This window comes from Pezoporus wallicus, unplaced genomic scaffold (assembly GCF_028554395.1).
Source record: "Pezoporus wallicus isolate ANWC-B61680 ecotype Strahan unplaced genomic scaffold, APGP_CSIRO_Pwel_v1 contig_7178, whole genome shotgun sequence".
Taxonomy (NCBI): domain Eukaryota; kingdom Metazoa; phylum Chordata; class Aves; order Psittaciformes; family Psittacidae; genus Pezoporus; species Pezoporus wallicus.
Window position 1 is genome coordinate 1,364,127 of NW_026636884.1, and position 144,179 is coordinate 1,508,305.

Here is a 144,179-nt window from a genome sequence, read left to right on the forward strand (position 1 = left end):
TATTAAGAGATGAGGTACAATTCAGCAAGTTGTTCCAAAGCATTTTTAGATTTAAAATGTTGATTACATAGATTTATATGTTTGTGTATATATATGCACACATACATATTTAGTGTATATATATGTATCTAAGAAGAAACAGATTTATTTACTTTTCAAGATTTTGTATTGTGGATATAAATTATAACAGCAACTGCAGAATAAATCAAATTTTGAAAGGTCAAAATACTTGATTTGATACTTTGTCATATATTATGATCTTTTCTAAAAAGCCATTTGAATGTGGCAGCCACATGGACACTCAGGGAAGTGTTACAAATGGTCTGAGTAAAAATGTAAAATATGGAGACTAAGCTAAGCTTTTATTCAGGCTAGTCCAGCTGTACAGTTCTTTTCCCCACAAGTGTCTCACTGTATACATCCAGGGTCTGAGGAGCTACCTGGCTTTATAGATTTCCATAATTTCCAATAAGACCCAGTACCAGTAGTACTCATTCTGTTAAGGGTCTACAAGGACAAACGAATGACTTTATGCTGGCTTTATCTTTTGAAAAGTTACTGCCCCAGATATAATTTGAATAATGCTACCTTAGTATCAGTGGAGTCAGTTGGCCCTGTGATTACTCTGTCTCTTTGCAAAACCACTTTCTGTTTTGAAGAAAGTAAGTTTGATTTTATGACTGCTTTACTGCCTGGTTGGTATCTCGCATACCATCATTTATTTTGAAGTGAAATTATTCCCTGCTGCTTAAACGCTCATGTAATCCTTTCTGAAACTACATGATAACATTGCCCAAGATACATTCTTTGGAGTTTAAATGCTTCATAAAATGCTGTGTATGAACTAATTATATGGTAATACAAAAATAACATTGTGATTTCCACGAAACACTAACACTCTTGAAGAGGGTGATCCAGTTAATGATCTGTGAGTAAAGTTATCGAACTATTTAAACAATGTGCTTTGCTTGCCTTCTGTGTATCTTCACCTGGAGAATATTTTATTTTTTTTCCTTTAAATGTACCGGTTGTATAATTTCATTTTCTGTATGGTATCCATATATGTTTGATTCTAAAGAGAATCTAAAAAAAAACCCAAACCAGTTGTATTTGTTCTTGTTGCAAGGAAATATCTAATAGGAGCAGCGGTAATTAATGCTGGGTTAGGGTGTTCTGATTTTGCAAACTCATCTGAAGTTCATCCTGAGTATGGTCCAAGCTCCACATGTTACAAGAAACTAGACATCAGGCTGAGGTTTCAACTCTATTACTAGGTTAAAATAAAATCAGTCAGTGAATGTTCTACTTCATCCTCGTGCACTGTAGGTGTCTCCTTTCAGTTCCTGTCATAGTGACGCTTAAGTTTACTTAAGCCTGTTCTAGGAAAATGTAGTAATTAATTTATATCTCTTCTTCCACATAAAAATAAAAATAAAAAGAGGGGGAGACAGAGGGAGGGGATAATGCAAATTTGTGTGCTTCAACTTTGATTTGGTTTTACTACACACCTGACTCTGATATTAATGTGTGTTAGTAAATGTGCAAGCTGAATTCCTATAGTATACTGCTGCTGTACTAAATAGGTATGAATACAGTACCACCATATGCAAACAGTAGCATAGAAGTGATTTGTAAGGAACATGAACTCAAAGAGCAAGACTACTGAAGGCACTTCAGTGATTGAAAGCAGTGATTTTAGAAATAGACTGCAAGCAAGGATTGCTTTTATTGTTTTTTCATTGAAGGCGATTTTGCAACTCCTCGAGCCATTTTGACAGGACATGACTATGAGATCACCTGTGCTACCATTTGTGCTGAACTTGGCCTGGTAATAAGTGGTTCAAAAGGTAAGGTAGCCATTGTCATTTCCTTCTGTTCATGAAGCTATAATCCTAACATGAAAAGGAATATATTCTCAGGAGGCAGAATTTATTAACTTTATGGTAGCTTTATTGCTAGCCTTTTTTTGGTTGCTGTGCAATTTGAAACCTCTTTTTAAACATATTAAAACTGAGGATTATTCAGACATTTACAAGAAGAGGTGACCACATCAGTTTCCCTATTATAGCCTACTGATTACTATTTCTTTTTGTTTGTTTATCCAGCGTGTAATTGCCTGTAGCATACAGCTGGATACAGTTCTTGACTGCCTGGATGGTGAAGAATGTTTGTTATGGATAACTTCTCAGAAAAGAAACAAAAATTAGTTTCAGGAGAAAGAAAATGTGCTGTCTTGTTTGTTTGATGAAGGGTAAATGTAAGCAACCAACTAAAATTCATAGTCCTTCTGTTCAGGCTCTTTGAGCTTAGCTACAAAGCTTGTAATATGCCCCATCTGTGTTCTCAAAGACCTGCTTTTGGTAGGTAAATTATAAGGAATGGCGTTGATTCCGTGGATATTGTTATACTTTTCCTATTTGCTGTTCCAATATATTTTTAAACTGGAATTTTCTTAGCATTAGGATCTTTCTGATTTAGTGTTTCCAAACTACCTGCTTTGAGACAGTTTTACAAAGCTGGGTGTACTCATCATCTGCACCTCTGTGTGTTTTGGTTTTATCCCTGTGAACACTTGTGGCTTACATGCAAATCAGTTATTTGTCCAAATATATTAAGAAGCAAATATTTAGTGGATCATGTATAGGTTGGAATCTTAATATGAGAATATATGCTTTTAGAGTACCTATGTGTGTAAATTCATTGCACTTACCTTTGGTGTCTGTGTATTTTAAGTATCTAATTTCAGGATTCGGTACATTTATTTTTGTGCTCTTAAAATTAACAACTATCAGCTTTAAAAGAAAATCCACAAAAGAAAATCTGTTGGGTCTCTAACTAGTTTTGATAGGTGCTCTAAAATACCTTAATGCAAGGCTTTTACGGGATAAGATTTTCATCTCGCCCTTAAAGTCATAGGCTATCCACTTAAATATGATAAAAATCATTTTACTGTGTTATAACAGTGTCTACGTGAGTGGAATTCATTAGTTATTATTTGATATATGATGTCTTTAAGTAAGCATGTAAATCAATAACTAGAGATTTTATTCCATCTCTTTAGAAGGACCATGTCTCATACATTCTATGAATGGAGATCTGCTGAGGACATTAGAAGGTCCTGAAACATTAGAAGGTCCTAAAAACTGCCTGAGACCAAAACTTATTCAAGCTTCAAGAGAAGGTCACTGTGTCATATATTATGAAAATGGCCTCTTCTGTGTATTCACTGTGAATGGGAGACTTCAAGCCACTATGGAAACAGATGACAAGATACGGGTGAGTGTACTCAAATGGTGTGCTAAGGTGCGTCAGTTCCAGTATCAGGAAAAGTTATCAATGTTGGAGTTGTGTGGAGACTGTTTCTGTAGCCATGCCATAGAAATATATGGTACTAGACTATAATAACAGCATTCTGAAAAAAAATGTAGTTAAGGGGACCATGTCCTCCTAATAGTGTGGGTTTTAATTTTAAAATAACTCTGTTCAAATAGTGAAGAATACCCTGTAGGCATTTCCTTGAACTCAAGAATACAACTATTACTAGTTGTTGACCAGGAGAAGCTGGGCTAGTTCTTTACTTTTTGGTGTGAAGGCAGGAGGGTTTTGGACATGCTGTTTTGGTCGTTGGCTTTCATTTTTTGGCATCTCTGTCTACATTCCTTCATCTTAGCTTGAGGTAGCACGTGTTATACTGAGCTTCGGGAAGTTTATTGTCATATATCTATATTTCAGCTCTTTAGCCCTTTGGCATTTGCTGAGTAGCCAGCAAGGTTCTACGTCTTTAGCTGCAAGAGTCATGGAACAAATCCAAAACTATGCAGGAGGCATTTTAAGCTTGTGGTTTTATGGAAATTAATTTATAATACAAATGCAGGTCTTTTGACAGTTCCTATGAAATAGTACCTGTGAAGCAGAGCAGAACCTGCCAGCTACACTGGAGTGAAGCAGAAATGTCAAAAGAATACTTTCCTTGGATTAAAAATATTCCAAATTTTTTCGTGAATGAGAAAAAAAGGAAAGGGAAAAAAAATGAACAAGCATTACCAAAGCTGCCAGAAAGTTACAGAATGCAGCAGAGACATAGAGCAAGATCACACTGCTTGATCAGCGTTCAAGCTACCTGAACTCTCTGGAGTTATGGCCTCTGCCAGTAGTAATGGTCTGAGAGAAAGAGAATCACAGAGTGGTTGAGTTTGCAAGGGACCTCTGAAGATCAACTGGTCCTGCTTCCTTGCTCAAGCAGGGTGATCTAGGGCCATGTCCAGACCCTGTCTCCAAGGACAGAGTTTCTACAGCCTCTCTGGAAAACCTTTGCCAGTGCTCAGTCATCCTCACAGTATTGTTTTTCCTGTAGAAAAACTAACTATCTTTTGTTGTTGTAAGCATGTAAGCATGTAGCAGTACTATACCTCCAAGATGACTTTCATAATCTGATGGAAGAGCCCAGCAACTCAGCTGCAATGTTCTCTTGAGCTGAGAACTCTAGATTTTTCCTTTATTTGGGTTGATGTTTCAGGAAGAAAATTCCTCTTCACTTCCATGTTTGCCATATGGAATTATTGAAGGACTTTCTGATGTGCATTTTTAAATTTGCACCTGTTCTTTTCTTGTCTCTATTCATATTAATTCTCAAGATGGAAGAATGTGTCAATAAATTTGACAGGATTTTGATCTTCATGATTTCCATTTTATACCTTACATGGAACAGTGAATGCTCCATTGCAACTAAATTGTCCAGTGTAGTTCAGTGTACTCTTCTTAAAACCTTCTAAAACTGTTGTGTACTAACTGTACTCTGTTAATTGAGCATCCTTATGTTTTCAAAACGTCAGATAAGTTTGTGGGGGAATATGCAGAAATAACTCTCTCTGTAGATCTCTTTTCCATAGTGAAAGTGCTGTCTGCATGGGTGAGAGGACATTTGATCTTTGGATGCTCTGGCAGCCACAAGTGCGTGTTTGAGGCATGGGAAATTAAGTAGGAATGTGTATATTTCTGTCCCAAGCCATTTTTTCAAATTAATGTAGATTCTTGTTTCAATTTTTAATCTTTCTTCAATTCTCTGAAATTGCACTTTTGGCTGTTCTTGTACAAATGCTTTTGAGATTTTCAGCCTACCCTTCATCCCAGTTCTTTCCATAAAGCAAGCACGTATCACAGTATTTTCTCTTTCTACATTAATAATGTTGATAATCTGTCACTTTCAGTTGTGATTATGTTGTCAGTTAGGCCAGCAAATCTGTAAAATATCTAGAAATCCCTTGCTGGCTAAAACAATTTCTGTAGTGTTTCAGTCAGTACCCACAGCTTTAGGAATGTTGCTAGAGGCAATGGAAGTTCCACTCTCTGTGGGCCAAAATTACGTATGTGCAGGGGTTTGGGTTTTATTTTATTTTGTTTTGTTTTCTTTCTCTCCCAGTGGTCCCAGTTGGGCTTTATGCTTAAACAACCTACAGCGTCTTTCCCAGTGCTTCTGCATTCTATCATGTTAGAGGGCAAGTGGCAACTGCATGGTTAAAGTAGGGGCATTTAAAATGAATAGTACCTACCCGTGGGCTGTGCTGACAAACACTTTTTGTGATTTTTGCTTGATGAGGATAGAAGAGGGAAGGAAAAGGTCCTAAGTGTTGAATCTGTAATGTAACATTCTAGTTTCTATTTTCTTATGTCATAATGGACCAGTACTTCAGAACGTTATTGACAAAACCAGCAGGTTTCAGTAATGATGATTTGGAACAACATTCTGATTTTCTTTCTTATATTCTTGTGCTAGAAAACTGCTAGAAAAATTTCAGACGCTCTGGGGAAATTCAAAGTCTAATCAATGCCTTCCACCTGTTTTTGTTTTAAATACTGTATAGCTCAGTGGAGCTTAGGCATATCACAGTACATCTACCATGTAATGTTTAGATATCTTAATGAATAACTTAACTCTAAATAGTCTGCTTGTTCTGAGAAGTAAAGTTATTTTACCCTAAACAAAGACTGTGTGCTGTTTCACCCAGAGGAACCAATTTATTTTCCTTTCCTGAGTCTGTTTTGAAATGTGGAAGTGCCCACAAGACGCCTGCTGCTGTAAGCCAGGGCTGTCACTGTGTCAACTCTGCCTTTTTACAAAGCACTGCCTTTCAAAAATCTGAGATGTTAAAAGGGATTTGTGCAAAGTTTTGAGACTTTCCAAGGAAATACAAGTCAGAAATGCAGCTTTTAAAACATTGATGAAATTGTGCACTTTGGGGATTGGTTGAGAGTCTGAAGCTCATGTTGTGAGAAAGATTAGTTGCAGAGTTGTTTCAGTTCCATACCTAGCAAAATCATAGATAAACTATGCTGGGGAAAAGCAGAACAGTACAATTGGTTCATGTTGTCTTCTATACCAGTTGGAGTACTTGGGAGTAAAATCATCCTTTCGTTTGTTAAAACTTGAAGGGCATGTCATGAAACTGAAATGTTGACAGGGTGACTTTTTCCTTCCATTCATTCCTTCGCTCATATACATATATCATATATAGGCAAGTGTCTGAGAAATTTATTAATAAACAATAAATAGAAATAAATCAACATCTTGTCCTTATGACAAGCCAATGACTTACCAAAATTGCATAGGTATTAGTAAGGGTTCAAAGCCTATACTTTATTTAATCAAAAGATCACAAAACCCCCTGCATTTTGCAGGTAGTGGAAGAGTTAAAGATTAATGGCTTTAATTTGCCTTTTAATATAGCATTTCTTCAGTAAAAGCCTCAAGTATAAAATTCAAGTGAACCATGACCATAAGGTTAATGGATTTTCATCAGCTGAATTTCATAAGTGTAGCGAATAATTATTTGTCACAGTCTTCACTGCAGTTTGAAAATACCCTTAGGAGACTGCCATTACTATAGAGAAGAAAACCACCCCATATTGATTTTGCTTCTAATGAATAATCTTTTTAATAATTGTGTGTGCTATGTTAGATCTCATGATCATCTACTCAGTGCATGCAAGTTCTAGGTAATTTGCACAGTCTTAGTTTGCTTTCTACCACTTTCTGACTGAGTTACTATCCTCTACTAAGAGGGTGTCTGTATGAGTTTTCAAGTTCCTGGGATCTGTACTTTGGGTGGTGCTTGCTTACCATTATTTTTTTTAGGCTTGTACAAACAATCACAGAAGCAAGTTATGGTTGGAACATTTTTTGGGGGGGAGGGGGGGGAGGGGGAACCTTAAGCTCAGAATACTCAACTCTAACTGTGGTTAGTATTTGATTTTCCATTCTTAGATGTGGTTGGAAAAAACCTCCACATATTCTGCTTTATTGTGTCTAAATTTACATGAATGTGTGGTCATCCTAATTCAAACCACAGCTGGAATAGGTTTATAATTATTTTTTTCGGAGTTATAATATTTCATTTACAGTATATGTATTAACATTGCATTCATTTCAGAGTTATTGTGTGAAATAAAATTTTCAAAACGTAATTCATTCTGATTACTTGGGAATTGTTGCTGTAAACATTCAACATTTATAATATAGAAAGTCTATCTTAATGTAAGTGTTGCACATCATATAATTCTTAAAAGGTATATTTGGCATCATAGTAAAAGAATACAGCAATACAAAAAATAAAGATGGACAATATGTCTGACTTCAATTACTGCTGCTCACAAAGCAGTATCTTACGTACACTGTGTATTTTGGTTTCTAGGCTTGTCAGCAGTCTGTATAAACACTACAGTGTTGCATGAACGTAACATTCTTGTGTTTTAGTTTTTCTCATTTTTGTGGTGCATGCTCTATAAATGCTGTGTGTTTAAAAAACCAACAACTTATTTTCCTTAGGAATTTAAAATCACAGTATGTTACAAGTTTTGCATATTGAAAAGCTGTAGAAGCAGAGATTGCAGGGGCCAAAATACTTGCAGACTTCAGCAGAGTTTCCTAAACTTAAATCTTTGAGCTGGAGTTTTGTTTGTAGACTATCATCTTGAGGCAATTTCCTTGCCTTGCAGTGACAATGTTTTGGTTCAAGTGAATCAACCTATTTGTAGAACGTGTGTCTGAAACAGAAAAGCCATTGCTCTGACCTTCCTCTATTCTAACTTTGTTCTATTGAAAAGTTTTGTGGCTCCTTGCCTTGGGTCAGGGAGCTGAAATTTATCACAAATTAGTCCTGATGTGAAAGATGTATATTTCTTTGAAAAGGTGCCCAAATGTAGCTGATTCACAAATCTCAGGTTAAATGCATTCAGTAGATAATGCTTAGCATCTACACTCTTTAGCCCAGGGATGCAGAGTTTTCACCTGTAACCAATCATCATCTAAAATGAGGCGCACAAAAATGCCATGGCGAGAAATGCGATGACGTGATCCTGGATGGGGAAAGGGAAGCAGAGGAAAAAGAAGAGCAGAATCAAGGATAGAACTAAGGACAGAATGAAGGAAATGCTTGGAGGGGTAACGGGAACAGAACAATAGAGGTGGGAATGTAGAAAATTGTCAGAGAATGGGAGAAGGCCAGGAAAGGCAGAAAGAATGAAGGAAAACTAGGAATTCAAAGTAGGAGCAATGGAAGGAAGGATTAGATAGGATCAGGAGTTTTAATACTAGATAATAATGCTTCATAGTGGCAAAGTTCCTCATTTTTCTTTTAATAACAGCAAATCATCCAGCAAACAACTAGCAAAGTTGTTTCTCATCCTTCCGCGTGCTCAAATGAAGAGGATGATACACTGCTCCTGTGCCGAGTATTGCTTGCAAAAATAAAAGTAGAGAGCAGAGAAGGGAAAAAGAGAAATTCAAGCTGGGGAATCAAAAGTCAGAAAAGACAACTTAGAAGAGGTATCCGGAAACAGGAGGAGAGCATAGGAAATAGTTTGTGTTTACAGGAATTCTTATAATTAGTAGCCCAAGTCGCAGTTTTAAGGGCCTTTAAGGGTTTTTAAGAACTTGCTGGTAGCTTGTGCTGATGTCATTCCACATGAGACAATTCATTCAACTTTTTGGTTTTTTATTGTTTGGAGCTTTTTTGTTGTGGTGGTTTTTGGTTTTGTTTTTTTTAAAAAAAAACTCTACAAACCCTTCAGTTTCTCCAGATGGTTGGAGGATAAGGCTATAAAATCAGGGCCTGATATCATCAGGATTACTGTAGTGGTAACAGCAAAGACCCGTATTGAAAAGAAGTGCAAGATCTTAGTGCTGCTTTGAGAAAAGTCAATAATGGAGTATTCAGGGATTGCTGCAGGGAACTAGTTCTGTTGTGTTTTCTGAGCTGAGGAATGCTGAAAGTCCACGGAGTGAGGAAGGCAATGGATGAAATGAATGCAGAACTGCTATTCAGGAAACTATTAATTTGTACTGTAATAAACTTCTGCCATTTTTTCCTCATTTTTTATTTTTCTCTTCCACCCTGCCTCCTATCCCCTTCCCCGAGGGCACCAACAGGGTCAAAAGCAGATAGATAAAGAAAATTCCTGGGCATCATCTTCATAAATAGATACTAAAGGAATGGACAGTAATATACTTTCTGATATTCCTAATCCAGTGAATGTGGGTGCTGAGGAGCACAAGTGGAAGAGACTGTAGCGTGACCAACCTCAGAGCATCTCCTGTGGCCGCTGTTGGTGATAAAACACTGGGCTTAGATGGATCATAGTCTATCTGATCCCATAGGATATCAGTTATCACTGAATTGAATAAAATTTCGAATTCCATTCTCTTAAACCACATTTTGGCTTATTTAAAATATCAAAATCCCTTTTTAAGAAATATTTCTCATGCTTCCATCTTAATAGATGATGGGATCATCAGGCATAGTCATCAGGTAACAGAGGAAAGTTGCTGTTCTTCCATGTACTCTGTATGTATCATGATTTTTCTAACAGTACCCAGGAAATATCAAAACAGATTGAAGATTGCTGTTTGAAGAAGTCTTCACTGTGAAAACCAGTGATATGCCATCTTTATCCATGATCTGGATCCCAAATAGAGTTTCCAAATGCAGATTGGCCAACGGTCTCTGTGACGCATGCAAAAGCAGGTTATAAACAATTGGATCTGTAACAGGTGGTTTCAGGATAGATGGTTAAAGGAAACACATTCTGTGGTAAGAGTGGTGGATCATTATCTTATTAATCCAGAGCAGGAATCAAAAAAGGCTGGTCTAAATTAATTCTAGTAATTTGTTTAACAATTCTGTTCCTTCCGGCATTCAGCCTTTTGTCAGAGAGAAAAGGAGGACAGCTTCTGCTAGGCTAGTATTAAAGGCAATTAGGGGAGCATCAGGTACTATATTTTAATGCCAGTGTTGTGGGATCTCATAAATCTAACTAATTAGAAGAGCAAATTTGTTTAGCTGACCTCATATTAGATCTTTGGAATATAGAATATATCATAGGTGAGGTAAAACTTAACTAGTGACGTGTATTAAAGAGATTTGTGCATAATAACGTTAATTCTATTGCTGAATAGAATAACATAATGTTGCTTCCCAAATGCTTGTATTGTTATCAAATCTCCCTAGACATTCAGCTGTCAATGTGAAACTTTTTATGAAAGTAAAAGAGAGAGGGAGTAAGGCAACACATACTTATCTGACAAATATCCATCTGCGTTCCTCTTAGGCAATTCAACTGAGTCGAGATGGACAGTATCTGCTTACAGGTGGAGACAATGGAGTTGTCATGGTATGGCAGATGTGGGACCTCAAACAGCTTTTTGCTTACCCAGGGTGTGATGCTGGAATCCGATCCATGGCCCTGTCGTATGACCAAAGGTTAGAGCGATGTCTGGCTTTCACAAGAATTTCAGACAATATATACTTACAGTTAAATTACATTTTTATTTTTCTTCTGATTTCGGTTTTCCAAGGATCACAGATCCTGGTGATTGTATTGAGAATTCTTGCTTGCCTAACTTTCTTTCTAACATGTCATATTTAGGGCAGATAATCTTTTTCAGGATTTCAGCTCTTGGGGTAATGAAGAGAGATTCAAGTAATCTTAGTTTGGTGGACTTCCAAGATGATAGGTTGAATTCTTGGTCTGTGCCAGTGTACAGTGTGGGACCCATGGAGGTATAATGTTACATATGTGATTTTCATGATTTTTCTGTCACTTATGATACAAATCATATTCCCAATTTGAGACCTTTACATTATAAATAGAACAGTTAGAAAAGTTGCACAATAAGACTCCCTCCACACATCGATATTTTACTACAGCAAATATTAATTTTCATTTCTAGAAAAAGTTATTTTATTGACATAAAGCATGTCAATATCCTTGAAGATTCCTTCTACTGAGGGCAATCAGTTCCTATTTTTACTGCATTTGTACGTTACACTTCCCAGTGCAGCTGTACATAAAAGTTCATCTGTGTTTTTGTCACAAAGGTATTGTTTGTTTATAAGATGGATGTCTACCATTTCATTTGTACTCTTTTAGCTTGTTGCCTAGAATTTTTTTTGCTGTGGTATATTTGCTTAATGGAGGTACTGTGTGCTTTTCAAATAGATTTGGCTCCTAAATTCCCTAGGAATGTCTACATTGTGCAATAAAGCATATAGCAGAGACTCTTAACCTTCCACTTCCTGAAGTCCATGCTGAATGTTTTAATATTTTTACCTTGACTATATTTCTAAAACTTACATAAAATTGAACTTAAAAAAATCCAAGCCTGCAAAATCCATGGGCTTCAAGCACAGATTCAACTTCTTGTAGAGCATAACTGGAGGTTATAGGCATTTGAAAGAAACAGTTTTAAATTAAAAAGCCCCTGTTGCTAAAAATATTTCAAAAGCTGGTTACAGCTGCTGAATTTTAGACCTCTGAATTGTATAAAATTTTTCATTTAGAGAATCTTTAACCTGTAATTCATGTACATAACAAATTATGTAATTAATGTAATGTTACATTAATATCATAATGTAATAATTTTTGCATGCCAGTAAACTGAGATTTAATATGGACATCTATAAATTTATCCATGTGCTCAAGTTAGGAATCTGTTCACTTTGGGTTTAAAGACACAGAAAGTCAGAAGAGATTTCTCAGAGTATTTTAGCGAGTAATTGCTCAGTAATTACAGGCAATTACTCACAGTAATTTATTTGGTATGCATGAATGTATATATTTGAATTACAGTGTGTAAAAAGATGTTTTAACCTAATGCAAAACCAATCAAAATGGTGCTCTTGAAATAGTGTGATACTATCAAAATGCAGTGTTTTGATCTCGTATTTAATCTTTGTTTTGAAGAAAAATTACTGCTTTTTATTTTGAATACTTTTATTTTAAATTCTGAGACCTTTTTTCCTAAAATGCCAGAGTTTCATATGTCTTCATACTTTGGATGTTCATAAAACTTTGAGCCTGTAGAAAAGATGATATAGAAACTCTTGTAATTGTGTTCTATGTCAGAGTCACGGTTTTTCAAACAGATCTAAATGATCTTGAGTAGTAGGCTAAGGGTAAGGAATTTAGAAAGAAAAGAGTGCCTCAATGGGAAAACACAGTGACCGCTTTCTGGAACTTCCAATACAATCAAAGCCTTCAGACTGCTTTCAAACCATTTCCAGCTGAAGTCCTGTGTCCACATCCAATTCCTTCCATATACATCATATGCTTAAATGGGGGAAGTGAAACTGGAACAAACACTTCTCCTAGCCTTCCTTCACTTTGCTGCTGCCCAGGGCTTCATCCGGCTCTGGTTCTCCCCCAAAATCCAATGAAGCAAGCCAAGAAATAATCCCAGGAAATCAAAGCCCTGAAGTGGCTTTTCAGGACAGTGATGCTGGTAACCAATCCTTTATGGTTAGCCTGAAGCTATTCTCAACTGTAACTTCAGGCTAACTAAACAAACTGTTGTACGGTGGTTTGTATGCTTTGTGATCCATAAATCTGTCAGGGTGGTGCAAAATGGCAGTATTACTCAAATCCAGCATGCTGGAGTCCTTGGAAGCCTAAGATGGGAACCCTTAAAGTCTGATTTTTCTGGTATGTGGAGCACTTCCACCTCCAGCTGTCTTCTGTGGCAGTTGATCGTTGGAAGTTGCATTCTCATGCCTGTATTGATGTAATTCTCCACTGTGTTGACTTGCATTTATGAACATGAGGTGGTTCACTAACGAATCTTGTGCTTTCCTTAGGTGTATAATGACTGGCATGGCATCCGGAAGCATAGTGGTTTTCTACAATGATTTCAATCGTTGGCACCACGAGTATCAAACCAGATACTGATCTTCATAAAGACCAAGATTAGTACTGATTTGGGCAGCTGTTGTCAGAAGGAAACTGAACACAGCACACCTCCCTTGGTGTCTTGCCACAACAATGTTCCCTATAAAGCTATCTTACGTCTGAATGTAACTTGAATTTGCTGGAAGAAGCAACCTATTTTTTAAAGTTAATTGCTATTTTTGTAGACCTTGCTTGACTTTTTTTGGGGGAAGGGCAAAGAAGCAGAAATAAGGCTGCTGGGTTCTGTAGTTAAAAATCTATATTTTTAGTCATAATGAGAAGTCTATTTTGATCCCTGTATGTAAAAGAAACCTAAACTAAAAATGGTTAAAACTCACATTCTAGCTATATTATGAAGAAACAGATTTTCCTTCTGAAGCTTTATCTTTTACCTTGAGGAATATATGATTTTAACATAATGGAAATGAATTACGATGTTTGGGGAATTTTAAACTGTGCTACCTGTACCACACTTTGTCTCATTCTTTTCCAAATGAATGTACTACATCAGCACTGAAGTTTCTGGGAATCGATGGTAATACTTAAATTATTGTTAATGTAATTTTACACTTTGCAAATCATTTCCATCAAAGTTACTATTCAAGCATGTTTCTAGGCCTAGACAATTAGTTCTTTTTTAGTTTGTTGTATGTTTTGTGCAGTTTAAGAGAGAGAAATCAGGAATGGAGTTTGTGTTACATCAAGTGTGAATCCTTCTAGTTTCAACCTGGCATATCCTTCAAAGCACATCAAAATGTGGATTGTTCCTCCAAATCAGAAAGGCTATTCTGAAGACTTTAAACTCAAATTAGAAACCCACAGAGGCAGGTATTGCTTAATAGGTGCAAGCACCAAAGCACACTTCTGCTGGTTAACTGTGAAAGCACTAAAAAGGCAGGTGTTTGCTGGTGCAGCCTCTGTACAGCAGCAGAAGCACTAGACTTGTAGGTGGCTTTATTTTTTTCCCAGAACTAGCCCTTGCAATACTGTAGCATATGCCATATTGCTTTTCTTCATATAGTAACAATATCTTTTGTATTTTGCTATCAAAAAATCCAGTCAGATCCTGCCCAATCATATGTTTCTTTTAGGAAATGAAAAATAATTTATATTATGGAACAGTAAGTTATTTTGGTGTTGCACAAATCTACTTTTCTACAAGATTGCTGTGCAGAACTCTGTGAAAATATTTGTGAAAAGAACTGTTATTGTTTTGTATGTCTGTATTGCATAAAAATCTTCTTGGTATGTTGTGATCTATATGAGTTGAAATTTACATTCCATATCTGTATTGATACATACATTTATCTAGCTGCCTACTAGAGCAGTTCCTGTTTTTTTTCCAAGCATTTAACTATTATCTGTCTCTTTCAGTAAAGATTTGGAATGACAAAATTAATTTTGAGTGATTAAATAAAATTACATTTGTAATTGAGAGCTTCAGTGGAGTACTGGGTTCTTGTGAATCAGTGTATATTCACAGTAGAGGAAATAACTGCTGTGGCTCATGCAGAGTACTGTTGATGTTTATGCAGTGGTGACTGAGTCAGTTTTCTGTGCTTTCTACATTTTTATACTGATGTGGTTACGGTGATATTGTAGAGTTAATTTTTTATGATGTTTTATGTAGCAGAAGTATGATTTGATTAAGTGAGGCTATAGTTGTCATGGCTGTGGTGAGTGCCCAGTGTATTAAGCAGTAACATTTGTTATGCAAAAGCTGTACTTCATGTAATTTCAAAACCAGTCATAGCCTTGTCAGATGATTTTGAGATGAAATCGGTGTGCTCTTGAAGTGCAGTTTGCATTTATCTCAAGCCAGGGGTGGGTTTCTTAGGCTGGGTGGAAGGAGAAATACACCAAACAAACAGCAAAGGTGTATTTTGTCAAATGGGAGCCCTAATAGTCTTCTATTTATTATCTCCTGCTGACTTAGGAACATTTATTATTGATCAAAGTAATAGCTTCTGATCTTAGAGCCAAAATACTTCATGGGGAGTCGATTTGGTAGAAAGCGCCCTACTGATCATGAGATGCTTTCCCAAACTGAAAATATGACTGTACCTGTGTGTGCCATCCTGAGTTGCATCCAGCCAGTGTATGCCAATGGGCAGCTGTGATAAGGTATCAAGTATTCCCTGGGGAAAGAGCAGCAGCAGTGCAGCACGGTGTTTTGCACAGTATGAGTGCTGCAGGCCTTCTGTGGAAAAGGACATCTTCACCTTCTGCTCCATGAACAAGCCTGTATAGACACCCTCACTCTGGACTGCTTTGCTGGTGGCTTTGGTAAGTAGGACATACCCCTCCATCCATGGGTCCACAGACACATCTGGGGTACTGCCCTGGGAGGCCAATGCTTACACTTGCAATCTCAGCTTTGGCTGAACTAGTCATGCTGTTTGTGATGATGTGGCAAAACAGGGTTAAAATTCCAACTGCTGAGGTATTTGTTACTCTATTGAGGGCAGCACCTGTGTCAAATGGATTGCCTGAAACCTCTTTAATCAACAGGTGCCTGGCATTAACGTGCAGCTGGGCCTCAGCTAGCTGTGAACTGCCGAATGTTCCAGAAAAGAGGGAGCCACATCCTCTACTGTCAAAATTCAGAAGGAACATTTGTGAATAGCCTGTTTTTACATGACAGTCCAGGCTCTCTTCTGTTCTGGTAAGTTCAAATGGATATGATATTAGCTGTAGCTTATGGCAGGTGCTCTGGAAAGCAGCACTTGCTGCTGCTGAGAGAAATGCTGGTCAGCAGCAGTGCTGCATGTTTGGTTTGTGGGGAGATACTTAATGCAAGTAGCTTGAAATTTTTCTATTTTGTGATAATTGCTGATCTAAATGCTGTAAGATGTGGCAAGATGATGGTGTGATCAGAAGGGTGCTTTTTCTGAAGTTTGTGTTGTGGTATTGCTGCAAAGTTAAATGAATGTGTGAACAAAGTGACAGTGGGAAGAAAAACAGAAGAACTTGAAGAAAATATTACCTCATATCTAAAATTTTGTCAATTTAGCAAATAGCAAGTACCATATTTTGAAAACCTCTTTTCATCTATTCCCATGCAGTACAGTGTGATTTCCAAAGCACACATATAAATGTCTTTAATTAGTTGACTATATGATACAGTTCCAAGTATAAAGTTGTTGGTGTATTGTGAGCTCCGAGCTGCAAAATGCCGTAGCATAACTGAATTTTGTTGTGTGTTTAGACCTCAGTGCATGCAGCAATAGATATATCCAATAACAGACAGATGACTTTGCAATCGGCTCTTGCATTTTGCTTTTTGTCTTGTTTATCTTGTGTGCTAGGGATTCTTTTTCAAGTGAGCCCTGGTAGCTGTAAAACCAAAATCTTGACTCTTCTAAACAACAGAGCTATAAAATAATAGAACATCTAAAAAACAAGAGATCTTTGCTCACTAAAGTAGTCCAAAGTAAGATTTACTGATCTATGTAAATATTCTTAATGATTAGCTGTAAGTATGAGCCAATACTTGATGAAAGTAACGTCATCATAAAACCCCATCTACCTTAATGTACTTTGACAATTACTGCAGTTAATTTTGTAAGTAAGTTCAAGAATGGGGAGAATCATCTTTAAGGCTGTATTTTGATGGGAATCTCAGTAAACTTAGTGTTATGCTGATTTACAGCAGGGGAGGATTTAGTTCTAGAATTTCAAATCTAGAACTGCAGGAATTGGCTCCATTGGGATATATGAACAACTGCTCATGTTCAAAGGAGCTAAAAGGACTGGGGATTTTTAAAAAGACTTTTAAAAATATTTTTTTTAAATGTAGGCATAGTATCAGTGTGCTGCCACTGTTGAGTGTTTGAAAAACTGGCATTTAATCAATATCTATCAAAATGGTACATGAATTTCAGCTACTTTTATGCAACAAAAGTGACAGTCCTATTTGACAAATGTATAACTTTATAAGTTCTATGATCGTTTCTTTCCCTTTATAGCAAACAGCGTAGTCCTGTTTTACAGTTTCATTTCTCATTTTGCCTCCTTCCAGCAACTGATCCTTCTACAAAGAGAGAAGGATTAAATGAAAGTGCAGTAGGAAACAAGCCAAACACAATAATTACGAGCCTTCATTAAGTGTTTTACCATTAACCAGGCACTAAAATGTCTTTATTTTTTATGTTAAACTCTGATACCCTGAGCAGCACAACCATGCCACCTATGCATCCACAGATTTAACATCTGTGGAACTAAATAAAGGCATGAAGTAGTGATCGATACAATTTTCCTCAGGTCATATGTAGAGTTAAGAATTTGCCCAGTTATCCCATGTATTCATCCAATTATGCTTGCCATGTGATCATCTTTTCCAACTGTCATCACTATTTTTAAATAGGTGTTTTGGCATAGTCTGTCAACTGCCTCTGCTCTGTGAATCCACGTACTTGTCTGAGACTGCTTAAATGTCAATCACTAGTGATCGTAGAGACATGAATTCAGGGGAAGTTTGTCTCTTCTTTAGAACGGGCAGCTGTTGACCAGGCAAATTATCATCCTCTGTTTTATATATGCATGAGATTTTGTTTAACACAGCACGTTGGATATCTCAGCTACATCATGTCAGTTTCTTCTTCATAAAATAAATAAGCCTCATACAACTGAATATCCATCCTCGCATAAAAAAAAGGAAATCAACGCAGAGTTCATCACTTTATTGTTGTTGCTGCTGCTTTTTTACTTGCCTGCCAACCCAGTAGCCTGTCGCTGTCTTCTCTGTCAGGGGCTCCCTTTCTTTGCTGTAGGTGACTGGTTAGCCAACTCCATCAGAAATTATTCATCCTTTCTTTAGGTTAGTCTAAGACTTGTTACAGAATTTACCAACTGCACCCATGGCTAGCTAATGGACTCCTGCTAGTTTCTGTTCTGAGTAAGGTTAAAGTGTTCACATTTTTGCACTGTAACAAAATATAAATTTACATAATGTTATACAGAGGCCATTCCCATACTGTCCCAATCTCTTGAATTTACTCCAGTGAACCCTTTAATTGCATCTTCAGAAGGTGAAACACTCATGTTCAGTCATGTCTTACCTGCATCTTCCATAGGAGTCAATGAACTTTAAAAGGTTATGGGAATCCCTCATGTTAATTTTATGAAGTCATTTTGGTAGGTACCTGGCCGTTCCATCTCTCCAGAGAGAATAAGACAACAATTTTGCTGGCAGAATAACTGACTTCTCAAAGAAATGAATGGCTTATTTTAATGAAGAAAGTTTATTGCAGGTCCGTCTTTTACAATTCTAGTAGAAAGTATAGCTAAGAAAGAAAATGATCTATGACCAATTCATAAGATCGAGCAAAGGAAAAGAGTAAGCTGAATACATACTATCTTGAACTAGGCATTATGGGAAAGAGAACACCTCATCTATCTTGTGACTGCAGATTAAGGATAGCTGTTCCCCAATCCTTGTTTCCAGTGCCCGCACCAGGTGAACAGGGGGATAGCACTGACAAACCTCTGATAGCTATTGACAGCAGCTATTTGTAGTAACTCCTCTATCCGCTCACCCTAGAACTAGGAACTGCTCCATTCATCCTAGTGGAGATAACATGCAGCAGGCTTTCTGTTCACAGGTCCAAAGTAATTTTATTTAATAGGTAGTCTGACCTTGGAGAAGGGTGTGGATGGGACACTTGTGGTGAGGATAGAAAATGGCTAGAACAAAAAGGTTTCCTTGACTCCAGTCCTTTTTACAAATAAATGTCCAGTGCTCGTGTTTACATCCCAAGTCACTTTATTTAAATTCATATTATCTAAACTACCCTGCAGCCTGCAAGTCAGATAACAAACATGATGCAAAAACAACCATCCTTTCCTCTATCTCCAGTGCTTGTCTCATGATTTTTTACAGTTAGTCCACTAATTTTTTTTTTTTTTTTGTGAAACTTTGCCTCTTCAAGTTTAGGAGAAACTTGGCTAAAAACAGAGGCATCAGAATAGAAAGTGAATGCAGGTTTTCTTCCCTTATCTTCCTCTCCAACTTTTCTGAAAAATCCACTCGGAAGAACAGCATAGGACCTGCTTGGAGAGGTGAAGCCAGGTAACTGTTCATTGTCTAACTGCTCGTACAAAAACATGGTTAGCTACACCATAAGTTAGTCTATTTCGAGCCCAAGGCTGTGTGAAATGCAGTTAATTAAACTAACACAGATAACTTAAAAATCATCTAACATTGCCAGAATCTTTCTGCTGTTCTCAAGACACCGGCAAAGAGCACTCAAACTACACTATCACTCACCCACTATTAGATCAGTCTCCCATGACGGAGCCTGCCTTGGGCTTGCCAGGAGAGGGTGCACGCAAACTGAAAACAGACTTGGCATGTGAAACGAGAAATTGTGGTGAGAGTCTAGGGAGCTTCAGTTGGATTTGGTTTCATCAGTTCCATGCACCAGGCTGATCCCCGGCAATCTCAGGAGATACTGAGGCAGGGAGCGTGGGGGATCTGAGTGGCTCAGAAGCAGCAGGGAAGAGGGTCTCAGACCCGGCCACATGAGGATCAGCTGCAGCAGTAATTGCAGAAGTTTTCTCCATTCCAGCTCTACCAGAGTCCTGACAGCGCTTGCTGCAGAAAATCTGACTCTCTTTATCTAGAGCTGTGTTCTAAAAACAAACAAAAAACCCAAGGCAACATATGAAAATAGCAGTTAAATAAAAAACCTTTCTTAAGGGTTAGAACAATCTACAAGACATGAAGTGCATGCATTAGAGCCAGAAAAAAAAGGAGAAATAACATTAGAAATCTTATATAGAATTAATTGCAGCTTTTTATGGTGCTGACTTTGGAAAACATAAGGAAAACTTATCTTCCAGACATATGTTTGCCATGATGAGTTTAAAGTTTTGTCTCTCAAGTCTGATGTGGAAAAAAATTGAATGGTTATGATAGGGCATACTAGCTATTAGTAACATTTACGTACCTGTGTTTTTGCAGACACAAGGACTCATATGATACTTAGTGAAAATTTAATAATACATTTCCTGTAACAAACCACATGGTAAAGAAGTTTGTGAAGATGACAGATGAAAGCCTAACAATTTTTTGCCCCTTAGAGGGTCTACTTTTCTGCTTATTGTTGAGAGTAAGTAAATGGCCTCTCATGATGCTGACACAGTGACAAAAGGGCATCATTTCTGCATACTAAAAAAAAGAGTTTACTGGAGAAGACAGTAGCAGGTTAGAATGAAAACTGAGAACTGTAATAGGTGGATTATCTGGAGTATGTGGTGTCTGCTGAAGCTGACAACTTTCATACCCTCTGAAGGATACTGCAAATTATATTAAACCACAGTGTAATGTTTAATTGCTAGTGGAATGTCTAAAGTGACCTAGAGGGAAATGCAGTAGTTCTTGTGTCAGAAACATATGTCAAAATTGCTTTCTAAGACTTGGAGGGACAGCGTAATTTGTCTTGTTTCACAGTTTGAAGGCTGATACTGATAATTATAAATCCAGCACCTCTTGTCTTAACTATTTATTTTGTGGAAGATCTTTAAGAAGCAGTGGTAATACTGGTTTAAGTTAATACAAATTAATGTTTGTAGCTTTTCCAGTTATGAGGAATGATGCAAGGATACACCTACGCTGGTCACGTACAGCTTGGGCTTCCTACAGTAATCCACAAATGTGGACACCTGAACTGAGGAACAGAGCAGAAATACATGTTCCATCTCTGTGGCACCCCCTGCATATGTATGTGGAAGCATTTTGTGGTTTATATTTATATTTATGTTCACATTTATGTGGAATTTCATATTTTGAGTTGGGATGTGCTAATTGTGAAGCAGGGTCAAGTCCTCTGCCTTTTCTTTAGCAATTTCCTTTTTTGATTGACTGCTCAGGAGTACTCGCTTTATCAATGTGAAAATTTCTCTGCATTTTTAGTGGCAGTTGTGCAATACACTATTCACTAAAATATGTGGGTTTAGATACTGAAATAATTTTCTGATGCAAGTTAAATTTATCATGTACTTTTTTTCAGATGTGTTTTACTGCATCAAGTCATCAAGGACAGCTAAAATAAGGTACTTACTTAGCCTCTTTTTACCAGACTGATCATGGAGCTTGGTAGTGAAAACTTATTTCATTATGGAATACACGCATTCAAATTCTGCTTTTTTCTTGACTTAGCAAAGATAGCTGGATTTGTAGCTGATTTTCTCAGAGGGCTTCTAGAATTTGCAGGTGTACAGGTGGTGGATTGCTCTGGAATCAGTCTCAGACTCTCCTGCTGAAACTACTCTAACATTGTATAATTATGTGGTTATGTGCTTGGGGCAGAGGAAGCAGCAAGCAGCCTCATCATACACCTCCTACCTGGAGAGCCTTCCTGCCAGGCTTTTTCAGACCAAAGTACTGAGTATAAAAGTTCCCAGAAGTAAAGGGTAAGTGTTTTGGATTTGGAGTGGTGTCATGGTTTATGCTGAACCCAGGACAGGTGGGTTTTGTGGGGTTTTGTTTCTTTGTTTTTAAATTGAGTTAGATGCAGCGAGGTACAAGGAGAAAATTAGTACACAATTGAATTCTCTGCTACTAACAATCAACTCTTGCAAATGAAGCATGCAAGGAAATGATAAGCTAAGGTGTATCCAGGCTTCTGAGTTTAGCTATGATGTGAAATAGTTTTATCATTATTAAAATAGCTGCTATGCTGGCAGGATTGCATTTCCTCTCTCACTTGCTGGAAAAAGGGTTGTGAATAAACAGGTTTCTGCTATTTCAGTGGTAGGATAAGTTACTTAAAAAGGAAAGGAAATGCTTTCAGTTCGTGCTGATGGTTGACTTTCTCCTATGCTGTCCTCACAGTGCATACTTGTGTAATGCAATTTAGTTTGGGTTTTGGGTTTTGGGGGCTTTAGAGGTTTTTGTTTGGTTTGGTTTAAGATTGAAGAAGAGGCTTAATTTTACTGTTGCTAAGTAAGAATGACGTTTTATGAATTTAGGGCTGATTACCTTCTGACTAGCTCTGTGATACTGTAAAGGCTGAAATTACAATTAAATTTTTTATTTCAAATGGAAACTGCTTATTTTAGTGGTTTTGGATTTTTTTGGTTTTGTTGTTTTTTTTCCTACGATTGCTTTTGGATGTTCCAAGATACATATATGGACAAAATTATTCCCAGGAGAGCAGACCAAGACATGTCTGAGGAAGCAAAAAAAATAGCTAGTTACATCAGTGTTTCCTTAGAATATTTCAAATATGCAACACTTAATACAGAAAACTTCTTTACAATTACAGCGTTTGAAAGATTTTTCCTTTACTGTTTTTGTGTGGCTGTAAAACTCTTTCCACTTCAGACTGGTTGAGTTATTTCTCCTTTCTTCTTGTTAAAAATGGAGGACATGTATTTTTTGTGCAGCAGAACAAAGCATCGCAGTTAGTACGTACCATTGCCTTGGACCTACTCAGAGGAAAGCAATGCAGGCGTTGGGAAAGGAGGAAAAAGGAAGGAAGCAAGGGACAGAAACTAGACTTACTTTAAGCAGAACACAATTGCAACAAATTTAGATTTACAGAACATTTTGAAATTGACAAAAAATCAGTAAAAGCAACATGCTTTTAGGGGCAGAAAGAGTCTCCTGTGCAAGAATACTGAGGTACGTATGTGCAGTTTTACTTATCTGCCACATGATGGTATTATCTGCATTGACCAGATGACAATATTTGAATGACGTGATGCTAAAAGGGATTCCATTTAATATGCAGATGGACTAATATAGCAATGCACTGCAATATATGAGAATGACAATACTGTGCTTGTCCAAATCTGAATGTTTTTAAGCAATGAGTGCTAGCACAAGAACTTCTTGACATGAAGAAAACTAGATTTCAATGCTCTAGGTAAACTGGGGCAAGAATAACAAACTGACGGGTTAACCTCATTAGATTACAGTGTTCTGAACGAGAAGTTGCTTTTCTCTTCAGCAATAACTAGGAACTGCATCCAGAAACACATAATTATGCGTTTACATCCTTCCATTCCTTTAAGAGGGAAATAAGGTAGGAAAAGGGAAAATGCAAAGTTTCAATGAGGTGTACCTTCCTGGCTTAAGGAATGTCAGTAGCTAACAGACTTGGAAAAAAACCCACACCAATAAGAAGCCAGAAGCTACGCTGTCAGAGATCTGAGACAGGCTTAAGTGGCATGCAAGTTGGAGAGGGGCTGAAAGTTAGAATTAAAATTGCTCTTATTACATATAGTGCATTTTATACCAGTTTTCAGCTTCAGGCTTATCCATAGTCTCAACAGTATAAAGAATGAAGCTCTGAAGTCCCTCTCAAACTGTCAGGTCAAACTGTCAAATGAAATGTAGACAACAGCATGAACCTGAAATCCACATTCTGACTTCTCTAATTTTTATTTTATCACTTTTCCTACATTTAATATTTTGCCTATTTAATTCATATAAATGTATTTGCAAAATCATGTATATATAATCAGAAACATAATTTTAATTTACCTACTTTCAGATGATTAGGACAATTCTTTGTTAACAATAGTGGGCTGGACTTTGAGAGTAATTAACACTAATGGAGATGCCTGAGGGTGGAATTCACCGTGATGTTCCTACCATAGGTGGTTTTAGTAGTAACTGAAGTGTTTTTGTAGTAGTAACTGAAGTGTGTTTTTGTAGTAGTAACTGAAGTTTAGTTTTTGTGGTAACTGAAGTGTGCGGTGTCCATCCTTGCATTAGATAAGAATGGACCACAGTCAGAACAGAATGGCAGTTCAACCTCTAATGCAGTTGCATATTCTCTACAAAAGTGCAGGGTCAGTTACAAGTTCTGAGGAGTTCTGAGTACTGATCACAGTAAACCCCATTTCTTCTACCATGATTCACACATCTGCCTTCTGGAATTGCTGTTTATGTAAGTTCAACTATAGGTCATCAGGGTTCTTTCAAATGCTTTGAAGAAAGTTCCTCATTAGGAAACAGAAAGCACATAGCAGGGGTTAGACTGGGACAAAATGAATGTGGTAAACATTCAATACTACAAAGAAATTTTTTGAAATGGAGTCTTGTTTCCCAGCAAGCGTAGTGTTCAACAACACTAGGCTTAAGACCAAGCTATACTTGGTTGGGCAGAGGCAAAGAGCCTACTTAACTAACCAGGTGGTCAGCATGATGAAAGATTACAGTTTTTATAAGGAAAGATTTCAAATCGTTAATTAGCTTTAACATGAAACTACTTGGTGTTTACATGTTTCTGTTCGAAAGCTTGGTTTTGTAGCTTAGCTAGCGCATTGATAGACTTGGTCGCTTTCAAGCGATGATGAGACAATCCACACTATACATAAATAAAGACTAGAATTAAAGACTGTTCTAGCTTTGCTATTCTTGCACCACACATGCTCAAAGAGCACTGTTAGAAAAATATGCAAAGTATAATGTCAATGTATAAAAATGTTCATTTCTCTTACCATGATGACAGAAACCCCAGCAGATGTGTTATTTTGCTTGGGTAGGGTATTATTAAAGTGCTGCTTCAGTTTACCTGTTACTTCAGCTTGCATATTATTCTCCTGGGAAGCATCATCCTGTTTAAGAATAAAGAAAATATTCAAGTCAGGGGAAAAAAAGAAGTATGTTTGAAGGTAACTGAATATTATCCTCGGGTTCTTCCTGCTTTTTAATGCAAAGTAAGCATTCAGACAGGCAGCTGAAAAGCGAATACCCTCTGCTATGTGAGATATAGTTCAAAAGTATTAAGCCAAATTACAGAGGAAAAAAGCAGAGCAATCACTGTTTCATGTATGAATTTCTGTTTCTTAAAATGCTGTGAGATGCTGTATACTTTCAGTCCATTGATTTGTCCCACATAAGCTGCAAGTTTCATTCAAGCAAATTAAAAATAATATGCTTGAAATCATGTTAAAAAACATATTTGTCCTTTGGCTTTCTTTTAAATCTTAAATGGGCCATCATGTCCTAACTTTGGAAACATTATACAGTACCTCAAATACGTTTGAGAGGAACTGTATGCATAGGCACATTACAGTTGTCTCCTCCTGTTTGAGGGAGCTCCACAGATCATATTCAGTCCCTCTTTTAAAATGTGTGTGGAACTAAACATTGACTATGTACATTTAAACGTAGTGTTTAGTAATAATGAACTGATTTTAAATCAATAAGCAATGCACTTTAGTGTTCCCCATTGTTGCTGCCCAAACAGGTGAAAGACCCAGCAGCCATCAGCTTAGTGCCTACATTAAATTAGGTATTTTATTTGCTAATTTTAATTAACTTCTGAAGTTTGTTACAGAAACAGGAGATTGTACTTTAAGTAGCATTGCAGCAAGTAAGATGCCAAGGTACACAACAGTGTTTCCACATACACATTTTTGAGATGACTGTTTTCTAGGTTGAATGTGAATAACAAAAAAGGTGTTCAAGTCACACATCTGCCTGCCATGTGTTAAGCGGGGCTATAGTAAACCCCAGCACCTAGTAATTGCTGTCAGCAAGTGATACCCTCACTCTCCTCTTCCAGAACACAGAAGTTAACAGTGGTGCTGTTAGAGCCGAAGCTAACTTCAGACTCTTGCTGTTCAATGTGGAAATGAGACCAGTAGTTCAATAAATGGAAATGAGCATAGTAGAATTGTATTGCTGGTTCTGAAAACTACACCTTAATGGTTAGATTTAGAGATATAATATCAAATTAAAGACAAATGAAATCTACTTACTGACACCCAGGGATGGCTTAGGATCTGTGCTGCTGTGTACCGAGCTTCAGCATTCACATGTAACATCAGGCTAATTAACTCCTTTATTAAAAAAGAAAAAAGAGAAAAATTTGAGGAGAGTGGGGAACGATATTCCAGTTGAAAATATTGTTGCACCAAGTTCTTCTCAGTGCAATTTTCTTGCTGCCTGTGTGAAAAACCAAAAAACACCAGCTTACACTGATAACAGTGCGACTTTAGTGGCACAAAAAAATTTGCCCTTTAGGTTTAAGAGTATGCAGGACAGCATATTTCGTATCAACTTCCTTATCATATCCATGTGTCTCCGAGTCTTTTGAAACCAGATAAAAAGAAAACGTTGACAAAGTAAGCCATAATGTTTCGGTTTGTTCTCTGTATATTCATGCAGGTGGCTAGTATGAAAACAAACCTGGGATGGATGAAATCCTCGATGGGTATGCACAACAGTAACAGTATCTAAAGAGTACATATCAGAGGCAAGAAACTGCATCTGAAATTCAAGAAACTGCTGAAATTAGTTGAAAAAACTATGTTCGCTTCTGGTTTTGCTCCAGAACAATAAAAGACATTTAACTCATTTCAGCAACTACAGATCACCTGGCATAGGAAAAAGCAGATAAGATGATAGAAAGAGAAGAAAATGCTTAATTCTACATTCTACTAATGATATGGTTAATCCCAAAAGATCTGGTATTGTAGCTTTCATCATATTTTAGAAGCATTAGAGGAGATGTCTTTAGCTTTATAAAATACTTCCATGGGCCTTCGATTAACAATGTCTACAGATACGATAAGCTTAAGAGGTCATTGATACAAAGCAATGAGTAAAATAAAAAAAGAAAACAAAAAAAAACCCAACCCAAAAATCATGCAAGAAAACCCAACCAACCAAACATATAAAAAACCCCAAGACAACAAACCAACTCAAACTGACTCACTTCAATTATTTATTCATTCAAGTTTACTCTTACATAACTAACTAGTTTACTGGTGTAATTCTTGGTTCTGCAAACCTGTTAAGACAATTATGTCCCCCTCCTAAATGATCAACTTCATGTCCTTTGAGCCAAATGCCCCTTCAAAAAACCTTTGATAGCCTCCAAGTTTTCAGTCTTCATATTCTTACCAAGAGTATTTCAAGGAGAGATAGTTCATGACTTCAGTTTTGGGAAGTGGCACCTTCAAGCAGATAAAAGGATACCTAACTCAGAGTTTTCCCAATTATCCAAGTTATTTTGCCTGTGTAAGTTTAAGTGAAAGGTCATCTTTGGTACCAAAATTGAAGGCCCTGGTTGTTCAGAATGCATGTCTGGAAGAATATGAGATGACTAGAGGTTGGGAAATGTTGGTAAATGGATAAACAGCCATTGGGAAAAGCAAAAGAAATGCAAGTTCTCATTGGCTGGATAACAAATAATCTCCACATGCTAATTAGAGTCCTCAGATATCATTCAGAGTATGTTACTTAATTAGCTTGAGAAGTTGGCCTTAAATGCTACACCCCTGCCTATGCCCACACCACCCTGAAGGTGCCTACAGAGCCCTGTTCAACTGCTACTACTACTGCTAAACCCAGGACAACTATCCAGCACTTTGAAAAGGAAAAAGATGTCTCTGAATCCGAGGGCAAAGCCACAGACGACACAGCTACTCCAACTCCAAGCACAGCAACTACACCAACCCCAGCAACAAGTACAGCAGCTACTCAAACCCTGACAGCAACAGATAACACAGCTGCTGGTGCTACTCAACTGCCAAGCACAGCAGCTGCACCAACCCCAATGACAGATACTGCAACCATTCCAATCTTAGTGGCAGACACTGCAGCCACTCCAACCACAGTGATAATCACTGCAGCTAATCCAAAGGACCAATTTGTGCTAGTATCCGTTGCCCCTGTAACCAAGGGGAAGAGCAAAGAAGAGGCACAAAGAGTAACCCAAACAGCAAAGAAAGATGAAGAACCAATGCACTTATTATAATTTTATCTTAAACACAACCATTTTCAACACAAATAGCAATAACATAAGAACTATTAGCAATGGCAAATTGAGCTGACTGCACCCGTTGAAAATTTCTAATGACTGGCTCAAGTAAAATAGAAACAAATATGTCAATTACATTCACTCCACATAGCAATAGTTTTAAGAGTGATAGGGAAAAAAATCAGAGACACTTACTTTACAGCTGAAGCACTGAACCTGCTATAACAGTCCATCATTAAGTAAACTGAATAGCATGTGATGTCCACTGAATGCGGTCAAAATTCTGCTACATGTACTTAGACAATAACATGATAGCCTGCAAAATCTGAGCTTTCATTAAGCACAGTTAAGCTAACTAACTGAAAAGGCACAGCACCTGGAAGACTGGGTAAGAGTCTGTTTTGAATCATCCCTTCTGGCTTTCCAGCTGTGCACAGTCTTTTCCGTGGCTTGTCGGAAACACTATTTCAGGTAGAAAAGATATCAATAAATACCTTTGCTGAATCAGTGATGTTATCCCAGTAGGGAGAAGGAAATTCCAACTTCCCAACAAGTATCTGATCAAAGAGGTCTTCCTGAAGATTGTTTTCACTGTAGAACAGCAGTAATGAAAAAGACCATGAGAAGTCAATTTGTCATGTGAATGTATAACTTGATTTGGGGATGGAACAGAAATGATGTTATATCAACTACTACAAATGTATAATTTGCAAGTTTTATAATGGCAACGTTTCTGAGGTGTTTGCCATAGTTATGCACTCAGAAGTGATGAGAACAAAAAAACTAATCGAGGTGAAAAGTACATATTGACATGAAAAGACTTCCACTGGAATAGAGACTGCATAGCTAACATAGGAAAGATGATTAAAAAATAAGTCACTTGCCAGCCTAGTTCTAAAGGATCTGCTGCAGAAAGCACATAATGGGGGGGAGAGGGGTAGTGAAATGAGCCTTTTCTGTTAAAATGTCACAACAGGAGAATTTTCAAAAATTCAAAGGGAAGATATGGAAAAGACAGGATACACTTAATTTACTGAATATTGGCAGGCTACTGATACTGAAAGGATAAGTATTTTTGTTTCAAAAACATGGTATCATAAATATTCAGAGATCAATGGCAGCATTTTTTGTTGTTTTTTTTTAACTTAACTTGTTTGTTGGCCCTAGCCACCGTGAACATCTACCCAACCTATTTCTGTAATGAACAACTGACCTCTCAAGTTGGTTTTGCAATAAATATTTATTAACCTTGGTAAAGACCTGATTCTAATAGCATGGCATGGACACTCTTCATGCCCAGTCCCTCCCACCCTCCCCCCCAAACTCTATTCAAAGCAATTGCTAGTTGTTCATATAAAATATCTTTCAAAACCTGTTTTCAGTTTTAAACATGAATTAACCACATGCAAAAAATAAATACCTAACCTAAATGGCTTTTTTCTTTCTTTTTTTTTCTTTTCCGTTGGTGTTTGTTTTTATGTTATTCTTTGCAAAATATTCAGTCTGATGATTTTTAGTTAAAAGCTAAGTATTTTCCTCTCAAAGTGGACAAACAGACTGAAAAAAATAACTTCTATGTTTAAGAGGTGAATTCTCTATTAAAATGTGTCTATTCCTTCTCATTCCCTGGAAAAATAATTGCTGAGGCACAAAGCATATCCATGTAATTTTTAGTAGAACTCACACATGTTGTGACACTGAATAGCAAGAATTCCGTTTGCAAGCTCCATCGCTCATATGGCACTTATCAGAAAGCTTAACAAGGTTAAAAATGCAGCATAAATAAATTCTTTCCCTCACCTCCGTTTACCATTTAACCTTCACTCTCAAAGCCACAAACCAGTAAGCTGCTATGCCCAAACAGAAACACTAGAGGGCAAAGTATACACGTTATCTGAACTGGAATACACCGCGGGCTAAAGAAGGAGCTATTCCCTCACACAACGAAATCCCTGAGCACAGCAGTAAACCAGTTGCTCCCTTAGAAAGATAGCAAAATTGATCCCAAAACGTGACAAGAGCGACAAGGAAAAACAAACAAAAATGCACAAAAGAGCAAAGAAAACGTGTCGGTGTAATCAACTTTTTTCCCTAGGATGCCTTATTCAGGGAGGTAGGTAAGATTTGCTCAGAACTTAGTTCTTTACTGTTTTTTCGCTTGGACATACAGGGACACTCACCTGCGAAAAGGTGGAAATCCACATAACAGTATGTATGTGATCACACCTGCAGCCCAAATATCCACCTTTAAGCCATATCTGAGAAAACAAGACTGTTACTTGTGCTAGATTTTATTTTTTTTTAAAAGAAGACATTTCAATAAAAAAACCTGATTATATTTACATGAATGTATATTGAGAATCTGCTCTACATTACTTGCTGATGATGTAGAAATATATTTTGTACCTGTGTCATTTTACTTAGCTTCCCTCACAGTGTTAGAAAACCATAACATCATTTTTCTTTCTTTTCTTTTCTCCCCCCCCCCCAAGCCTCAAGGCTTTCCAGGGTCTTCTGAATATGCTCAGATTCAATTCAGCATGAAGGTTTCGCAATCCAGAATCACTAATGATAAAAGACATGGATGTGCTTCCTTAGTCTCCACAGTGGAGTAACTATTTGTAAGGTTATCATGTGTTGCTAAGCAACAAGAAATACACCAAATCTCCGGTCTCTTGAGCAAATAATGCAGGAAAAAAGAACTGCACTTTTCTTTTAAAGCACAGAAATTAAAATGCTAGAGGTCAAAAAGAGGTCTTTTTTCCTATTCCTTTCTATCCAGGAGATTGTTTGTCAAATTCTAAATCATGCAGATGAAGTGCCCTTTGACCTCACTGCAGCTGTGAAGTATGTCTTGATATGACAAGTGCACTGAACAGTGCATGAAACAATACAACAAACCTCCCTGCATTAGGAAGACCAAATTCAGGATGGTCACAGGTATGGCAAGAGCCAGTTATCATGGAACTGAGGTCTAATAGGTCTAAAAGGAAAGATGGCTTGTGAAATTCTACCATTTTACAAAATTATTTTGTATTTATGCAACCACCTGTTAAATACAGAAAAATGGGGTGGTTTAATTAAACCACCAGTTATCAAATTGCATGTGTCACCCAAACAAGGTTACTTTAGATGTGCTCTGAGAACAGGTTTAGACTAAGTGACCTCTGGAATCTCTTCCCATATAAATTTTTCTGTTTCAAACATGAACAGTGTGTTTTGTTTGGTTTTCCCCAGCCATCTGCCACAGCTAGTACAATGGGCTTTGAATGGTGAGGTGAGGCAGGGAACACAAACCAATAAAACTCCACAGCTCTGGTCCTAGGGAGATGACAAGGAGGTAAAGATGAATCCTGGGAGCAGAATGAGTGAGGAAACTGGCCTTTTCAAAGAACTGAATGATGCCTGTTTTGTCGTAAGTGCTTTGGTTCAAAACACTGAAGGACCAGCCTGTCAGAGCGTTCTAGTTCTTACAACACTTAGGAGCTACCTGCCAAATATAACTGGTTAAAAGACCTATGTCTCAGTCAGTCATCCTTACCCTGTCTCTGCAATTATTTCTGGAGCTACATAGGTGGGTGTACCACAGACAGTAAATAAAGGTCCTTCAACCACAGTTGCCAGTCCAAAGTCTCCTAGCTTCAAAGACTTGGTTCCATCTGGATATTCACATACCTAGAACCAGCAAAATAAAAACAGAATGAGGAGAAGAACGTCTGAATTTTTTAAATCCCTTAATTTGTTTGGAAAATAATAATCAGGACAAAGAGGTAACTTCCACAGTGCTGTAGGGAAAGAAGAGAAAAATGGTATGACCACTGATAGCCACAGTGAAGCTGGAGCTAGTGTTCATGGGAGCTGTCTGCCAGCTATGTAGGTCAGACCACAATACAGCCTTAAGCAACTGGAAGGGGAGGAAAAATAACAGTCCTAGAATGCTGAGAAGTTTTAAATACATTATGAAAAATATAAGACTATACTTCCATTTGATTGCAACCTAGAGTTTAAAATGGGATTGGCAGCTACAATCAGATTTGTTTAACCTCTGAGACTAATGTAGCGTAAATCTAGTCTGCATACTGAATTTTCATAGGCAAATGTCTTCCCTAAACTTAGTCTAGGCAAGTTCAGTATGGGAGTGAGAAAGCTAACAGAGAAGCGTTTAGGTTTCTATGCAGACCCAAATGTTTCGATACGGCAAAGATGATAGCATCCCTAAGAAACTAATCTCAGTTTTTTTCTTAAAGTAAAACATTTACATTAATATGATTTCAATGGGATCTAGTTTTCTAGAATGTAGGACTCCAGAATTTCCAGAATGGCTGAATTAATTTGATTTACTCAAACAACTAAATACTGTAAGGCAGCAACACCTTCCTTCATTCTCCTGTGTAATTCATATAATTAATGGAAACACTTGTTCTCCTTCATATAACATCTTCGTATCTGCTATTACTCTTATTTTTTGTATTTTTAAATGCATGACAGGTAAAGAGAATGTAATTCAGACAGCGGGATGACCCTGTGCAAACTAACTACTAACTCAGTAGTAGTAGAACTAAATACTTGCAATTATAGGTAGCAATTGATGGGAATTATTTGCATTTACATTCAATGCCAGTATGTTATATCAGCATTCTGCCACTGTCAATCACAGTGAATAAGATTTGCATCTGTTGAGTAATCTCTTTAGGCTTTCTAGGCAGAAAGGACATTTGTGCCTATTTATAAGTGATTTAATCACTAATGAGAGCTTAAAATTTCTTTGGACTGGCTGTGTTTGAAGATGCACTGACAGTGTGACTTCCACCTTCATTGTCTTTCTTTTAAGTGCCACGTTGCTGTGACTACATTTTTAGACGAAACACACACTCTCCCCTTTCCTTTTGCTAAACAATTAATTTATTTGAGGGCTTATTTAAATGGCTAAACACTGTCAGTGGAATTAGTTGGGAAAGAATTGACTATTAATTGGAAAAATATTTTCAGGTTCTGATGCTGTCTTTGTAACAGTTCAAAATTTGGTCCGGGATAAGCCACGACTCCTACTCTAGTTGCAACCTCATTGAACAGGATTGATAAACACCACAGAAGGCTTTAAGAAATGCTTACTGTGTGTTGGTGAAAGCTACTAGCGCTCCTGATGACAGTGGCTCAAGCAGGGAAGACTGACAATGAGCCCTGCTCATTGTATAACACGTAGTATCTAATACTCGGTATCTAATACATAAATATAACCTCTGTGTATAAGCAAGACAGCATGCTGTTCCCATTCTGTGAACTGTAGTCTAAGCAGTTCCCAAAGCAGACTTCATGGTAATTCTTGTCAACACAATTATTTTATGTCTCTGCTGGAAACAAAAGTAGTGAGTACCCTAGGACGAAACAAATGTATAGATAGAGTTAATTCCTGGTTAGAATACTGGTAAAACATCAGAAAGATGTTCCTACTATGACAGTGAAAGAGGAAAAAAAAATTTGCTCCAGATGCTAACCATATGATGGTTCAAAGAAATGGCACTCAGCCCACCTTTTCTCCCACTTGCAAGCTATAATAAATAATTCATTGATATAGCTTTAAAATTAACTGGTTTATGAGACAACACTCCTGCTTATCCAAATGGCAACCAATTAAGATGTAAATAAAGATAGGTATAAGAACATGTCTGATTACAGCTCACTTGGGTTATGATGACTACTATCTCGTGGCAGAATTGTTTCATACATGCTTTAAATTAATATTCCTGCTGTTCTCAGCTCAGCTCCTTGACATTTATATACAAGCATTTGCATTACTGAGAACAAAGCAAGAGAAAATCTTTGAAAATAAATGGGACATACCAGGAGATTTTCTGGCTTGATATCTCTGTGCACAATGTTGAGACCATGAAGGTATTTGAGTGCACTGGCTAGATTGTAGACCATTGCACTCCCATCTCGCTCTGTGTATTTTGTAGAAGAAGTGATAGCATCAAATAGATCTCCCCCCTAAAGAAATGGAAAGATAATAGATCACTGCATGAAAAATAATAAAGATGATGATTTCATATAAAAACTGCGTAAAATCTTCCTTTGCAAAAGGCATCTCAAGTAGCTGTTAAACAGTAAAAAAAATATTTTGCTGAAATATGATCTTGTCACCAAAGTACTAGACTGCAACTTGGGCATTCTACATTATTCTCAACTGTACTCCAGGCTCTTGGTGTCTAAGTTTAGGCAAATCACAGCTTTTCTCTGTCTTGATTCCATTCTGTTGATCTTCTTATCTTTGATCACTCATTTACATTACCTACAGGTACAGGCATACAGTTTCCCTTTTCTCCATCTTATTAATACTTTTATGTAGCAAAACAACAGCCCTGATTTTGAGTAAAGCTTAAAGTAATATAAACTATCCCAATAATAAAAAAAACCCTAACATAACAAATATGCAGCAATTATAATGCAAATTGGAATTTATGTAGATACTGAATATTCTATAGATACTTCTGTAGATGTATGTCCCATCCCTGGCAGTGTTCAAGGCCAGGTTGGACAGAGCTTTGAGCAACATGGTCTAGTGGAAGGTGTCTCTGCTTGTGGCAGAGGGGTTGGAACTAGGTGATCCTTCTAACCCAAAGCATTCTGTGATTCTGTGATTCTATGATATATGCAGAAATACCAAATAAATATAGCTGAAGAGGACAAACAACATCAGCATGATATTTTCCAAGCTGAATGATGGTTATGATTCTACAATACACTTAAGTGCAGAATCTACAGGTGATTTATAAATGTGCCAGCTGTGCAGTCTCTGATTATGGATGCCCTGTTCCTCTTGGAATACATAACAACATGTAAGCAAGTTACTGATGCAGCATTCCCAGCCATTGCCACAAATTTTATGTGGGTGTTTCTATGATGGTTACCGTGGATACATCTGTAGGAGTGATCTGTCTGAGCTGCGGGTGGCATTCCAAGCATTTCAATACATGTGGAAGAGAAGCAGCAATTCAGGAAAGAGGGGCCAAGATGGTGGTGTATTAAAATATATATATATGTGTAAATACTGTCTTAAAACCAAAAAATCCTCTACTATATAAAAATAACATCTAGAAAGAGAGAGAAATGGGCAGACTAAAGAAATAAATTAATTCAACAATTACAGACTTCATTTAGAGGTTTCTCAGTCTGGCAACCATTCTAGAGAAGGACTCCTGAATGTAAAAATGTTTTAGACAAATAAAAAGTGATGATGATGATGATATATATTATTTGTATCTGACATGCCAATCAAACTGGTGTATTCTTGCTGTCTATGTACAGAAAACAAACGAGAGTGCATGACTAAAATTTACTGAAACTTGTGTGTTTGGTTCACAAGGTGACAGCAAAATGAAGATTTTGTTTTCTCTGTACATGTATGAAAGCAGCATCTATTTTCTGGTGAACTGGAAAAAGGTGAGTGAATGTTTGATACAGCTTGTAAACCTCACCTGAAAACAGGTGAGGTTTTTTGAGTTTAAATTTTGCTGGGCCATAATCACTTGAATTTAAACTATTCATTTTATCTATTTTCTACTAAGATAAATCTATTATTTTTTTTTCCTTAAAGCAAATAATTAAATAAAGATACTAGTTAAATAAATGCAGATGTTCTGTCAGTAAATGCCTATGACTATTACCCCCTGCATATTGTAAACATGATATAAAAAACAGTATCCACTTCTCACATAGCAAAATACCTCAAATCTGTGTAAGTAATTCTAAGTGCAACTGAAGAGACATAAATTCCATTAATATAACTGATTGACAAGAGTATTTGCATGATTAAACACACAAGTTGCCAATGAAATCTTAGCTGATTATTTTTCTCATGATCTTAATGTTCCTAGATACTTCTCAGATTCCACACAACACAGAGAATTAGCAAGAAAAATTCTCCTTAGTCTTACCTTGACAAGCTCCATCACCAGATAGAGTTCTGTTGGGGTGTCCATTTCCTCTATAAGCATAATGATATTTGGATGCTTCACTCGACGCAGAATAGACACTTCATTTTCAATCAGGTGTTCCTGTTCAGAAAGGAGGACAGACATTTACCTGAATAGACTTGAAATTGCCAATTCACTTTTCCTTTGATCAGCTGAGTGCTGATCCCTTGAACAGTGAGCACCCTTTTTGCTGTTTAATTTATATAGCAGACAGTTATTGTCAGATGCTGGATTTTAACTTTTATTTTAGCTCAATGGTACTTCATCATTGAACAGATTTAATTTACCATATTTCACATACATATCCCAGAACATGACATCAATTCAGGAAATGCAGATTATATTCTTATGTGGATATTATGGGGTGAAATAAAGTTCAGAATCCCCTCTCTCCCAAGCTGGATCATTGTGACCTGACATCCCCCATCAACAATTTACATGCTCTTGAGCCTCTCTAGCCTTCTCGTCTCATTAAGTGTAGGTTACTCATGACAGATTATCTAGGATTTATTTTCAAGAACTTTATTTTTTTTTAAAAAGTTGTGGATTATATACAGAAAAAATGTAACTGCTTTGGTTACAGATTTCCATTCATTTTATGTGTATGTTCAGATTTACAATCTGCAAAATATGTAATGGCTCAGTTAAGTCATTGTGGCTCCAACAGATTAATAGCACCGACTGAGTTTAATTTCCCCTTTGCTATAGTTCTGAGGAAGCTATGGGTTTCAAGAACAAATTAGTTTCAGAATATTTTGTTTTCTAGAATATCTTAGCTTGGTTAACACTGAAGAACGAAGAAAAGCACATACTCCGCTCATGTGAAGAACAGTTTGCATTTTCTTTTATATTGGAATACATATTTTATAATATGTGTGTATTGGAATACAGATATTGTATTTAGGTTCACTGCAAAATAAGTAGCAATGCTTGCATAAAACAAGTTTCCTCACACTTTGGCAGATAACAAATCACGGCACTGGACTTGGCACTTATTCATGTGTAATGCACTGATTAGTAAGCATGCACTTCATGCATTTGTGAGCAGAGCACTACAAGTAGGTATGATCAACTGTGCATAGGCAGTGATTGAAGATCTTATGCTACTTCACCTTCTAGTTCCAGATCTATTATTTATAGATGCATTGGGTTTTTGCCAAAGCTTTATGTGGCTATGTAACTCAGAAACCACATGCCATGTGTGCATCTCATTTTGTGAGAGTATGGTGCGGCATATAGGGGTTAAACAGTCACACCTTTGAAATTCAGTTTGAAAGAGCATCGACTGTCATTTTGAACAAATACATGTCTGCTCCAAGCAAAGTGCTCTGGAGAAAAAAAAAACAACAAACAAACATGAAGCAATTTTGTTAAACACAGTGCTGAATCTCATCAACAGACAGAAGTGAACAGCCACAGCATACTAAGCTTTATGGATGGAAGCCTGTAAATTCAAAACTAGCATTAACAGTACAAGCAAGACCCAGAATCTTATTACAGTTTTATCTACCTAAAGAACAGAAAACAAATTTATTACGACTAAGGCACAACAGCTTTACCTGCACTTTCTTGGTTTCACTGGACTCAATTGTTAATCATTTTAAATAAAACTCAGGAATAAGTAATGTTTGTTTAAAATAAGCTATTTTTTTAATGGCTCCAAAATGTTTCTGACCTACTGTTTTAATACCTGTCCTCAAAATACTAGTATCTAGTTAGTTATTTTCAACCACCTCACTGTTTTTGCTGTATTTTGTCAGGTAAAAAAAAAAAAATAGTAATTCTCAAACTTTTTATAACGTCCTCCTGGATAGTGCAATATAGATTTCAGTCTACATTAATACAATTTAATTACAGATAATTTATTGTATAATTAACACTTAAGCCACTTCTGGAAAATACATTCATCAACTGGATTAAACTTTTAGAACATTGAAGATAAACTGCTAAAGAGCAGTGAGCAACATACAAATCATGCATACATGGGCCAGATGGGTGTTTTTAAGACAGGGCTTATGTTGGCACATGAAACGGAGTGAGGGAGGAATAAGCTGTAGCAAAGTTTAGTTATTTTCTTTGTTGGAACTCTTCCAGGACAGTTCTGCCGCCTACCAGGCAGGTATCAACATCTTCTTGACAACAGTCTTGTGCTTACACATACACATAGATCTGTATGTAGCTACAGACACAGGTCCTTTCAAAACAGGCAAGTATGCATCCATGGGGTTGATATTTTTTATTTGCTTGTTTTAAAGGAGTGAGAAATATAAATAGAAAATCTGTCTCAAATATGTTATATAAAATGGACTGTCTCTCTCTGGGCCATCCCAATTTATGATACCTAAGCAGCTGACTCAGACAAGTAATAAAAGCCATTTAAAGTTGCAAGCTGTACAAATCACCCAGAAGTTTTCTTTTTCAGTGAAACACACTGCGTTCCCCTTCCCACAGCCAAAGGACAACATTTTAATCTAAAAACAGTAATTCTAGCACTTTTTCTTGTGGTTATACGTTTTTAAGGTTCCCTTCTAAATATCCCCTCAAATAAACCTAGAGAATATGAGACAAAGTGATGGGGAAACAGAAACACTGATCTCCTAGCACCTAATACACAATTTAAAATCTGCATAGATAAAACATTTGTTTGAGAACCTCTACTTAAAGCAAGTCATCACAGCAGGTAGTACATTAGTGTACAGTATTATACAGCTCATTACCATACAAAGAATGTCATACAGACTCACTACATCTTCCTACAAGGTCACATTCAGTATTTGGAGCTCTGAATTGTGCTATATAAATGACAAAAAGGGTACCTTTAAATTAAAACCCTGGCCTAGCTGCAAAGTTACCTCCAGAATCATTCCAGTGCAATCATTAAAAAAATATAGTATTTGCATCAAAAAGTCCACATTCTCAGTTATCTTTGACTGGCATATTCACTACTCTTAAAGAGACTTTAATCCAGCATTTGACTGCTAATTAATACTGTGCCCTCAGTGTTCTTCTAGCTAACACTAAACAAAAAATAAATCCATTTGATTTGTAAGAGTACTTTGTTTTTAAGGCATTGCAATGCAGTGAAAATAGAAGTACTTCATTTGTTATCTATTCCAACATTTAGTCTAAATTCATGGCTGTAGGTTGAGCTCTTTTCTTCCTTTTTTAATAATCTGTGTACTTGGGAGGAAGGTAAAGGTGTTGTCTGACACACCCAGATATTTATTTCAATTATGTAACATGCTGTTCTGCTAGGCAAAAAATTTTGGACTTTTTGTTTTGAGCATGAATTAAAAAGAAAATTTAAGGAACTTCTTTTAAGAGATCTTGGCTGTATAGGATGGTGAAACTTCATAAACAGAAATAAACCGTTGTGCAAATTTCTTTCCAAGTCCATGTTCTGCGTATAAAAGGAGCATAGACAGAAATAAGAGGCAGAGAGGGACAGGACTTATATAAACACACATACAGCTGCAAATTTCCTCCCTAATATTTTAAGATCAAAATGTAATGCATTCTGAACATATACTAGCATTTCCTTTGTTAGTCCCACAAAATAGACATCAATTTGGTTTTTACTCTATTATCTAGTAGACAACGCTCACTACTTTTATTACTTACTTCTTGGATACTCTATCATTCTGTTAAACAGATATCCTGAAAACAGTCAGAAATGCAAACACCCCCACCATTGATGACTAATGAGCAGCTGCTAGTGCTGCTTCTGCTATTTTTCTTATAAATGCAAATTGTTGTACTCTACCTTTCCACAGCATTTAGCCTTGTCTATGATCTTCAGTGCAAACTCCTTTCCTGTGGATCTAGCAAGAAAAACATGGGAACCATTAATTAGAAACTCATCAACAAATTGTGGCATTATCTGTAAGAATATAGAGAATGCCTTGACTCATGGAGGTTGCTGACAGAGAATTCACAGAAAGGACCTGATTTGTTTTCTCAGCAGCATCTGTGCCTGCTGTTTCCCTGACTACCATAGCCCAGCTCACTTTTTGTATAAATCCCAGGCTCCAGCTGCAATTCATTCTTCTGTGACCTGGCACAACTCTCTGTCACTTCTGTAATGCAAGATGCAAAATTTGACTTGAGCCTTCCACTTACCTTTGTTCAACTGGTAGGCTTTAAAGATGAAATCATACACATTTATGTGAAAGTGAGCAGAAGAAAGATTGATACCCTAGCATAAAAATTCAATAGGATCCAGCAGAGCTAAAACCCCATAGTTTATTACAGACTAGTCTAAAATCCCACAAAATTTACTAGGCACTTATTTTGATCTTTTCGATTTCATTCTTTCTTTATTTTTAAAGTATTCTATGGAGTTCTATAACAGTCCTCTAAAGTCCCATGGCATTTAAGAGGGTGGTTATCTACAAAGTAAAAAGGATTGTTTTCAGTAAATACTGTCACAGAAAGGAGCTCTTTGCCTTTCATCAATCTAAGCAATAAAAATATTCTACATTTCTCCAGAAGGGGAGAAAATGAGAGAAAAACCCCACAAATTATTATTTTTTTAAAAACAAAACAACAACAAAAAGACACTATTTATATTAATGATAATAAAAAATAACAAGAAAATGCCATAAACTGCTGTTGCTACTGTTTTCTGTTGTGTCAGTAACTAGACTTCAGTGTGCATCACAACACCACTAGCATCTATGGTAAAAAACACTGGAGGCAGTTAGAAAAGCAAATGTCAGGCATGTTCTTAAACTCCCAGGTTATTTTTCACTATACATTTGGCATTAGATACACTACTCAAAAATAGTAACTTACAAAGAAAAAAATAACTGAATTAATGTCTCATATTTGACTTATCCATTATTGAAAAAATGCAGCAGAGAATCTCAGCTCTGAAAGTGCAGCTGTATCTGTGAGGTTGTCATAGTTACAACCTGATCTGGTTTTTAGATAGAAGTGTTATCTAAATGCTATCTGTGAAATGCTACCTGTGAAATGCCATCCTCGCATGTTATGGACCTGATGTAAAATCTAGTATGAACACAGTGTGTAATTCAGAATCACAATTTATGCATTATACTAAATTAGGTGCATTATCTCAAAGCCTGAAAACAACTGATCAGCAAAACCCACTTAATAAACTTCCAGCACTTACGCTGTGTCGAAAGAGAGGTTAACATTTTCTAAGCCAATTCATCAACCAATTTCAAATCCCTCTTGCAAATGTTCTTCATTATAGAAGCTAAGAAAAAACCCTGGATAACATCCACAAAATTTGTGAGCTAATACTACTGCCTATCATACACCAGTATTGTCTGACAGGTTTCTGGTATTCTTATGTCTAGCTGTCAGTGTCCATCTGTTGGCTCGTGTCTGTACATACGACATATAGGCACCCTTTACAAAAGAGACCTTCTTATTCTTTTTGTTGAACAGATGATATAATAGGCTGGCTCCACAACTAAGGCTTCCAAGCACACCAGTACTAGAAATAATAATAAATAAAAATTGAAAAATAAGCATTTATAGTTGGCATTGCCTCTCATCATTATTCTTAGCAACGACTGCTGTGTATTTATTTTGTATAAAATTCACATAATAATGCTTCACTAAATATAGAGATTAGATCACATACTAAACTAGATTTTTTAAGTTTAATTTTGCTTTTTTCTTTAAAAATTAAAAAAAAAAATTTGGAAGGTTGTTTCTCTAGTTCACAAGACGAGGTTTTGAAACCCAATTGACTTAGCAGCCTTTGTCCTATTTTCAGCAGAATTTAAGTGATTTTCAAAAAGCACAGTCAATATTCCTGAAAAAAAAAAATTACATTATCTTATTCTTTTAGCCTGTTATCTTTCATAAATATTGCTCAGTCTACAGATAAGAAAGGATCTGTGGCCAGTTTCAGGGTACATGGGAAAACACTGTGAAGCATCAATTCATTTGGTGCCTGCGCCAAAACTTTGGGGTTTTAAACCATGGAAGACCCTTCAGAAGACAAGGTATGCTGGGGCCTGACGATCTACCTGACCCAAAGGGGAAAATACATCTTTTGCTGGTGTAAGATGGTGGGGCTGATTGAGAAAGAGCTTTAAACTAGAATCGATGAGAAAGGAATAGCAACAGGATTGCAGTAGGCAAGCCAAGGGTTGGCATGGCATCACCTGAGGGTAGCAATGCTAGTGAGAACATTTACACTGCTCACTGTGGTAATGCTTGTCAGGGACCAGAGTTTGTAGGTATAACATGTAAAAAAAAAAAAAATTAAATTAAAAATCAAGACCTTCATGTCTAGATGTTAACACTTATGAGAAGCATTACCTTAAATGTTCATATGCAACAGGAACTGTTTTCAGCAGTAACTGTAGCATTTCAAGATCATATTTAGCCATTTTTTTTCTTTATCAGCACTGTACTCAACTAGTATCTCTAGGAGTTGCCACTGCAGTCTTATTCGTTACTCTATAACCTTTGCATGATTGCACATCACTTTCTCAAAAAAGTATTAAAAATAGCAATTGTCATGTGTTGCTATAAATCAGAAGGGTGTATTAGACATTGTGTTACATACTACCTGCCAATATTATTTTCAGTAATGGAGAAAAACAATCCAGATACAGTGTGAATAAACAATTCTCTGGAGGAAAAAGCAACAATGGCCAGAGAAGAGGCCTCTGGATCAGCCTCAGCCCAATGCTTCTGGCCCATTTGGATGACTCAACAAAAGTATTTATCTCTGCTAGGACTGGAATGAGATGTTTCCATTCATAATTACCTTTCTTTTTATTTAAATAAAACCAGCAGATGAGATCAAATAATAGGAACTGTCTCTAACTTTTATGGCTTTTACAGATATTTGCTGAATTTGCCCAATATTAGCATACAGGTTGGAGATTCCTCATAATATTTAAGAAGCTGACATAACACTCAGATTGATGGAGACAGCACAAAGTGATTCTAAAAAATACACTGAGAAAGTGACAGTCAATTCATCGGTTATGTTTGCACTAGCAGCAAAGTGTGACACAAAGCTTGCAGAGGAAGTGCAGTAACACAGCACAGGTCTGTAAAGGACTCCTGTCTGCATGATGAAAAATCAGGCACAAGACTATTTCAGTCTCACAGCACTACCTCAAAGAAGAAGCAAGCACAAGGGAGTCAGTAGCACAGCCACCTACTCCATGCCTTTAAGAATACCTTGCCCACAGTACACTGAAAGCTGTGAAAAAATCATTTAAATGGCAGGCAGTAGGGATACCACAGCAGCAGAATTGCTGAGGCAGAAGGGAGGTCTCTCAAAGACTGTTTAGGTGCCACATACAATTTCCTGACATCCACAACAGTCTATGGTGTGAGGGGATTTCTTAAAGACCTGTGGGATTTCTTTAAGAGCCTCCATTAGATAACCCCTTTAGTTTTGGGAATAAAAAGCCATCTTCCTCTGCTGCTCTTGTATCCCTTTGCTGGAATAATATAATACATGGGAAGCTGTGTGGTTTGATATGCCTAGCTCTCCTGAATTTTAAGAAACATAACTTATCAAAGTTATGCCTCATATATTATATATGATACGTTATATATAAATTATCTATATTATATATATTATAAATTATTAAAGGCATAACTTTGCAACTGCTCTTTGATTTTATCTCATCACATTTTCTACGAAAATAGGATGGGCTTTATCCAGTAAAATAAACAGCAGTACTGAACAGTTTTCCTGCTCACCTTTCTATGCACTCCTTTACAACAGCGAAATTGCCATCACCAATTACCTTCCCCACTTTATACTTCTCAAGAATGGTAGATGACCCTGAGCACTTGTTTCCATTCACACCTGCAAAAAAGAAAGGTCACCAGTGCAAGCTGAAGTGTCAGCAGGATGTAATATATCCCCAATGGGTTCCACAGATACAGAACAGTCACAAATGCAAAACAAAACTTAAAGATGTTTTCTTCAGAGCTTATTCCCTTGTTTTTATCTCAAATATAAGAAAGAACAAGACAAGACTAATCAGTTGTTTGACCTTTTAATGCACAAAACAAACCTTACTATGTTTTTGTTTGGACGTATTCTAAATGTAATAAATGTCATTAGAAGTCCTTAGTCTCAATATTTACTGAGCTCTTTTTGCATACTCAAAGCAAAAATAGAAATAAGGCTCCTCTACAATGCATGAAAAAAACCCAAAAGTTTTATCTGCTGAATTCCTTCAGGTTCCCTTGGCTGCTGCTGAAACATCTAAAATGCAAATAAGCTTGACAGCAGCTTATTTCAGTATTTTTAAATTTAAAAAAAACCTCTAAAACTAAATTTAAAAAGAATAAAAAATATAACATTGCTTTAAAGAGGTAAGGAATGAAAGCTTAAGTTTAGCTAAGGTCAGTTTATGGGCTAGTGGTTAGAATAGAATCATAGAATAGTTAGGGTTGGAAAGCACCTTAAGATCATCAAGTTCCAACCCCCCTGCCATGGCCAGGGACACCTCACGCTAAATCATATCACCCAAGTCCTCGTTCAACCTGGTCTTGAACACTGCCAGGGATGGAGCATTCACAACCTCCCTGGGCAACCCATTCCAGTGCCTCAGCACCCTAACAGGAAAGAATTCCCTCCTTATATCCAATCTAAACTTCCCCTGTTTAAGTTTTAACCCTTTACGCTTTGTTCTGTCACTACAGTCTCTAATGAAGAGTTCCTCTCCAGCATCCCTATAGGCCCCCTTCAGATACTGGAAGGCTGCTATGAGGTCTCCACGCAGCCTTCTCTTCTCCAGGCTGAACAGCCCCAACTTTCTCAGCCTGTCTTCATACGGGAGGTGCTCCAGTCCCCTGATCATCCTCGTGGTCCTCCTCTAGACTTGTTCCAACAGTTCCATGTCCTTTTTATGTTGAGGACATCAGAACTGCACACAGTACTCCAGGTGAGGTCTCACAAGAGCAGAGTAAAGTGGCAGGATCACCTCCTTCAGGTTCTACCTGAAGTACAATGTGCTGTTCTGAGCAGGGCTCCACTTACAATCCAGCCACAAAGACATTTCCTGTGATACTATGCAGGTAATGTTCAAAATCACTCAAATTCCTAATAGTGACTGTTGAAGAGCAAGGTCCACTAATATGCTACTACTTGACATAAAAAGAAAGAAATAATATTTCCTAGCTTTTCTGCCTTGATACAGAAAACGTGATCACAATTTTTCAAAGATAAGGTTGTCAACAAGTTATCAAACATCTCAGAACAAAACATTATCTGGAGTCATCAGAAACCGTGTAAAACTGCTAACCCAACTGTCACCTACAACAAAATTTATGCAGTTGTTAGCAACTATTGCTGTTCTACCTTCGGGACTCTGGCAATGGAGTGATTCAGGTACGCCATTCACATTGGAAGATGATCCACCATGTGGAAGGATCTGTGGGAGAATGTAAGAACTTATTATCTCTGATGGTAATCACAAGGAGGAGTTAACAGCAAAGTCAAAAAAAGAAAGAAAACCAAAACACCCTAAAACCACCTATACAGAATCTGTTTATATTTCTACTTATTTTTATACTTTCTTTCTTGCAGTTCATCATTATAATGCATCATTATCACTTTTACTAATTTAAGATTCACCCATAATATTCCTGTTTAGATAAATAGTTGAACAGATTTCAGTAAACAACAAAGAAAATTCCCTCAAGCCGCACCAAGTTCCATCTAAACACTAAAGAGCCAGTGTGTGTGGAGGCAACATTCCCTCCTCCTTCTACACAAGATAATTACAATACACTCTGTGTGCATTTCCACATAAGCCAGAGACAGCCATCTCCAGACAACATGCTCTTGTGCTGTAATGCAACACATCTCTTCATAACTGCCACTGACTGAGTTTTCCCTCACTGAACTCTGTCAATATATGCTCTCTTTAGATTACCAATGAAGCATGATAGGAAGGCAATGTAGAAATGCTGTGTCAGCTCTACTACGTTTCATTTAAAGGAGAGAATTTTGGAACAGATGATGGCTAGGTACGTCTCCAATAGTCAGATTTGCTTGGAAATCTACTGATCTATATTTTACATTATTATGGATGTTAAGATTTATGACATCTACAAGCATTTCAATTTAGATGTCTGATATGCATCCAGACATAGATCCAGCTTTGTAACTGATACCATGTAAAATACCTAAATTATTTTGAAGGATGATAGCTGAAGAAAACTATTTTTGCTGCAGTAACAACTTAATTGGTACACCATCTGAATCTTCACAATTCTACTTGAAATCATTCTGTCATACTGCCCAGGGACATACATTTTTAAAAAGGGGTGGAGGCATAGGAATGAATACCATAAATAGCAAAATGTACTGGATGTGTTCTATGCACCACTGTTTCACAATCTCTCACATTACAGTTAAGTATAAGGATACTCTATGAAATTAAAATATATTTTAGATCATTCCCCCTCCTCTGAATAACATTTCTTACTGTTCTGTGAAGTTCCATGTCTTGTTTTCTTCATGGGCTATTACAGAAGTTCTCACCACTCACCACATAAAGGATTAAAATGCTTCTCTGACTTAAGCTCAGGGTCTGTTGAACTGGCTTTGCATGACATCAGGAATGCAAATGCAGCATTTTCCATTTTAGCTGACATTGTCTGGTTACACTGCTGAATATTTTAAATCATTAACACTATTGTCAACGAAAGAACGGAACTGACAGATAGGGATATTGTCTAAAGGCTCATGAAATGCTAATGAATGATTAAGTTTCTAGTGGCAGCTGAGCTGCCAAATCAGTTATAGGTACAGTAACTAGAAGCTGTACAACTTAATTTTGCAGAGCTCCTAAAACAATGATGTTTACTGGCGTTTGGCACAAAAGCAGCATAAAACAGCAACCAGTCAGCTACTACTCTGCTCCTTACTAATAACTTAAAACCAGGTTATGTTAGTGCTGCTGTCTTTCTGACTTACCTGTTTATTCCGCAAGGATCAGAAACAAGGACATTTGGGTTAAATGACATTTGTGCAAAATCACGAGTCAATCACATTTTCTTCAAGCATAAAATGGAGGTAACAGAACAGATTACTGCAAAATATTAGTCATCAGCCAAAAATATTAGTAGTCTATTTTGGGGATCCAGTGAGTGACAATACATGGAAATATCTAGCCCGCATTCCCAACTTCCTTTACCCTTCTGATCAGGCCAGAGCATGACTTGGCACATTCCTTCTTACTACAGCATTTACAAGAAGGATGCAAACAGCAACAGGAAAAGAAAAATTAAAGGAGAAAAAAATTTGCATCGTGGCTCTAGACATGAGGCCAAACTCACTCTACAACAGACTGCCTGTAATTTGGCTGCTGTAGGTCTGTGTCTCAGCCCCTTACCAGAAATCAGTCTAGTCTTTACCTACTGTGTCAGAGCACAGTAGAAATAAACTGAAGATGTCTGTGAGGTGCTGCCTAGCCAGAAAAGGTGGGATGGACATAGGAATTGATAGCAAGTGACACAGAATAAAGTGATTTTTTATTATTAAAGCAATTTTCTAATCATTGAACTACCCAGTGACATGTAATATTTATAATATCTCATATTGTTGGTATCCCAACAGCTGCAGATATTTTGAAGCTAAAGTAATGATTTTGGATGTGCAAGTAGATTTGGCTGGTTCACAAGCAATTCCTATAGTAGCAAGAACAAAAAAGGATTCTTGTTGCTTTGATACTACACTAGTGAATATGGACAGCATCTATAATCACACTGCACATAGATTTTGCAAAAATTCTCCTCCTGTATTCTACTCCACATGTCATTACTGCTCTTTTCCAATACTGGTCCCTTTACACATGATAAATGCAGAGTGCACAGGTCTTAAATCCACCTTCTGACATACACATGCAAGTCCTACAAAGCTCAGACCTGAGGCAGAATTTGACTTTGTTTTTAAAAGCTCCCACTAATTTGGAGCACCAGTGGAAATCCAGTTCTTTGAAAAAAAATAATAATCGCCTCAGAATGTGGATGCTACTGGCCAAGAACATCTCACACCAACAGTAACTCCTGTTGCATTTAAACATTATGCAATATAGAATATAATAATCACTGTTTATACTTCTCTTGTGGTGTCTTCCCATAGGTTATTTGTGTTTCAACAGCACATCCAAAGCCAGATGCACAATACAACATAGTTATTAGAGATACTGAGAATATCTTGGTGAACACACAGATCTCAAAAATATCACGTTGTGTATCATTCTACGCATTAAAGATGTAAATAGTTACAATAGGTACTGAGCTGAAAAGAACCTGCTCAACTGTCATTTTCTTCACATGCTGAAGTATTTTTTCTGGAATAACCATTTTTCCAGGTTCAGAAAAATGTCTAAACGCATTTCTGTATATTTTATATTATACAGACTGACTGTGACTTATGTCAAAAGTTTTATCAACATGAGTGGTTTTGTGAGAAACACTCATTAGATCTGTCATAACCATAAGCTTAACACACCTACTTTAGTACCCAACACTTTTATTAAACCTCAACGTTATAACTAATGAACAGGTATTCAGCATTCTTCCTTTCACCCTTACTAATATCCAATTCATAAAAAGCTCTATTTTATACATTGCACTGTAGGATTTTATTTAAAAAAAATACAAAAACAACTATCTGAACTTTCCAGTATATAATGTATCAAATTGCTGCATCCTGACAGATATTCTATCAGGTTTTCTACTTTTAAGTTAATGATAAGAAATTGAAAACACCAAAAAACCCCCACCAAACAAAAACAAACACAAACCCCAACCAAAACAAGCGTTTAAGCCATCAAAACCTTCAAACCATTGCAGAGTCCAAGTGCACAAAATGAAATGGGTATGCAATTGTAAAGTGATGTATAAATAGCGAAGAAGGAATGGCCAAGGATTCCCTTAAAATCTGGATCAGGACAAATTCAGTAATTTGGGAATGAAAAAGCAGCATCCTGACAGTCATTTTTATCATGCTACATCTACTGGTACAGTAGCAAAGACTTTTAATAAATCTTTTGAGTCAAAATGCTATCATATAGCCAAAAAATGCAATTATATTGCTTGTATTTAAAATAAAAACATGCAGGGAAATAAGAAAGTAATCCCAGATAACTTCACATCTGGTGGGAATTTATTTTTTGTCTCATGAGAGTCTGAGGAAAGATCCGCAGATATAAACCCACATTCTCCTCAAGTGGAATCCTACCTTAGTTGAAAAAACTTTTTGCACTCAAGATTAGATTAATTGCACATGTTTGTGAAAATATTTGGAGCTTTTTTGTCATATTGAAGAAAATACCTAACTTGGCAGCTACATGGGACAGTGCTTTCTAGAGCACGCATCTAAAGATTTCCTGTATCTGTCCTTCTTGCCTATCTGGGTAGAAATTAAGAACTTTTGCCATTAGGTTGCTAGGCGTAAAAAGTCCTTTGTACACTGTACTGTACACATATGTGCAAATGTTTTTTTTTACTTCAGTCAGACCTCTTATGGTTGCTCAATATCTTCATAGTATGTCTAAGACGCACTAAATGTTCTGCCCTTGCTCTCCAGCACATTCATAATGCTTTGAAGAGACTCCGAACTGTACGGTACAGAGCTATGAATGCGTATGTACACCCACACCCTTATGTCTGGAAAGTTACAGACATAAATATGGGAACCCTACACAAACATTAACATTACTGTTTTGATCCCATAATACCCTCAAAGTGCATCTAGCCAAACTTAGAGAAAGTATGTTTGTTAACTTTTCCTTAAGTTCTCATCTGGCATTGCTCGAGTAATCTTTCACTTGAAGTTTATGAAGAGAATGTGAACTCTCATACCTGCAGAAAAACTCAGTTCTCAAAGAAACTTTCCCCAGCACAAATTAGCAAACAACAAAGGCAGCAGGTTAATGAATTCCTCTAAGAACTGCTATTGCACCTGTGTCACCGGGTTACATAATTGCATGTAAATACTTTTAACATGTACCTGCTAACAAAACGTGTGTACAGAATTGAAGAGATTAAAACCTTGATGAAGATAGGCAGTAATCTTTCAAATCACTTAAGCACATGTTTAACTAAGTACATTAAGATCCTCACAGAAATAAAAGGGGCTACACAATAGCTTAAAGTTAAGCAAGTAGTTATGTGTTGGATTAGGTTTTAATGCCCTTTCACTTTGGTCATTTAGTCAATCAATAGAAAAAGGAATTTCAATTCTTTTTAGCATAACTGGGATTCTAAGAAAGGCCTGAACTATAAAGCTTCTTTATTTGTACAATTTTATTTTCTTTTTAAAAAGATGACATGACTTTGTAGTACTTAATTTCAAGAGGGGACAATAAAACACAACCAAATATACATAAAGAAGTTATGAAATCCACTTTCCAAAATTTCTTACTTAATCTAGTCTCTGGATTATTTTTATGGTACAAAGTGCACATGGTAACAGATTGTCGTGGGTTCAGCAGTAGCAGTCATTTTTCTCCTTCTCAGTAGCTGGTGCAGTGCTATGTTTTTGACTTTCAGCCTGGGAACAGCACTGACAACACTGATGTTTTTAGTTGCTGCTCAGTCATGTTTAGTCTGACCAAGGACTTTCTGAGTCTCATGCTCTGCCAGGGAGGAAGGAAAGCTGGGAGGAAGCAGAGACAGGACACCTGACCCAAACTAGCCAAAGAGGTATTCCATACCACAGCACGTCATGCTCAGTATATAAACTGGGGGCAGTTACCGGGAAGGGCTAGATCACTGCTCGGTAGGGCTGGTTATCGGACGGGGGGTGGTGAGTGGTTGTATTCTCTTCCCTTGTTATTTCCCTTATCATTATTATTATTGGTGGTAGCAGCAGTGGTTTGTATTATACCTTAGTCACTGCACTGTGCTTACCTCAACCCTTGGGAGCTACATTCTTTCGATTCTCCTCCCCATCCCTCCGGGGGCTGGGGGGGAGGAAAGAGGGGGGAGCAAGAGAGGGCTGCGCGATTCTGAGTTACAGCTAGGCTTAAACCATGACACAGATGCACTGGAGGAGCTAACAGTCAAAGTACCCCTAACAGCACTGACTATGTGGGTATCTGTAAATGCACACTTAAAAAAAAAAGGTTAAACCTGTCCATTGTCACTCTCAGTTGTCCTGTGCTACCTAAAGCACTATTACCATTATTTCTTCATGTATGCACTAGTTTTAATCTCCATGGAAAGGTTAATAGAAAAATAAGAAAGTCAATACATTTGTTCAAAAAATAATATTGTAGAAAGTAGTCATTTACTTCATGCCATACTTGTTAACTTTTATATCTAAATCTTTACCATCTGCAAAGTGAAATGCTTAGCTACAGGCCAATATTGTGATGTTAAAAATAAACAACTTGGATAAGTATACATAGCAGCATGCAATTGGATGCATGCTATCCCTTTCTGTCACTTACTGGAAAAAAGTCATTTAGTTTGGGTTGTGGGAAAATTCTGTAGCGTTTACTATTATTAAGCCATAGCATAAATTCCTCATTTCAATTCTTTGCAAAACAGTTCTGCAAGACTGGGATGTTGGACAGCAAACTGGCTTCCTGTATGTACTGAACAATTAATAGCACAAAAGCACTCTGGCTGGAAAAACTAAAAATGACATAAGGAAAGCCCTTCTCTTTAAAGACAAGCTGTTCACAAGGAGTGTTCGTGCAAGAAGTTTTCTGTGCCAGAGCGCACCGCTTCTGCTTATGAAGAGTTGTAAAGCAGAAATAATCCTTGGGGACTGGAAAGACTTCACTTTGAAGGAAAAGTGTCATTCAGAGAATATGGTGCAAGACTCAATGTCTGAGACAGACAAAATTGCTGTTGTAATCAGTACCTTTTTCAAGTTTACTGCCTTGATGACTAGCATTATCACTTAAGCTCTACATTGACCATCAAACTTCAAAAAGCTTAGCATGGTTCTGATCTATAGTCAAATGTTCTGTTTTATTCTGGCTTTCCAAACATGCCGTTTTTAAAGTACAGTTCATATGTAGCTGCTCCCTCTTTTTTATAGGAAACAGAAATATCAACCCCTATTTTTTCCCTTTACCTGCTGGCCCAAGCTCATATAAAATCATTATTAAGTGTTGCTGTTTTGTGCTCTACAAAAATAAACACATATGATTTCTACACAATAAATCTGCCAATATATTTCATTTTCAGAGCCAGGAAACTCAAAAATATACCTTATTCTTTCACTGTCTGACATGGTATTTACATCTACATTTTCATTTAGCTGTAGTCATGGCACCTTCTTTATGTAAGTGCAGGAAGCCTGTGCCACAATGTAGTCTTAGCAACAAAGAATTATTTAACAATAGAGAAAAGCAGTAATCTCAAAATAGTAAAATTGGTCCCTGCTTTCCCTCTCTTTTCCTCATCAGACTGACCAAGATCAATCCTACAGAAATAAAAACAGGTTTCTTAAAAGAATGTGGTTTCGCATAAAACCATGCCTCCCTGCTACTGATTTTATGTTGATACTTCATGAAAACAGTTATTATTATTAGAACATAGACAACAAACAAGGGTTACTGTACAGTGCACTTGATCCTTTTGGAATTTATCCTGTCACTATATAACTTTATCTTTAGTCTCAGGAGCACAGCTGGGATCCTCCTACTGAACAGATGCATCCTAACAGGATAAAACAAGAGGTACTCACTACAGTAACACATCAGGTCCAAGATGATCAATTTGATTTTGCTGTTTTCTTTGGTCATACAGGGATGAAGGATTTACACAAAAACTCATTAGTATCCAGCATCAATTAAATTCCAAAATGAAGAAGTACAGCAGCCTTCTTCAGTGAAATTGACATTGAAAGGGAAAGAGGACATGTCCACTTTACTGAAAATTACTTGTTACTATTAGAATTATCTCTATCTTAACGGAGCTTTAATCGCCTAAAGCAGACAGAACAGAGTGAGGGGAAAAATAAAACAAAGCAAAACAAAACCAGCCAACCAACCAACCAACCAAACAAAAAAAAAAAAACAAGCTACCACACACCCAAATTGCAATTTCATTAAAGATGAAAAAGTATTTGCTAATTATAGTGCAGACCAGATAAGAACATCAAGTCCAATGACTTGGCTGTCCTCTACTGTAAGTTCTGTACAAAAGCTGTCCAGACAAATTTTAAGACACAGTTCCAAATTTCATTGTCAGAACTATTATTTCTCTTGAAAACACTTTAGAGGGGAAAGGCTAACCTAATTTTCTTCAGACAAAGAGAAGCTATGGGATGGTACAACTTAAAAACATAAATGCAGAGATCAACACTAAATTGCTTCAATGAACCAAACAAATAAAAATACATTAGAATTAAACAAATAAATCAAAATATTTCCTCAGAATTATCACAGAAGCCTGGCAGAAACCAGTGGCATACTGCTTGCAAAACAGACAAAGACTTGGTAACAATTAGCATGTCAAAACCCAAATCTAAGTACTATTCAAATCACGTCCTATAGCCAGTCTCTTAATTGAGAAAACAGTTTTCCACAGAATTATGCAGACTCTTCACAACTATTGTGTTCACCAATGGGAGCTATTACTTGACCAGAATAATCACTGCAAACCATCCCGGTCATTTGCAGAAAGGCTGAATTGATGATTTCCCAAGAAAATTCTCCTTGAAAGGACAGCTCCACAAATGCAGCTGTAAAATGCTCAACAGTGCTCCAAACTGTTTCTTTTATTTTACCGAGCCAAAGGCACAGAGCAACCTGTAAGAACTGTAAATGCTACCAATTTTTAAGGGGGAAAGAAAGACAATTCTCTTGGTGCAACACAGAGAAAAATCTGCCAGCCATTAGGCTGCTCCCAAGGGAACCTCTCATATGCTTTCAGGCAGGAGACTGCATTAGGGGGTGAAACTGTGTGCCATGGATGAAAAACTGTGCTTCAGATGAAATCTTAGACAATGTTACAAGACTAGGGTATTGAAAAGCGGATACTACATTTATATAGGTGAGGGAATATAAATTACTTGGTGGGTTTCTGCAATCTATGAAACAATGGAAAATTTGGAGAGCGAATTGGCATATTCAAATCACCAACCTCCACTTCTCCTAAGCTGCCAACCAAAGACAAAACACAAAAATCTTACTTCAGATCTCACCATTTCAACTCAAAGGTCATACTAGCATGGCTACCCTAGAGAACCGCAGCTCTTTTTTTTTTTTTTTCCCTTTTTTTGTTTTTTATTTCTTCAGCATCATTGTAACACACCATTAATTAATTTAATACGTGGATGAATAATGGGATTTGGGGGGGTTGATTATCCTTGCACTTACCTTGAGTCCACGAAAGCTGCCTGGGCTTGTTGGTGAAGAACTGGAGGACTTTGTAGATTTTGGGGTGGATAATTGACTGCTTGGGGTTCCATTAACTGGCCAAAGCAATAAAAGCAAACAAATAGAAGAAAAGGTGAACAGAAGTAAAAAACTGTAACTTGCTTTAAACACAACATACTTCTCTAACAAGTTATCTTTCAAATCTGCATACAAAGAGCAAAACAGACTCCTCAGCATTATGAAGAAATTATGTCCTGCATGCCACACAACTGTATCCCCAAAACTCATGAGGCTGGATATGGGATCAAAGAAGACACACAGATTTTGCATAGTCATTCTAGAGATTAAGAAGGCTTATTCTGTTCTTTGCCAGTGCAAGAGCTTTGGGCAAAATATAGCCACAGTCTTTTAGAATTATGTCATTTATTGTGATGTCACACAATAAAATAAGGAGAGAGAAAGTGTCTCCTTTTTGGATCAACAGTCCTGTCTAGGTAGAAAGTTTCATAGAATACAAGTTGTTTTTTTTTTTTTTTTTTTTTTTTAAGGAAAAAAAACCAAACAAACAAACTAGAAGTATGAGCTATTTGGATTATAAAGAACGTATGTAGTAGTTCAGAAAAATACTGATTTTGGAAAAAAAAAAAACAAGTTAAATACTAGTAGGCTATTTCAGAATTTCACGTAAGTTCAAGTGTCTGTGGAAACAGACAATACCTTCCTTCTTGCCTTCAAATGTTCCTTCCTTTTAAGTCCAGTTTTCCAGACAGGCCTGACACAACATCTGACCTTAATATAACTTAGGTCAGCCTTTGCATTTTCCTGACTAAACCAGACTGATGAATTTCATTATGCAGACAGAACAGCACACAGCTCATCATACACAAATATGATGCAACATTATTTCTTCTCTATGTGAACCTCATTTTTCCTTGGGAGATGAAAATACTAGGCAGAAATTTTAGAACTAAAAAGATTTCATAGCTGATTCACGGTGAAGAATTATCTTTTCAGAAAGAAAAATGCAACCCCGACAAATAGAAAGTTAGCTTCAAAGTAACAGTTACACCTGCACATATCCTTTACACATTGAGAGGTCTGTCATGGGTTATGCACCACTTCTTAACTAGCACTACTGGATTTATTCTGCAAGTGTCTATTAAGCAACCTAGTACCCAAACATTATTTGAATGCTGAAGATGCCTTCCAAGCACTGTTTTTACAACCTGGGCAGTCCATCTGGCAGCAGGCCAGGCTGAATGCACTGCAACTTCCACAAACTCCTGTTTTTCACAAAAATTTCTCTCTCTGATGGGTGATGTTCAAATATAATTAATCAGCAGTTAGCTACAGAATAAGTCTATCTTGAAATCTGGTAACTTGTGTTTACATTCCCAAATCTATTACAGGACTAAGAGCTTAGTCTTTTCTACCAAAAGTATTCAGTATGTTCGAGGTATCTTTGTCTTGATTTTAAAAAAGGTTGCCTGCAAGAATGATAGGCAAATTATTTAAGTGTTTTTTAAGAAGCTAAAATTATATAGGAATATATGTACCTCCTGCAGTTTTCTTTTCATCATTTGGTTTTCGATCACATTCTTGAAACCTGGCATATCAATGCATCTTTGTTTTATAAAGAATTTGCAAGTACGATGATGAAAAGGGCTAGTGAATGCTAGATAACTGTTTTCTGCTTCCTGCGTACGCAATTTGCTCTAGCCATTAGGAGAAATACTGAGATGAAAAGTTCATGTGCAAAAATTAGATACTTCAGTGGAAGAATCTGCTTCAAAGAACCAATTATTAGTACAGGAGGAAAAAAATGTTTCATGCATTCTTTTTATACAGCTCACAAAAAGGTCATTGTTTCCTGAATATGACCATTCAGGCCTATGCTATAAGACACACTTATCTGTCACTAAGACACTACCATCCTTTCAAGCGTTGATAGAACTGCTAAAATGTACCCATGAAATCGACTGATTAACATAATCTTCTTCTCTCATAACTGTCTAAGGAAAAACATCCCAGCCTACACTAGCAGTACTCTAGGTCTTTCCTAGCATCTTAGATATGCTTGGTGGACAAGGGTCTTGTTCTCAGCCAGGGCTTTGACTAGATGAAGTCCAGAGCTGCTTCCAACTTTTGTCCTTCTATGATTCCACAACATATGGTACATTCTGCTGAAGATCCTATTTAAATGAACTGTCAGTAGATACAGCTTTGTCAGTGTCTTCCGAGATCCACTTCACAATAGTAAAAGATGGAATGGTCCTTGTGTAGATGTAAAAAAAATAGCATCTATAGAGAATCAGCCAATTGCTTGTGCTGGTTTTGGCTGGGATAGAGTCAATTTTCTTCTTAGTAGCTAGTATGGGGCTATGCTTTGGACTTGTGCTGGAAACAGTGTTGATAATTCAGGGATGTTTTAGTTGTGGCTGAACAATGTTTACACAGAGTGAAGGCCTTTTCTACTCCTCACACTGCCCCACCAGCAAGTAGGCTGGATGTCCACAAAAACTTGGCAAGGACACAAGCTGGGACAGAGGACCCCAAATGACGAAAGGGATGTTCCATACCATATGACATTGTGCCCAGCAATAAAACAAGTGGGATGGTTGGCAGGGAGGCCGTTGCTTGGCGGCTGACTGGGCATCAGTCAGTCAGTGGGGAGCAACTGTTTTCATTTGCATCACTTGACTTTCTTGGGTTTCACTTCTCTTTGTTATTTTCTGTTTCTTTCCAATTTATTACCATTGTTTTATTTCATTATTTTATTACTTTATTGATTTTTTCATTACTTTACTGATTATTTCATTATCATTACTTTATTTCAATTGTGACACTACTCTTATCTCAACTCATGAGTGTTCTCACTTCTACCCTTCCAGTTCTCTTCCCTCATCCTGCTGCGGGGGGAGAGTGAAGAAGCAGCTGTGTAGTGCTTAGTTACCAGCTGGGGTTAAACCATGACACTGCTATTTCAGACAGCTGTACTTTTTTCTTTTCCTTTATCTCAAAACCAACACAAGCAATCTGTATTCACTTTTGGCACAAACTTTACCGCTGCTATTCATTTGCTGATTTTTTCATGTATATATGAAACTTACCTTTTTTATCTATTTTCTAAGTATAATTTCTTTTGAGGTTTCTTTTAACATGTAGAGCAGCCTGAATACACAGAAAAAAGGTCTTCTCTGTCATTCTTTTAAGTAGTATATATTAGGCTACCATTCTTTAGCATACTAGAATATTGAAAACTGAAAAACCTAGGAACACTTTTCTAGTATGGTCCAAAGTCTCAACTTACTTACTAATCAAAATACATGTTTCTTGTTTTAGAGAAACTTTCACTAAAGGTTCAAAAAGGTTTCTAGCTGTCTAGAACTTAAGGCTGAAATAACACAAGAAAAAAAAGGCGAGAAACTGGAAATAAAAGGAAAACACTACGATGTGTTTTCACACCTTTTTCAGCAACTCTTATCCTTGCCTTTCTGTACTGGTTGAAATTTCTTATCGTAATATGCTTTAGAATACACATACAGCGTAGTACCCCTCAAAATGCTCCTCTACTTGTAGTCAAATTGTACCTTTATATATTTAATTTTGACACCATTAGCTGATGTCCAGCCATTATGAAGCATCACGTATTATTTCACTCAAGCAATTTACTTCCACAAAAAACTTACACCCACTATGTCTCTGGCTCAGCGAAAGCAAAAGCGTGTTTCAAGCTTGAAAATATTCACAAATACAAGTGAAAAGAATACAGGTAAATGGAGAGGGAGGAGACACACTAGTGATATACAGCCATAATAGTAATGGCTCACCTGGGGATTTTGCTGAAGAATGAGCACTGGAGTAGTGTCCACCCTTCTTTACTGTACTCATATATTTGACACAAAGGAAAAAGACATTAAGGAAAGAAGTTATTAAACAGCTGTGAACATGCATGAAAGGAAGAAGGGTAAATAAAGGTAAGTAAAGACTACATGAGAAAAAATGGCATGGAAATAGAACGATAAATACTAGACAGTTGGGATAATTTTTTTCAAATTAAGCTGACCAAAGGGGTGTCCAAGTAGAAATAAGTAAGGGAATGACAGCACTGATTTCTAAATACTTTGCATAAAATTCACTGTTGACAGATATCCCATAAAATCTCACTAGGGTCAACAGGATTGCATGAAATAGAGATCAGTTATGAACCTTGCCCTTCATGCTACATATTTCTTTGTTGTTACCACAATACTTCTTGGAGGTTTTTCAATTAAATATTCAACTTTTTATGAACAAATGATTAATATTCCACTTTGAAAGAACTCAAAGAGATACAATTACGTTAAACAGCATAATCAGATAAAACATATATTAATATTGAAATGAGAATATGGAAGATGTTGCAGTTTTGAATACACACAGGAGTTTTTACTATCAGTAATTATGTATAGTTATGTTCAAAACAGAGCATGTATCTTTACATATTCAATGGTTTTATTTCAGAGCTACTTCTCCAAGTCTGAGGAAAAAAAAAAAAAAATCAAGTTTTATTTTCCCTCAAGAAATTTTCCCTTCTATTAATTTGTGTAAAAAGACTCAGTGATTTGCCAGCAGTTTGGCTGAACACCGTATGTTCCAAAACACAATGTGAACCTTTCTTTGCAATTACAGGAAGCACAAGAACAAAAAACACAGATTCTCTGTTAATGGGCAATAACATTCCAGAACATCTCCTCAAATTACTTGAAACAGCAAATTTCTCTATTTCTGACAGTATTTGGTTTGTATAGGAGAAACTCTCCAAATTCAAAACACTTAAGTGTATACTCTAGTTCAGTGAACATGAACTTAACCACACAACCATCCTTTTAATTAATAGACTTCAAGAAAATCAAATGCCATGCTGAAAACACATCCCAAGTGTACAATTAGCACAAATTATTCCAGTGTTCATAAACTGAAATCTTTTGTGTCTGCTAATTAAAAAATAGAAACCACATTTCTTCTCAGGATTCAAAAATAAATGCAGATTTTATTATAAATTAGTATTAATTCTATGAGAAAGACTGAAGAAGAAAAAACAGGGAGAAAAAAAAGAAGAAAAAGACCAACAAATTTTTTCTCTTCAGGAAACAAACCATGGCACCTGTATTTCAGACAGAGCCAACAGTTTTTTCACCCCATTAAACTATTTCTAACTTTCATGTGTTTTATACATTCAGCTTTTTCCTAGAAGTAGTACCTGAGGCAGGTGATTTGCTTCGACGTGAAGGTCCTGGACTTTTGGACCCAGTATGTCTCATCCCAGATGACCGGGAATAAGAGGATTTCATAACACGGCATTCTGCAAAGCAAGCAGATAGATATTTGACAGCACTTCAATGTACAGGCTTCCTCCAAACACTACCGTTGCTATTTATTATCCAGAAAATGAACATCAGGAATTTCAAAACATGCTTGCCCAACTGAATGAAACAAATCTATAAGTGCATGTCAGAACTTTATCTTACATACTATACAGATTTGAGCTACCCAAACACTGTATGTAATACAACTTCTGCATGTAGTATTTCTTCATGTCTTGAAGCTGGATTATTACTGTAATTCAAGTTTGTACCTACACACAGCTGAAAGAGCAAAGAAGTCAGCTGATGCCAAAGTTCTGGTAATTCAGTAAATCCTACATGCTGATAACAGCAGCTTCCTATAGGGAAACTGCATAGAAAACTCCATTCGCTTTATTTTTTTGCAAGAAACTGATATTGTGACCAATTTTTGAAGAGGTAAAAAATGTCTGTTGCTTCCAAAAGGCTGAGACAACAGATTACTACCATTTACCGTCAGCTATATATCATTAAATCAAAGACAACCTAAAGGGGAAAGGAATCAATAGGCATACATTCACTGACATTTTGGAAACATTGTAATTCCTACAGTTAGCATCCACTGCAAATCACTCCCAATGGAATCATATAAGTTTCCCTTCTAAGTTTGTCCCTGTTATTCATCACTACAATGTCAAAGCCATCATTATAATGCCACATCATCACCAAAAATAGTTAGTAGAGCTGTATGCCCTGCCAGTCATGTTCCACTCTGTACCTAACCTGCTTTTCCCCATTAAGACTTCCAGACTTATTAGAGGAAGCGGAGGCCATGTAAACTTGAAGAGAAGAAGGAAGAAAAACCCTCCATCACTGGGTTCTCAGACAGGAAATGTCACCAATTAGTCTGTGCATGGTGTAATGGGGAAAGCAAACTTATGGCCATAAAATCTGCAGGGAAAATTATGATTTTGCAAAGACTGGCATTTGCAGTGTGAGTTAATACAGCCATGCTCTTCCATTCCTGCATAGGAAGGTCTAGTCTAAAATTATGCTAAAAAAGTACCCTTCTTGTCACCTTCACATTAGCTGAATCAACACAATCAGGCAGTTCTGGAAAAGTAGTATACTGGCAATAACAACAGAATGAGAGCCAGCTAAATCCTCCATCCATCAAAACGTATGGACCAGTGGTTAGATACATATCAAGACTTCTGGATGTAACTAAAGATTTTATAATGCAATTACAGCATTTGTAAAAATTAGAAAAGCAACAAATGCTTTTGCCTTTAGTTAACTGAAAGGCAAAAAAAATCCCCCCCAAAACAAACAACCCTTTTATTCACAACATGAAGCTCTCTTCAAATAATCTGATTCTTGCCAGGTCAAGATTTCTTCACCACAGACTAATTTTTTTTCATAGAAGAAAATCAGAGTGATTATACAAAGACCCAAGATAGACAGGAAAAACATGTCTAGTAGGTTCTGTAGCAACAGGACAAGGGTTAATAAACTAAAAAAGGAGTAGATTCAGACTATATATAAGAGTTTTTTTATAATAAGGATGAAACGCTGGAACAGGTTGCCCAGAGAGGTTGTAGATACCCCATCCTAAGAAATGCTCAAGGCAAGGTTGGACAGGGTTCTGAGTAACCTGATCTAGTTGAAGTTGTCCCAGCTTATTGCAGGGGGGGTTGCACCTTTAAAGGTCCCTTCCAACCCAAACTATTTTATGATTCTACAAACACGAAGGAAAAAAAACCCCAGCACATATATTATTTCATATTCCAAGCCAATTCTAAAACTCCCTGGTAGAGGAAAGAGTTTTTTCCTTGAACTTCATGAAGTTTCTCTTTAACAGAAATTTTTATAAACAAGTTAAATTCAGGATCTATCAATGGCAGACAGCATAGGCACAAAGTCCCACTTTGTCTCACCTCCTTCCCCACCCAATACCCCCTATAACCTCCCAGTATAAACAGGTTCAACATTTGCTCTATAGCAGACAAGACTGAAATGTGTGAATTGTCCAGCAGGACCTGAAATGAGTGTGGTTATGTATGTGGTTTTTCAAAAATCTTATGAGGAATCATCTTATGGTTATAGATGTTAAAAGTGAATGTTTATAGCAGATTTTAGATCCATGACTGAACCTTTCAAAATTCAGTGCTGTTTTGCATGCAATTTAAGAGACAGGGTCTGTTTTCCAAGAAAATAGATCAGAATTGTTAGTGCATTTTAACAGATTTACAGAATTCAGATGATAGTTTGAAAAAACTTTCTAATCCATAGGAAAATATATTCCCTTGTATATTTTCCTAGATCACACAACTCTTGAGGATTGAACAGGGTTAGGAAGAGTTCTCAACTAAGTAGACTATTTCAGTGGGTTTAGGATGTACAGTCTTACCGCTGTGATCCAATACGAAGTCATCCTGAGCATACCGGTATTTCTCAGGCCCACATGCAATGAAGACATCATCATCTCCAAAGAAGTCCTGTAAGCACGTCACCTTGACAGCAAAATATACAAATCAAAATAAACAAATGCAGTACTTTTGAATACTAAATCTTCAGTCAGTCAGTGGCAGTCAATAAGTTTGTGTTTTCCTTTTCACAGTGATACCATAATGTTCTTTTTATTATAGAAACACTCCAGTTCTCAAGTACTTGAGCTCTCCTAATAGTAAAAGAAACCTCAGGGTCAAAAAAAATAATTATGACTGCCCCTCACCTCCAGAAGCCCCTTTTCTTACATGTAACACCTACATTTTTGCCTGTAACTACACATGCATGCTGATGATTTGACAAGACCAGCTATAAACACCACTCAAATGTCAAAGCCTCTTGTATTCTTACATTAATTACTTAGGGAAAAAATCTGTTGAGTTAAAATGATTGCATCTACAAATTCATTCTTGTATGGTCCAAGGCATTTAATTTTCATGTTTTGATGTCCTGTTAAACAAAAAATTATTCCCCCTTTTATTAAAAGGTATTTCACATTCAAGAAAAAAAAAAAAAATACAGAGTCCATGCCCTTTGCAGCTCCGTCTGTTCTTAATTCTCCCAGGGATGATGTCACAATGTATTTCAGTAAGGATCAGAATGGAAAATAATGTTTCAGTCATACTTTAAAAATACAAACCCAAAGACCTTGGAACAAAACTTACTCCTCAAAAGAAAATAAAAAGTCAGCTTGTGAAGGCGCAAGAGTCTGCTTTAAAAACAATTAAAACCAAAAATGTCACAAGAAATCCCAACATTGCATGTAGCAAGCTATTTTTTAAATGCAGACAGATTACAATTTTACTATATAATTGTTTCCCTAGCCTTTTTAACACTGCACACTCAAATGAGATCTGAATAAAAGCTATGTAGAAGCTAAGAAACTTAGAACCATTTGGTAAAACCATGCAATTAAAGAAGTAAAACAAAGAAATGCTTTTAAGGAAACTAGCTTTTTTCTTTCCCAGATACCCGTCAATGGCATTTACATATTCTACCCACTGTGATAGTAGTAAACATTGGCAGAACTACAGGAAGGGGTCTCTACTGCCTGCAGTAATCTGAGGAACACTCAGAATATCAATGACTCTCAGGCTCTCTGCAAGAACACCCACCCAGGGCATTCACCAAGAGCGCAGTTGTCATGGCAGCTAACCCAGAAATAACAGCCGGTGCCCTTACAGCAAGATCCTCACTGCAGTGCCGCATGCAGTATCCAGCATTTGTGTCACTGTGTTACACAGCCAAAGGACTCCAGCCATCGCCAAAATTCTTCTATTGTTATCTTACCATTGCAATGACAATCTGCTCTCATTGATGAGAGACACATTTAGCTGTACTTGAAAGTGGTGCTTCTAGTTAACCAACGAGCAGCAATAGCTGGATTCAAATAGCTGTACAAATTTAAGCAAAACTAATAGATTATTCCCCTACTTAGTAACTTTCTCTACTAATAAGAGGACTCATTATCATTCCCATAGATTTTAGTAATCTAGGAACCAACCCAAACCCACCACCGCAGGAAGACTTGTGAGAAAGCTTTTAGAATACTTATCCCAGTAGCACACTGCTAGGCAGAAATGTTCTGTGAGGCATAAATTCATACCAACAGCTGCCAAAACAAGGTGCCGTTTCCACAGGCTCTGTCTACCCATTGCTACTCTACTCATGCACCCAATGCCCTAGCAGTGCTGTTTCAAGCAGATTAGAACTAAATGCTGTGGTTTTGCAGAGCCTAAAATTAATCTTCTGGTTTGATTCAAAGTCTTACCCCTTAGCCCCTCCAGTCTAACATCTGAGCTGAGAGTAAGAGAGGTGAGAATGACAGGTCTTATCTCAGAGTGGAAAATACACTGGGATATAACTACATGCAGCATTATCCTTTTGTTGTTTGCAAAGCAATTCTACAAAGGAAAGGGAAGATCTGTGCACAAAAGATGACAGGAGAAATGCACCTTAAAATCTTTGGTAAATGGCTATTGGGGAGGGGAATAAAAAACTTTAAGCTATTCATTTCAGTAGGTACTCCCCCTCATGTTCATGTATATACAGTTTTCCCAGGCAAGAACGCACAAGAGTAACCACAAGCATCAATGATCAGAAAAACTGCTGAAAGGTGAAGCAACGGCATCTCCATCTTAGAGCTCAGGCTAACGCCAGCTTCTCAGTCTGCTTGCACACTGTGTATCTGACCCGTGTGACTTCCACCTGTCAGTCACACACCAAAACATACTTTAACTTACTGTAAAAGATACTAAACTATACTTTTAACTGGAAGCTAGATAAATGCAAGTATAAAAGATTTACATAGATGCTCACTACATTCCAGTAGTGAATACTGGAGGTCCTCCTCCTCCCTACAAATAGTCTGTACTGGCTAAACATAGAAGAAAAAAAAATGTTGAAAAAGCATATTCAACAAGGACTAAAGATCTGCTAGAACTTACCAATCCCAAATAACCACACATTATGAGGTGATGGAAGTAGTTTTAAAACCAGTTCATAGAAATCTTCTGTTTTCCTAAATGTATAATCGAATGGTTATTTTTCTAGGCCTTTATCATAATTAAGCCAAAAGAGCAGCTCCCAAGGTGCAAACATATGCTAAAATAAACAGACTTCATTTCCTACAGAGTTAAAATTAATGTATATGCTGCAATTAATGATAGCTGTGTCCAAAAAGCCATTCAGGGAAAGCCGAAATGAATGAACCATTTGCATGGGATTTTGTATGCTTCAGGTTCACTGTGGTCTAACTTGCAAATGACGTAATTCCGCCCCAAAGAATGTCAATGCAAACAAAATTTGTTTTGTCAAACTAGCATACAGCAAATGCTGCTTCTCTTTCCACTAAACCTCTATACACTATCTTACCCATTCTTTGTTTTGCAGCACTTGGTGCTAAAAGAACTGTTCAGTCCTTCAAAATATTTCCTAAAACGCATTTCAAAGGAAGATGGTATTAGCAAAACCACATATAAGTGTACCATAGCACAAATAGTCAAATATGCAATCATTCAACCAGCGACTCCCTTGCCAGTCTTGATGTTGTGAGCTTCTGCTCATGAAGATGAAAATCTTAAACACCCTGAAGAGTGTTAAGCACCAAAATGAGATCCTTTCTAAAATTCTAGTCATTAGGTCATTTTTGAGATTCAGATCTGGCCACTTCCATGCTTTCCATCGGTGGCCTTGCAGTAAAGCTCAATCAGAACCTCTCTCTCCTGTCCATGGCTTTTATTAACACAGATTATGCTCTTTTAAAAGAGCAAGAAAAACATGATTTGTTCACCCACAGGAAAAAAAAAACAACTCTTTTAAATCTGATTTTTTTTTAATGGAGGGCACATAAAGGGCTGCACAAGGAATTTTTTTAGGATTTATCATTATAGCCAACACTACAAAAGTTTACACCAAAGGAGTTTCCCACTTCCTTGATTTTTTCTTTTCCCCCAAATAGAAAAGTGAAACTATTTTGAAAAACTGCTTATTGAACACTTTAGATAACTGTTATCTTTTTAACTCTGGATGCTTCAATTAACATGTTTAAATTGTGCTTAACCTTATTTATTTCAAAATACAACACTCCTTTCTCATCAAACATTGCCTATGTTCTGCTGGTAACTCCAGTGCCTGACTTTATTTAGAACAAAAAGTGACTTAATGGTGCTCCTCTCACCAGAGACAACTTGGACTGCTATCACACTGTCTTCTTGAACTGTTTTTTATTCAAAATCTGTCACTATACACAGCAAAGCAGTGCATATTTAGATAGAACTGGATTGGACATGTTCTTAGTCCTTTAAAAAATGCTTCTAATGGCTTAGAATTACAAGCAGGAATACAAGGGAATAAGGAAAAGCAAAAATGCTATGTAAGATGTCTCAGAATAAATGCGACTGACATCAATATTACATTTTCTTTGCTAGTAGGGTCACCCACAGTTTATTGTGTGTCTGCTTCAACAGAATCTGTTCACTTGCATTCTCACTATAGCTTTCTGAGACAATGTGCAAATGACTCTGGGCATCACTGCTTCCTCATGGGCTCAGAATGGCTGTGCTCACCATTAGACTAAAGATCAGAAGACAATCTAATTCAAGTGGCAGCACCAGGAGAATTAAATTGTAATTGGCTTCAACTGCAACAAATCTATGCAAGTGTGCAAGAGGCTCAATGATCCAGTGATTCAAAACTGCAATTGCTTGTTACCTAAATAGCACATTCGTTTCTCATAAAATTTCTCCTCCCCACAACTGAGGAAACCTTGGGACGCTGAATGGATGAAGTTCTTTAAAAGACTTCCTAACAGAAGTACATACTACTAAATATGCATGTTACAGAAGCAGCGTGACTAAAGGGAGTTTTCAAGACCATTAACAGCAAAAGCACTTCAAAATCACACAGCTGAAAGCACAAAAACGTGGTTTACACGTGGGTGGGTGGAGAGCCGCAAACTCACAGGAATGGGTAAAATTGCAAGTCAAAATGTGAAAATGGGGTGTTGAAAGGAAAGGGAGAGGAACACACCTATTTGAAAAATCAACTGCCTGATCCCCTTCTGTCTACTAGTGCAGTGTTTTAGTGTCACATACTCCTATTAATAGGTTTGTATTTTAAATAGTCTAATAGTTATAATCACAAAAGTTTGCTTGTTCCAAAGAAACACTTCAATCAGATCAAGCTACTGGACTAGAATATACAAACTGTGATCCATACAGAAATTGCTTTCCCATTACCATCACACGTCTTAGAAATGTAACTTATATCAACCCCTACTCCCACCTCTGAAGCTAACAAGAAGACTCATTCCCAACAGAAGAAACATGAATAATGATCAATCTTTTGTACACAGAATTAAACAGGGATTTAATAATTGTTCTTTCTGATGAAGTTACAATTTAAAATATTGAATTATATGAACAAACCCTAAACATGCATTTGTCCTCTGACCTCCAGAGTGAAAAAAATATTAAAAAGAATTTGAGACACTGACACTATGGAGGTTTTATAAACATCTGCAAAATTACTAAACAATTCAATTCCTAATCTTTAGCACTAAAAAGATTTCTGCAACCACTTATCAAAACTCTCCACCCAGAAGCTCACTGTATAAACTGTGTTTATTCCAGCTGTACAAATACACTTCATTCCAAATGTAGAAAGAAGAGCTGTAAAGAAAAATAGTTTGGCTTAATTTAGTACGGCTGATTCAATTTAAGTAAGCAGCAACAGGACTGTTCAGCTCAAATCTGAAGGGCCACACCCTGTGTCTGAGGAAAGTGTCTGGAGATTACAGATTCTCTACATCAGCTGAAAATGGAACTAAAACAGCAAAACTGGAAAAGATATGCAAGATAATTTGTATTTAACAACGGAAGAAATATTTATATCTACTGACTTCAATAGAACAGGATATGGTGTAAGTATTTTAAAAAGGAAGTACATAACATACGAGGCAAAAGGAAAACTAGGAGAACTGGCATGCACAGTTAACAGCTGGATTTCTGAGTGTTTTCAGCTCATCAGTAGTGACAGGCATTCAAGGTTGAAATTCTTACAGAAATGTGGTGGGTTTTTTTCCAGGAATTGTTGGGGGGAAAAAAAAAGTGAATAATCTGCTAAATGTCAGCATGACAAATCTAGATACAGCCTCCTTGTTACCGCCCTTCAGTATGAGGGGTCTCCACATTTCTGCTGGGAAATGATCCTCCTTTTTTTTACTGAGACAGATTACAGCTATGCCATCTGACAGTTTTGCCCTTTGCCCCTTAAATCAACCTTTATTTCTGAGTAAGCAAAAGTCAAATATTTGTCTCTTTTGCCAGTCAGGTCATACTTCTTATCGTCATTTTTATTTCCCCTTTTAAAACAAAGTTAGCCCCTCGCTGCCATACAAACAGTATCATTAACATTCTTGCAGTGTTTTTGAAGCTGTCAGGTTCACAGTTCAAGGGTTTATGCACATCCTAAAGTGCAAACACTAGGAAAGCACTCCTCTAGAAACAGGTCAGTTGTCTGTCTTCTGTTTCAGCTGCATCACCAAGGGCAGTTTCAGGAACTTGAAAAGGAAGGTGAAAAGGGCATTCCCACCCTCTCCTACTGAGTACTGTGATTTTAACACAGATTTTCTTACCTTGGAACTTCCCTTGGTCTCTGAGGGAAAAACTTGACCAAGGGAAAGGGGGTATGCAACTAATATTCTTAATTACTTACTAAACCATCAATATCCTACATGACTGAAACCAAGACCGGCACAAAAGAGGTTTAGTGTTAGCTTAAGGCAGCTATCTGCCTGGCTATACTGAGTCACATTTCCTGACATGCCCTCAAGTAAACAGTGAGAGAATAGCCAGTAGGATAGCTAGAATATACCCAGGAAGGAGAAATACAGAGAAAAGTCAAACCGGTGAGCCTCTGACATGCCCTTAAGAAAAAAACAAATACACAAAAAACAAACGAAAAAAAACACCCACAAAAAAAAACAGTAACAAAAAGAGCCCGTACCCCCTTCCCCCCCCCCCCCAAAAAAAAACCCTACCCACCTGTAATTGCCAGTATTCTTTTTTGTTAATTAACACTCTATAAATTTGCTAGAACTGTCAAAGTGTTGACAGCAACTATGCTAAGTGATTTGGAAGCAAGCAAAAAAGAAACTGTCCAAGAGCCAGGCAAGTATGGAAGCCCACAGTGTACACAAGAATAGCAACAAGAAACACTTTACTACAAGATATGTAGTAAACCTGAAAAATCAGGTCAAGTGTTAAAGATTCCTGCTGCTGTAAAGAAGCAGCACTAGACAACTGAAAAAACTTGTATTCCTCACAAGCTCATGTTCTCTGTGACACCTCTACTACAGAATCTCTCTGGGAATTCCCAAATTAAACAAAATTATACACCAAAAGAAATGTAAGCAAGTTACTAACCTCTGATATAATGTTTGAAAGAGCTCAAATGCTACTCAGTCCGGGCACATCTGCCCAAAACAGCCATAGAGTAGGTTGGAGAGTCCTAAAGCTTGAGGATATATAAGCTTGATAGACTCTATACACCTTTCCTACTAGCTGTAGCTATGAGGACTATGCAGTGCATCATAATTATTTTCCAAACAGCCAACTTCAATAAGATCATTAGTAGATGAGAAGGAAAGGGGGGGATGGGGAGGCTGAATTCCTTTGTTCACTAAAAATAATTGGAATTAGGTCAAATACCTCTTAATTTCTCCATCTAAAACATAAAATACAGTAACAGAGATCAGATCACGCAGAAAGAATGCAAAAGTATTAACTGGGTTACAAAATCTGAAAAATAATTACCTCATCTTCTGTTATATGACTGTGCATCTTGACCAGCTTGGGTTTTTGTTTGCAATAATAAATCTGGTTTCTAGGTCAGAACTTCCACAAAACATTGTCTGATTTACCATTTGAGGTCTGGCATCTGGCAGCCTTTTACATTTTCCTTCAAGTTTATTAAATTCAGGAAACAGTGAGAGAAAAACTAAATTTTCTGATTTTCAAAATTTGTAAATGTGGAATTTGCCTGCATTGGATAAAGACAGCTTGTTAACCTATTCAGGAAAACAGGAAAAAAAAGAATGTTGGAACAAAGACCATAATGAGAATAATTCTTCTAGGCCAGCTTCCTAAATAACTATTTAATCAACGGCTGTGTCACATTATTACAGTCATCATTAGAAAATGAACTTCCTTTCACTGATACCCTGTGATGAGGAACACTAGAGAGAAAGAAGACAAACCCTTTTGTCCCACAGGGATTCTAAAGAGTAAGAAAAAACCCCCAGAAATGTTAAATCTTTGCCTGATGCTTTGTAAATAGAAAAAGTCTGGCTGTAAGCCCAGGAAACGCCTAATACAGTATGACAATGCAGAAAGACTGCATAAACAGACTGGTCAGGTCGCCATAACTCATATAGCCATACAGCTATTGGGAACAGATGACAGAATAGAGTACATATCACATTTTGGTTTTATTTCAATTCTAAACAGATTTTTGCATAAACTTTATACCATCTTGAAGTTTAATTCAGAAAATGAACACACATGGAAATGGAAGACTGCATTTGGATGCAATTCAAATAGATCATCCTCACTGCAATTGAAATGACAGTAAGAAAAATAAGCTGTACAAATATGCACAAGTTAAAGTGAGCTCCTACACATATTTATTTCTTAAAGCCTTCCAGTATTGTAGAACTTTCTGTCAAGGTTCCAAAGGGCAAAAATTATCTCTTTCTGCAAAAGAATATTTCCAGTAGTGCACTGATTACATGCAGCTATTTAGATATCGCAGTTGGAAAGGACTAAAATTCCAGAATTTGTGAATCTTTTTGAATCACACTGTACAACTCATCTGTTTATCCCTGTAACACAGAACACCCTAGAACACTCCTTGCCACAGTATTATCCATTACTTCAACGAGAGTAATCATTTCAGTGTATTAAACAGTGAAATTTAACATCATGCTTCTCAATTTCAAGTTACACAAAGAAAGAGCAGCCTTACTAAACATGGAATAAGTGGAAATTGGAAACAGATAATTAACAAATGCAGCTTATCTGACTATAATCCAGTTTGTCTGAAGAGAAAAAAAAACCACAGTATTTTCAGTTACAGGACAAAGATTATATATTTGCCCATAGGTGCATTAATCGCAGCAGCTCAAAATTCAGCATAACAGATTCTTTCCTTAAGTGGCATAACTGCCAAGCCTAACACAGAACCAAAAATAGCACCTGACTTCTCACAGCTAACCTGCCATCTTACCAGAGAATAGCTAGTCTAAAAATAAAAGCTAAAGGTATTATGAAAGAACATTAAAAGTGTACATATAAGGACAGACAGCTAGCTCAGCTAATCCAGTGAAATGTTACGGATTTAATGACACCCTGTTTCACAACACAAACGCAGTTAAAATAAAAATCACACCATTTTCCCCTACAAAATTACCCCTTTTGCACTATTACAGAAACAAGTGCCTTCAGCCAATCACCCTACTTGAAAAACATGGCATACAAATACTATGGAGAACTTAAAAAAATGAAGTCATATATTTCCCTGATTCTTTAGATGAGTTGCTATGGCATTCATAGAGAATCTACTGCAGTCCAAGGTTTCCACTGTTCATGGGCAGACACTACTTCCTGGAGAGGATACAGAAACAGCAGTTTCTTAAATAAGAACTATTTTTTCATAGAAAAATAAGAAGTTCAAATTGAGTGTCTGTGGCCAGTGCAGAAAGAATAAAAGCAGAAATCTGGAAAAGTCTTTTGATGAAGAGTACAAATAATTTTTCATGAAACTTTAAGCTTTTTTTAGCTTAAACATTTCTACTATTATACTCTGGAACAGGTTGCCCAGAGACATTTGTGGAAATGATTCAAGGTAAGTTTAACGGTTCTCTGAGCAACCTGATCTAGCTGAAGATGTCCCTGCTCCCTGCAGTGGAGTTGGAGTAGATGACCTTTAAAGGTCCCTTCCAACCCAAACCATTCAATGATTCCATGGTTTTCCTATGGCTTAAATTGTTCATGTAGCTGCTGCTAAAGTCAAGTTTCTGTTTTGTTCAAATTCTATTAAAAAAAATTAAAATCAGTAACTCTAAGATTCAAAACATCAGTCGAAATGCATGACTCACTGCAATTTTATGTTGTTACATTGACAAATTGAAATTCGGTTGTTTTCTGAGTTCACATGTTAGGGCTTCAATCTTGTATACATTCAAAGCTATTTCTCACAGCACTGAAACAGGAGGGGAAAAAAGTAACCCTATAAATTCAGGTGTCTCAGTTCTGTCTTTTTCATATATACCACTTTGCATAAAAGAAGTCTTGCTAAGTTCCGTTGAGCTTCTTACAGACTAGAAGCATGCGTTTCACATGTATTTTAAGGTTTGGACAGTTAACGTTTTTAACTCTTAAGTTACTTCGTTTAATCAGCATTCTATCTGCTTCAGTACAATAACTGCACTTCCAACTAACCTCGCAGTTCTATTTTTATAATATTAGTTCATAGGTTTTGCAATGATAATTGCTTGCCATCCAAACATCATGCACAGCTTTCAAAGGCTTTTAATTCCCAAAGCATCCCCCTCACTTAATTGCAAACTGGAAATATAGAAACAAAATTAAGTTTATGGATGGTCTCTATTCACCATTTCAAACAATGACATTTCACATTCAGATGAGATAACAGAAATTCAGTGTAAAAATACTACCCTCATCAAATTAGCTTCCATGCTTATTCTGCATTGTCTGTCATGGCTATTGAGGTCTGTTGAACTTGCATAAAACATCTGGAACAGTTATGCTGAGCTAGGGATGGACATCAAGTAAAAATAACAAGGGTATAACTGATTAATTTAAAGATTAGATGCTTGGAAATCTGAGAAATTGCAGTAATACAGGAAACAGCACACTTTGTAACTGGCTTTCAGAGATCCAGATCAATTCCACTAGCTCCGAACTCTGACCAATATTATTTCTGTGTTGCTGCTGCTTCTGAATTGCTTTATTAAGGTGTCCTAGGTTCAGCAGTAGCAGTCATTTTTCTCCTCCTTGGTAGCTGGTGCAGTGCAGTGTTTTGACTTTCAGCTCGGGAACAGAGCTGATAACAATGATGTTTTGGTTTGGCCAAGGACTTTGTGAGCCTCATGCTCTGCCAGGGAGGAGCGGAAGCCGGGAGGAAGCAGAGACAGGACACCTGACCCAAACTGACCAAAGAGGTATTCCATACCACAGCACGTCATGCCCAGGATGTAACTGGGAGTTAGCCGGAAGGGCTGGGAGACTGCGGGGTTGGAGGAGGTATCGGTCAGAGCTTGGTCGGGCTGGGGGGGGCGAGTTATCGGTTGGCTGGTGGTGTATTCTCTTCCCTTGTTATTTCCTTTATCGTTATTATTACTGGTGGTAGCAGTAGTGATTTGTGTTATACCTTAGTTACTAAACTGTTCTTATCTCAACCTGTGGGAGTTGCATTCTTTTCGATTCTCCTCTCCGTCCCTCCGGGAGTAGGGGGAGGGCAAGAAGGGGGGAAGTGAGTGAACGAGTTGCCTGACTGGGTTTAAACCACGACAAAGGAGATAAACATGTAAAGTGCATTTGAAGATGTATAACATATCCTTGATTTTATTTTCAGATGAATTACAAAGACAGCGGAAAAGTAACATTTCTAGGCACTGACAAAAGAACAGATGTGTCAATGTTGTTACACCAGAAGTTCTGCCAGAAAAAAAAGGATGCCTCCATCAATTTCTCTTTAAAAACCAAAACCCAACAAAACCTCATTCATTTATTCCTACATGTCTGAAAATGACATTTCTTCCTTCAAACAAACACCCCCAAGTGTCAGAAAAAAAGCAAAATGGACACCATCCTTCTTAGAAGCACAGGCCAAAACCATCAATTGACTTTTGCACTAGATTCTATGATGTTTGGATGAAGTGCTTTAAATATCCCATTTTAAAACCCTACTATTAAACAGGGGAAGTTTAGATTGGACATAAGGAAGAAATTCTTCACTGTAAGGGTGGTGAGGCACTGGAATGGGTTGCCCAGGGAGGTTGTGAATACTCCATCCCTGGCCGTGTTCAAGACCAGGTTAGACAAAGCCTTGGGTGGCACGGTTTAGTGTGAGGTGTCCCTGCCCATGGCAGGGGGGTTGGAACTAGATGATCTTAAGGTCCTTTCCGACCCTAACGATTCTATGATTCTATTACACTTTTATTGCTATGCTACCATTAGCAGCTTGGAACCCAACTTTGGTGAGTTTGGCAGAGGATTCAGGTGACTCAGTAGTATTTTTGAATTAAAAGTTGACTCAAACTGTTGGGGGAGGGGTTAGGTGAAGTGCAAGTAAATTAGAAGGTGAAAAAGACGCATATAGGGTCATAATTCAGCAACAGACTACTAAATATTAAAAAGCCCTTGAAACAATCTGGATGACTGTTTCTGCTCAGCCAGAACATCAGAGATTCTGCTGAACACTGGAAGCACCTGGAAACATTATATTGTTCTGTGGACCTCTGTATCAATTATATGATAGGCGCTTTTGAAATGTGAAAGAAAGATCATCCAATTTTGAATTAATGAGTTCAGAATTCATTCCTGGTACCTGGAAATGAAGTTTTAGAAAGCAGGACCAATACATCATAGCTTGCTACTGAAGACCCATTTCCAAACCACTGATTTTATCTTTTTTTTTTCCAAAGAAACTTTAAAAATACATTCCAGGCCAGGCTTCCTTCTCTAAGATACTGAATTATGAAGTATAAAATGGAGCAAACACAATCTTCAAATCATACCATCAACCGCAGTGAAACTCAACACTGAAGGCCAGTCAGTGCCTCAGGGTCTGCTACTCTCAGAAAATAATGCTGGCACTTAAAAAGAGGTTTTTCACTGTCTTCCACTTATATTTGGCAAGATTTGAATCAGTACTTTCTTCCAAACTCCTGCCACTCATTGAAGGGCAAATAAAAAACATATCTATTCCTGAAATACAAACCTCTTCTGACTCTGGAATTGCATAAAGCTAAATTACATAATAGAAGGCCCAAGGAAAATTTTAGATATGTATAATCTTTAGATTTTGGCTGACCAAATCTTTTCAGTGGTTTGGCTTAATCTATTTCCCATAATTTCAGTTGAGGTAACTGCTGCTAAACTGTAAGTTTCCCAGGTTTGTGTTTTTCCCATAATAAAGTCAGAGTTCACTAAACACATTATTTTTATCCAAAGGACATTTTTTTAAATAATCCTCGTTCCTCTATAGAAAAACTACCGAGAAGTATTAAAATATTACTGAAATCCATTTAAATATAGTGAGAAATGTGAATTGAATACATTTGTTAATTTTAAGTTGGTGTTTTCTGGTTTTTCAAAATCACCAGTTCACCAAGCATTTCATCATACTTTGTCTTCATGATGCTTAAGACCTCGTGTATTAGACCTCATTATTTTCACTGCATTGATCACTCTTTTTCCACATGCAGAAAACTAGTAAACGCAGCAGTAGAATCCCTTCACATTCATAGTCATAATAAAAGCTATAAAGCTAGCCAGTCTGGAAATTACTAATCAACCTATTTCTAGTTAAGTAAACACACAAACAATAAGCAACCCCCATTCTGCTTCAAGCTAAAACTAAGACCAGGCTATGCAACTGGAAGCATATACGGAGCTATATGGAGACATCATAATATATGATTATATGCAACATATTGTATATGGCGATAAAATTTTTTTGTCATTAATCTCATCTCAGCACGAGCAATTATGAGATGGTTTTCTGCCTGCTAGTGCCACTGTGGAGTATAAATACTGTTCTGTGGGTGTTTGTTTTGTTTGTATTTTTTTAAATCTTATTAATTTTCTTTACCATTTGTATGTATCTGTCGTACCTATTTTCAACTTTGATGAAAGAGGATTTTTTTAAAAACTTTACTTAAACTCAAAATACAGCTAAAAATATAAACTATATTACAGTTTACAACAAAACTGGGCACAGATGAGGGTTCTCAAATGTAATACGTACACAGCTAGTGACATGGAAATCACCTCCAATGTTAAGGAGGATGCTCCCTGTGTTCCTGATCCTAAACTAATCTGAGGCAGCAAATACAGCATGTTATTCTGCACAGAACTGGAAGCTAGTGTAGCTGCAACACCCCTCTGGCATCTCTCATGAAGTTCCTATCACAGCTCCCAACAAGTGGAAGTAATCAAGGTCCAGCTCGTCTGGCTGAATCTAAGCTGCAGTGCTGATGCCTTTGCTTTATCCTCCGGATTCCAGTTTAAGAAGAATGGTATCAAGATGTTCAGTCTGGCTCAAAATATATCTATTGTTGCAGCTGATGTAAATACCTATGCAAATAGTTTGGGAATCCTTGGATTACAGGGTTTTTTCATTACCATTTTTAATTTTTTCTTTAATAAGATAAAAATAGTATTTGCATCTGCTACAAGTTTTAAACTTGACTCTGCTAATGTGAGCTCCATCCTGTGCAGAAAAACCCAGGGTAGCTTTAATCTAGCCATATTCAGAACTAACAGTAGCAATGCTCCACCATAAAACATTACAGAAGACAATCTGGCCTCCTGGGTACCAATACCAGCAGCTGAGGCCTGGGCTACTGACAGGGCACTGCTATTTGTGTCAAAGCCAACTTAAGGCCACATTGCAGTTGCACCTATTCACTGTCAAGTGATCCTTCTGGAAGGGAAACATATTATAAACTCACTCCTGCTCCACGCAGAAGGGAGGTTTGCCCACTCCATAGCCTGCAATTGGGTACACAACTGCACAGGAATGCACATTGTGTAATAGAATCTGCTTACAATACAACAGAATAAAAGGCAGTCTCTTAATATCACAAACATACCTTGCAACTAGCTGCAGCACAGGGAAGCACGTAAGGACAGACATTGCTCAGAATTACTTAGGCTTCGAAGCAAACATTGTCAAACCCTTCTGATTACACATACAATGAAATAGCACCAACCCTGTTCCTCCAGTTTTCTGCAGCCAGCTCAGGATTTTATTTGTTCCATCTCCAAAAAGTATACGTCTGGAGAATCCTAACTCCAAGAAGCATACAGTGTCTTCTTTTCTTTCTGCTAACTTCCATTACAAGTATGGCTTAATATACAGTTGTCTGATACTGAACAAGCAGATTAAAAAAAAAAAAAACAAAACCAACCAAACAAAACCATTACCCATTTGACCAATATATTGTAGGTACCTTGTGTCAGAAACACCTGAATTTTTGGTCATCCTCTTCCTCTTTAGACCACAAGAACCTTATATGCTCCAAGAGGAGAGAATGCTTTCCCAGGCACAATTTCTGACATTCAAATGCTAAAATACCACCACAGCTTTGAGATAATATAGACTGTAAAATAGTAAAGAAGGCACTTAAACAAAAACGTGTCAGGATATCATCATTTAATCTCACATATTGGTTATACTAACAGATTCACTTTACACCTTCTGCTCTTGCAGTTCCTCCCATGGAGAGAATTTCTGCCTGTAATGGAGTCCTGGTTAGAATTTCAACCACTCCTACACTTGTTTACAGCAGTATTAGCCTTAATCCTTTTACTCACAATTGCTAAAGCAGAAGCATAGTTCTGGCAACTACTCCATTATGAGGTTATCGGCGTCCTTATTTCTACTCTCAAGGTCTAAGGCTTTTGCAGATATTCCCCAGAGCTTAAAGAGCTTCCTAAGCAGCTTCTGGGAACACATGCTGTTTTTACTAGCTCTGGGTAGAGTTTCACTATATGTGCCAAGCAGACCTCCGTGAGGCCCTGCCAGTGATCAACTGATTTAGTGTTCAAAATTAGAACCCAAGCCCAGCTACTTTTGGCAGATTCACTGCAAGAGTCTTAATTCTTATCTGCATTCAGCATATCTAGTCATAGTTACTTATTTTACTTACCCTAACATTTTCTCTACTGGTACATTAAAATGGACTGGCAGTACAATGAATTCTGTACCTTTCATTAAAATGGACTAGCAGATACCTAACTGACTTACAAAGCCTTCCCCAAACAAGAAGCTCTCTTAGAAGCTGCCTTAGAAAATGCCTAGAGATGCAATTTGTATTGATACAATCTATTTGATATTAACAATAGTCTTTTTTAATTCAGTTGCAAGTGGAAAGTCTAAGGAATAATAGACAACATGGCTCATTTATTCCCAAAATAAGGGCATAATGCTAAAAAATTTTTCTAGAAAGCATACACTGGATCAGTGGAATTTTTTTTTTTTTTTGCCTTTTTCTGGGCCTCCTCAGAAATATTTCCAGAGGAGATGAAGATCCATGAGAAAGGAATTTAAAATTATCAACTATTACTTTGGTATTCCTAATCAGCTTTGAGAAACCATCTGTTTTCTATGAAAACCATCTTGAAACTGTTGCTTAGAATGCACTATGGAAAAGTTAACTATGACTCCAGGAATCCATGGTTCACACTGCATCTGCTAAGTATTCCACAGATGTTTCCCTGAGAGGCTTTGCTTTTGTGGAAAAGGGACTGTAGCAATTTTTTTTTATATATATATATATATATATATAAAATTAATCTTACTAGTATAAATATTACTATATATATATAAAATTAATCTTACTAGTATAAAAAAAATCCTTGAAGACTGTTAAAAAACTATTTACATTCAATACATGGCAGTTACATAATGGTGCCTTTAAAGGAGTGAGAACTATCAACAAATACAGGAACTCAGTTATCCTGGAATCTGTTTACTTGCAAGTATTGAATGCAGCATTCTGCAGAACTATATCAAAGTCTAAAACTGATTTTTGCGATTCCTTTATTGCATTTAAGACCCAGATTAAACAGAACATGACAGCTCAGAGCCTGCAAGTCAGCAACAGCCAGATTCTCTGGAGTTGTGTTGATTTTTCTCAAACCAGTGTCTATCAGTACAGATATTCCTGAAAATCTATCTGGAGAATGCTCTGAAAGATGCAGTATGAAGTGCCTGCAGTACAAAAAACAAGTTCAGTGAAAGTTCTTAGTCCTCCTGGGAAGGTTGGGGTTCTTTGTTTCTGATTTGGTTGACTTATTTTGTAATACTTAGAATAAATCCAAAAGCAGTAGGCTTATAAAAACCCACACTTAAAAAATTTACAGCAGAAACATAACCTCCCCTACACACAGCTTCTCTTAACGTGCTTCATGTTTAACCAAGTACTGCCAACCCAGATTTAAATTTACACCCAGACCCCAGAAATGTATTGCTCTGTGCATCAGCAAGTTACTACTGCGAGCAGTATATGAAGGGAACTAAGAAACAGTGAGACTCAGCAAGAATAGAAATGCAGAAAAATTTAAGAATAACAGTTATAAAAATATCACTATTTAAAACATGAACATGTTTCATCTCCCTTAGAGATGTTTCATCTCGCTTAGAGATGGGAAGAGCAAAACTTTAAAACATTTTTATAAAGAGATGAAGTATTTTATGGCTTGGTAGCAAGTATAAAAAGTAGACAAGTAAAACATATTAATTTCATTGCCTCATAGGCTATATGCAAATGTATTTACCGTTGGTCTCAAACTGTGCCACACTCATGACAATGTACTTTAGAAGTTATTCCAGTCATTTGCCAACTCAGAGATTTCACTAGAAATCTTGACTTTTTCTGACAAAATCTGCAAATTTCACAGACACTTTTGCTTTTAAATTAAAGGCTTTTACTTAAGACTGCTTCAGTCAAGTAGACTGAAGTAAAATCCACTCTTATTGTAAACTCCTTATATCCGAGGCAAATGAATGCAGAAATCCTCTATGTGGATTTATTGTCTGCTAGTATTAAGTGGCAGATGCTGCCTCAGCTTTTACTAAAAATGTCAGGCGACATTCTTTTAAATAAACGCCGCAAAAGTGCATTTCATTGCATGATGGTCTCTCCAGTCTCTGCTTCACAATTCCCGAAAAACACAATTACTCATTCTTTGTTAACACTAAGCTTGTGACAAACTCAGCCAAAGGAAAGTAAAACTTAAGCCTACTGAATTGAGTCCAATTAAAAAAAATAGCCTTCATTTGACAGAATTCCCTTCCTGCATAGTACAATTACATTTACCCAATTTGAGAGTTTTGAAGTTTCAGTATTTCAGCAATTAAAAATCAAGAAAAAGTTTTCAACACATTGCAAGATCGATTCTTCTTTCCATACAGTGGTTTAAGTAACTTTTATTACATCCACAGCCAAAAATTCCTGGTGGTTTTCTGAAAGATTTGCCATTAAAAGATTTTATAATTACTCAATACCTTATTAGAACAACAACAACCTAAACCAGTTGAACAACAAAACCCAAACCCTATTGATATCACTAGGCTACAGTGTCCATTTTATTAAAATATATTCCACATTGGAGGAATGATTGCAAGAGAGGGAAATCAAAAAGCAAATTGAAAATTCACAGACCCACACTATCACTCTGAATAAGGTCACAACTCTCCGTTGAAACATATAGTCAGCTTTTATGGTTACACTGATGCAATTTTAGAATTAATGAAATGTTATACCTGCCATTTAGGAAAAACTGTATATTATCACCAGGAAACAAAGGAAGAATATTCCTCAAGTAAAGCATTTACTCCAAATATACCAAAAAAACAAACCAAACCAAACCAAACCCAACCAAAAGTTGTAGATATTCTCAATCCTTTTAAGTTGCAAAGATGGTAAAGAGTGAGCCTGTAAGCAGGTCAGTTTATCCATCAACTTGTATGCACAACTTTGTGCAATTAACACCTTGCCCAAAGATGCATTCACTTACATACCTTCCCTAGCGCTCGCTAACATTACGGATGGTATGGACAGAAAAAAATAAAAAAGGCAAAGCATGCCATATATTTAGACTGAAATCACTCGAGGGACTTCCAGGGCTATTTTAATACAGCACAATATAGAAGCAAATAAGCAAAACAAACGTAAATCAAATCCCATCAGAGAGGTGATGAAGAAGGGTCACAGTGAATTAAAGAAAGCAGACATCAAGTTTCTGCTAAAGTGCTGCAGAACAAGTAATTTGCAACCAGCAATTTTATAACTACAGCCTTACAAATGAATAGCTTGTCAAGTGCTACATACTTCAATCATATCTATGCACTAGTGAAAACATGCAGGTATTTTGGAAAATTAATTCCTCAGAGCTCAGATTTTGACCTGAGAATTTTAATTTTTAGAATAATTGAAATGTGTTCATCAGTTTGGAGATTTGAAAAGTAACCTAATACATCAAATTCAAAGAACTGTCAGCTAGACTTAACCATCAAAGAATCTAGTCTAGCAGAATATTAAAAGTGAACAATCTGTTTAAACTATAACTTCTATAAAAAATTAAAAATAAAAGATGTTATTGTTTTGAGGATACAAATTCTGAAAACAATTTTATATATTTTAGAAACTACACAAACTCAAGCATATATAAAGAATATTGTTAATAAAAGTCACTTTTTTTTTTACATTATCAGAATAAGAGTTTCCTTCTTAATATTCCATTTTAGAGAAAACCTGTACTTTCTGTTGTAGCAAATGACAATTAAAAGAGAACTTTTATAAAATAAGACAAAGTTATAACTTGCTCCTTGCCAACTGAGGACAGTTCACAGATAAGGTATTCTCACAAACATCCAGGTGTCATACACAAATGTCTAGCCCTTTGCTAAAAATAATTTTTTTCAAGTATGCTAGCATTGATTCACATTATGAGTGAAGATGAATTAGCTAAAACATTTTCAGACTAATTATATGTGGATATATAAAACACGGATTAAAAACCTAAGGACAGTCTCATTCCAACACAGTCAGTTTACACAAAAGGTAATGAGACCAAGAGAAAGAAATATCTTATATTTCTTTCTTTACACATATTTATGTCTTCATACCATACAAGTCTTTTCTAGTTCAGTCACATGTCAATTTTGAACTTCACATAATCTTTTTTCAACCATACAAAAGAAGTAGTGTAATTCTTATCAGTGTACTAACAAAGATTAATAGTTGGGTTTGCATGTGAAAATACTGGACCCTCTCTTCTCCTTCCATCCTTCCCCAATACTAATAGCAACAAATAATTTTTGTTCAGAGCAGTGAGAAATTCAGCAATATGTTCTGTTACCAGGATGTGTATCAATTCCCACTGGCTTCGAAGAGAAGGAGGAAACACAGAGATTACAATTCTGGAAAAATTTTGGGAAAAGGAAAAGATTCCATTTAAAAGACAGATCCACTTCAACTATCAGGCAAACAAGTGAGGAGACAGGCATATTTTGCCTCTAATGCATGAGTGATTTCAAGGGAATTTCACCAATAAACTTGGCTACAGATGAAAGGTTTAAAAAAATGAAACGTAAATCACATGGAAAGAATTGGAAGTCATCTCAGACATACACTACGAACTTGAGAGCAGTGAAACACTGGGGAGTCATATTTAGCAGAACTATCCAAAGCCTTAATCTCACAGTTTTCCCATTATCCAGAAAATATAACTTAGTGTGTATTGATCATTTATGTCCAAACACTTGATAAAAGCCAGAGCTGGTATGCATCTCATTTTGCTTAGCTTATCAGTTAACTTATTTTTTTAATTATAATTTATCTTTCACACCTGGAAGAGTAAGTAGAAAAAGGTTTTACATGACAGCAACATTCTCCATAGGACAGTATCATGGACTATCCTGTTTCCTCTCTTCAGGAAGCTTTTGATAAACAAATGATGCCCTTCACCTCCAGCCATCAAGTCAAGACCCTGGTGACAAGGCTAATACAATGAAAGCTGCTATTATTACTTAGTTAATAATCATTACTTAAGCAAGATGGATAAAGTGAAGTTTTCAATTTCAGATAAGCATTTTAGGCACTACCAGGCTTGCATCTACCTCCCAGGAGATGAAGAAAGAAGGTCTAGGATGTGACATAAGGATCTTCCCCACAGGGTGAGCATTTAGTAGAAATCCTGGCGGTCTAGCTATTAATAGATTTGAAGTCCCTCTTTACTCTGGATGCCTGCTGGGTTCAGAGTTGATAAAAATCCCTGCAGAGTTTTTTGACACTAATATGCAAGCAGTGGAGTAGTTCTGCATATCTTGACTTAGCAATGCTTACCCAAGGAATGCATTAGCTTAAGGAGGATTAAGAAGAACTAGAGCAAACAAAGAAATGTAGCTGGATGGCCATGTGCTCTGGCTGTTTTCTCTCTACGAACAGAGGTAGCTCAATAAAAGTCCAAATAGCTGTGTGTTCAGCCTCTATTTCTTCAATGAGTATGGGAGTAAAGAACGAATCCATCTCCCCATTCCTAACAGTTCAGATGTCCAACACAATCTCAAAATGTTTTTCCCTGACCTTGTACGGAGATACAACTGAACACTGAGTTTATAAACTACACTGCTGTCTACTTGCTCTCACTAGAAAACTACATTCATTAAATTAGGTCATCAGTGATTGAAGGGTTTAAGTGTTGTGACCTGGTTTTATAGACTTGATTTGGCTAATCATATTGAAATAGCTTTAAAACTAGAGGTGCTTTTTCTTAAACAGCAATCAGAGTGAATTTTCAGAGAGACCCTCCCCCCATATGTGACAACTTATACTAGTGTTTACCTCTAAAAATTCCATATAAATCTTTATTCTTACTAAGTATTGGGACAGAGACTTCTTGAAAGACTGATAAGACTAAGCAAGGTACTAAACTCCTAATCATTTTTGGACGTACCTAATGTCTCAGTGCTACCGATAATTTTCTATTCATATCTTTTCATTTGTATTGGAACAAACAAAGTTTCGGGCAAGTCTTTTATTTCCATTAATATATGTGTAGTGTCAATCATACTTTGTTAAACAGGTGTTAAATGAAGATGAAAAACTTCCAAATTTAAAAAAACCCAAAAAGGTATAAAAATATTCATCCATCTCATCTGCTCTTCATGCCATTTTTGGCAAAAAAAAAAGTAAGAAGTTACACAATATTATGACCAATGAACACTCCTAATACTAGCATTTATATTATATCTCCTGTATATTAAGATATATATGTATACGTAAGATAGAGCTACTGTGACAGTAGATAACGCTCAAAAAAAAGAAGTTCAGGGAATAGAAGCTTTCACCTCTCACTGACTATTGCCAAAATATGAGAGCAAGCCATTATAGTTACTTTGGAAATGCCAGCCAAGTGTCTGCAATTTGTAAGAAGTACTATGAAACACTTAACTCCCCCACTTGCTATAATACTGTTCTTAATTTTGTATATTTAATGACTTATAAATGGAAAGAAAAATAAGTTATTTAGATATAAGTATCATAATTACATTTTCCTAAAGTCAACTATTTGAGAAGATAGGAAAAAAATAACAAGCCTTTACAACTCTAAAGGTTTATCCTAAGTGTCTTTATTATTGGATTCCTTTCAAAATAAAGGGAGATTAAGGCAAATAACTCTTTAGCTAGGATCCAATTCCACATTTCTCTATGCTTGAATCTCCCTTCTTCAATTTTATGCATATTTAAATCAACCAGATCCTTGATTTCTTTAAAAGAGAAACTGCAAGTTTTCCACATACAAGAAAATGGCACCTTCAGAAAGCAACTAGAAAGAGGATTCCAGCTGTCTGGTACTCAGCCATCTTTATTTTTCTTAACTAGCCAGCCTATTTTCCAAAAATCTTTTCAGACTCATTCCTTAGCTAAATACTAGTTGACTTGAAGGTTAGAGATAAGAATGTCAAGTCAAGAAGCACCGAATCTACTAGCCCAAAAATCTAACTTGACATTTAGTTTACAAATTATGTTCTGTTCTCTCTACTTTCTTCTAAAATATTTTAGTTTCGTCAAAAAGCTTACCATGATTGCAGAAATACTCTGTGCCATGTATCAACAAATGAAATAGCAAATAAATATGAACAAAATAAATATTTAAGAACATGGCATAGATTATGTATTTGCACAACATAAGAAAATGATTACTGTGTTTGTAAACAAGAGGAGTGCTACAAAACCACTGACTTTCACTACCTACAGAGAAAACACTGAGCAGCACCCCTTCCTTTCCAAAGCTTATAAACTTCAAGCCACAAACATGGTCATTGTCCCGTTTAAGTATTGGCAAGCTCTCTGCTTTTAAAAGTTGGTTTGTGTTGCTACTTTCCCTTCAGAGTCTTCAGACTACTGTGTTTAAAGGTTCATTGCAAATTAATCAGCTAGCAATATTTTAAACATTAAAGCTGAATATTTCCTTTCCTCTCTCTGTCAAACTGTTTCATGTTTCCTGCCATTAATTTATTATGGAAGAGAATGCCATTTTTCTTAATAACTGGTACAAACCTAGACAAAAAGTTTGTATTTTAAGATTTCACTATTTTTGCTTTGGTAGACATAATAGACACTGACAATCTGATTACAGCCAACTAAGCAGCAGCTACTATAACTGATCCATCAACCTGACAACCTGAAAGACAAATCTTAAAACTATAAAATCTGCTGACAGACTGTGTTGTGAACAGGAATGGAGAAAATTCAACCTTGAAACCCTTTCATATGTGGTTGGTAAACAGCTTTACACTGTAAGGTGTAACAGGCTTCTTAAGAAAAAGTTTGCATGTTTAAATGTGATAATGCAAGAACTGTTTACTGAAGTAACATAGGGTAATTTAATTATGGTGAAAAAAAAATTGCAAGATCTCAAAGTGATGAGAAGCCTGTGACACAAATCCTAATCTGGCATATGACAGCTGCAGAATGAATTCAAAAGATTTTTACCAGACTAATTATCTGTTAATGGCAAGGCTCTGCGGGACACAACAAATTCCCAAGGTTTAGTTTCCAAGTAATGTGATTCAATCTTTAGCATGGCAGATGGCAGACAATGACAGCATACCGCTCTTTTATTCCAAGAGCTACACACACCATTTTTGTAAGGCAGGACTAAAATTACTGTAATCATACATCAACAAAGATACAATGTTACCACTGGTGACACCTATTTTTGCAGTGATTGTTTCCCACACTGTGCAGCATGTCATTTTTATTAAGCGCTGTCAGCTCTTGGTGTGTACAGACTAAAACTGAAAACCCAGTAGGATTTATCCTCTCTACAGATCCACAAAGACGGATCCGCAAGTCGGATGTCACTTTTAACAGGACACATATGCTCGTTTTTAGCTAAAATATCAGCACTCTTGTTTTCAGTTGCCATGCTCTAATTTAAAAGTGCTGACTTTGCACCAGGGTCTGATTTTATGTTCGCTTTTAGAAGTAGCCTGTTCTTTTAACATCCTGCTTCACCAACCTGCTAGTGTGATGGCAGTGAGTCTTACTAAGTACATTCTAAACCTACCTCACTGAAAAAGGTTAAATTCACGCCCAGTGGACCCCAGCCATTACATTCTCAGTAACGTTACACCACTTCCCTAAAGCTAGAATTATGTATCACTGTGGGGAGGAAAGAGATACACATTCTCTATTTTATTTGTACTCTATTTTGGACTATTGATCTCCAGAAAATAAGAATAATACACAACGCTTGCTCTCCTCCCCAAAATTCTGAAGAACTTTGTTCCAGAGATCCAAGTTTTCCACTACTATTTCACATGGCATGACCTTTACTTTTGCATATGCAACAAAGCTGAACAGCTTCTTTGACATTATTATTCACTTCCAATTTAAGACACTCTTCTGAGATGACTCACTAGATGTTCAAGGTTCTATTTCCTTTTTTATACCTTTTCTGAGGCAACTCAATCATCACAATTTTGTTACCTTTTCTTTTTTCCTCAAAATGGTAATTGAACTGGTAATATGATCCTCTGAAAATCATGAGAAAATTGTAAATACTTTCCAGGGTAGATCCTAAACCACACATTAGCTGCCTGCAGCCTTTACACCACCACATGTAATGAAAATCCTTTAGAAAATGCTCCATTAAAAGATATGTAGCTGCAAAAAGATACCTGTCTTTTCATGCTTAAGGTATTTTTCAGATCTCTGCATCTATGACAGGGCACAGTTAATTGCACTTTAGTTCCAGATAACACTTCCTTCCATAAATAACTACAGATGGGAATATTTTTATGTCCATGAATGGAGACATTATCTCTTCTACTTGAGCTCACCATTTTCCCCTTTCTTCTAACAATAAATAATCACAGCTTCCAATTCTGAGCATACCAATTGAAAGTCTGAACAAAAATATCACATAGTAGTATCCCTGGATGAATTAATTTCCTGCCATGCAGACTTCCTCAAGATTAGGACCACTTTAATTCTTTTGTTTTCCTTAGGCTTGCAAGATTTGTGTCCCACATGGACAACTCTCCATGGTTGTTCTCTAAAACAATTTTAGCCTCTAGTAGAAGCCCAACTTGCCCTAAATCATATTTCATATCAAAATTAGAAGGTTTGCTAGCATTGGATGAAACTTACTCTAACTGTAAACCCGGCTTATGAATTCTCTGTGGGTTGCAGGTGTGTACACATTCACATTTTAATATATCTGGTATTTAGATTTGTTATTTTATCTCTAGCTCAACAGCATTTCCACAGCTGTAGATAGCCCTTACATACCAAAACCACTCAAAAACAAGCAAAAGAATTTTCAGAAACCTCAGAGACTGCTAGACTCCATTTATCTGCTCCAGCAAAAATCAACTCTTCATTAATCTTAATTTTACAGTGACTATTTACCACCGAGTTCCACTGGATCTGATTAACTTTAAGCCTATTGTTTCTTTTCCTATACACAGGGAAGACATAGAATTAATTTTCTTTGTTGCTAAGTTTTTGTTTTGGTTTTATTCATCCCCCTGGAATGATGATTCTTCTCTAGTCTAAGCAATCCCATTTCCTTCAGTATTTCTTCATACAACACATTTTCTTAGTCATTTTTACTCTTCTCTGGGTTTTCTGTAATAAAGCTCTTTCTGCTAACATTGCACTGAGTGAGCCAGAGCAGAATGGTCACCTGACATGTACATCAGAAACAAGATGATTGACCATAACTTTTGTACATATGTTGTCTTTCCTCTCCTATGCACAACCATTCACACCATTAATTCATCTTCATCTGTGATCCTTGGCCACTTCAACCAGAAGTACTTGTTGTTTTCTATCTGTATTCTTAAAAACTAGTGAGTCTAAGATCACTCACCCTGCTTTACCCTAAGATACTTTTGCAGTTTTTCAAGATTATTCTATCTTTTTGTTGTCCAGGATTCCTGTAGTTCATCCTTTTGGTGTTTGTTGTATTTATTTAACTTATCCTCCATTCTGTCTCCCAGGTCATTTATAGTGACTAGTATGGACACACAATCATTAACCCCAACTCTATAAAATTCCAGTTTGGCAGTGAATCACCAATAATTATTCTGAATAACAGTATTCCAAACATGCATCCAGAAACTAGTGCATTTTTTAGTAGATCATGCTTCTGTAGCTGACTAATGTGAAAAGACAATCAAAAAGCTTACATTAGACACAAGGAAATAGCCACTATTGTTTTATTGTTTTCTTCCCCTTGTCAAGTCATTGTTTCATAATTCTTTATTGTTAAAAAAAAAAAAAAAGACCCAACCAAACAAGCAACAACCATTCTAAAATCCCACATCATGTTGTAGCATTTTGTGCTGTGAGATCAGCCCAAACCAGCAGACTCCCTGAACAGACGTGCTATTTTAGAGACCTTCCAGCCAGTACACATAAATATGGCTGTACCAAATAATGTGGAATTTTTCAACTTCCACATAATAGAGGTATTCCACTGATACATATTTACTTATAAAAGGGGAAAAGGATCCAGCCAAACACAAGCAAGTGATTCACTTCCTCAATTTTTCCCCCATCGGTCTCAGAGTAAAGTTTATTTAGCTCAACCTTAGGGACACTCATCTCACCCAATGAAAATCAACTATAGGACAGTTAGACTGTTCAGAACTCCTCTATACAATTTTTATGGGTTTCCCTATGCCTTGGAAAGTAGTCTTTATCTCTTCCACACTGGTTTTGTCTCATGTCCATCCAGCAAATAAGAAACATGAGCCTTTATTTTCCTCTTCTGTACTTTATGTATCTTTGCTGATTTACCTTCCCAGGCCACTTAGTTCCTACTGTCTTGGAAGGTGCTTCTCTCAGAAGTTCTATTTTCTCCCTTTTAAAGATTATCTAAATAATACTGCCAGTTGCATCTCCATCAATATATTTTACTGGTTCGACTCTTACATTGCAGTAGTATCAGTGTTATCCACTGCTATATCAAGAGGTCTCAGAAGTAATGCTCCCATTCCCATTCTCTCATACAATGTTGCACACACTCTGCTGATGCTTAAGTCAATGATACAATATGAAGACCATAGCAATTCCCCTCCCTCAGCAGACAAAATTCTATGTAATTATAAGATAAGCAGATTAAGGTGCTTTTTCTTGCGGACATCAACTACAACTTATGAAAAGCTGTTCTATCCAACACACCTACTCTTCCAGTAGTTAACACTGTCAATCATATCCATAGTGTTAAATTACCAAGTAGTCTGCTGCAGTTTGCATGACAATTTTTAAATTGCTTTCCAAAAGTTGACTCTACCTCTTCTGATCCTCAGCCTTTAAGATGAATGCAGGGACTATCATTAACGTTCTAAGTCTTGAAGCTGGGTGAGGAAAGATTCCTTGCCCACAAATGCCAAACTTCTGTGGGATCAGCAATGCAGAGAATCGTTCTCTTTGCAGCTGTCACTGACATTCCTCTATAACAATATATGTCTTTTTAGGTTCTGTGGAATTTACAGGCTTAAGAATTCTTTCCCCCCTCATACTTACAGGTTAACACAGTACTTCGGCTTAAAGTGCTGGTCTAAATTCCAGCAGAACTAGAATTGAAAAAAAAAATTGGAGCTTTCTGTGTTCTCACAATTGCCTGTAGGCACAGTTCAAATCTGTGCTATTTCCAATACATTTGTGAAAACGCCTGTATTACGTTAGAGCCTAACACATAAGATAAAGGCTTCTTTTGGTTTCAATAGCTTTCAACTACACATAATACCTGATAACATGGAAGCAAGTTTCTATTACAGTTGTTTCTCAGCCTGCAATGAGATAACAGACAGTGATGTAGCAGTACAATTAAATGACACACACACACAAAGATATACCAAACTCCTAGTGCCTAGTTCCTTAATTAAAAAAGTGTACTGCCAATAAATAAAATACAGTTGAAAACCAAGTAGTCTTTCCATTAGGCATTAGGTAGGAGATAATTGAACTAAAGGTAAAGAGTTATTAAAATTACTCAATTACAGTAAAATTATTTGAGAAAACCCCACCCCATCCAATTATGACTCTGCATACAAAACTGGAAAACTGAGAAAACTAAATTAATATGTTCCAAAACTTGCCTCAGTAATAAATAGTCAGCTCTCACTGAGATTAAGATTCTAGTAAAAATACTGTATTAATGAAGATACTCAGATCTGAATGACAGAAGCCTGTGTGCCAAAAGAATTGAAACAATAATATGGGGAGTATCGGTTCTACTAATAAATGAGATCTCTCCTCCTCAGCCCTTGTTTTGGTTTCTGCCCTCCACGATGGGTGTGTTAACAGCTTCGGGTGGTCTCCTTAGTATTTCCATTACAGAACAATTACAAAATCCATCAGAGAGCATGAGTCTGATGAATACTTCCAAATGTAGTATCTGTTTTCTTCAGTTACCCATTTACTTTTAAATGAGCACCTTATGCAAAACTTCATTAATAGAAAACTAGGGAGCTTTTGGTTTCAGAGATAGTCACCCATGGCCCAACAAAAGATACCTTTAAAATAAGACTTATCTGTGGTATGTTCTCACTATTTGGGGAATGGAGTATAGAAAAGGCGGCTCATCCACCTTTTCAATCCTGTTATGGGTATTAATCCATGAAACTGCAACACAATGCAAGCTTAAAAAGTTACTCTCTTCCTGGAGTGAAGATTTATTTTTCTTTTGTGTGTCAAATAATACATATTTCAGAGTTCTGAATGTCTTTTTGTGAGTTTCTCATAGGAAATCCCCCCCAACACACACCCATGTATTATATTCTTTTAAACAATTGGTGCAGGTAATTTGCCATTAAACTGCTACCCTACACTTCACAATGACTGAAGCTTGAAGTTTGTTTAGCAAGAAAGAAACTCTCTATTCTCTTCAGAGATAACAAAGGGTTAACTTCCCAACTGGAGAAGTTTCAGTCTGACTGTCCTTGCTTCACAGTAGGACAGTGGCAGATTCCAGGAAAACTGTAGCCAAGGAAGGAAAATACTTTGGTCAAACAAATCTATTAGGCAAACCTCACTGTCAGAGGGACAAAGATCAGAATAGCAGAAGCCTGCACTGCAAAGTTAAAGCCTAGTTACTTTTACAGGAATATTTTTCTTCACATAGAAACTATCACAAAAGTCTTGGGAGATAAAAAAAATTTGGTTGTTCAACAGTTTAAAATTGAAAAGTCAGCCTTGCATCAATGTAGTTAAGAAAACTCTGTACTAGAGGCTACAAAGCACTAATATGCTAAGTTACAGCATTCTATATTGAAACTGAAGACAAACCAGAAACTTGTAAATGTTACAGAAGATACAGTGTTACAATTAAATGGTTAAAATTGTACAATTAAAATGCTACAATGCTACAATTAAAATGTAACAATGTTAAATTAAACCCATATAATTGTCTGTTTTCATACACAATAATCAAGGAAAACAGCCAGCATGGATGTTATTCTCTGTGTTACTATAATCAAGATTTGCTACAGTCAGGACTAATGATGTAAATAAAAACTATTCTGAAGACATCCTTTTCTGTTACACTGCTCTTTCATGATCATTTCTTACATGTTAAAAAATTCTATTGGAAAACAAAGTCATCCTACGTAAACAAGCAAACATATTCCCTAACAAAAAGACTCAAATTTTATACATGTATATTTTAAAAACCTGAATTTCAGCATCAATTCTGTATTAAACAGAAAATACAACCTAAACCTACTCACTAAGAAAAAGAAAGAGGGAAAAAAAATACCAATTTCCTCAGAGATAAAAATATAAAGGAGCAGGAAAAAGAAAAAAAAACCACCAAAAACCACAAAAGCCTGAGAAACACAAGAGCTACATTTATAGGAACGTAGCCATCTACAAAATGCCTTTTTTTTTTTAATGGTTGCCTTTCAAGCTGTGCCAACAGTACAATGAACATAAAAGATCTGCCTTCCTAGCAGATTTAGAAGAATAAGCAATTACTACATTAGAGAAAATAGGCTTAGAAATTTCCACCAACTGGTAATTGGCAGCAAAGCAACTCTATTTGCCAAACCCCAAAAAGCCTTTGGGCATCAACCTCTACATGTACCAGGAATGAGCAAATTAAAAAAAAAATAAGTCCCTATTGCCTCACACTGGGGTCAGCTCTTCACTTTGGGAAAACAAACAAACAAACAAATCTCTCTTTTTAAAAAGACTTTCCCCAGAAGTCTCTATCTTCATAGATAAGCAGAAGGAGGCTTTTTATCAGGGTGTTTAAAGCCATAGGTCTTCCATCTGGGACACTATATCCCATGATCACATGAATCACAATTCCACTATGGTTGTGCACGCAAAGGCTCCTTCCCAAAGTCTATGGAAAAAGCCAAAAGGCCCTTCTTCCAAATGGAAGGGAAGTCTCCATATTTATGCATTACTAATGCTGAAACATGTACATTTGCAGTCCAAATTTTATTATTGCTTTTACCACAGAAGGACAGGGGGAGATACTGCAGCAATTAGAAATGTTACACTTATTTTGGAGCATTACTAATGATCAGCCATCCTCACTGTGGACTAAAGACAGCCATCATCCACCACAGTGACAAATGTGGTGACATTAATGTGTAAGCAAAATATGTGAGATTTACTGTTAATTAACTTTATTGGTCCCTGATACACTACTGCATCTCCTACATCAACGCAGACCAGTGAGTGTTCTATATTAACAATGAAATAGAAGAGGTGAATCTGAAATGAAAATCCTAGTTTTTGCAGTTCACTTTCCTGACTCTATCTACTTGCTTAAGAAGATTAAAATCATTTAACGTATGAAAGTAAGAGAAGATTTCATGGGCAGAAAAGACCACTGTATAATATATATCCTCAAAGCTATTTTATTCTGAATGAAATTAAACATGACTAAATTAAATTTCAGACATTCCTAAAAAGGATTCTCTCTCTCAAAAAAAAAAAAAAAAAAATCACATTAACAAATCTCATTAAAAATCAAACCTATTAGAAGAGCTAAAGAGCACATTACAGTGCCACCATATACTGAAAAACAAGAGTCTTAGTGATGCATTTGCCTCACTATATTTAATGCCAAGGAACAGAAGCTCTTTTCAAGTACTTAATTACAAAAAGGGGTATCCACGGCACACAGAACACAACCAGGGAGACAGACCTCCTATCGAGACAATCTGTTTAAGTGCACTTACTTTGCAATGCATCTGCTTGCAACTTTCAACACAAGGAGGTGCTTTTTAAGTAGTCCATAGGATTATAACCATTATACAAAGCCTGACAATTAAAATTCCTACATCTGTTTCAGTACAGTTGAAACTTTTACAAGTAGTTTATGCAAATATACAAGTATGCAGGTGTGAAAAAATACCTGTTAAATGAGTAAGGATCAACAATATAACAGTCTAAATACCTGACACTGAATGTGATCTACTTCACAGCTTGTGTCACCCTGTATTACTAAAGTTGCAATGCTATCAAAGTTCCATACTGGTGTCAAATAAAAGTATCAAGTATCAAAGTCCTCTTCCATGAACAGCTGAGTCCTTAACTTGATTGATCGACAGCAAACATTCCTGACACTTAAACCTGGTACAGCAAAACATTCTGTAGGCCACTCCTTTGTATTTCTGAGGGAGAATAAAGACCTGTTGTCATTAATCCTGGCAGCAGGTTTTTGAATTGGTAAAAATAAAAGCAAAAACAAGTTGCTAAGATAACCACCACTCCAGAATTATTCATTTCACATAAAATTCTTGGCCTTAGATCATGTCAGTTACTACCTCCAGAATGATGTTTCTGTCCTTTCGCTACTTAAATAGTAACCTGTGGAAATGAAATGAAAGAAGGCAACAGTATTTTTCTTATACCACTCAGCACTATGTAATCTGAAAATATGACTCTGCTTCTGAAAACAGAGATGTATTTGAAGAAGTTTGCTTTAAAATAAACTGCATTATTTAATCAACAGGTACTTTCTTAGCTATGCAACAGAGTTACTATATGAAAAAGATGCTTTTAATTTTTTTTTTTGTTTTCACTTGAAATGTAAAGTGGTTAAGGTCCTTTGCATTATATAAAATTTTGTTGCTTTTAGCTATTAAGATTTTAATACAAATTTTCAAAGTTGCCATTTGTTAACTATCCTTATTCAGAAGCAGGTTAAAGCATATACAGTGAAAATAATTCAAGTTGTGAAAACAAGCTTAGATTAACTCATAATTATTAGATGGTCACAGCAATTTATTCGCATACCTGTTTTCCATCCAGTGTACAAAGTCTCTTGACTACACCTGAATCTAACTTAATGGCTTCTGTGATGTCATTCAGGACCTGTTCAAAGGAGTGAGCAGTCTTCTTATTCAGCAGAATTCTCACAGCCTTCCGTGGTTTTACTCCACTCCTAATAACAGTCACTAATTTGGGTTTAATGAAATCTTTACTCTCCTTCACTTCACTCTTTGTGGATGACAAAGATGTCAAGGATCGAGTGGACCCAGTCCTTACGTTCACACACCAGTTTGGATTGACGTTCTTGGTGTAATCAACCTTGCGATATGGTTCATTGGATGCACATACATAACTTTCACCTGAAAAGAAGATGACATTTTCATAATTTTAGGGGGTTTGCAGATATTATTTGCCAATTAAAAAAAAAACAACAAAACTTTTTCATGAGTGATTTTCCTGTATTTCAACTGCAGGCCATTTTAAATGAAGGACTGTAAATTATCACAGCTTTCCACCCAAACAATACCCTCAGAGTGGTTTTAACAGGTTTCAAAAGACCTCTGGTCAAGAAAAAAAAAAAAAACAACGTAGAGGGTAATGTGAGGGTTGGAGATATTTCCATTTCTTTTGGATCATAAATTCTGACTGCAGAGTTACTTTGCAAGTGCTTAAATCACTTGCGCTCACAATACATGACATTAAGAGCATTCTCCTACAGCAAATAGCCAGACCCTTCCCTACGTATTCCTCAAGTATATACTTCAAGATGTGTACACACATACGTATGCTTAATTATGAATTATTTTGAAGGAGCAAGCTTTAACAGAGTTAATTCAAGCATCTCAAGATGATTGCCCTGAAGGACACATTAATTTACCAGAGTTATTTCCTCTCTACCAAGAATACACTGTTGAAATTTATTCACTTCAACATTTTTAGGAACAAGAAACACTTGTTGAGGCCACAAGTGAGACTTTGAGGTGACAGGAATATGAAAGGACATTTACACTTCTCCATTTTAATTTCCTTCCTAATTCAAAGCCTTCACTGCTGTTATCTCCTGAAGTCATAAAAGGGAGGTGAGAGGACAAAAGTGTTACCACAGAATAGTAATACACATTTTTACATCAAATTATTTAAAGCAGCACCAATCATGACGTAGACCTAAGGAATTTGTTACTTTTCTCCATTTGCTGAGACAATGCAAGTCTGCAGACTAACTGGCTTTTTTTTTTTCTCCTTAGAAGAGAACAGTTTTCAAATTGTTGTTTGATTACCACAACTCTTTTAATGTCTGACAGCTATACTCAAGATGCAAACCATGAAAAAGTCTGGGTTATTTCTGTAACACATATCCCTGGGATCTCACATATGACATCCAAAGATTTCTCGAAGAGGCAGACAATTGCCATAAGGATGAAAAAGAATCATTCCAAACTGACAGAAAACACCATTCCTCCAGGCAGAATAGCTACCTGTATCTTAAAAAGCCTAGCCTGTTCTAAGGTTAAAGCTACATGCTCAAGGTTACTGGTGGAACAAACCAAACTCACCTACAATGTACACAGCAAGAAGAATAAAGAACACACATAGATCTATTAGACAGTACTGCAAAAGTTACAAATTTCATACCTATTTTTAGATAGACACTAGAAAACTTTTAAACAATACTTTTACTTTCTGAACTCTAGTTTTGAGAGCTGATCTAGCTTAGAAGTTGTATAGCTGTTTCTAAAATCAAGATAGTAAACTACTGTCAAACCCCTCAAGAATTACTGTGATCTGAAAGACAAAGTACAGTCTGAGGTACAGAGAAACAATTTGGTGTAAAGGTTTACGGAGGCCACAACCTTGCGTGCATTCTTCCTCTTCGTTCATACCCCTCATTCCTCCTCATATTCATAGACTAAATGGTGCACAAAACAGAAACCAATACAGACAAGACTCCTCCTCTTTCCCCCAAACACAAGCAAACTAAAAAGAGTTGGTTTTAGCCCATAAACTCCTTGAATGTGATTTCCACACAGCTGCATGCACACCAGCACTATTCTGCAGATAGGGGAAAAAAAAAATGCAAAAATGCCACACAGCCTCAGAACTGTGGTGACCTGGAAGCTTACACTGCCCCTAGAACTACATGTTAAGTTGCAACAAGTCTTCAAGCAATCTGATTTTAACCTGCTTTAAACAAGACAAGATGACCTCAAAAAGTCCCTTCCGAACTGCTCAGCTGCAACAGAAGCAAAGGCTTCCCCCTCTACATCCCATAATACCAGATTCAAAGGACTATGCTTATTTTCTAAATATTTTTTTATCCATGAAGTTATCTCTACACACGAAGCTGCTGAATAAGAAGCATCTCAAAGAAGCTGGTAGTATTAATTCATACCAATAGACTTACTAACATAACTGCTGATCGTTTTATTATTCTTCCTTCTACAACTACACTACTGTCTGATGCAGAATGGTTTAAACCCAGCCAGCAACTAAACACCATGCAGCTGCTCACTCGGCTCCCCTGGTCGGATGTGGGTGAAAAAAATCAGGGGGGTAAAAGTGAGAAAATTCATGGGTTGAGATAAAAACAGATTTAACAGGTAACACAAAAGCTGTGCAGGCAAGCAAAGCAAAACAAAAAAATCATACACGACTTCCTACAGGCAAGCAGGTGTTCAGCCATCGCCAGGAAAGCAGGGCTGCATCACACCTACCAGTGGCTTGGGAAGACAAACACCATCACTCCAAACCTTCTCTCCCTTACTTCTTCTCCCAGCTTTATATGCTGAACATGACATCATATGGTTTGGAATACCCCTTGAGTCAGTTGGGGTCTGCTGTTCTGGCTGTTCCACAAGCAGAACTCCTTGTGCACCCTCAGTCTACTCACTGGCAGGGCAATACGAGAAGCAGAAAAGGCCTTGACACTGCGTAAACACTGCTCAGCAGTAACTAAAACATTTCTCTGTTATCAGCTTTGTTTTCCAGCACAACTCTAAAACATAGCCCATATTAGCTACTATGAAGAAGTATTGATCCAAAAGGATCTTTATTTCTTTAAAACAGTGTGAAACTCTCTGCCTTCTACCAGTTCCCTTGTATTAATAAAATAATTCTTGATTATCTGAATAGGTTGCAATACCTGTTTACTACATACTACTTCTTATTAGTTCTTTTCCTTTAAGCAAAAATCTTCACCTCCTGATAAACAAAAAAAAAAAAAAAGGAAGTGCTTTCAGCATAAACCAATGTAATACCTTAAAAGAATGAATTTCAAATTGATTCAACTGCATTTAGCCAAGTCTTAAGTTGAAGCACAAACTGTGCTAACTGGGGGAAATAAAAGAAAAAGTATCACAGAATGGTTTGGGTTGGAAAGGACCTTAATATAGAAACATAGAATCATAGAATAGTTAGGGCTGGAAAGGACCTTAAGATCATCTAGTTCCAGCCCCCCTGCCATGGCCAGGGACACCTCACACTAAAACATATCACCCAAGGCTTCGTTCAACCTGGTCTTGAACACTGCCAGGGATGGAGCATTCACAACCTCCCTGGGCAACCCATTCCAGTGCCTCACCACCCTAACAGGAAAGAATTTCCTCCTTATATCCAATCTAAACTTTCCCTGTTTAGGTTTTAACCCATTACCCCTTGTCCTGTCACTACAGTCCCTAATGAAGAGTCCCTCCCCAGGATCCCTATAGGCCCCCTTCAGATACTGGAAGGCTGCTATGAGGTCTCCACGCAGCCTTCTCTTCTCCAGGCTGAACAGCCCCAACTTTCTCAGCCTGTCTTCATCCGGGAGGTGCTCCAGTCCCCTGATCATCCTTGTGGCCTTCCTCTGGACTTCTTCCAACAGTTCCATGTCCTTTTTATGTTGAGGACACCAAAACTGCACACAATATTCCAGGTGAGGTCTCACGAGACCAGAGTAGAGGGGCAGGATCACCTCCTTCGACCTGCTGGTCACGCTTCTTTTCATGCAACCCAGAATACGGTTGGCTTTCTGGGCTGCAAGCGCACACTGAAGATGGCTCATGTTCATTTTCTCATCGACCAGCACCCCCAAGTCCTTCTTCGCAGGGCTGCTCTGAATCTCTTCTTTGCCCAGCCTGTAGCTGTGCCTGGGATTGCTCCGATCATTTAGTTCCAAACCCCCTGCCATAGACAGGGATGCCTCACATTAAACCATGTCACCCAAGGCTCTGTCCAACCTGGCCTTAAACACTGCCAGGGATGGAGCATTTACCACTTCTTTGGGCAACCTGTTCCAGTGCCTCACCACCCTCACGGTAAAGAGCTTCTTCCTTATATCTAACCTGAACTTCCCCTGTTGATTGCAAAATTTCCTATAATTAGCAGATGAATTACTAATTACTGTAATTACTGGACATCTGTAGCATACCACAGATTGTTTAGTAAGTGTTTTAAATTACATGCCTGCTTTCTTATATCAGTCATATAGAATAAACTTAGTAACACAGGTTTTACAGGGAAAACAGATTTTACTGCTACACCTGCAAGGCAGGCACATATGGCAGCTTTAGAGCAAGGACTGTGGGAAAACACATACACCAAGTGACTTGCTTGGTTCATGACTTAAAGGATAAAGATTGATGTTTTCATTCTCTTGAAATCACTACTCAAACTGCTAATGATTTCACCACAGCCAGGATCACCCACAGATTCTAAGTTCTATTGAGACCGTGAAAAGTACCAAAAAACCTGCTAGAAACAGAATATGATTAGGAAACCAATTGCTGCTTGCTGCATAATGAGTGATTTTCTAAGAAAGAGTTAAGAATTTGTTTGTTTGGTTTAATAGGGGTATAATTATTCAACAGAAGCAAATATTTAAGGAAAAAAAAAGGCAAAGGTAAATTAAATCACACCTATAAAGTTAATTACAGAAAGCTTTCCTACAGAATAGTACATTCAAAAAAGCATACCTAAGAAAACACAACCCCTTGATGAGCAATCAATTTTTTTAACACTATGCTATTCTTTAAATTCTTATTTTAGCCATCTTTTGAAGTAAAAAATGCAACTTTATGTCTGTTTCAAAGAAACAGTTATTTCTAAGGGTATTATCTCTCTTTTATATTTTATAAGTAAACCTGAAAGTGTAATGTTATATATAATATTTGCTCACAGTTTCAATGTATGACTGGATTTTAAATGTTTGGGATTAATTCACATATAAATACAGACTTCTGATAAACTCCACACTATCAGAAAACCAGTATTTGTGAATTGATTTCAAACAGTGTTAACAAAGTAGCAGATAATTTTACAGTTTAAATCACATACATAAATATGGTTGGCTGTTTCAAAAACTGCTTTGAATGTGATTTTTCATAAGTCTAACCTAAGTATATATATAATCTCAGTCACTAAGAAAATATTTTCTACAACTTCAATGGTATTTTGATCATGGTGTAGCTCTTTTTTGTCATTTATACACCTACCAGCCCTAGAGAGTTGACACAACTCCACAAACAGGCATAAACGATACTTCAAATATTTACATCATTGACTTCTATATGGTCATTTTTATGCTTTGAAGGCCCACTTTCCATTTATAGTCTTGAAAGACTAAAGCTAATGCATACCAGCCTTAGCTAGCACATAGTCACAGCAGTTACATTACTGGAAATAAATATCATGTCTCTAGCTTACAACATTAGCATTAACATGAATCAGCTCCCTAGCTTTTAGACCAGTTTGTGAAGTTAGTCACTGATACTACATTGAGATTTGCAGATAAAGAACTATAGAATAATGAAGTAGAAAGATCTATTAAGCAACACTTTCTTCTTTTTCTTTAAATGCAGAAAAGAATGCAAGAATTACAGGCGTAGGTTACAGCTGGGACTCTGAACCCAGCCAAACTATTCTACAGCAGAAAGCTTAACCAGGCTGCAGAGCAGTTTTGGCAGAAGTCTGAAATCTCCTTTTAAGTTGGCACTATAATTTCAATAGACCATATGTGCCATCCATCCAACGCTTCATGACAGTACCCAGAGCAATCTAGAAGTGTCAATTCTTCCAAGAAATCCTGCTACCACCAAAAATTCCTGAAATGGGGCATATGTTCACTTTAAAAGAGTAACATCTGCTGATATTTTGGGTCACAATATAATCAAGAAATGGAGTAAGTTTACTTCTGATTCTCTATGTCTTATTAGCATTAGAAAAACAACTAGAAGACACAAAACAATGCCTATTATCAGGGAACCATTACCTGCCTCTAAATAATTTACTTGTACTGCATTAATAACCAGACGAAGAAAGGACCTGTGTGTGCTGTGTGTATACAGTTTAAGCACACTGTAGGATTCCAGTTTCAGATAGCTACACCTAAACATAATACTCACTGTTGCCTCACAACAGAGAAACACAGATGATGAACACAGAATGGATAAAGGAGAAAACAAGACTATGTTGGTCAAAGGGACTAATAGCCATAGACTATCAGTGGCCTAAATACTGTTTTGCTTACTTAAAAACTCATCTACAAAGGTTTTATTTTGCCACCTATTTCTTCAACACTTGTTCACCAGAGATGGGCCTACCTCACTTTTCAAGAAAATGCAGGGATCAAAAGAGTAGGGAGTACGTGAACTCTCCAAAATTCATCCATGCCATTTTAGGTACTGAAAAGAAAGATGCATCTTTACCTTTTGTATCACAAGTATACATCACTTGCAACTATGTGCAGTTTTAAGGAAACACAGCTCCTTGACAACTTGGGGTTTTTCACAAGTTTTGTGAGCTGAAGCCCACTGCTAGACATTTAACAAATAGCCTAGAAGCATTTAGACTTTCCATCCTTAAAAACAGAGACTACTAAAGAAAGACTTGTAGATACTTCATTTTCTTTAACATTAGGTTAAACCAACTGTTGATACAGTATGTAATGTAAGGAAGAAATTATGTGTACAACACTCAAAAATCCTGAGTCAGGATATTTGAAACAAAAGTCTCTGGACAAGGTTTTATGGCTTGTTTTTTGGAAGGTGTTAAGAAGCATTAATTACTATCTCTGAGAGTCTCATAAAGCATAATTATTTTAAATGACACACTGCATAACTGAGTGATATAGCTGGCACAGGTAAAAACATCCCTACAGAAAGAAAGTCATTAGTCTCCATTTTTTTTTTTTTTTTAATGTGTGTTCCCTGTGAAGCACATAGGGCAGGACAAGTTTCCAGGTACATTTCATCAATCCATCTCATGTTCCTCAGCTTCTTTTGATGGAGCTCACTAGCTTCAAGGGTGACAAAAGCTGCTTATTCAGTAAAGCACAGTAGTTATTAGGGCTACTAACCTTCTAACTTTAAAAATCACAGGAAAGTATCCCTTTTGTGTTGTGTAACACAAAGGCAAGCACATTTCCAGAACACTGTATTTACAGTATGTATTAAAAGATTGAGAAAAATAAAATGATCTTTTTCATGAAAAATTATTTAGGTCTCTGTTTCCTTCCTTTGACAGAATTTCCTTCCTTGTTAGTTTTTTACAATTCCTTCACTTTCGTATCACGTCCAATAACCCTTTACAAGTCACAGTCTTCCCTCATCTATAGCATTTAAGTTCCCCATACACTTCTTAAAACCTGGGATGACAACCAGGATTTTAGCAGATGACTAATTGCTCCTAGCTCTCTTTTGCCTTTATTTGGTCAGGACATTCAGAGATCGTTTCCTCCATGCTTTCACAGAATCACAGAACAGTTGAGGTTGGAAAGAACCTCTGGAGGTCATCTGGTCCCAGTCTCCTGCTCAGGCAGGGTTAAAGCTTTTAGAAGACAATTAAGGCCATCTGGTTATCAAACCCAAGTAATACGACATGTATCCTCCACAGTAAGTAAATAACTCTTTCCAGGTAAATTACGTTTCTCCCATCCCTTAAATGAAAAGATACACAGCGATGGAACTATTTTATTTTGCTTGAATGGGAAGCCAACTAACAATTATATCCATATTTCATATCCACACCCCATTGCTTCAGGACTCCATAACTACAGTGACTCGAACATGTATTTGGAAGCATATGCTTTTACTGTTTTTAAATCCTTCTTTTATTCTTTTTTTTTACCCTTCTTTGTTAAGCATGCTACATTTCCCCTTTTTAAAGCATTACAGCATTTGGCTTTAGCACAGGAAGATAATCATACCTTTTCGAAGGAGCAAAAATACAAACCGTCTACTTGGTGTTATCACCTGCTTGCCCTGACAAGAGAAAATATACTTTTGACCTAATATACAGTGTGCATCGACTAGAATCACAGGTACTTAAGCAGGATTAAAAATGTCATATGCGGTAACAACAACAATGATCTAAGGCAGAAAATATCTGGATTATTCAACACCTCATTTCAAAAGCACTCTTTTAATCTGTATTAGTGTGGCAGAGCCCATTTCTTTAAAGCAGGTATTGTTCTGTGTTACATGTTTTAGCCATGCATAAGGACTGACTGCCCTGCTCAGAACCTTCCTACCTCCAGCCCAAAGATTTCGCTACAGGTGCCTGTTGATTGTCAGTATAACTGTGCAGACAAAACTACTGCCATTTTATAAAGAACTATGTTAATTAAACATTGTAGTAGAAAGAACAAAGACTCTTAGCAATGCTTCCTACCTAGGGAAAAATTTCCTTTCACATGCCAATCCAACATAACTTTTCCTGCCAGGAACAGAGTCTACACTTCGTTTCCTCTCTGAAAATCCAACAATATCTCCCAACTATGCAGCAAACCTGAACAGCCATGACTCTCCACGTCTTTCACTACCAAGACAATGAAAGCACAGGATAGCAAGACAGAGCATGACTGACAAATGTAAAACACAAATCTCTGGACCAAAGAACTGTTCTTACTATTACCATTGTGTCAAATATTTTTAAAGAAAACTGAAGGATTTAGACAAACAATTAAAAAAAACTTTAGTAGAGGACAAAGATGAAACCATTATTACTGTTGAAAGGAAAATATAAAATTACCCATGGAATCTCCTATTCATAAGTAAAAAACAGTGTAGTGTCTGATGACAAAGTTGAAAGAAAGAAAACTAAAAGAAAGCCACACATTCCTAACCCCTGTCCTTGTATCTATCTACTCAAGTAAGATAACAGAAAGACAATGAAATTTTTCACTCCTCCCATTCTAAGAAAGCAATGAAAACTGCCAAACTCATGAGACATAATGTTTCCTAATCTACAGGGGCTGGAAATACAAACATTTGCCTAAGGCAAGTCCAGCAGAGCATGCTTTTTTGATTGTCATATCCAGTTAAGAAAAGCAATATGCTAAAAAAAGAGCTTGTCAATTTCTGAATAATAAACACGGGCTGGTCAAATTTTTAACATTTTTAACTGACTAAACCTGTAACAGCAATATTTGAAATCTACAATATGTCTGTGCATTAGCTATTATCCTCTTTAAATGATAAACAGCAAAACAGATTGCCAAAAATGGCCAAACCCCCAAAAGCATTCATCAGTGACTCAATTCAGATAGTTTGGACTACTATGATACAGAATTTGATGCTGCCAGCTTTTCTACCTTAGGCAATTATTAACCTAATAAATGGAAAATAGGCCTTAAAGAGCTTCCCTGCACTGAGGCATGCTAATGCCCAAGAGCTACACACACAGGCTGTTGTTGAGGAAGGTTTAATCCGAATCTTGCTGGCTTGGCAAGAGTGCCTGAGCACTCACCTTCTGCTCACTTCACAGAGCCATCAGTCACTATTGAACCTGAAGTGCTGTGAGTTTGGGTACCAGTTCAACAACATTGATGACGTGCAAACAGGCTAGGTATTGCATCAAGTAGTCATGTTCAGTCTGGTGCTCATCCAAGTAGCTGACATGCATAGTAGCACTTGAATTTTATTTTCCTTTCTGAAAACTAGAAAGGAATGCAACAAAACACCATTCATAACTAGTCCTGATGTTACTGCAGTTCAAGCTTCAGGGTATCACCAATGTTCAAGCTTTTATTCTAGAGCAGAAATTCAAGCTTGCTGTGCTGAACATGAAGAAAATAAAAACAAGCCAGGTCATCTTCTAGCTGGTCTTCTATAACAAAACAGCTGGCAGAAAAGCTCAAATAATTTCAAAGAATAATGGATCCACTACTTGTTTGCTTTCTTTCCATCCCTGATTATGCTTGCGTTTCTTTGTACAGCGATTGACTTACTCTGGCAAAGTTTTTCAGCATGCTAATTGGAGAACATACTAATCCAATTATGATGCTACAGGATTTTCTTAAGATCCCGAAGAGTTGTATTGGTCATGAATAGATGACTAAGTAATTGGGACTCTCTTTTCCCTCTTTTATTTTATTGAGAAAGCATGGAAGTGGCATTTCAGTTGTGACATTTATTTTGCTTTAGTCTTCCAGTGAAAAGCAACAACAAAGGTCACTCTTTCAATAAGTATTTGAAGAGACAGGAAGTAAGTTTTTGCTTTCAGTTATTAACTTAAATAGAGTTGTGAGAGTATACACTGCATTTATACTGCTGTCCAGCAAGTCATTTTGCCCTTGTTTTATTTTAAGCCATAAAAGCTTAAGATCATTCTTTCTGCAGCGTTTCAAAAGTCACCCCAATTTATTAGTTGATCCAATTTTTTTCTTCATCTACTTTCCCTACCATCCCCACTCCAGCATTTTTTCATCTTTTTTTAGCTACCTCTAACTTAATCACTGAATCTTGGGACAGTTTTTGGTTGATTTCACATCTACCTTATTATCACAGAACCAGCATCAATCATTTCACTTTTCCTCTGTTTTGACTGCGGAACAGCCTCATGGAAGATCACACGATGGGGGAAATCTTCAGGCACTATGTTGCCACTATAAAGTGTGCTTTCATGCATATCTTTTGAGCGAGACCTCCTTGATGCACCACGTGTTGTAGCCTCCCCTTTCCTACTGAAAGTTTTGGAATGGCTAGTCCCTAGCTTCCAGTGCTTTTACTGGTGGATGACATAAAGGAAACTTCATGTTCCCTTGCTCATCAAATTCCCCAGGTGTGATCCAGTATTGCTTTGAAAAGGGAAGATTCCAAATCAAAGGAGGCATTAGAAGACCTACAAATGGTAATTCATTAATGCAAATCAGCTACACCTGGCATACAGTCACCAGGTGGAACACTGCTGTGGTTAATGTATTAGATACCTGAGGAGAAGCATCGAGTGCAAATTGATTATGAACTTCATATTGTGCACAATATAACCAATACACTTGAAAAGTTGATTCATGCAATGCTGAGCTTAAACTTTATTGAAAACATCATGTGAGAATATGGGGGGAATTCTGCTCTTTGTTCTGGTAATTATCGTTCCCTGAAACCAAGCAGCATGTTTCATTCAGGAAGAAAAAGTGCTTCTGGCCCCATTTTGAGATGTAGTCAAGCACTGCTCTGCTCAGACTTGCAAGGTCTACATAAACTTAGCAACTAAGTTGCATTATCAAAAGTTACTTGGAACAATCCTGAAAAACATTTGATTCTATAAAATTATTTTGGAAGTCAGATGAGCTATATAATTCCTTCTATGGATATGGACTCTGATCACACTTGAAAGATCACTTTACACCAGTTTGGTTTAATACCAGTTTGGTTTAATAAGCATTAATAATTTTTCACAGCATAGGGGCTTTCTCTCTTAAAGTTTAAGCCATTGTGAGGCATCCAATAACTAAAATTACAGCATTTCTCTCTCTTACAAATGGTGATGACTGAAAGGTTGCCAAGAATTTTACTGTGGTTCTTCTAAATTACACCTGCTGCGTAACTACCATTACAGTCAACACACACACCTACAGAGAGCACTCGTCTGGGTGATGAGAAGTGGATGGTCCACACTGGGATAAAGGAAGTCTAATGCACCACAACAGGCACTAGCACCATCTGCCCTCAGAGGCTCCATGGCTGCCGAATTTCAAGGCAACCTCTCTGGGCTTATATCAGGGTAGAAAGGGAAACTCAGTCCAAAGAGAGCCTGCAACCCAACCAGCAGGCCCCATACTACCTCTTCCCAGACCTCAACATGCCAGGGCAGAACTACCCACAGCCTGCACACTGCTTTCCCCTGGCTCACCTTCCAAAAGCTCATCCAGGCTGGTGAGCTTCTTGCTGCCATCAATAGTGTAGATGGTGCGGACACCCTGGGGTAGGTTCACGTTGTCCGACAGGGACCGGGTGAGCTCTGCAAGGAGGGCGTCGAAGGAGCGGAAGCGGTCGTTGGAGATGGCATACACCAAGCCCTTGAAGTACCTGTCCCCATTGCGGTAGAAGCGAGCTTTCCGGGCTTTCTTCTCTGAGCTGAGCGCCTGCAGGGTCCGCGTTCGGTAGAGGCTGCAGTGGGCACTGTGCGCGGGGCTAGGGATGAGCCCGTTGCCCCTCGGGCCCGCGCCGGTGCCGCTGCGGCGCGGCCCTGCGCGCTGCTGCCTCTTGTCCCGCTCCTCGAAGTGCTCCAGCTCGATGCTGCGGTTGCTCGCCATGGGGAGCTGCCCGACCGCCCTCCCAGCTCCGCTGGGACCTGGGCCGGTTACGGGCTGGTAAGCCTACCCCTAAGCTCGCAAGGACTTCTCCAGTCGCCTAATTCGGCATCGCGCCCGGCCTCTCCCGCCGGGAGAGCTGCGGGTGACCGCAGCGCCCGACCTGCCTCGCAATCACAGCTCCAGCCGCCGTTAGCTCTGCCGTTACCCGCTGCTTCGCCTGCAGTCGCGCACAAAAGCATCCCTCACGTCTCCGCTCGCCGCCCCCCAGCTATATGTAATGCCAGGGCGGGAGACTCGGGGCAGCACACAGCCGTGCCTATGCAGGCTCGCACAATGCGGAGGACGCCGTGCGCGCAGGTTCCCCCGCGTCAGCTTCTCTGCTGGCTTCGCTGGGGAGAAGCAGCGGGGAACGGGGAGCCTATTCCGCCAGCTCCCAACCGGCGCGGGGAGGGGCACCAGGACCCCGCCACCAGTCAGCGCAGGAAGCGGCGCAACCTCCCGGTTGTCTGCGGACAAGGGCGCCGGTAGCGTCCGCCTCAGTGGGACAACAGCGGCGGCAGCGGACCCTACCCTGGGAGCGGGCTGCGGCCCGGCCGCGGCGGTGGAGCAGGAGGCGGGCGCGGCTGCTGCCGGCCCCCAGAGCCGGACGGGAGCTGGGCGGTGCTATCTCGTCGCGAAGCGGGCTCGGTGGCGCCGCCATCCCCAGCCGCCGCGGGGCCGGAGGCGGGACTCGGGGCTCGGCGGGAAGGGGCTCCCTAGGGAATGGGAATGACTCGGGGGGTGCGGCCTGTGCCGCAGGGAGAGCTCTGTCCCTCTTGGAGCGGCTCTGACGGGGCCGGTCCTCTGAACCCGGCACTCCCTCCGGCGCAGTAGTGGAGCCGCCTGCTATAGCCCTCTCTAGCTTTTCTTTCTTCATAACGTTTTTTCTCCCACAGATACATCCCCCAGGACAGAACACTACGTGTCCGTGTTACTTCCCTTTTCCACTGGTGGACGCTACCGAGCCTCCTATTCTGAGGAACCAAATAAAGAGAGCTCGGGTTCCCACATCCTTAGCCTTCTCAATGTGCCTTAGCCACCGTTCGTGGCCTTCGCAGGTAGCCTCTCAATGCTCCCGAGATTACTCAGCTTAGTCACTTTCGGTAGAAATGGGCGACATGTATTGAATTTGATGTAATTTAAATTTTTTTCAAACTTATTTGCAACTACTACAGAGTATATTTTCTTGACATAATGAGTACATAAATGTCAAAGGCATTTACAACTAGGTGCATGTTTTCACTGTTTGTGTTGGTCTTGTTTTCAGAGATTCCAGTTGTGTTGTGTTATTACAGATGGTCAGTTTCCGCTCTTTTGTCCTGGGTCCGTAAGAACCTTCACCCATCCTTCTCCACACCTCTTGATCGGGTTGGCAGGAGGCTGACTGCAGGTTCATCATCTGCATTGCAAGTGTGACAGCTGCAGGTGGAGCTTCTCCATATGAAAAGTAAATTAGTAACTGAGAGGCACATACAGAAAAGATTTATGAAAGTCCTTTTCACGCCAAGGACGGAACTCTGTTCAGTAGAGATGTTCCAACAAGCTTAGGAGATATGTTTTCTGTCTATTTGTATATAGTGGGAAAGAGATTTGACTAAGATATATCTATGTTCAACTTTGTGTTTCAGTGGTTTTTGAAAACAGTTTGCCACGTTTTCTGTGGATTTATTATTTTCACATTTTATATTTTGAAATACTAATAAAGTCAAGCACTATCTCACCATTATTACTGGATTTGTCACAAAGTAGATCAAATATCTAGCTACTATGATCCTAAAGATGATAAATGGAAAACATGAACAAATTTCACTCTATTAAAGTACTAACTTCTGCAATGCCTGGAAACCTCCTCAAGCAACAGGAAGTGATAAGCCATGGAGCTGGATTGGTTCCTTTGTGGTAAAATCAACAAAAGAAACTAAATGAGGAGAGAGTTCTGTTACAGTTGGGGCATATACCTACTAAGATTAAACATGTAGCTATTGCCTAGGAAACAGAACATAGACGCTACAGAACAGTAGATAACAACTTTCTAGACTGGTTTTGATGTGTAGCTTCTAGTCCTTTTTATAGGCAAACTCACCTGTGTAACTGTGCTCCAGAGTGGATTGGTCTCAGCTGGGAGGTTGTATTTCTTCCAAATGCTACCAATTGTATAGGCATGTCTAGTCTTTACAGAATAAGTCACATTACTTAGTTTAAATCTCAGCTGGAGGTTATTTGGGCTAACCTTTTTCAATTTGCTTAGAAGCAGACTACAAAAGCTCAGGGAAATTTAGTTTCTTCTTTGAGCACGCTTTTTACCTCCTTTCTGCCAACTATTGCCTACTCTCAACAGCACCTTTCTTAGCTATGTGTACATGACTCATGCAGACTAGCATGTAATGTACATATGTGAATTTAATATCCTATCTGTGTCTATGACTAAATTTAGGTTGGAGAATTCAGTGTCAGGGTGGGCATTTTATTAATTTCAAGTTGTTTTGTTGGTGGTAGGATAGGTCACGTAGAGGACTTGCTCTGACTTCTGAACTAGGCATGGGATGGGAGAAGGCAATTTTATGCAACCCAAACAGTAAGGTAAATCTAAAAGGGAATTCTCACACCTTTGATCAGGAAAATTCTTTCTCCTCAAAGGGAATCCTCACTACAGATAGTTTTTGACGTATATACAGCCACAGTGTTTTATAGAACATATAAACATGAAATTAAGTTCTGGTCTGTAAAACTAAACTACCTCTAATATGAAGAGGCTGTTTACAAAGAGATTGCAATTAGACCTGCATGTGTAACTGCCAAGGGAATTCCTGATGACACCTGAAACATGTTCCTGCAACTTGTGCTCTTCCTTTTTGGTTCTCTTCAAATGTTGTTTGTATTTTTAATAAGCTCTGTAAGTCCCCATTGGGAGTGGTTCACAGTGTTTCTATTTGTATGTATGCTTTGCCTTTGTTCTTGACACCTTATTTCCCCTAGAGAGTTATCTGTAGTCAGAGATGTTTTAAAAGACTTTAAAAAAACAGGAATAGAACCCCTGAACAACTCCACATGCAGCTGAACTACATTTGATGACATGAGAAAAATAATATGCTTAGTATGCAATTCTGTATGGAACTGAGTTATGCAATTCCATTATCTTCTAGCCACTTTATCTTTACAAATAGGGTTGATAAATTAGCAGTTCAGTTAACAGCAAGCAATGTTACATGTATAAATGATACTTTGTTTGTTAACCTAAATCTAAATCTCCTGACACCATAAAAATGTGTTTATCATTAATTCTTTGAATATTTGATTCTATAAATGTACATTTCCTACTTTAAAAGAGCTTCCAGTTTCCATGTTCTTCTAATTAACCAGTTCTGCCTCTGTAATATTTTTTTTTTCTTCTGCTTTATTGTGGTAGAAATAACAAATTCTTAAATCTTTAACAAATTCTTTAAATCACTTACTACATCTAGAAGGCCTCCTTTGTGGTTTGGTGGTTTTGTTTTGTTTTGGTCCATTGGTTTGTTGGGTTTTGTTTTTGTAACAAGCAACCCATCTAAGAAAATTCTAAAAGGAAACCAGGAAAACTTCACCATCAGACACAATGTATTTTCTTCTACTGCTACCTGAACTCTGTACCTTCCTGATTGGAATCAGTGGAATTTAAATTATTTAGTGCATTTAGTGGGTTCATGGGTAAAATTCAGTTCAAGTTCAGAGTTTACAGTGGATAGTTTTAGAAGAACTTATATGTATCTGACCTTTGCATTTAGCTCATTGATTTCACCTTGAAAATTATAATATGTAATCTTGCTAAAGAAGCAAAAAACCCACTATGAACTTGGGGTCTGTTGGCTCAAGATGAGCTATTCCTTGAATAATTAAATAACAAAATGTTTACTTGTAGCACCAGATTCATGAATTTTGAGTATTTAAACAATTTAATGCTTATTTGTAATGATTTGTTTTCAGTTAAGAATGTTAAAATGCTTTCAAAATATTCATACAACAATAATCTCTCAGTATCCCTATGAGATGCTGTACTCTACTTCATAGATGCATAAAATGGGAAATTAAGTTTAAACAACCTGCCCAAGTAGCAAAGACTGGGATCAACAATTTTTTGCTTCTAGTATTATTTTCACCCACTCAACAGTTTATCCATGAATCAGTTCCATGTAGAAAATAATATTGCTTTTAAAATTGCAGATGTCAATATAGACAACTATACAGAAATAAAACAAGTAAAAGAAACATATCAGCACAGGTGGTGTAAGAGGTACTTTAGCCCACAGGCATGTTCTTGTCACATTAACACTTGTTGATTAGTGGGAATGTGAGTCTGAGGCTCATTGATTATTAAATTATCTTAGTACATATTAATGTATCACAGAGAAATGTCTGAATCTAGCATCTGTGATAAGCATTGTAAATGTGTATTCAAAAGACCTCAGAGTTATTCACCTATTTTAATAGACTAGATGAAAATGCCACAGAGAGGCTACTTGTTAAACAGCTTTGTACACTTCCCAAAGGATTCCATTGTCCTTTAATTTATCTTCAAGAGTATTATTTCTGAGCATCCATTTAAGTGTTCTGAAAGTAGTAAAAACGTATGAATAAAAGCCCTATAAAACCAATATTGAACCTGAAACGCAAAAATGTAGAGCTGGAAGGATCCTCACAGTATGTTCTATTTCAATTTGCTGTACCAAGGAAGACTCAAAGGTACCAAAACCATTCCAAGCGAGGTTCTAAATTTAAAGCCTCTTCATGGGTGAGATTTCATATCAGCCAGTGGTTTGCCCAAAGGAATGTGGGTTTTTTTATTCCCAGTTATATTTTCTTCCAGATTAGCATCTTCCTGCAGAAATTCTCTAGCAATTTGTCCCATTTTGCTGATGTCCCATTTTCCCTGATGTGGGAGTGGATGAGTGAAGTGGGACGCCACCTCTATCCAGTGCATCATGAATGAAGTTGTAAAATATTCTCAAAAGAAATAACTACTTCACATAAACTTAGTTTTTGTGATATAGTGAACATATTGGAGGAATTATGATACCCTCCCAGTAGGTTCCTTCTGAAACCAACTCCAGAAGATCACAGACTTTTTGCACTTTAGTAAAAATCAGTTACTAGTTATCAGTGATTGCTCAATGACATGACATCATGATCCACATCCATTCAAATTTGAACAGATTGCCACATTAAATAAATTGAGTATGTGTGTTTATGATATAAATAAATGACTAACGCGGAATTTCTTATACTGGAGGGATATAGAAAGGTCTTCATGTTCCCTTTCTCGTCAAAATCTCCAGGTGTGATTCAGCATTGCTTTGAAAGTTTCCAAATAAAAGCTTAAAGGACAAACAGCTGAAAGCCTAAAAAGGAGGAGGCATTAGAAGACCTATGCATTGTACTTCTTCATTAATGAATCTACACTGCAAGATATTTGTGTATTTAGCTATTTAAGAGAGCTACATTAATTTGTATGACTCAATTAGGCTTTGCATATGGAAAACCAAGAAGGTGTATGAGAGGAATTCTGACTATCCCATGCCACTGGATGTGGATAAAAGTAGTAATAATTTATTGCCCTTGTAGAAATGTACAGCATTTGTCTGTTATCAGATTATATGTTCTGTAATACCTATGAAGATTAATTTCTACTGGTAAATTATTGTATTGTATTTACCAATCTAACAATTCAGCTTCTGTAATTCAAAGAAGTATTAAAGACATTTTGCATATAGTCTTGCATCAACAAGACTGCTTGATATGTTTAATGTGAATCAACTACATGTTATATATTCTATTTTATATATTTATATTATAGAACCTCATCATAATTTTAGCTGTAAACCCCTCAAAAATGGATAATTTGAAGAGGAAAAAATCATGACTTACAGACAAAAAAAAACCCAACCTCTTTTACTTATCTATTTTTAGCTTATTTAGAACAAAATTATTTGGGTTCTTAAAGTCTATCTATTATCTTTTTGCTGTTAACCCTATCATCATTTTGTATCGTCATTAATAATTTTAATTCCATCTGTTGCTGTTTCAATACAAGACATCAAAATTCTGTCATTTCAGTAGAAATGGCAGTCTGGTTAGTTTCTATTAGCCTGGTAGAAAAACACATGATCCAGGATTAAATGGATCATTTAATCTGTTGTCTTACTTAGAAGTACAGTTAGTCACACAGTCTTAAAAATAGGAAAAATGTAAGACCTTGAAAAAAGACCCTGAAGAATTATGTTATTTCAGAAGTTAAATAAAGTCTTTCAAAGATCAGTAACAACAGTTATTTGTCCTATCAAATTACCGTTATACTTAAAAATGAAAAATTGATTGTGCTTTCTGAGATAGCTATTTCAGCAGAGAGGTCTAAAGTTCACTGATGAACGACGCTGATGAAATATATGGGAACTGGAGATGAAAACAAGAATGAAACAGTATGTATTTTGAAACAAATGAACCACTCACAGAATTTTTTTTAAATGTAATTTTATAACACAGTGATTACTGAAACAAACTGAGCTGCACAAAATTCTTTCATCTATACTCTTGTTCCTAGATGTTTTTATCCCACCTACCTGGGGTTACTGCCCCTGTTTGTGCTGGTACAAATATCTGTGCAGATTTGATCTGGGGAATGATCTTGGTTGAATATTAACTCTCATATCCAGAAATGGGATAGGGCAGGGAGGTAGGATAGCATATTTAGCTAGTAATAGTACTGCTTTACAGTAATACCTTGTAGACTGGAAAAGTGAAATGGAGACGTAAAAGTGTGAAGTCGTGTATTTAGGGATTAATTTCTACTCCACGGTGGAGATGCACCACTTGGAAACACAGAAGGGGAAAAAAGGAGAATGAACTATTGATCAGTTTTCTGTAATCTGCAAGGAAGACAAATGTAACCTTTCATCATCTTTTTCACCTGAACACTATCAGATGCAATATTTAATGAGGAAAAAACAAAGGTGCAGGAAGCCTGTTTCTGAATGAGCAATGGCTGAATGGACCCTATATTCTTATATAGAATTATTAACTTTTAATTCTTTCCAAAGGGGAAGCAAGCTATTATTACTGATATGTTTTGTTTGTCTAGGCTGAGCATGGTCATGTTTTGGGTGCATATCTTGACTTGGAAGCCTGTGTATGGGCCTTCCCCTTGTTGCTACTTGGTTGTGGAAGTCCTAGGTAATGGTGCTATTCCCACTAATAGCCTTTGTAAAGTGTCAGAGTGTTTTCTTGTTCTGTATTGTACTGTACCAATACAGTGGTGGACATAATTAAGAAGGGTTGCAGAAGTTACTGGTGGGAATTTTATAGCATTAATTAAGGGTCTGTCGCATAGCTAGCTACTGAGAAGACCAAGTTGTATCCCTTTAGGGTGGTGCACATCTGTGCACATCACTGAAGACTGGTTTTAGCTTAGAGCCATAATAAATTGTGTTAGAGAATTCTTGCATCCAAAGATAAAGTGTGTTTTTGGAGCTGAGGGACCAAACCCAGTCCTAGCTTTCTAGGTTTAGATGACTGCTCTAGTAATTATGGTGTGAATATTGTATGTGTGTTGCTAGATTTACTGGAAATGGTATGGTGGTATTTTGTTCCTAATAACAAGCAAAAGTTTAGAAAATTATTCTGTCTGTTCACAGGCACAATACAAAATCAAGTTAAGTCAACAGGGTTAGCTCCTGTACAGAAAAGAGAAAGCAGTCATTTGGCTTTCATTTGATAATAATCTTGCTTTAATCTTTAAAAGGAAATCAGATACAGTTTTGTGAAATATTCCTTTAATCTTCACGTGCTTTTTCTGTATCAGTCATACTTCTGTTTGCATGTTTTAGTACTCTTTGTAGCTTTGACAAGAAATCTATACATTTGACTGCTTGGTGCCAGCAAAAACCATTTACATTAGCAGCAGAATTATGTCTCTTTACTACTGCAGACAGCATAGTGGAAGCTTGTGCTGGGACTTTGCCAAATTGAACTTTTGGCCTTAATAAAATAATAAGTGCTGCTTTGGGGCTTAATTATTGGCATTAATGTGAATATCACATTTCTTCTCTACAGATTACTTAGATAGAGAATACTGCTACCTTATGACATTTTAGTTTGCTGTTTCCTTTAGGATCACTCATCCTAACAGGCCTGGGAGGAGGTAAAGAATCTGTCTTATCAGTAAATAACCAAATCATGAGAGGTAAGTGGAGGAAATCTGATGAGTTTCTCAGGTCCTGGTAGCGTGTATGGGCTAGAAAGTGAACAATTTGACTGGGTTTGCAGCATGTTTCTTCCAGAATGGTAGTGGTCTGTGCTGCTTTGTAGGGAGCTGGAAAGAATATAGAATTAAAGTATTTGCATAAAGATTATCAAGTGCAGGCAACTATTATTCTTGAGAAAGCAAAACCTTAAGCTAAATAATTTCGAGGTCAGTTGTGACTATTAGGAATAATGCTCAGTTATACTTCCAGCTGAGGGGCATAGGAGATCATGAGAAGCTAGCTGCTGATGAAAGAACAAATACGGCTATAGGCACAAAGTAACCTTGGGCTGTTCCAGAGATTTCAGTATATTTGCTGAGGCCTGATTTTGAAACAAAAGTAATTCTGATTATTTTTCTTCCTTGTAGAAAAGCCAGATGCTCGAGTTTAATTCTGAATCAAGCGTTCTCAGAGAACTCAAGGAGTCTGAATCCTGTTTTCATGATGAACTTCCTCATATCTCAGAGATGGGAGATTTTGAAGCAATATAACCCTTTGGTTCTGTAGAAGCAAGGAGGAAACTGTGCCTGAGGTACTCAGTTCTGTCCCTTACTTATTTCTTTCCATAAGGACAGTGTACTAAGTGTTACATGTACACTGAAAGGACTTAGTCCCAAACTCAGAGCTTACAGTCCAAAGTTCTTGTCTTGAAAGGGTGTGTATGTAAATGGTAATTCATTCACTGTTCCAACTGTTGGCAGAACAGGAACCAAAATACAACTGACGAACGCAAGAGTTGCAATAAAGTGTCCAACTTTCTAGGGACTTCTTCTATTCTCTTCTATTGGAGAGCTCTGAGGAAATATGGTAGCTCTCACAGGTTTTTATAAAAGCCTGAAAGTTTTATCCCTGTCTACATATATTGTATATATATTTGTATATATATATTTATACGTATATTTATATATATGTATATATATGTGTGTGTGTGTGTATATATACAAATGCTGGTTTAGTGTGTGTACTACTTTATAGAACAGAAAACTGTAACACCTGGAAACTGGCAGTTAGCCAGAGAAGATAACAGGGAATTAGGCTATTAATCTGCTTAACAAGGGCATATGCTAAAGTAGTTTAAATTGTGCTAGTTTGTAATTCTATTCTTATATAAGAGGAACTCAAATTTAGCAAGACATGCAGGGGTAAAAAAGACTATAAGCATACTAGTTCATTCAAAGTCCAAACACAAGTGAAATAACTGTTCTATTTCAGTGTCTCATATAGTAATATACTATGGTCCAATGTAAGATGAGTTTATACTAGCTGAAATGGTATATACTTGATTGGTGTGCAAATGTAAATGTTTCCATCTGGTTTTCTCATCTGATGTCTGATCATTACCAGCAAATCAGTCACGAGTCTTCTGTTATCATACTATGAAAATACTTCTAGTTTAAATTTTTTTTTTTCAATTGGACATTTGTGTTTCCCACTGACATTTTTGTTTTGTATAGTAAGAAAGCAACTGTGCTTTGAATGAGGTAGAACTTTTGCCACTCTGCTGTTAATTTACTGTAGAGTAGGAAATTCTCAGAGACTTAGTAACCTCTGAAATTGTAGGTCAATATTGTCCGTCCTTGAACATCTATTGCCAGAAAATGCTGTGGATTAAAGAGGGAGAGTAGAGGACTAATATTTATTTTGTGAAGTGTTTCTTATGGAAAACTTTTGCAGATAAAAGGTCATAATCCTGTTCTTGCTTGATTGATGCTGGATTTTTATTTTTTTTTTTTCCCAAAGGAAGAATTTTTTAACTGGGAGAAAAAATGGTGCCATCAGCTTTGTATTAGATTGAAGATAGGTGGGTAGGTAATGAAAGAGAAGCAGAGTGGTGATAGTTTCGCAATAACAGAAATATTATCTATGTCTGATCCTGTGACTAAAACAGTGATAGTTCTTTGTTTTTCAGGTAAAATATTATTTAATTTGGACAGTGAAAATCTGTGCAGCTAAATGAAAATATAACTGTAGGCCATGTGTGAAAGTTTCATCTTGTTAGCACAAGCAACAGCAGCAAGGTGAATGAAAACTAAGGATGTGTGAGAAGTTTATGCTATAGCTGACAGCATATGTTGTTTTGTATTCACAACTATTGTTCACTGCAATAGCCATATCAAACTAGTACACACATCGTAACACGTGCACAATCATGCCGTTGTTGTGCTGCATGCGAATACACAGGATGCTATTTGAATATTGTAATTTGTGACCAGTGTGAATTAAGCTGTTCAGTGGGTCTTGGTTAGCTAGCCAGCTGGCTACAGAGGATAAACCCACCAATTTAGCAGCCTTTACATTACTCATTGCACCAGAGGTGAAACCTATAATTACGAGTATTTTTTGTAGGAGATTTGAAGGCCAGTGCATTCACAGAAGAATTAACCCCAAAGAGCCTTCTCCAATCTGGCTGTCTGTTGTTAGCCTGTGAAATTCATTATTACAGCGTGTTAAATACTGCTCAGCCATTTGCCGAATGGTGAGGGTTTTGTCTGTATATGAGTAAAATACCATCTTCTGACAGCTATATGCGTAGTCAGGGAAAGACAGGTTATATTGACAATCGGTTTGGTCAGGTTATTCTGACTGATGGCAGCACTGCCATCTTGTGGATAATGTGAACATGTGGAGAATTTTTGCTCATTTGTTTTAGAAGTATAATTTTTATATTTGTGTAGGCTAATATTTGCAGGAAGAAAATTTTGGTGGTGTTATAAGCAACAAACAAATATAAAAAGAACATAATTTCCAAGTGCATGTTGGTTCTTCAGCTAATCATGTTTGTATCCTATTACACAGTTTAGTTTCTTCCTTTTTTGTTGCTTTTGTTAAAGAATGCACTTGCTACCCAAAGCATTTAATGGTAGCGAAAATGAAAATTTAAATCTAATTTTCTGAGTACAATTCTTTACCTATTAGGGAAAAAAAGAAAAAAGAAAAAAGAAAAGAGAAAAAGAAGAAAAGAACACAGAAAAAAAACCCTACCAACCCCCCAAAAACAACAGAACAAAAAAAAAAACCCTTCTGCTGTCTTAAAGATTCTTGTAGAACAGATTGCTTGACTGTTGAATCTTTGTATCTCTATCACTGACGAGTACTGTACCTATTGCTGTCATGCTCGTCTTCAGTTCTGTTGTGGATTAGGCTGGTTCACAACAAATTATTGGACATTTCTTAAATATAACCTAGGAAGGGCTGCGGGATGCACAACTGTAGAAATTTCTAGCTCACATTTGATCTAGCTAGGCTTATCTCAGACTGTGGGCTGTTAGCTACTGAAAATAGGGGGTTTGTTGTGCACGTCTCTGGTAGAAAAAAAAAAAGGCATAGGGAAGGCTATTTGGGGATGCATGCGTCAGCATAACTCGCTGAATTTGATTAATCTAGACTATTTCTTTGTGCAACTCGGAAAAAATAACTTTTGGAAGATGCCAGGTGACTTCTTACTGTCTTATTGCTATTGCACAAGTATGCTGGCTCTTCCCGAGAGTAATAAGCTGGAAGAAGTGCTCTTAAACATATCACAAGACAGTTTGGGTTGGAAGGAATCTTTAAAGATTATCTAGTTCAAGCCCCCTTGCAATGAGCAGGGACATCATCAACTAGATCAGACATATGTAAATATATATACAATGATATATACCCAAAGTTTACCTCTGGAGCAGGCCAGACAGGAAGGAGGAAGAAAGGGTATCTTCTCTTCCCTTTAGAAAAGGTAATTATTATAGCAATACTGTCTGGTGAAACTCCCAGGGCTAGAACTCATATCTCCTTTTTCCTAGACCCCTAGACACAAAACTGTCTTCACAGTTTTGCATATTGTGAACTATTTACAATGGCAGCAGACCAAGAGGAAAACAAAACAAGTGAGTTGGTCCTTATTTAGAAATCATATCACATACAGCAAGTTAAGTGAGCAACTGAATGGAAATAGTAGTTAAACATTGCTAAGAACAAAAAAACCCCAAATAACAACCCTCAAAAAAACAACCAACCAAACAAAAAAACCCCAAACTCACACCCAAAACAAGCCACCAAACCTTTCTCTGACTGCCGATGCTAGCAAACATTCAGACTCTCTTTTGCAGGCTATTGCTCCTTGGGTTATTTTTTCTCTGATGGAAAGCAGAGGACAAATAAGTATTAAAAAAAACCCTTAAAGCACAAAGGATGTTAATAGTTTCTTTTGAATGAGGCCCTACAGGCAGTGGCACAAGGTAGCTGTTTCTGCAAAGGAGCCAGAGGTATGTTGCAGGAGAAACAGCCCTGTTTCCTGTTCTCAAAGGAAACAGAGCTTGTGTGTGTGTGTTTTAAAAACAAACAAAGGCTCTGGCAGGTTCTGTCAGTTTTACCTCTGGTGCTTTAAGCTGCTACTTCACCATCTGTCTTTGTTTCTGAAGAAGCTTACTTTTCCTGTCAGCTCTTCAGCTCTCGCTGTTCCCTACCTAGCTGTGGTATTGTGTTTGCTGGTGAATTAATCAACTACAGCAGATTCTGAGCTGTGATGTTTGAGTAGTTTTACGGATTTGCTGCTCTTGATTGTTGCAGAGCAGTAGCTTTTCATAGAAGAGAAGACTGTAGGTGACAGTAAGTATTTAATCAAGTTCAAAAGGTCGTAATTTAAAAGACATCATGACCCATAATTGACTTTTAGCTGTAAATGGAGAAGTATTGCACACGTACCAAACTTCTTTTTTATCTCATTAAAAAAAAAAAAAAAGAAAAAGTTGTAGTTGCAAAGATTTAAGAATCTTTTTCAAATGTTGCAGAGAAAGCAGCAACAAAACAAGAATGTCGATGTTAGAGCATGGTCAGAAAAACCCCTGGCATTAGGCAAATCAAAGATGTATTGTCCTTGCCAAAAGGCAAATGAGATGATTATGAAAATACAGCTACATCAACAGAAGTTGAAAGACTTGCAAGGCAACTGGTCAGAGGTGCTTTGTTTAAAAAAAAAAAAGTCATAATTTTACAGAGCTGCAGTAAAAACACTTACTCAGAGCAATGTGATATCAAAAAGGCACTGGTATCAGCCACTCTGTGTACTGATTTTCAATGTATTAGTTAAATTCAAAGTAATTTTCTTTTTGTATTTTTGTAATGCTGCTGGTTGCCTGACAAGGTATTCAGCAGTTTTTTTCAGCTCTTTCAGTCAAGCTACCTACTACCATGTCATCTGCCTCTTTGCTGTAAAATATATCTATTCTATCCAGCTTCTCAGCTAATATTTTCTAAGCTTTCAAATTGTTTTCTCAGAGGAGGAAAAACAATCAACTTTATGACAGAATGCTGGTGGACATTTGTACAAAACTACAGCACGAGATATCTTCCCCTTTAAATACTAGCGGAGAAATTTGGAATACTTTTATGAAATTCATTTTTTAAAACTGGATTTGTGATCTTTATTGCTGAACATATCTTGTTTATTACAACTAAGATACCCTTATTTACATTTAGTGAAGTCAAGGAGTGCTTTCTTCTAATTGAGAACAGCTGGGTGTTCTGTGCTGTAGGGGATGATGATATGCTATGTCCTAGCACTTAGTTTAAAATTGTTAATGATATTCAATTGTCATTCCACAGGCACTATGATGCTCAGATGCTAAGGAGCAGATTTTGCTATTTAAAATTCTGTGTCCTAGTAGGTTCCTGATTAAGCAGTGACTTTGTGCAGAGCCTAGCAATATGTTGTATCTGGGGTTCGAAGTCTGCATAGTGATTTGTATGTTCAGGCTGGGAAGATGAAAGATGCAAAGCAAATTAGAATCATAGAATACTACTAGATTGGAAGAGATGTCTGGAGGTCATTTAGTCTGACCTCCCATTCAAAGTAGGACCAGCTTCAAAGTTGGATCTAACTTTGTCAAGATCATGCAGCAGAGAATTACACAGCCAGAATTAGAATTCCAGCATTCCTTTGATGTAAAGCTGGTGAACAAGTCACCAGAATCTGTTTCACATACTCCATCTGTGAAGCAGAGATAATTCTTGCATAAATACCTGTAAAGTATTTTGATCTCTCTGAGTAAAATAAAAGCTGTAGACAGGAGTGGTTCACTTAGTACTAGAGCAAAATGATCTGGTGGTGTTTTTTTTTTTTTCCATCCTGTTCTTGAAGATGTGGAGGGAGTAAAAAAGAAATCTTACATTTCCTGTCAGTATCAATGAGGATTACAAGTACTGCTAATATCCTTTTCATTGAGTAAATAGGTCAGGTTCACTTTTTCTAGCATTTTGCTAGTTGGAGGTCGAATTGCTGTTTTTGTTGTTTAGCCACTAAGGGAGATGTTGTATTTGACTGCAAAAGTTCTGAAAGCTTCATGAAACTATTCACATCAGAGAGAGCAGAAATACGACTTCATGACATTATTTATGCAAGCTGAAACAAAAAGGTCATATTCTAACTGTGCTGATTTTAGACTTCTCTCTGAACACTGATGAATAAATAAGGAGATTTGAATAGTGCATGTAGTGGCAATGGTGGAATGGGCAGCTAAATCCAAACAGGAATCGCCATGCCAAAAGCAGAGTTGTGTGTATTGATTGGGCAGAAGGTTACTGTTTCCTAGGATTCTATAGTACTTCTGAAGCAAGGGTTAAGTCTTCTATATGTAGCAATTGATTCTCAAAACACTATCTGAAGGTCCTTCTTGTTTTACTAAGCCCTCAGATCTGTTGCAAAGGTGAAGAAATTCACAGAATGCTATTTGACTAAGATCATAATGTAAAAGACAAGAATAGAAGTATTATTATACCCTCTACTTTGTTGTAACTAGCATTTTACCCTTCAAGCGTAAATTGGGAGAGCAAGGGCAGGGCAACCATATCAACAGGCACAGAATATGGGGGCTACGCGTGAAACACGGGGATCATGGCAGATGTGAGGGATTTTGAATAGCAGAGTCTGGACTAAGGTTGCCAGGAGGGTTGATGATGGAAGACATGTAATATCTGCTGCTCACCTCTTTATTCTTCTCAGCAACAACTTTGCCATGATTTGGCGATGACAAATCAGGCTTCTGAAAGATACTTTAAATTTCCTGTCAGGATTTTTCAGTTTCTTCCTCCTGCCTGTGAGCTATTTGTCTTCTGCCTTGCTATTTTGTTGTTTCTGGTATTTGCAATATTTCCTAATATATATTTTCTTCTGGTAATCATAATTGTTATGCTGTTTTACTTCTCTGCCAACTCAGTAATGGCAAGACATGGAGAATACATCATGCTCATCAGGAATAAGGTTTATGCTACCTATAATTGGGAAAATATTTAAGTGTAGATGTAATGCTTGCATTTCTTGATACACCACCTCAACTCAATTAACATAGGTTTTATCATTATTCTTTATTTGCTTTCCACCAGTTGACTTTCAAAAGGTGGAACTATTCAGGCAAATCCCTGATGGATATAGCCATTAGTTTTCTTTTCCTAGTTTAGATTTTTGTTTTCTGGTGCCTTAAGACAATGTTATCATGCACATGTGAATTGAAATTCAAAAGGAGTCTATTAAATAATTAAAAAAAGATACATTTCCAATTGCCTCCCCTCCTACCTGTTTTCTTTAAAAAAAAAAAAAAAAGTGAAATGTTTAAAATTATGTTTAGGTATAATTTATAACCTAAGATATTTCCAGAACACAGCTTGTTTACCTCCTGCACAGAAAAAGGTTTAGTTCCATTATCTGGCCAGTAACTGAAGCTGAGTTTATTTACCAAATAATTGCAAGCAATTTTTTGTGTTTGCTGAAATGGTATCATATTTACCCTTCTTTTCTCCTACAGCTTGGTATCCTCAATGCATTCATGTCTTGAAAAAAAAACCATCTCTCTCCTGAGTTCAGAAGTTCTTGGGTATATATGGTCATGTTTAAAAGTCCTCTCATACCTACAGTCAATATAATGCATTACATCTCTCTACCACTCCATGACTTGCCACTTGTGCTCAACTTGCCTCACAGAAAATATAAAGTTTATATATTTATATTTTTTCACAGTTTGTATAAGGATGTGCAATATTTCAACCATTTGATTTGTCTAATTAATTTCAGCAGCCCCCTCATTTATTAGAAGTCCCTCATTGTCTCTAATTTTATTTTCATTACTTGTTATAACCCATCCATTTTTCTCTAGACTGATTTGACTGCACTAATTCATTCTGCATTTTTTGCATTCTCTTTGCTGCAGTAACACACTTTACATTTGTATTCTGTTGCTTACATTACTCAATTTTCTTTTAGTCTTAGATTCACAATTAGTCCCTGATTGCTTCCTATTCCTTGTATTCTTTTACAGAATTTTTTCTATGGAGCTGATAATATCACAGCTTGCAATGGAGTATTCATGAAACATTCCAATTCATTTTTGTCAAACTGAAATGAGAAATTACAGAATTGTCAATTTTTGACAACTCAGTGGGAGTCAGTAATTCCAAATGGCTAGCACTCTGAGTAGAGGTTTCTCTAAGCAGTCTGAATGGAAGTTACTAATGTCAGTTTTGTGTTTAAAACTCCAATGAAATAGAAAGATACTAGTAATTGACTGTCAAGCAGTCTATTAATCATGAATATGTGTTTTTTTTCCTTGAAATTTATTCCAGTGTATTTGCAATTTGTAATAACACCTTGCTGCTTTTTGTATCAGATGTCAAATTAAGTGAGCTTTACACTGCCTGATACTGAATAGGTTTGATATTGTATGCTTCTGAAATGTAGAGGGTGTTAACAGAGCAGATGGACAGCTACTATACTGCAAGTGCTCCCCCCAGGGGAGGGCAAAAGGTCAAGAATCTACTGCAGTCCTTTCACGTGTTTTATAATTTAGGAGAGCTGTTTACACTCCACCTGTGGTTTAATAGGAGCTCTTCAGACCAAGACTCCCTACCTATGGGAAGAATTATTTTACTTCTGGATGAACTCTCTGTGTGTGCTAACTATTGGATCTGGGAACAACTTGTCCCCAGCTGATCCTAAAACATAATAACTGTGTTGTGGATCAACTTCTACTGAATTAACAGAGCAACTGTTTATCATTAGACACCTATCATCAAGCCTTTAGGAACTGAACTTTGTTGAATCTGTATTTGGTATTCTATATTCAGTTTCTTCCATATTTTCCTTCCTTCTTCATATTTCTCTCCATCTCTTTCACACCTTCATTTTTCTTATCTGTTTGGTACAGGCAGTAGTGCTATGGTCAGGCAAGCAGGGATTATAAATTTCTTTAGCTTCAGGAAAAGTATAGTGACTGACTGGAAGAACTCAGTTTGCTTATGCTGTTCAAGAGAGTTTTCAAACTGAGCATATCAGATGTTACTGTTGCATCAAATAGTACTAAGGTAAGACAAGTCAGGAATGTGTGATGATAGGAGAGGTGTGATCATTATTAAATAATACAATTTTAGATTTGTCCTATCAGTGCTGTGGACAAGGTTATGAAAGACTTGGTGGGGAGGGGCTAAACCACTGCAAAACTGCAGGGTGAGGGACTATCCCAAAGACGCGCACCAAGAATGTAGGAAAACTCTCTTAGAAATCTGGTATGCTTGGGGGAGTGCATTAGAGAATGATCTAGTGATGAATGTTGCAGTAACAGAGAATACAAGATCTTCCTGAAGATCTGCCACATAGCAATGATGTTTGCCCTGGCTAGGCACTTGGATTGCATTGTGAATCACTCTGCTAGATTTCTTTTGACGTCTGTCTTCCTTTTTGCTTTCCAAGAGGATTGTGCTCACAGGAAAAGGTCTTGGATTTAGAGTTTAGGAAACTCTGTAACAACAAATAGCAAACTGAAAGGATTGATACCTTTTTTTTCTTCCAAATGATTTGTTTGCATGTTTAAGGAGTGAAAGAAATTCTATACAAATTAGCAAAATAGATGAAAAAAATGGTCTCTTTAGATTCTAGCCAAATAAGCATGTTTAAGCCTAAGCTTTCTTTTATTTTATTTCACAAAACTTCCAATTAAATGGGACACTGTCAGCAACAATTTGCTATTTCAAAGGAATGCATCTCTGCCCTGTAAACAGTCACCTTTTCTTTTTTGTGTGTCTGAAAATTTGCAGGCAAAAGGAGATAGTTGTAGGTAGATGTCCCAGGAAAGGGGATTTGGTTGAGTGTTACCTGCTGGAGGTTCACAAGTCTGCACTGCATCTGTTGACTGTTATCAGAGGTTAAAGGAATGTGAGGGATGAGACTATGAGCAACTTTACCTTTGGGGGTCCTTTCTAAGCAGATTCAGTTTATGTTCCTAGTGTTTCCACAGAGATAACTCAAAAATAACTTAATTCTACAAAAGCTTGTGTTGGTGTCTTACACCATTGTGTGTTGGTGGGTGGGAAGATGGGAAGAAGTAGCTGGAGTATAGGCCAGATTAGGTTTATTTAACTGTGGGCATTCATTTCAGGGAGATGCCTACAAAACCCTACACTTTTGTTAGGCAGCAAAAAGTGTGATTACTCTGATTTGTGGACTCCCCTGTGATGAATTATCTTCCTTGTCATCTATGAATCATAAAAAAATATTGAATCTTCACCCTATACAAAAAACTAATAGATTTGAATGAGCATCTACAGTTACTCTAGTTTGCACACCATTTATAAGAGACTTTATATTGTTGTATATAACTAAGATACAATTTTCTATAATACTTTATACAATTAGTTATTAAAATCCCTTCAGGAAATGTCTTTGTATTATAATATTCTATAAATAAGCTGGCTTAATAAAACTGTTCTTTGAATCTGTGTGAACAATTTTATCATTTAAAGTGTGTTCATGCAGTTTTTAGACTTTCAGTCAAACTAGTTTAATTTAATCCAGTTGCTAATTTATGTATTCTGTAAATCATTCTTCTTCCCTGGGTATCTTTTCTCTGCAAGTGGAAGGGAATACATCATCTGAGATACACTTCTAAAATTGGCTTTAATTGCTGTACTGTTCCGTGTGAAAAGTTAGGCTTCTTTAATACCATAATTTTACTGAATCTTCAAACATGTTTAAACATCATTGCTGCACACAGCATGCATCACAGTATCAGTGTCCAGCTACTTGAAAACCAAAGAAGTTTATTTGTAAATAAGATGCTGACAGCAAGACCTAAGTTTGTTAAACATGGTGGTAAGAATTCTAGGTGATGAAGTTAATTCCTCAAGTCAAAGACCACTGTAAGCTGGAGTAGTACCGGGGTATATCACTGCATCTTTGCTCTGTTCCGATGTGGTCTTCCCTAAGCATTTACTATTATACCAGTGCTGGAGAGACTATTTTTATGTTCTCAGATATTGAAGATTACAGAGTAATTTTTGTAAGCTGCTAATCTGTGTTTGTACGGTATATAACTAGCTAGAACCTAAGCAAGCCCTTCTGTGTAAACTAGCATTTGGTGACATTAAGATAGAAAAACACACAGATGCTATGTTGTGGGACATGGACAAATAAGAACATGGCACAGTAACATACAGAAGATGTCAGAATGGTGAAGCTGTGACTTAAGGTTGATTTCTGGAGTATTCTCTGAGGTCTTATTCTCAGTTAAAATATCTTATACGATCAGGGAATTGCTTGAGCTAAAATTATGTTCAAAGGTGTTAAAATAAGAAAGGGAGATTGTTGTCTACAATTAGTAGTAGTAAACCTATGTAATTCTTTTACTAGTATAATTTTCTGTTTCATGTAACAGCTTCTTTAAGCATTATGGTTGCTGAATGGGATGAATGTGGGGATCTGCTGGTACTCAGAGCCGGGGAGATCAGAAAAATAGTGAGAACCATGGTCCTGAGGAAGTGTGGGCCATAGAACAGCAGAGCAGAAAACACACCTGTTCCCTGCTAGCACCAAGATTGTCTAGACGATGTGCAAGCTCTGTTGGTTTTATGCAATATGGAGCTAGAAACATGTTCTTTTTAAAGGGGGAAATATTCTGCAGAGAGGATGAATCTGTTTGACCTTTTTGAAGAAGATTGTTTTGAGATGGAATTGATGTGGTATAGATCATAGTATTAACATTATTATATTCTTTTAATGTTCTGAATGTGGGAATTTTCTTCAATAGCAAAGTTGGGTGAAGTTGCTCCTGGACTTTCTAACGACTGAAGGTTTTTTCTGCTAGTTTTCCTATTCTGGACAGTCAGTGTGTCAACAACTTACCCTTCTGAAACTAGTTCAGTTTTTTCCTGGGAATCATAAAGGTAATTTTGAGAGGACTTGGATAGCTGTTTTTAGTTACGTTTCATGAATGTTTGTTTCCATTTGGAAGTGTTCACTCCTTCCCTTAGGTGTCACTATTTATCATTGCTAGACTTCCACAGGCTTCAAATTTGGCTGAATGGAACAGTTTTGCTCTATACTTCAGGCATCTTGGCAAAGTGTAGTGTGTATAGCCTGCTCTGCCAGTCTGTGCTGCCTCACATACTTGTCTCCCTCCTACATCAGAGAATAGCAGTGACAGCCTATGTAAGGCTGTTACCAGGGATCTATATTAGTGCAATGTTAGAAAAGATACCTTGCCAGTAATTTCTCAGTGTGGGTTATGTCTTAAAATTAGGTTAATAGTTGTATATACTTTTTTTAATAAAAAAGGGTGGTATTGCTAGTGAGCATGAAATTTTTCAGAAAGCTAATTTTTAAATGTTTTTTCTCTGTCTAGTTTTTTAACTTCAGACAGATTTAGACTCTGATGCATTTTTCCCTTTGTAGGTCAAATTTTCTTTCCTTTCCTATCAGTATTTTAATAATAATAAAAAAGGCTTATGTATATTAGCAATGAAAAAAATACTGTCAGCACTTACCATTTACCTAAGAATTAATTCTTATCTCAAACCATCTATCTGACGGCTTGAGTCATAATACTGACTTCTAAGCAAGCCCTGTAATTTCTTCCTGCTTCGTGCACTGCTGTATACTCTGGCATACAACTTCAAAACTTGTAAAATTGCCAAAGAGAGAGTTATTTTACCTGCTATGACACATCTATTCCTACAGTGAATATCTAACTCTGTCACACGAGGAACATTTGGTTATTTAAAGTTGTGTTCTCACTCATTATGATAGAAGTTGATACTGCTTAGCAAAATCCTTGCTGTGTGCGCAGCAAAGGTGGCAAGCTGTCTACCACCACATCCTCAGGATCTTGCTTGCTTGTAGGAGTTGTAAACAGTAGTTAGAAACAATTCCTAGGGCATTTCTTGGAGATGTGGCTCCTGTGAGGTGCTGAATCCTTACCCATTTGGTGTGGCCCAGCCTGTCTGACAACCAGCATTACCAGTTCTCATGGGTGGTACTGGCTCTCTACAGTTCACAATGTGATGGGGAGATTTCCTCTAGTTTCTTGCACTTTCTGTAACAGACAGCTTGCTAATACATTTATGTTTGAAGAAAACCTAATTATTCTCACAGGAAGCACAAAAATGTAGTAGATGCAAAAGCTGAACTACCATACATAAGAGTTTACAATACTGAATATTTGCAATATTATATAAACATATAACTGAAAAAAGCTAATGAAATTAAAAAGGAAATGAATTGTAAAGGTCCAGGCAATTGTTTTGGATTTTATTTGTTTTATGATGTGAAGGTATTAACGAAAATTTCTCTAAGGGTGGAGTCTGTTTTTAATCCAAGAATGACCTAGGGTTGTGATGGGGAGAAAAGCAGACCAGACTGGCTAGCGGATTAACCAGGGAAAACTCTGGTATTTTTAACCATGCAAATAGCTAGTCATCTGTTTTGAAATAAAGAGGATTACTTTTGCTTGATAGCTCTCTGCGTTGTGTTTTTACTGTGCCTGGAGTATGAATCCTGCAGTGTCCAAATAAGGGAAACGTGGTTGTAGATCACATCATAGTTTTAGCTCCAGGAAGAAAATGCTGTGGTCATTTAAAATGTTTAATCTAGGTTTTGCCAATTGTGTGCATGCTAGGTCATTGACTCTATAAGCAAGAAATGCAGAGTGGATTTCTACTTTTCTTATATGGCAGCTTTCATCTTCAGTAAATGGAAAATAAGGAACAAAGCCCACTTTTCTGTCCACAGGCAGAATTTCTTTTTATTTCACCCATAACTAAATCAGAGAACCATCTGCAGGGTTAAACTCTCTCAGCTAGTTTCTCCACCAGCTGGCAACAATATACGTTTACAAGAAAAAGTACAGATGCAGAATGGCTAACACCATTTCTTTAAATTACGAAAGGATTTATTTTTGCCTTGTTGCTAAACTATGTTTCTTGTTATAACTCTATTAACAATGCTGGTTTAGAAGAAATGTGGATTTGGCAAGTCAATAATTCTAACAGTTGCATATGGCAAAAAGCAAATTTTGCCCCTGCTGAACAATCTGCAAATAAAAGCAGAAAAGTATCTGCAAAGAGGCTGTCCTTCTGCATTTGCACGGTACTGGCCAACCTACTCTTAGTATCAATAAAATGTTATTGATACTTCAGTGGGTTTTTTATGAGTAGATAGCTTAGTGGAGATAGCAGGAAGAATTTATTACTTTAACTGAAAGGAAGACAAAGCTCTGTGTCACCTCCACTAGAGTAGTGTCATACTGAATTCAGGTTTTTGTGTCATATTTAAACTCTATCTGATACATTTCAAGAAGGCTGCTAATAATATACTCTTGTTTTTTTGCAGAGCAGAAGACACTGGATCAAAACATTTCTGTTTGCAAATGGCAGTCAGGTCTATTAAAAGCAGAATAAATCATCTCGTATGGACTGTGAGTGTAACTAATACTCTTTTTTTTGTGGTTTTGTTTTGTTTTTTGTTTGTTTTGTTTGTTTTGGGTTTTTTGTTTGTTTGTTTGTTTAATACACAGTCACTGGCCATGGATACTTTTACAACTTTTTCTCCTTTTCCTCTGTGAGGGATTAACTTTATCCTGCATCTGGATTCATATGACTTTGTATCTTTAATCTTGTGCATGTCTTCGGTATTTTTCTGAAAATATGTATTTTTCTGAGTACATATCAGCAAGATACACAGGTAGAAAGTGTGTTTTGAAACTGATTCTAACTGTTTTGTTGAGTGTACCTAATTAGAAGAAATGTCTGGCCAATTTTTCTCTTTTGTGTTGTTTGGCTCCTGTTAAATCTTGGCTTTTAAGGTGTTCTGAGAAAAGCATGAACATGAGAACATTTATGTGTTGTCTATGGAAGTACAATGCTATGAAAAAGCAGTCTGAAAAAAGCTGATGTCTCTTCTAAACGTCTCCAGGAATTAACTAATTATAGATGATAATGTCTGCCGCTAATGCTTAGAGAAATGTTTCTTAAGAGAACTGGGAGCAATGCACTGTGAAAAGTGAATAACAAGAACCAACTCCCTGTCCTGTACACTCCCTACCTACTTATGCAGTGTGGTTTGGGTTTTTTTAGTTCTACTTCTGTGAAGTCATTCTTATTACTTTAGAGAGTCCTGGTTTGATTATTTTTGAAAGCTTGAGTTTGACATTACTGCAATGACAGGAAAGGGAGGAATCATGTTGTGTGTGGGAGTGGAACAGCAGTTATGCCCTCACCCTTCCTTACCTATTTAGAGATTTCTGTTTCAATTAATCTGATACAAGCATGCACATTATTAGTGATAGAAGCACTAAAAGCATACTGGTCAGTGTGAGAGCTACTACTTTCTGGTCCCAGATATGCATAGCAAACCAGAGTCTAGTTGTGTGATAATAAGCTTGTTGACTTGACCCATGGATGTGCTTTTAATATCTTAAGAAAAACATTTTCTTTCAAGAGCAAAGGCTGTGTCTTCCTACTCAACATAATCCAATGATATATCTTTGACACAAGCACATTTTTCTTTTGTCTGTAAGTTCAATTACAACTAGTTTTGTATCAGTACACATAGACTGATAAGTGGTTTTTTTTCCTGTCATGGGTTTAGTTTTTCACAATTACTTGCCTGCTTTAATTAAAATAAGATTGCAAGCTGTCTGACTGAGTGACCTCGTTACCAAAAAATATTCTCTGGAAGTAGAATTCTTCAGGGATTCAACTGTGCTTTGTTTAAATTTCATTTGTCCTTGACCCAGGGCCTGTTTAGTCTCATGTAGCCTTGTACCCTGCTCCTTGGATCCAACTATTTTGTATTTCCATGAGGTTGTTTTTGTTGCAGCTACAGTCTGTTTCTGTTGGCTATGTAGAGAGTCTGGTGAGAGAGGAAGGAGAAGGAGTACTGTTGTGTTGGCTGAAGTGGGGAACTTTGCTTAGGAGTCAGCTCACTTTGAAGATAGACTCCGCACTTCTGTTGCCACCACTTCTGTTGCACCACATGCACAGCAAGGGAGAGTTATACCCCACTACAGTGTGGATGCTGGTCAAGAAAAGTAGAAATAACTTGAGAGAAACCAAGAGGAACTAGAGAAACAATTCTCTTTGGGGCGTAGACTTTGAATATCTAATCAAGTGACAGATCGGTGGATCTCCAAATAAGTCTGTCCTTTACCTTGACTGAATAGGATAGATAAGAGCAGGCTGTCAGTCCAGCTTCTAACAGTTCTCATTTTGGAATACCTATTGAACAGTGTGAGGTGAATCCAGTTACCAAAGTATGTTTGAACTCTTGCACAACAAAATGAGAATTCCTTTCTGAGAGATCTCTATTGCACCTAATGATAACCATGACTGGTATGAAAGCAAGGAGTTTAGAAAATGCCAGGTACAATCCTAAATAATTCTCAGCAATACTAGTATCTGTGCATCACACTAGCTTTTATCAGTTCCTATAGCTTGTTGTCTCAGCTTTCAGATCTACTTTTGAATAGCCTGAATTCCTGCTTGCAATCTACTTATACTATCTACAGAAAAAAAGGCCCAAGAAAATGATCCTTATTTCAAGTCTCTCAAAACCAGGATAATGTGTGTTTTTCTTTGTACAGTCAGAAAGGTCAGATGAAGCAGACTTTTTTGCTATGTTCTACATCTGGTTTGATAATATTATTCATTCCCTTTTGATTCCTCGGAGTGTATCTTCTTCCAAAACAGGTCTTCTCCTTGAGGTAATGCCATAATCTATCAACACTTTAAGAGCTTTAATATTCTCTCTGTGATTGTCTTTCCTAAGAGTCTTCGAGGAAAGGAACATTTATTCAGTGATTCTGTGGCCTTTGCTTGTCTTAGAAGAATATTTGAAGAGAATTTGCAGTCTTTTACTGCGCAGAAAGACAATTTCTTCTCTTCTGTCTCTTCTTGTAGTGTCTCAGAAAGAAGCCTCCAATCTCTTTCTTTGTTCTTCGCTGCCAGAGAATAGAGGAAAACAACAGTCGTCTTCCCTGCACATCACAGCAGGGAGTTAAAAGCTCTAACAGTGGCTTAGTTTTTTTAAAACCTCTTTGAATGATGATGGAGAAATAAAAAGGCAAAGAAAAAAACAAAAAAGAACCAGAAAGTAGTTCAACAGTTTCACAAGCAGTGTGCAATTATGGTACACTTTATTCCTTCTCTTTCAACTCCCTGTGTTAAATGTCATTTATTGTTTAAAAATGATGAGCTTCATTTTTTACTCTATTTTACTTTACAAGTCCCTTCAGTTGTAGGACCACTGCTAAGCAAGCTGTTACTTTGCAGCAGCTTTAGCCCCTGCAAGCTCCCCCAACAGATAACATGAAGGTGTTGCAGCAGTCACATCCTTCAATCCTTTTCCTTTCATCTCACTCACATGCATCCGGAAATTAGGATACAATTCCTGTGTGGCTAAAGTAGAAATTAACAGTGAGGAATAACTTCCTGAACACTGGGGGAAGTCCTAATGACATTAATTACTCTGCCTGTGATCCATCTTTCAAAGATTCTGTTATCACGGATCTTCCAGGATGATATTCCAATGACTTGGGTCTGTTCCTCATAACAGGAAGGAGCAGGGCTCTGATGAGTTCCAACACCTTCTTTTATGTGAGCAGAAGTGACTGTACTACTAAAACCACTGAATGAATAATGACTACGTCTAAACACCAGGATACACCCAGAGATTGGATCAAATTATTGTCCTACTTGAAGACTTGGCCACAGCATGCAACAGCTAGCCTCATGTCTGGCTATCTTCCAGTGGGAAGCAAGGTATGGGGAAAAGTGTGGAGAGTGCCATAAACTTTGTGAAGACCTGTCTTGACATGGTGTCAGGATGGAGCAGCTACACCAAGTGGCTGGGCAGGGCTCCCATATTCTGCAGTTTAGATAAGGAAACATTAAATATAAGAAAATGTAGCGGTAGGACAAGGGGTAACGGATTCAAACTTAAACAGGGCAAGTTTAAATTAGATATAAAGAAGAAGTCCTTTACTGTAAGGGTGGTGAGGCACTGGAATGGGTTGCCCAAGGAAGCTGTGAATGATCCATCCTTGGTGGTGTTCAAGACCAGGTTGGACAGAGCCTTGGGTGGCATGGATAAGTATGAGGTGTCCCTGCCCATGGCAGGGGGGTGGAAAGTAGATGATCTTAAGGTCCTTTCCAACCTTAACTATTCCATGATTCTATGGTATTAAATATGTTGTTGCTAGAAGCATGTAGAAGGAATGTGAATGTCTGGAGTCCTTTGTAGCAGATGCAAAAATTTAGGGAATTTCAGCAGAAATAGTGGAAGTCATTGGTTTAACTTGTCATTGACTCAGCATTTAAAATTTTCTTAGTAATTTGTAGTTTCTTATAGGGTGCCTTCTGCAGATCATCTCACTGCAGCAGGGATTTAATAATGGAACCCTCATGGAAAATAGGTTTTGCTAGAAAATGAGAAGGTGGTTTAGTAAGAGAGATCTAAAGGTGACAAGTAGCAGTGCAAATCTTGGAAGTAGCCAGTGAAAAGCAACAAAGCTATATAAAAAAATTAAAAAAGGAACTTTGTATTTAAAAAAAATTATAACATAAGCTAGACCAGTTGCCAAGCCACCCTATGATATAGCTTCCCTATAGTCTTTGGGATGTTAAATAATTCGTTTTAGTAAATAACCTCTTTTTTGCAAATCTAGGTCATACCAAACATGGAGCAGCATGAGATTCTTTGTTATTCACCTGTATCCTTTTTCATTCTCTGTTCCACTGTACTAACAATAAAGAGAAAGCCTTTAGCCACAGGTTTGCTTTTCCTGTTAGATACATTAGACATTTCTATAGCGACCAGGTGCAGAATTCAGAGGCAAAGCTACTGTGATTCCAGAGCTTTACTTCCAAAATCTGTCTAGCACTGAATTCTGTCCCAGCTTGCACATTTGGCCCTTTTCTAGGCCTGTCTGACTTTTCACTAAGAATAACCAGACATTTCAGAATAAGTTGCCACACTCGGAAGCTATAAAGAATCCCTTCTATCTCATTTCTCCCTTCTTTGTTTTATGCTGTTCTTCGCCCTGATGCCTGACCAGAGTAAATTCCTGAGTGTCTCATGTTTATTCATCAGGCTGCTGATGGTAATCATAGTGAAATCTCAGTAGCTTTCAGCTAGGGCAAACGTTATTTTTTTAGAAGGCATCTCTATTCTAATTTATTGTATATGATATCTTAGGCTTTGATCTTATGAGCATTACACTTGACGCTACGAGTAGTCGGGCTGGTAAAGTCAAGCGCGTACATAAATGTTGGCAGGATTTGTTCTTTCCTAAGTGTAACAGTGTAATAATTTAACCGATTTTGTCATACCTGTAAGGAGTATTTATCAGGCCCACACAGAACAGCTGTTAGTACTTTAGAACTGTAATCCATAAAATGCATCCATGTAGATATATGTCTTTAAGTGTGGAAGTATACTGCAGGTGAAGGTTTTTGTAAGCACCCATCATGTATTGTATTAAAAAATTAGCTAGAACATTGTGCTTGTGTGTTTGGGTATGGTTAAAGTTTGGGAATTTTAGGCCTGCGTCTTGCCACAGTTACATAAACAAAAACTCTTCCAAGTTAGTTACAGTGAAAAAGAGCTCCGGTCTGCCACCTTGTGTAGCAATGTCTAAAATACAGAGTTGGTTATTTAGAGGAATAGCGGTAGCAGTGGTTGCTTGGTTTTAGAAATAAGTACTGTACCTCCATATCATTGAACTCTGGATTTCCTTGGAAAAATACCAACACAGTGCTAGAAAACGTTTGGAGAGAAGGATCTGAACACAGACTGTGAATCCATAAAGATTAAGAAAGAGAGGTTAAAATACTTCTATTCAGGGAAGCAATAAATGAAATACAGGTACAGGTGCTAACAGATCACAGTCCTGATATTAAATGAGCGGAACTAGAAAACTGCCATTGTCTTCAAAACATTGTCTTCTTTTCTCTAAATTAATTGGTAACCCTTATTTGTTATTTTCATAGTAATGTTAACATACTGTTCTTTGGGCTATTTCTCTTAAGCCTGTGGTGAATAAGAGTTAGTAATGCTTTGCCTGTCAGAAATGGTCCTCATTTTTGCCTGTGTAGCATAGTCTTTAATTTGTAATTGCTAAGTCCACAATGCCATAGTGAACTTCTGCTGATCTGCTCTTTGTATATTGCTTCCAAAATGCTCTAGATGATATCAGCTGAGATTTTCCTGTCCCAACATACATTTCCTGCTTCCACGGCTGTAGTACAAATGGACTCTGCACCTCTTTATTTAGCTGCATTCCCAGCTGTTAGTCCTTAGAGCTACCATCAGCTTTTAATGACATTCATATCCAGGCAAATGTGAGATGCTAAACAATCTCGGCTCATACTGAGACCAGTAAGAGAACAGCAGGATCAGCACACTGAGACCATTGAGACCTAGGTGCATGGAGGCATTTAATTGTCCATATTTGATCCTCTGACTCACCATAGGTTTCAATGATGAGTTAGCCATCTAATTAAGAGTAATTGCAGGCAATGTCTGCTCATTTTACTTGTATAAGTAATCTAGTAAAGGCAGTGGCACTGCATGACTAAATAAGGTGAGGTGTTTAGCTGTAGACTGATAATATATAATTAAACAAACAAACAAGTTTAAATCACTTAGCTAAACTAACTTTCTTCAGCATCTAAACCCCTTTCCAATACTTATAAATGCAATTAAACAAATGTGAAATCAAAAACAAAGCATATAAATCTAAAATTAGAAAACTAATCAGTGCTGTATTTCCTGGTTCTAAAGGGGAAAAATTTGCCACCAGATTAAGAAAGCTATGAAAACTTTCTTATTCAATTAATAAATTATTCAAATGTAATCTTGAAAATTAACATAGTTAGGCTTGATCTTCCAAGACAAGACTTGTTTTTTTTATAAGGGTGATATGAAAGTACATCATCAATTCTTACACAGATATTTGTGCATGTATGCAGTGGTACGTACAAGGAAATTTGTAGGGCGGACTTCATGTCACACTCCAACTTTAAAAGTTTAACTCTCTATAGCTAGACATTAATTCCAATCTGCTAATCTAGATGGCCTCATTAGTCAATAGAGAGAAATATCTTCCTCGCCATTTTATGAAAGATGGGATGAACCACAATTTGAAAGTTCTCCTCTTACGGTCAGTGGAGGGGAGTCTGATCAGCTTACCTGCTATCTTTGTTAACTTTTCAGAATCTGATGCTTGAAGAAAAATCACCGTTTTCTATGACGTTAAATCACTATTTTTTCCCAAAGAATTCACACTATTGGATTGAAATAACAAGTTATTAAAACATGAAGAAATTCCTACCATCACTCTATCACAAGACTTCATGAATTTCCGTAGGGGATTTAAAGTGGTGTGGCACCAGGGTGGGTTTTTTGGTGTGGGTGGTGGTTTGGGGGGGGGATTGATCAAAGCCTGGAAGATATGTCTGTCATTTTGCTCATCCTCTGACTGTATGAGCTAAAATTCCTGCTTGGATACAGAATCCTTACTGTGACTTTTGAAGAATGGCAGAAGATGGGAAAGTGAAGAAGAACATTTCATTTGTTCAAAAATGTTTGGGTGGCTACAAGATGAACAGCACCTTGCAGAATCAATCCCCATAACACCAACCAACTTAATGAGTGTTATCCCTGAACCAGTCTATTCAGTGCTGCTGATCAAAATCTTGCGCTTGCTGTATGTATACTGCCAGACATTCTACTCCTCCAGAGTCGCCCTGTGCTATCATCCCACACTGAAAGTTTACACTTCCTCGGTCTGCTCTAGTTTATATCAAATGGAGATTATTAAATTATACACAGGGGAACAGGTGGGTGGAGCAGCTGGCATGAGAAGTGAGCAGCCTGACAACAGAAAAAAAAATCAGGGTAGATTGCAGCACAAAAAATTTCCTAGGAAATTGCAAATTTCACAATCTGTTCATGAGAACTGATGGTATAGCTCGTGTGCCAGGTAACAAGTCTGGGAGACTCTAGACTTCACTGGAAGCAGACTATTCAAGACCTTCAAAGATCTTCTTAGTTTTGGCTTCAGTCTATTACACTATACCATGCAATCCTACTCATTCTGGAAAGCAATTCTCTATGAATTTCATAAATAGATTGAAAAGGTCACAGTGGTTTTTCAGTCTTAATTGACTGACTGATTTACGGTATTTTTTATTACAGATGAAGCTTCAGACATAGCTCTATGAACTCTTAAAGTCGTGCAGAATTTAAGGTATCTTTGGCTTCATTCAGTGACATGAAGAAAGCATTAGTTTGAGCTGGTTCTGACAAACACCAGTTAAAGCAAGCTAACCAAATAAATAAGCTCTCCCTAACTTGGTGCAATGTGGAAGGTGACTTGGTGGAATGAAATGTTGCAGATTCAGAAGTACTCAAATTTAGATTATAATGAACTGGGGTAACTGAGGAGAATACAAAAGCAGTCAGGAAACCTGGTAAGGACAAAGTGTCAAAATTTCTACAGTAAGTAAATGCATAGACAGCTGTGGAGGAATTATGGGACAAGATCAGATGTTGAAGGAAAGATAAGCTGCCAGTTAATGTCCAATACTGTGGCAGATTATCCGGTTTCATTTAATAGGGAGCCCTGACTGAAACAGCCTCTTGGTTAGGCCAGTGTTTCAGGGTACAGCAAAACACTGTCTTACCTCTGTGAGGTGTGTGTGCTGTAGTTTATCTCTGGTTATCTCCTGGTTTGACTTGAGGGGATTTTCATATGAAAGTTTCGCTAAAACTTATGTATTTCTGCAGAAAGTTGCACTTTGATAAATCAGCATTTTTCATCGGAAAAGTGTTTAATCAAGCAGTTTTCAGCCAAGTCTAATTATAGCATCCTCTTTAAATGTATCAGTGTTTCAGACTGCACTTCAAAAAGAAACACAATGAAACATTTATTATTACTAAACTCTTCCACATTACTCAAATTACAAGAAACAATTACTTATGTCATAAGATATCTTGATAAGCATTTAACATGCCACTGAATAACATCGGGTGGCTTGAGTTTCTAATTTCTCTCCTTTAAATTCAAACTTCCTTCTAGTTCTTATCTGAATTGCTATTGAACACAAGCCAAAGTTCACTCGGACTTCCTTTCTACACAAATTCAATTAAGAAATGTAAACATGCGGAGTATCTCTTGGGAAGGGAGGGGGCAGGAGCAGACGGGAGAAAAAAAAAGGAAAAAAGCATTGTCAGTGTGAAAGATGTAGTCCAAAAGGAGAGAGTGCTATTTTTATGTGGAGAAAAGAATCAGTAGTAGCTTTTGACATGGACAAAGTAATCTGTTACTAGAGGCAGCGGGTTTCTTGCTTATGACAGAAGCTGTCAGCCAGCTCTGTGTGAAAGACAGGTAACTCATGTTTGTGCAGTCACAGGGAATAGCATGCTGTTAATAGCATGAGAATGTGCTTAGCTTTTGGAAATGTTTTGGCTGTTGTGGAACACACATTGAGTGTTGGTTTGAAACCAGAGTATCTTGCTGTTGAAATGCTTTTTCTCATAGGCTTTTGTTGAACAACTTACAAACTCCTGGTACAATATAAAAGGCGATAACAAAATTTACTAGAGCAAAGGTAAAGAGAGAAACATGATGACAATAATAGAAGAGAGAATATAGGCGAAAAGGCTCAGTAGAAAGTATGGAAGCTCATCTGTGCGTTATTATAAACACTTTTAAGCTGGTAGCATGGAAATCGTCAGTGCAGGTTTGAGACCACTACACTGCAAATGCTGGATAGAACATGCAAAGGCCAACACATTTCTGACTCATTGTCTAGAGTCTGGTAAATCAAGTGACAGCTGGTGGTGTTCTTAATATCAGCATCAAATCCAAGGAAACCAGCTGAAGCATGTAGCTGAGAAAATTCATTACCCATTTAAAAAGTTCAAAGGGTATATGAGGAAAGTTAGAAAAAGACTTTGGCTTTTGAGCACTCAGCTCTTTCACAGGAGCTTCAGGAGTTATGTAAACTTGTATAAGAATGTATTCTGAGATTATTTCAGCTAAATGACTTTTAAAAGTTTGGTTTACATCAGCCTTGGATTCCAAGCAAATGGATGAAATCCTGTAGCTGAACTAGACAAAATAAAAAATAAAATAAAATAAGAAAAACCCCAAACCAAAAGAAACAGCCAATCAAAAAAAAACCCAGAAACCAACAAAACCCCACCCCACAAAAAAAAAAAGTGTCCCCCGCAACTCCCAGCCCAAATAAATGCAGGGCCACTAGATACTTGAACTATATATTTGTGCCTTTTTTTTTGTACTGTTTAAACATATTGATTAAAAAGCATGTCTGGAAAGTTTCTGTAGCAGCCAGTCAGAGACAAACATTTAAGCTGTGGGATCCCTGCATCCTGGTTAGGTATAGACATTGATCTGAGATATACCATGGCAAAGCAAATCTGCACTGCAACCCTTTACTGATCACACTTGAAAAAGGAGGTGTTTTGCTCAAGAATAGACAGGGTCTAGGAAGGATTGCCTGGGGGCTCTGAAAAATCTGTCTGTTCTTTGGTGCCCCCCTGGAAGACAGTTGCAATCTCCACAGGTTGGTGTTGGGACAATCACAACTAAAGAATCATTTTGGGATGTGAAAAAAGCATTCTGTGATGGAAGTGGTCAGGAAGCAGTGCTTCACAGTATCTTCATTTAAAACAGAAGTGGTTTTTGAATTCTTACTGGGCAGCTATTCATAAAAGCAAGTTGGAAATTATTACTCAAATGTCAGATGGGTTTATAAGATATTGATAAATTATAGTAATCTATTTTGTGTCATTAAGTTGTATTAGTAAAAAGTGGTTTTATAATCTGCTTTAGAATATTACTTAACCAGGAAAAAAAAAAATCTGAATCTAGATATGCATACTTTAGCACAAGCCTAACCTTAAAAAAATTGTACAGAAACAGCTAGACCACATCTTTGATAGAGGTTTATTCTTAGCCCTTGAAAAGGAAGTTAATAAAGGGTTGTTCAAATGGATCAAGTACCAAACTGGATTCTGACTGCTATACTGCTGCTGTTCTATATGATCTTTTAGTGCATCATCCTAGGTTTGCATACTTTATTACATGTGAGTATCAATCATTGCTGAGACAGACCCCATGAGGATATGAATCTTTTAGGGAGTTTATTTTGGGACTATACGAAAAGCAGACGTTTTCAAGAAAAACCCAACGATCTTTACAAACAAGGCAGCTTTTGTCTGTTTAATGGAATGTAACATTTCAAGGAAAAGCAAAGATTATATGCACAATTGTACTGGCAGCGTGATCATTCCATGCCATTATCAGCTCTTGATGGATCTTTCACACCACATCATATTTATTTTCTACCTGTTCCTGAGCAATCTCCCTGTTTCAGTAGTACTAATTAAATCCTTCAGTGTCACACTTCAGTGAAATTAGTCTTACCTTATTTCATGGTGTAAATAAGGCTTAATTTTTCAGTAGAAATCCCAGAAACTGAACTGAATTTAAGCCAATGCTGCTCATCTGTTTCCCTGGTAGTCCACTTCCATGCAGCGTAAATATAAATCTTTTCCTGAGTCATGGCCTTTCTTGTTGCCGGTGAGCTTAACAGTTCAACTATTTTAATTCCTTTTCTCCCATGTGCTTCCTTTATCTTCCTTTGATCATTGCTTGTATTTACCAGAAGAGGGTCTTGCAAATTGACCAAACATTATCAAAGCATAGCTATATTCTCTATGCTTTACACATGAGAAACTGAAACATCAACAGAAATGTTTTCTGTGGTGACAAAAAGAGGTTTTGGTCACCTAAAAATAGAAATCAGCCTTACATCTAGGCTGACATTATTATGTGCTAAAAGGAAATGACACTCAGTTTTGCATATTCTGCATCCCTAGAAAAGGCAGGTGCCCTCTTGCTCTTTAACAACTCTATTTTCAGAGCATGCAACTGTCCTTGATGATTAAAGGCCACAGATGTGGATTAATGTAGTCTTTGGTCTTTTTTTGACCATGATATTGTGGCTGAATTTACTATCCTGTGCATTTTTTAGATATATATTTTGCTTTTTTAGGTTTTCAGTGTTGGAAACAGACATAGTATGGGTGAAAATTGGCAGAAAAATGTGAAAAGCTTCAGGATTTTGAGTCAGGTGGCAGAACATTCGTGAAGCTTCTGGCACACCACAGATGGTCGGTATAAACTGTTGTGGCAGAGCAGCTCTGCCAGGAACCCCATAGAGTTTATTTCTAAAGTAAACTTTTAAAAATACACAGAATATTAAAGCAGAAAAAAATGTAACTTGAAAGCACCATTGATATGTTGGTGTGTTGTTATGCAGTTCCATGTAGCCCCATCCTTTTTTTTTCTTTTTTTTTTTTTCACTAGTTATCTGAGATTAGTATCCTGATTTTCCTAATTCCACCTTCTCTGATCTTTGTACTCTTTCAAATAAATCATATAACTGGTCTGGGGGACACAATATACCATTGAACCAAGAGGTGAGCTGAACAGCAAAGTTATAGATACTTCTGTATTTACAAAAGCTAACAACTAATATTTCAAGACTAAACCTATCCATAAAGTTAGTGTTAGATCCTTAATAACTTTTTTTATTTCCATTATTATCTAGATAAATAGCATTTAGAAATGTTGGTCAAAATGTGTATTTTAAAAGTGGTAAAGGGATTCCAAGATGTGACTTATCTCTTAATGATTCCATTGTATACTACTGCAAAAATGGAAACACTGTTTAGCCAGTTTAAATGCCAGCTAAAACTCTATATCTCCAAACAGGTCTTGATATTGTTTGAAATAAATTAGTTGTCAAAAGAAGAGATTCACCTTTTGTACCAGTAAGATCTATCCCCTAACACGATAGCCTCCCCCTTAAAGTCCCAAACACTGAGTACATCTGTAGCATTTTGATGTGAATTTTTACTCAAGATTTCATTAAACTAGGTTATAGAGAAGGGCAAAGTGAGGTTATCTGGGCTAATTTTATTGTCTCTAAGAAGCTATGCATTTATTGAATTTTCAATGTGTTTTTTTTTGCCCTCTGCACCTTAGCCTTTCAATCTGGTGAAAGAACTTTTTTCTTTTAGGTGAAATCCCCATGAAGTTAGTAGGAAAATTCCATGAGCTGGAGGCTAGACTTTCTGGGTCAGTGTGTATGGATCTGCCCTGGGAATTAAATTATAGGCTGAAAAGAACAATTTGAGATTGAACTATGCCAAATGGAATTACTTCCCATTTTTTTTAATTCCTCTGTTTCTTCCCCTGTACCTCCATATTTGAGAGGAAGCAGGTAAAACCCTTTCTGGTTAAATCAGAGAGCATAACATATAAAATGAGGAAAACTTGACTGGTCACTAATAACATACATTTAGAAGTAACTTCATGTCTTTTACATGGGATATGAATGCTGTGTCATGCATACCTTGCCATTTTTGTCTTGCAGGATGGAATAGAGTCGAAAAAGAACACAGAAACAGTTGCATAGCTGCAGTAACCTATTCTCCTTATATAATTAGGTGTAGTCATTCTATGATTTACTGTAATATGCTGTTTGTGGTGAATCTATATGTGAAGCCATATTTTTATGTTTCAGCCTCAATACTGTTAGACTTGTCTGTTATTTTGTTGTTGTACCTTTCCACTTCCATAGCAACAATTTAGCTATTCTCAGTTCATAGTAATTGTAAGAAAACGAAATTCCATCTGTTTTTTTTTTGCCAAATGAAGACTGAATAAACCTTTACTTGTTAAACATCACTGATTTCCACTCCTAGGCTGGCTAAACCTAGCGTTTGGTGGTGTTGCATAATCTTCCCTGCTTGTGAGAACTGTATGTGGTCAGTGCTACAGCTAACTAATATGGCAAAACTGGGATCAGTGTAAGCACTGGAATAAGAGTTCTGAAAGCACACTTTAGGCCAGCAACACTGAACCAGGTTCAAACACACATGCTATACAGTAATAGTGCTGATTAGGAAATATAGTTAAGCCTCAATTTGAATAATGTTTTAGAAATACATAAAAGCAAGAGTTTCATTGTTTCAAAAACTGATGAAATGCAGTGCCAGCATCTTTCCCCATACTTTTACACATCTTCTCTCTGCTTGTCTATCTATGGCATGTTGTTATCAAATACTTTTAGTTCCCACTGCTAAAACTTGAGAGAAGATCTCGGGCATTTCCATTTACTGTGAATTATTCAATCAAGATGACATGTTTTAAATCCTCTTGGCCTAGAATAATGACTCGGGCTGTTCCGTAATATAACCTTTTTTCAGAAGCGCTTCAGGATACCTGATGCTGTGATCATTTCTTTGCTTCTTCATGGACAATTTCTTCAGTTACTTTCCAGTACCTTATTGCCTTGGTACTGTTATGGCATCACAGAACAATTTAAGTTGGAAAACGCCATCAGGAGCCCAACCATTAGCCTAGTACTGCTAAGTCCACCACTAAACCATTTCCCCAAGTGCCACATCTGCATGGTTTTTAAATTCCTCCAGGGCTGGTGACTCAACCACTTGCATGAGCAGCCTGTTCCAATGCTTGACAACACCTTTGGTGAAGAAATTTTTCTTAATATCCAATCTAAACCTCCTCTCATGCAACATGAAACCATTTCGGATTGTCTAATCATTGCTACTGAGATGCTATTAGCCTTTTTAACAGCCTTTCACTATTTGAGGCAGAAGTATAAATTCTTTTCCTCTCATGTCTTTAGAAAGCTACCACAGAATTCAGTGACATCTCTGAAAGCACTGTCCATCTCCAAGACCTTGACAAAGCAAGGTCAGATATGACCTCCAAAATGCAAGGAGGTTTCCAGACTCCTTGTTTCACAGGAAACTGAAAATTAGGATGGTTCTGCTGACTCTATTCTCTCTCTCTCCTCTGCCAATGGCAGGAGTGGAA

General features: G+C 37.1%; 2 protein-coding genes across 7 annotated transcripts in view; one reads left to right on the forward strand and one right to left on the reverse strand.

Moving 5' to 3' along the window:
- Positions 1-14,653, forward strand: part of LRBA (LPS responsive beige-like anchor protein) — a 400,308-nt gene extending 385,655 nt beyond the window's left edge. Inside the window, exons 54-57 of the mRNA XM_057402038.1 lie at positions 1,746-1,847; positions 3,062-3,276; positions 10,603-10,754; positions 13,128-14,653. Of these exons, the coding sequence (XP_057258021.1) occupies positions 1,746-1,847; positions 3,062-3,276; positions 10,603-10,754; positions 13,128-13,218 (560 nt within the window). The 3' untranslated portion in view covers positions 13,219-14,653. The remainder of the gene's footprint in view (positions 1-1,745; positions 1,848-3,061; positions 3,277-10,602; positions 10,755-13,127) is intronic.
- Positions 14,654-19,586: 4,933 nt separating this feature from the next.
- Positions 19,587-107,010, reverse strand: DCLK2 (doublecortin like kinase 2). 6 transcript variants are annotated; one of them, XM_057402042.1, is made up of 18 exons: positions 106,237-107,010; positions 94,156-94,490; positions 61,966-62,068; positions 59,474-59,575; positions 58,062-58,112; positions 54,232-54,326; positions 45,237-45,309; positions 43,625-43,733; positions 39,681-39,738; positions 35,879-35,998; positions 33,786-33,932; positions 31,486-31,619; positions 30,125-30,202; positions 28,439-28,535; positions 25,939-26,019; positions 24,673-24,789; positions 22,638-22,650; positions 19,698-19,851 (listed from the first exon to the last, which is right to left on the reverse strand). In XM_057402042.1, the coding sequence occupies exons 1-18, from the start codon at positions 106,637-106,639 to the stop codon at positions 19,835-19,837; spliced, it is 2,133 nt and encodes a 710-aa protein (XP_057258025.1). In that variant the 5' UTR covers positions 106,640-107,010; the 3' UTR covers positions 19,698-19,834. The 6 variants fall into 6 exon arrangements, 4 of the variants coding, with proteins under 4 accessions (XP_057258022.1, XP_057258023.1, XP_057258025.1 ...); XR_008971306.1 differs by lacking the exon at positions 22,638-22,650 and adding an exon at positions 23,463-23,545 and having other exon boundaries at positions 19,747-19,851; XM_057402039.1 differs by lacking the exon at positions 22,638-22,650 and having other exon boundaries at positions 19,587-19,851.
- Positions 107,011-144,179: the final 37,169 nt, after the last annotated feature.

Bases quoted from the DNA above. Each gene is read 5' to 3' on its own strand.
- DCLK2 (XM_057402039.1), bottom strand. From the start codon at position 106,639: ATGGCGAGCAACCGCAGCATCGAGCTGGAGCACTTCGAGGAGCGGGAC. The intron at 58,113-59,473 runs GTACTACTTCTA...ATATGAGTACAG, and splicing joins AAGCAAATCACCTGCCTCAG to TAAAGAAGGGTGGACACTAC. The intron at 19,852-24,672 runs GTAAGAGAAATG...GTTTGTTTTTAG, and splicing joins CTGGGGTTTCTGTCATCATG to AACACAGCTCTAGATAAAGA.